A 127,515-nucleotide genomic window follows, 5' to 3' on the forward strand; every position below is an offset into this window, starting at 1 on the left:
ATTATCACTACATGTTGGCATGGAATTGATTTCTTTTGCTCAGCCAAATATTTGTAAAATTTGTCCAAGTTGTTGCATTCTCAGTAACATTTTAATCTGACTTTTTCTAAGTTTATTGGAGAGAAAATGAACTTCAGGATGTTATTCAGAGAACAATAAATATTTCTTCGTTAAGATAATAAATTATTATTTTTAAATGAGCTAGAAGCACCCATATTTGACTAATTGGATGTGTCCAAAGCACAAAAACTGCTTTGGGAGAAACAGCATCAATACAGCAATAACAGGCCAGTCATTCACATCAGTCGTGCTTATCAGACTGAAGTTTATAAAATATTCAGACTTCATTAAATCTTTTAGCTTAGGATACTCAGCTAGGCATTTCTTTTTAACTCTCTAAGAAACCAGCGCTACTCCAATGCAATATCAAGCATTAATTTACCCCTGCCATTGGAAAAACAGTGATCTTCAGAAGCATTACATTATACCCACACAGACACAATGTAAGGACTGATTTCTATGACCTGCAGAAAGATGTATTTCTCCCATCACTCACTACAGTCACTCACCCACAATCCCCGCTAAAACATATGTATTTGTTTAATACAAAGTGTTAAGAAGCGCAGAAAACTCCATTTCACTTAAATCAACCAAGGGCACTTTAAGACCTTGACTAGCACTGTAGCATTGGCATAAGTAGCTGAAAAAGCATTGGTGCGGTAATATAAAATATGTCAAGAGTTACAGAGAGGATGATCCCCTTGAAATATGTTGTCCGTTAGATATAAAACTATCAAGAACAAGTTGATAGAAAGCCCAGTGGCTGCTGTAAGGTATGCATACACAATTTCTCATTTTTAAAAGTAGCAAAATATATTTTAAAGCAAGTGCAGTGCTAAGGATTCAGAGTTCATTTCAGGTTTGAATCCTTTGTTGAGGGTCATGGTAGAATCACAGCGTTTGACTACAAAGGACCTAGTATTGTGCATGCCTCATTATACTGATGAATAAATTGAGTCCTCAAGACATTGCTGCTGGCCAATGGCAGGGTCTACAGTTGAACTCTTGTGATCCTAATCTTCTCTTTTTGTCGTAATAATATATTGCATTCCTCTGAAAATCCTTCTACTACTTGTGTCTACAAAGCTTATTTTGATCCTTACTCCTATTTCTTTTAAAATTGTAATAACTGTTTCCTAGGATTTTTTTTTCTATTAGAGAATTATAGGTAAAACCCTTCCCAGAGATAAAATAAGACATATTTTGTTCAGCCCAAAATAATAAAATTGCAAATTCTCCAGCCCCGTACCATGTTTCTCAGCCCCAGCCAATGTTATTTCTGAAAATACAATGTTAAGGTGCAGAGAAGAAAAAAGGGGGGGGGGGGGGCTAAGGAATGGTGAGTTCGAAGAATTTACCACTAGAGGTGGTAAATGTTCACTTGACCCCTGCTCTTACCCCAGACCACAGAGACAAGTTGCAACCAGTGCACTGAATGTTGCTCCAACACTACAGTCCAAAGCTTCTGTCTTCACTGCCCTATTGTTGCCAAAGCTAAGATCAAACTGCTGCTTTTAATAGCATAAGTACAGTTGCTTACGGGTGTGCCAGAGCCTCTGGGATATTCCAGATGAGTCTAGAGAATATACACAAGACTCCTGTCTCAAGCTGAAGACTCAATATCTTACTGAGTTGTCTTTTTTTTTTTTTTTTGCCATCTTGGTAATAGGAACCACCTTGGTGCCACCTCATAATAAACATGAACCTAAACCAAGGTTCATGTTTATTAATGTGCTCTTCTGCCTCTATGTATTGTCAAGATCTTGACTTTTAACTAAGATTATTAGTTTTTTAAGGAGCTCTGAGTTCATATCTCCTGTACACTGTATACTTCTCAGACTGGCAGTAATAAATTATATCAACCAAGGACTCAAAGAACAAATCCAGGGTTACACTGCATTGAAGCAACACAACAAAATCACCTACTTTGCCATTGAAAAATTCAACTTCAACATATTATTAGGTGCTCATCCATGGATTCTATGATTCATTAAAACTATGACTTAGACACCTCACAAATACAATAGCTTTTCCTACTTTTGTAGGGCAAGATGCTCTTTCAGTCTGCTCTAAGTAAAGCAGACATGTACTGTCTACTCTAGGGCCAGAGCTCAGTCCAGGAATTACCATACCCATCAAAAGCCAAAGAGGCAAACCAAGTTGTCTGAAACTATCTAAGGATATGCAGATCTGTCCCCTTAGCCATAATTGGTTTCAGAAAGTGATTTTCAAAGAAAAGAACTGCACCAAGTTAAAGGCTGTGAGGACAAAATTTTATAATATTAGAAGAGAGAAACAGCATTAACAATGAGAGCATAAACCAATATAGAGAATAAATGCCTACAGGCATTCAATACAACTAAAATAAAAATTTTGAAGTAAATATGAAAATGTAATTTTGTTGAAAATGGCATTTGCTAGAATAGATTGAGCCAGCTATTTAAAACTATATTTTAAGAAAGAAGAGACACAACTTTTCTCTATAGCTTATTTTATAGTATACCTTTATTGTTGCACTGCTCTTTTGTCAAATAATTTTCAGTATTTTTCTAAACAAAAACACTGTCTTCACATGGATCCATCTGATTTGACAGCATTATCCCTCTCACTGTAACAATCAAGCTGGAGCTTGAGTTCACTAGAGTGAAAATTGTTTTCCTAATGGAAAAACACATCAAAATTGTGCCAGTATAATTTTTGTGCAAAGTCATTTAGCGATGCAAGATTTAACATCAACCCTTTACTTTGCAGAATTTCTCTGAAAATTGTTTCTCAGGACACCAAGAAGTTTGTTTTTATATTTTATTTATTTGGTTAGTTGATTGTTTGCCACTTTTGCTTTATTTTACTACCTATTATCTTATTAGCACACTTTAGAAATCTGGCTATTTAATGAAAAGATGAGCCTTTGGTAATAGAAAAATTATGCCAAAATCTAATTTTTTAAGGATTTTTAATTTATTTATCTTTAGAGGGAAAGGGAAGGAGAGAGGGAGAGAAATATCAATGTATGGTTGCCTCTCATGTGTCCCCTGCTGGGAACTGGCCTGCAACCCAGGCATGTGCCCTGTCTGGGAATCAAACTGCCATCCTTTGGTTCACAGGCCCACACTCAATCCACGGAGCTACACCAGCCAGGGCCAAAATTTAATTTTTTTTAATATAACAGTTTATATACTTTAACATAAAGCAACATGTTACCTCTAGCAAAACTAAAGATGCAGCTGTTGGGGGCCGCTCTGTGTGGTTTCGGAGATTATAGTGCCAGGAGACCAGGCTCTGAAAGGGGCTGGTAATTCTCCCTGGAAAACCAGGTAACACAGGTGGCAGACATGACCCGACTCTGACACCGAGGGTTCCTGTGGGGATCAGGCCTGATAAATACATTGTATCCTTTGAAGCTTGCTGTGCTCTGTTTAGTATGGCTTTGTTGATATAAACCGGAGGTTTAACTTCAAGGCGTAAGGAGTAAACTATCTCATGAAACACGTCTTAATGACCCTCTGGTGTCAGCATGACCAACAGACCCTGACCTATGACAGATCTCTGTGTTCCTTCAATTGTTATAAATAATACCTGTTTTTGTATTGCTCCTTGTAGCCTATCAATAAAATCTAAATAAGCCTCTGTGGCTCCTTGCCAAATAGTAATGAAGGACCCTGCCCCCAGCCCAGCCTCTAGGAGCATCTTTAGGGCATGGGAAGCAGTCTGGGAGCATTGGGAGAAAGCTGGAGGGTCCATTTTTGCCTTCTCTTTGGCAGATTCGCACTCACCAGTCCTGAGCTGGCTGTATTTCTGCTACTGTTATTAGAGGGGGCAGCTGTCCATATATTCTGAATGCCACACAGAAAACTGGGTGGGCGTAAGGACAATTCGAGCTAAGACAAACCAAACACTAGGGGTCATCCTACATCCTTCAGTGATGGCTGAAGAGCCTTTATCTGGGAACCATGGACAGTAGCTTTTTAGTGTCTTCAATACGTTAGTTAAATTCCATTTTCAACCTGACATCCTGCAGCCTCAAGAAGCTGCTGAAGCAGTCGAGAATACATCTCCTGCTCCTTAGAACGTCCTGAGCCCTAATTGGCAGCTGGGATAGTTTTTTTTGTTTTGTTTTTTGTTTTTTTTAGCTTTTGGTTTCATCCTCCCTCACCTTCCTCTACCTAGCTAATTCTGTAAGCCTCTTCTGATTAATTGCTAGGGAATGAGATAAATGTGGTGGGCACAGTGCGATGCCTGTGAAATCCCCCTTCCCTTATCTTACACTAATGGGAGAAGACTCCGGGCAAGGCATGACCTGTTCCCAGGACCGGAGCAGCTTCTAGTCCTCCAGAAGGAGGATTCAGGATTCAGAGTGTCAAAAGGCACATTTGGTCATTGCTTTTCTTCCTGAGCTTTTTACTGTCTAAGAGGGGAGTGAGATTTTTTCTTTCTTTTATCAACCGATTTAAATTCTTTCTCAGTAGAACCCTTACGATGTAACAACATTAGAGATTTCATTCTATTTATTAGAGGTTTAGGAAAACATTTTGAGATGGAGACTGAGCCATTCCTTTCAAAGCAGAAACAAAAACAAAACCCAAAGCAAAGACAAAATTCAAGCAAACCAGTATTTCCAAACTAAATCCTCTAAAAGGAGAGAGTGAGGCACTAGCCTTAGAATCTTATATCACACCACCTAGTGCTACAAATGACCTTGACAAGATTTAAATGGCATGAAGCCCAAATAGCAGAGACATTATCTGAAACCAACTGGTACCACAAACACACAAAGGACCAAATAGCAAAGACACTATCTCACACTAACCAGTAGAGTGAATAACTTTTAAAGGCTCAAATGGCAAACCCAAACAGCAGAGGCAGAAGATTCTAGGGTTATACAAAATAAAGATCATACCAAGTTTCCTGAAAGACAAGAAAGCAAGCAGCCCTGGCTCCGCTTATCTAACACAAACGGCCACTGGAGAGGCGGCCCTGGAAGAAATCCTCTTCCCTTATCTTAGACACACTGGCAGCAGAACCAAAAAGCTCTTGGTCTCTCTGTTCCTTACCTGGGATAAAAGGTGCCGAATCTCATCTATCTAAATGTACCTGTCCTTGGTGATGGCTCATAGCCTCTGTCACTGTTCAGGAAGCCAGAGGTGGGAGTTACTCCATCCTGCAGAATTCTCCCTGCCACTGCGGATGAGAAATAAGCTGTCTCAGACAGAGTCGTGCTGTTCTGGCAGGAAAGAGGGTGGAGATTCCCTCTAGTGGAGAATGCCCCAAGCCCTTCTCCCAAATGGCTTTTATTGGGAATGGTATGTGTAGGTGTACAGCACACATGCATAGCTCGTCAATCAATGTCAAAAAGACTACAGTCATACAAAAACAGGTATTATCTATAAATAACAACTGAAGGAACACAGAGATCTGTCACAGGTCAGGGTCTGTTAACCATGCTGATGCCAGAGGGTCATTAAGACGTGTTTCATGAGATAAGTTTACTCCTTATGCGTTGAGGTTAAACATCAGGTTTATATCAGCAAAGCCATACAAAGCAGAGCACAGCAAGCTTCAAGGATACAATATATTTATCAGGCCTGATCCCCACAGGAACCCTCGGTGTTAGAGTCCAGTCCTGTCTGCCACCTGTGTTACCTGGTTTTCCAGGGAGACTTACCAGCCCCTTTCAGAGCCTGGTCTCTTGGGGCTGCAATCTCCAAAACCACACAGAGCAGCCCCCAACATCTCCCTCTTTTTTTTTGTTATGGCGGACACAGTGGTAAGTTTGATGAAGCCTGCTACTTGCTTTTCATGTATATGATCCCTGGAAAACAATTTGTATATGCAGAGGGTCTTAAAGACCCTCTAGCATCAGCATGACTAACATACCTTGACCTATGACAGATCTTGGTGTTCCTTCAATTGTTATCTACAGATAATACCTGTTTTTGTATGACTGTAGCCTTTTTGACATTGATTGACAAGCTATGCATGTATGCTGTACACCTACACATACCATTCCCAACAAAACCATTTGGGAGAAGGGCTCAGGGCCTTCTCCACTAGAGGGAGTCTCCACCCTCTTTCCTGCCAGAACAGCAAGATTCTGTCCGGGAGAACTTATTTCTCATCTGCAATGGCCTGGAGAATTCTGCAGGATGGAGTAACTCCCACATGTGGCACTAAGCACCAATGTCATTGATAATTTTAAAGAATTCCCAGAGAAAACACAGTGAGCTCCCTTTTGCTTTATAAATTTTTGATGTTAGTATAATTCCTTATTTTAGGTATCTGATGACTTTCATAAAAAATCAAAAGTATCACAAATTCAAATTTTACGTTTTCCTAATTTTATGTCATGTTAGGCATGCATGTACATTATTATCTAAAATGTCATTAAAATGCTGAATAGTAAAAGATCTCATCAATCAGTAATTAATTAGCTAATAATTTTAGTATTATTAAATGATAGCATATTAAGGGAATTTTAACAGAATAAACAAGTACTCTAGAGATTATATGACAAAGAATACCAGGATTAAATTAGTCATAAAAAATGAAATTTTGCCATTTGCAGCATGGTTAAAATTCGAGGGTATGAAGCTAAGTGAAATAAGTCAGATAGAGAAAGAAAAATACCGTATGATCTCACTAATACATAGAACCTAAAAAATGAAAGTAAACAAACAAGTCAAAACCCAGACTGATGGATACAGTGAACATATGAGTGATTGTAGAGGGCAGGGTGTGGAGGCACAAGTTGGTTGAAGCAAAACCAAGGGTACAAACCTCCAGTTATACAATAAATCATTGGGGTGTACTATACAGCATGGGGAATATAGTCAGTAGTATTTTGTTAACTTTGTACCGTGACAGGTGGTAACTGGACTTCTTGTGGTGATCATTTTGCAATGCACACAAAGGTTGAATCACTGTGTAAAACATAGGAAACTAATGCCTATTATTTTGCGGTGAGAATGAGTGTTATGGAGAAGAATCAGTTTTATACTATACACTTTCCCCCCACTTGCTTGGAAAAAAGGTGTTTCACTATTCTTATCTTTCAAATTTGTCAAGGGGTGGACATATAAAAAACTGGAAGCATTCTTCTGTAAAATAATGTTTAAAATAAAAACATTAGGTACATTTTTAACTAACTTAAATAGCTGCTTACAAATTACATAAGGTTATTAGAAATCCCACTAATGACACCAGGAAGAACTGCGATATGCATGAAGACATTTATTAGCCATTTCCCATTATTCTAGTTTGTGCCATACCCTGATCTCTTCAGGTTTAATTGCCTTCTGCTGCCCTGATAGGAATGTATCCAATTGTACAGTCACAGAATGTGTCTCGGGTCATTAAAGGAAAAGCCCTTACTCTGGCAAGTAAAGCTAAAGAATATGCATAAATATAACTTTGTTCATAAGGGAGCTTTTTCAGTTATAGCCTCCTTAGGCCCTATGGCCTTTTTAAAAAAACTCTCTTCTGCAACTTGTGTCCGTGTTATTGTTACAAGTTGAAAATAAATGACGGCACAATGTATAATATCCCTTCTGTTAATTAAAAAACATACCGGTTTCCTGAAAACAGCTCTTCTCTGGGGGAAAAACAAACAAACAAAAACTCATCCCAAATTTATACTAATGATCCTTCAGTTCTTTTAAAACTAGAGAAAATCACATGCCATAAAATAACAAAAAGTTTTTATTTTCCATCTTTACTTTTTATATTTATGTTTTTAAATTATTTCAAAATGTTACAATAGAATTTTATTTACAGCAGGGTAAACAGGAAAAATCTTGGAATGAGAATGAATTGACAAGTGTAAGTCTTAAAGACCGAGTAGGATGTCAGCAGATGGAGAAAACAGCTTTTAAAAAGACGATTATGATAAGAGTTGCTATTTGCTGATTACCTCATTTGTTCCAGTGTTGCTGTTTGCTTTTCATCTGTAATTTCATTATACTCATTTTGTTTAGAACACAAAAGTTAGGTGAAATCATTTCACTAATTAGGAAATTGAGGTTATGAGATGACAAAAAACTACCAGAGGATCACCAATCACATATTTGGAGTTTACATCTAACAGGCAAAGGCTCAGTGCAGATCTACCTAACAGAATCTAGACTGTGTCTTTCCACTGTGAAACACAAGACCCTTGTCAACAGTTTCTGGTATGGTTATTTTCTATTTTTCTGGCAAGAGACAGACATTGTGTAGGAGTGATACAAAGTTTCCCTTCTACATAAACTTTTAAAATATAAAAGTAAATCTATTTTCTAAAAAAATATACAGTAAGCAGGAATAAGCAAGGAGTAAGCAATATACAGTAAGCAAGAGGATGTGCAGATACAGTCAAAACTGTGATGGTGATAACTCAATGTTTGGGTTTCATTTCAAGGCAGTATGCCAGTCACAGCTTCCCAGACCCCTTGAGATTCGGTTTTCCAGGGCAATCACAATTATAGTCAAGCCTAAGGCAGTGCCTGCCCTCTGAGAATGAGGCACTTCAGCATCACAGTCGACTTCACTTTCATATTAACTCCTGACTCTCACTGAGAGAAGAAAATCCTTTGAATGTGTCCGATTTAAAAATCATTGTTCAGGATGCTACTGCAGCTGTTCACAGATATCCAACTCCATCCGACCATTTGGTATTTCTGTGGACTCTGAAATTTTAATCACTTTTTGGAAATCAAACCTTCACAGGAGAGACTCTACATTATTCCGCATTTTGATAGTGTTCTGAATCATGGAATCAACAGAGACCCTGGACTTACATCACAGGTCTTCATCATAAAAAAAAACTAAAAAAGAAAAGATAATTTTCTTTTCATGAAAAGGAGGCTGGGAACTGTTTTGATAAGTATGATACTGAAATACCAATTTCAACATGACCTCCACTTACTACTTGTGATCATGTTTTAGAATGTATACCAGACCCACTCAAAAAAAATCAAAATAAGCTCCGGCCCAGTGACTCCATTGGCTCTACCATCATCCCATACACCACAAGGTTGCAAGTTCAATCCCCAGTTAGGGCACATGCAGGAGGTAGTTGATGGATCTCTCTCTCCCCCACCCTTCCCTCCCTTGCTCCCTAAAGTTACTGACCATATCCTTGGGTAAGAATTTAAGAAAAAAAATCAAAATAAGACTTCAGGCCTTCCTAGGGCTACTCAGTTTCTGGTATAGTTGTTTCACAAAATGCAGAAACTTCTGGACCTTTTCATTGCCCACTAAGAAATACACTCTGTGGCTCTGAACGCACCAGTATGAGGCATTTTCTAAATTTTAAAGTATAAAGTTATTCATAATAAGCACAATGACTCGGCTGTCACCTATGGCACAGGTGGCAAACAGAAGGCGCACAAACCGAATCCGGCCCTCCACCTTGTTTTATCTGGCCTGCCACCTTGTTTCTACTCAGAGGCAGCTCTGAGCTCTCACTTAACTGTTAAGGAGTAGTTACATTTATACAGCCCTAAAGTTACATTCAGCCCTTTGAAGGTAAACCGTGAGGCTGATGTGGCCCCTGGTGAACATGAGTTTGACACCACTGATGGGGTATGCCTGTTGAGTACCCATGGAATCACCTATCTAATCAGGTCTCTCAGACTAAATAATTGCATCTGACTGTCACCTAAAACAGGGGTCCCCACCCTTGTCAGGAACTGTGCTACACAGTAGGAGTTAAGAAAGAGGCAGACAAGCGAGCAAAGCTTCCTCTGTATCTATAGCTGTTCCCCATCACTCACATTACTGCCTGAGCTCAGCTGGTCCCCGCTGTCAAAAAGGCTGGGGACAGCTAACCTAAACGTTTTTCTTAGTCACAAATTTATCTGGGATATTGACAATTCAGTTTCATATTACTTGCTTAAATTGTGAGTCCAGGAATCTTGGATATTTAAAAAGGACCTTAACCACCACAAATGGATATCATAAATAAAAATAATAGTTTATAGGGGAGGTTGAAGAGGGTGCAAGGGGGCTAAATGGTGAGAAAGGAGCCTTGACTTGGGGTGATAAACACACAATATATAGATGATGTCTTATAGAATTGTACACCTGAAAACTATACAATTTTATTAACCAATGCCACCTCAACAAATTCAATAAAAAAGGAAATTATAATTTATGATTCTACTGACCCTCTTTTTCCACCTGTCCCTTCCTCCATCCCTCTCTTTCTCATAGAGGTACTCTTGGAAGAAACAGCTTCTAAATGACCAAGAAGAGGAAATCTGATCCCTGGGCAACCAGGGTTCAAATAGTTTCTTTTCAGAGGTTGAATCCTTGACACCATTTAGTAAGCTGTCACATGGAAGTTTCAAAGGGTACCTTCAGATTCAAAGAAGCAATCAATCAACAAAGTATGGCATTTCTTCTGCAGATCCAGTGAGTACTGCAGCAAACCCTTCTCTAAAGGCGTAGCTATACAAATATGATATTCCTGAGACTAACCTCACTGTGTAAAACAGGAATTTCAGAAACCACTGAAGAGAACAGAGGGAAACTGCTGATGTAAACTAGAAAAGCTAGACGGTTTCCATCTCTATGTGACTTTTTAAATAATTTGTAAAGAGTACTATCATGGGCTGAAATGGATTAGATTCCCTGTCTGCTCAACTTCTATCTTTTAAAATTTTATTTATTCATTTTTAGAGAAAGGGGAAGGGACAGAAAAAGAGGAGAGAGACATCAATGTGTGGTTGCCTCTCTCACTCCCCAAATGGGGACCCGGCCTACAACCTAGGCATGTGCCCTGACTGGGAATCAAACCAGCGACCCTTTGGTTTGTAGCCTGTGCTCAATCCACTGAGCTACACCAGGCAGGCTGTTTGCCTTATTTCAAGACAAGTCTTCAGTGATTAAACTTGAGTAACAGTTAAGAGATGGACATATCACTGATATTTAATGAGGCCTAACAAATAAAGATGTTCTTGTACCTAGAATTAAATGTGTCCTGTATAATAATCTTACTATGAAAAATATATTCAAATTGAATTTTTAATAATTTTCCATAGTCCTCTGTTGTTATAAAATATTTTAATTACTCTAGAACATAATACAAGTGTCATGATTTCTGGGTACTTAACTACCTTGAATCTCAATTCAGTGTGCAAAATTTAATTTTTTCTCATTAAACAATCTCTGAAAATATTACTAATTTGCCTCACTGTTCATATGAATCTGTTTACTGCAGCAAGAATAAGATATGAAATATAAATTGCAACTAAACCTGTCAAAAGTATTTTTATTTATTTTAAAACCATCTCAAACTTCACAGAAAATTTGTGAGAATACCTCAAAAATATTTATACTATGCTTATACTATTTGCATATGAGCTAGTAACATGATGCTACTTCTCCCCCAATACTTTAGTGTGTTCCTTATCAATGGAGACAGCCTTCTACATAATTTAATATGAAAACTGAAAAAAGGAAATTAACACTTGCACATTACTGATACTCTATCCTTTACCTCGCATCCTATCAAAAGTCTCGGGATTGAAACTTGTTCCATTAGTGATAATGTTCACTTTGACTGATAATTAAAGTGGTGTTTACCAGGCTTGTCCATTAAAAAGTCACACTTTCCCTTTGTAACAAATAAGTACTTTGTTGGAAGTTATTTTGAGACTATAAATGTTCCATTCCTCGTCTAAAGTTCAATTTATTTGTTTATGGCAGTATGAGCACAGGATAGCTGTTTTGTCCTCCGTTACTATCATTATTTGAGACCCCAATTTTTCCAGGTTTGACCCTCAGAAACCCCATCGAAGCTGGCTCCTTCGTACTTGCAACATTCACCCACTGTTTGTGAACACTTCCTCACTCTATGGTACAAAAAGCAGCTCCCGTCTCACCTGGTACATTCTCTCTCCCAACCCTGGCATTTCTTTGGAAGCTCAGCTCGTCACAGGAGAAATCAAGAGCACGGTGTTGCTAACTGCTATTATTTCCATATCCCATCTTTTGAGCTACTGTTATTTAAATTCTATATATGCTATAAAATCAAAGTGCATTGCTACTTATTTTTTTTTTACTTCCTTTTAGAACAATTAAGAAGAAAGAAAATGTACTGGTTTTTGTTGTTCTGCATCATTGGTATTGCTAGCTTTTTTGATTTTGCCATACCAATCAGTGTGTAACACTAAATCACTGCTGTTTTAATTTGAATTTCTCTAATGATAAATTAATGTTGAGCATCTGTTAATAAGCATAGTATTTGCCACACTTACGTATTCTTTGAACTGTGTTAAAACCTTTTGCCTGTTTCTTTCATTTCTGTTTACTTCCTTATTTTTGAGTTGTAACAGTTCGTAATATATTTTATTATGAATCCTTTAACAGAAAAGTTATTTGCAAACCTAGTTCATAGTTTGTCATTTCATTCTCTTACCAGTGTCTTTTCCAGAGCAAAAGTTTTTAATTTTTATAAAGTCCAATTACCTTTCCCTCTCTCAGAGGTAACACATGTTGGTTTTGTGTCCAAAATGGATCTTTGCTTGTGTCCTCGGGTCTACAGCTTTGCTGTTCTTCTCTGAGAGACTAAGTTTCATTTCATAAGGAAATGGGGGCCCTGGAGCCTTTGCCAGAGTGCTGGCTGCTCCTTCTGTTCCAGACTGTGCCATGGAGACCAGGCTTTCTCCACCTCCCGCCCAACCTCCAAACTTCCTTGTGAGTACACATTAGGAATTTACAGAGAAGACCCTGAGAATGAATGCAACTTCCCCTTCTGTCTGTGGAAGGAGGGAGGGCTATGAACTATAGTCCACACGTGGCCTTCAGTATTTCGTTACCAAGTGTAACTGGATTTTTGCATGTTCGTGAGGTGTCCATGCCTCATCCTCTCATATTATGCACAGTTGAGATTGTGGTGTAAGGTAGAGGATTGCCTTGGGTTCTACACCCTTAGTGGGACCTGCTTCTCATTGGATATCTGGTAAGTTGCTTATGCTATGATTTCTTGTGGGCACAAAAAAAGTTAAAACTTTTAGTTTATTTAGATTATCTTGTATTTGGTTGACATTAACATACTTTTTCTAATTTTCTATATCCCGTGCCCTAGGTAATCCTTTAAATTGTTTTTGCATTAAAGATTTAGAGGCTCTGAATAGACACTTTTCCAAAAATAAAAACTCAATAGTAAACTCCTCAAATGATTAACCAAACTTGCTACGTATGCCTTTGTGTGTGTGTGTGCTCTCATACGTGAAAGTGAATGAGGTAAGGGTCTATGTCATTCTAATAAGGAAAGTTACAAAGAAGTTCATGAAGATTTTCAAAAACTCCAAAATGTGACACAATTTATTACACAATTTAAGCTAATATCATAGTTGATTTATACACTGGCATTTTATATTAGATGCCAGTGAATATAATGAGATATAAAATTATGAGACTGCATAAAGCTTGTAAAGAGAAGAAGAATATATATCAATTGGCAGTTACTGTTCAAGGAAATTGCTGATTAGCTGTTCTTTACCCTGGGTTATTAAAAATCAACATTTTCAAATGCAATCTGAGAAGACAGCCTGGAGATCCCATCTCCACTGTCTCCAGGGGCCAAAGGAACAAATGATCAACACTTTATGAATTGGGCTCTTCAAATAGTTCACAGTGCTTTTGGTATTTTTACCTCATTACAAATTCTATAGTTTTGCCCAAGCCAACTACAAAAATGATGTCTCCCTCAGAAACAAATGTAAAAACTAGCGGAAAACCTCTAAAGAAATCAAAAGGAACCATCAAAATGAAGGTGTCATCTCCTCTGAAAGTGGAGCCGATACCGCAACACAGCGCTGGCTCTGGAGAGCAGGCCGGCGACATGACGCCTGCAAACCGTGTGCCAGTTAGGAAACCTGCCGAGAGAGGCCCACCTGTCAGAACAGGCGGCTGGTGGAAGATGGAGTGGTGTGGGCACTGGGCTGCCTAGGTGAAAGGCATGCTAATGGGATCTTGACTCATTCATCACTTGGTGAGTGGGACCCAAGCCCTGCTTACAGTGATTGCCTGGTGGAATAGATTTCTCTACTAAAATAAATGTTCATCAGCTCTATTCTGGGACCTTACCACGCTTCACTGTGAACACCTCCAGATTTTGCAGGCAATGCTCAGTTTAATGAGAGAAAAATGAGCATCCTGTCTAGTCATCAAAAACTTTAAACTTAAAGTGACATGAACACATGGAAAGGACCCCAATTTGTTTTAGGGTGGTGCAGCAATGCATCCAGGATGATGAAGATCCATGCACAATACTCTCGCCAAATTCACAGAAAATATGATTTCATTTTTTACCATTTTAAATTACATATACAGAATTTATGAAATGTGTCCTTTCTTCCTTTGCCAGGTGTACACATGCCCCTCTCCACTACAACCTTCCTCCGTCATTGTACTTTTTCGGGGAGAAAAACTTGACTTGTTGTTCTTCCTCCCAGTGTTGCAGATTCTCATACGCCCACCTCTTTCACATAGTTATCCCAAGATCCTATGTTTGAAACAGTCGTCTGCACCACTACAGCATCGGTGAGGTCTCCTAATGAGAACATTCCCAGAAGTTCAAGAGGTAAGTGCCAGGGGGGAAAAGGAAGCCTTTGTGGAGACCAGGGCACAGTGATTCCATTTACTCTGGTTAGACAATGGATACTAGTCATATTTTACTCCAGCCAAATTATTTCAACCCACTCATTACATTATTAATGAAACAAAGTCATTCGGAAAATACAGTATTGACCAATTAGATTATCACGGCTTCAAACTCAATATTCAGAAACTCCGATACCAATATTGTACCTGGACCAAGATGTCACTTTGTTTGTTTACCCAACCTGCCTTCAAACACTCTGCTTAGTCTCTGTTCTCATTTCTCTAGTCGCATTTCAAACATAGCACATGACTTTGGAGTCATTTTGAAGGGTCAAAATCCATGTTCAATGAGACTTCTATTCAGTGACCTAATTTTCATCTATTTCAGACTTAAATTTCATCTATTCTAAATCAGAAATTTAATCTCATTTTCAATCCAAAGGTTTCCTCTCCTAGCACATGTCTGTGCCAATATTTGGGATCCCCGATGGGAGAGATAACCTCTGTTCTTTTGTTTTTACTTAACTTTTTTCCTCTTTATTTCCTGGATTTTCTAGAGCCTGTGAGAAGTTTATAGAAACAGGGTGATGTGTTACATTTGCATTTCTCCCTTCCTGACACACACTGACTGACGTCCAATGTCCCTCCGCATGGCAGGCATAAAACTGTAGTTTTTTCTGGGCAGCAGAGAGAGCCTTCCTTGGAGGCCCTGTGAGGACTTGGACTTTGCTTTCTAAAAATACGTGCTATTATACACTTGGGCCGCAGTCTTGTAGTTCATCCCTACTCAGTTCATACTCCCCGAGTAGTCAATACAGCCTTCCACTTTTGGCTTCTTCCTGCCTCAGCATGCGAAGACACTGCTTTTAACTTACTGTCTTGGCCAGTGAGAGTGGAGGAGAGAGAAGGTCCTTTTCCACTGCCACCTGATTCCAGGGGCTTTTCTCGTTGTATTTCTTCATTTATTAATGTTTGTGATTCTCCCACACTTAAAACAAAATGTCCTGAAGTCAAACACTGGCAGGAACGCTGAAGACAACACACTGGCATGGTCTAAACAATCCAAACTTACTTACTCTGGAGTTATCACTGTGGTAAACATCCACAGTTGATCAGACTCAGCCTCCTTTGCTCTCTCATAAAAGCATTTTATTGATGTCCATTTGCAAGACCTACAGAAATAAGATTGAAGTCTCCACCTCCTTATAACCTAAATCTATTCTTCCAGATACAGAGAATGCCAACAATGTCAAAAAGTTTCTTTTTGACAACATCAGATGTAAATCCACAGCCACAATTCCCCTTACCTAGGTAAATTTTCTCCGCTTCTCATTTTTACCTCTTTGACTTTGTAACAGACTAGCTAAGAACCTGAATGTAGTTTTGTATGGAACGAGGCATTTAAAATTGCCAGTGACAGAAGTTTCTATTGTCTTTCTTCGTAGGACACGGTAATAGAGGGCAGTGGATCTTACAGGCCTTACATGCAAGCTTGTCATCATTGCAGACCCAAAACACCATCGAAAGCAAAAATGCCAAGTAATTCGCACAGAGGCTAACACAAGCCACAGCGAGGGGAAGCGGAGTCTGTGCACACAATTTTTTTCTACTTGGATACTTTGCACATGCTCGAATCTGCCTGAAGTGTCCCACAACTAGATAAGGACACGCAGATTCGCATACTACCCTGATTTTTTTCGCATACTACAAATATTTATAAGTATTTGTACACTGTTTACAAATATTTAGCTCTGCACAATGTATTTGTTTATAAAAATACCTGCCCACTTCAAGAGAAGACTGTCTTGAAGGGAATGTCATCCAAGGCTGCCTCTTGGAAAGAACTGACCTGTGGGGAGCCAGAGTGTCCTAATCCGCCAGTACCTGAACCACTCCTTATAGGTGAGGCCAAGTTGAAACAAACATTAGATCCAGTCTTGAAAAGAACAAACACATGCTTATACACAACACAGAAAACCCTGCGAATTTCCAGGCATTCTGGATACCTTTCCTTCGATCCCCCAGTTAGCTCTCCGAACTTCTGCACTTTATCTTTTCACTCCCTGAGGAGGAAACCTTAGAGACCCCAATCCCAGGCCTTTTGCCTTCTGCCTGGTCAGAACAACTGAGAGCCCAGCTGGATATCGGAGGGAAGGATAGAGCAGAGTGATGAAAGGGTAGTCATGGTTTTTATTCTCCAGCTCCCTCTCTGCGAGGTCACCTTGAATTGGCAGTACCTCCACAACCAAAGGCCACAGCGTCTCTCTAGGTGGCTCCTCTCCACAGTGCCGCCTTCCACCAAGTGATAGAAACCGCTCCCTTCCTTCGTCTCTTCAGTTCAAGAGTCGTAACTGCTGACTCTGGCCCCAGGATACAACCTTCCACCACCTTCTCAAAACATGTCCTTTACTGAACCATTCTTAAATTATGTATTTTGGAGTGAGTCTGTTTCTTTCTGGAACCCTGGCTGACAGACCTCCGTGGCTGACAGACCTGGCTGACCAGGGCTGACCGACCAGGGCTGACACCCTGGCTGACAGACCAGGGTGGCTGAGGGTGGCTGATGTATCTGCTTCCTTCTCCACCACACACTAAGTAGTTTGCATAATGCACAATGAGGGCGGTAACCACCATTAAATTCAAGGAATGAGAGAGGGAGAGAGGAAGGAGGAAATCTGCCTGCAGGACACATTTGCGTTCCTTCCTTTGGTGATTATCTGGGAGGGGCACTTATACTAATTGTAGTGAGTCTTTGCCGTAGGTCTGCCCTCCAATATCTCAACTAGACTTAAAGCTTTAGCTGCTTTATCTGTTTTAATGTTAGATGACCTACAGTGCATTCTCTGTATGGCAGTCAGGTTGATTTCTCTAAGAATGCATACCTCACCCCGTAGCTCCCAAATTCCTCTCAGGCTCGTAGATGAAGCACAAACTCTTGAACATAGAATTTGCCATCTCTAGGTCCTACCACCCTTGTAGACTCATCTATCGTGCTGACAACTCAAATGTCCCCAAGACCCTTTACTCTGACAATAATCTGGCATGTCTCCTCCAAAAAACAAAAAACAAAAAACCTTTCCACAGAATGGAAACACGTTCTTAAGTCAAATACATTCTGGAAGCACACAGAGAGAAAATACTCTATAAGTAGATGAGTGATCATGAAAGAAAGTGAGATACGCACTGAATTACAAACTTCAAAACTGCCATCTTTACCCTTTAGATATAATAGTTCTCTATTTTTATCCCCTATAGAAATTTGGCATTTGACATTTTTAGGTAATATTAAAGTTTTGAACAGATTAGTGATTTTGTTCTAATCACTTATCAGTGATTTTTGTTTCAACATAAAATGCTTGGGTAACAGGACTGAAAAGGGAATTTATTAGAAAATTGTCATGCAAATCAGAGCTCAGTGTGAATAACAAAAAATTAAAGTTGGGTAAGAGGACAAAAGGTCAAGAATGGTGATACCAGTAAACATTCTCATGCAGGCCACCACCGCTGGGATGTGTGAACTCCACTCTTGTCTTTCTCTTTTCTTTGTCCACTAATTATGGGAAGAGCACCAGGATATACATCTAAGATTTTGACAACAGGGGAGTATAATTTTCATTTTTTAAAGCTTAGGAAGTGAAAAATAAGTACATATATTAGTAAATAAGAGATGATGATAGACTCTAAATGTAGGTCATAGAAATAAAGTAAGTCTGATGGACTAAGAGAATAATTTTAAAATGTGTTTTGGATCACAATATTCCATTATTCTATATGTAAGCTACTATACCAAACTAAAAGTAAAAACACCCTTGAATATTCAAATTTACTATTTAAAGATTTGTTTATAATATGAAATAGGCAGTTTAACTTTTAAAGAATTTTTCTTCTACTGAATATTTTAAGACTCCTTTTTCCTTTTTTCCCTCTCTAAGAATCAGCTTCAGTGAAGAAACATGATTAATCTGAGGGGAATCTCAATGCAGTAAACCGATTTGATACTCCCAAGAAATACCACATTACAGGAACAGTACAGAAAAGCAATCAATCAGTAGAGTAGGATGCACTTATTCCGTGCTGTTCCCATCGTGATGTGCAACTCAATGTGATGCTTTCTGTTGCCATCTCACTCAGCTTGCAGGACATAATTACGGAATTGCAGGCTGTCTACCTAGGATGAATGTCTCCTCTCACAAGAAGCTGATCACACACAGCTTGTCCCATTTGTTTTGGTTCCTTTTAATATCAATTGCAATGACTGTCAGTTCGACACAATTTTAGCACAAAGATTATAAGATTATACCCAGTTATAGATCACCCATGTAAGGAAAGTTCAATGTTTCTCTGCTCTATTACACTAGCCTTTTTCTATTTGCCATCAACGTTTATGGCCTTCTAAGGAAAGGAGGCCTCACCGTGATAAAGCTCCGTCAGTGAAGATACAGTAAAACAGCTACATATTTTCAAGTGTAAGTTCCTCCTCTATTAGTTACATTTAGGGCTCTCAGTTATAAACCAACTCACACAAACTTAAGTCAAAAGGCAATTGTTTAGGACAGTGATTTTCAACCGGTGTCCTGCAAGGATTTTTAAAACATGCAATACCTGGCTAAGTAGTCAGATCCACTGACCTCTCTTCCCTTAGACTATCAAAGAACAAACAAACAAACAAAACAAAGAAGACAACAGCTGACACATCCATAACTGTCTGGCGTGGATGAATCAAAATTACACGTATTTTTTGGTGTGTTTTGCTGCAGAATGTTAGCAATTGTGTGTGGCAAGAGCTGGAAAAAGTTGTAAATCGCTGTTTTAGTGCAACAGCATGTTGAGTATGACTTAGCATTTTGCCATGAATTTGGTGATGAGGACCCCAAATGAAAACTGGAAACCTCAGACACTTTAACACCATCCCTGGAATCATTAGTGAACATTATAGCTTACATTTTCGAGGACGCAGACTCTGAGAAAGAAGACTTCAGAGTCCGAGATGTTCATAAAGGAGCGCCAGTAGGATCCACGATGTGGAAGGGAAGGAATCGGAGCCGAGAAGAGGGAGAGGCCGCACCGCTGCCCAGGCCGGACAGCCTCACCAGACTCCAGGGTCCACCGGGGGCCGAGCGAACCTTCCCAGTCATCTTGCTGTGAAACAACACAAACGGGCCTCTGCGCTCCTACTTCCATCAGTCATCAGATGTGAACTGATCCTGGAAAAAGGTGCTGCTAGTTGAGGCAGCTCTGCAGTTGAGACACTGACTCTGCAGGTGGAGACGGTTTGCTGCAGCAGCTGGGGTAGCAATTCCTTCCTTAAAGAGATCTGGGGGGCACGTACCCCTGTCCACACGAACCCCTTGAGCATCACTGAGATGCATCTCTGGACATACATTCATGGCTATTACGTAGTCACTACACATACATCGTATTATATATTACAGTATTATAAAAGTATATATATTATATAGTATATGCTCTTATATAGTATGTTCGATGTGTGTGTATATATAAAACATTTTAATCCTAGCTTAAGAAAACAGTCCCAAAACTTATTTAAAAAGTAAACATACATCTGCATATTTCAAATTATGCAGTCCTAAAATACATGAAACATTTCTCTATAATGGTTCTTATATTCTACAATACAGACTCAAGGATCTAAATAATACCTTTTTCATAAAGGAAAGCTCACCATACGTTCTCTCACGGAGAAAAGCAATGAAGTTTTGAGGAACTGTTACATGACTGAACTATAAAATAATAGGTTTATTGCCCTACAAAGGCTAACTCCTTGGTGGAATTTATTTGGTTTGTCTTCACCTTGAGATAGGACAGTCTGAAGCTGGGAAAACTCCTTGGAAAGTGGAATAGGAAAACTGAGACAGACAACTGAACACAACGGCCAGGTAGTTTATAGCCAGGTGCAGATGGTCACCAGGGCAGAAGGCCCCAGTGCCCGGGCAGGGGGAAAAACTGGGGAAAACAAGGACCTCACCCCCAGGATAACCTCTTCCTTGCCTTTCCTCCATGGAGGTAACATTAAGGTCTCGGTTGCGTTTCAGCTCCTGGCTCAGAAAAGCAGCAAAAACCAGGTGGGTGGTCAATTGCAGTGACTGAAGACCCTCTTTCTTGTCACTGACCATCAGTGGACACCATGACCCTGAAAGGGCACACCTGGAGAATGGATGACTATTCTACAGAAACCTTCCCACCTGCAAGAAAGAGAAATCCCTCAAGACAAAGGACCTAAGGTGTTTCCTCTCCCTCTGGGGAGCAGCCTGCGCCATATCCTTTCCTTTCTTCTTACCCGCCACTTCTTTCTTCACAGGCACCACCTCCTAAGCTCTAAGACAATGGGCAGCTGGCAGCTTGTCCCAGGCTGATCCCCTGAACTGTCCCCAAAGCCCCCTTTTCTCTGACTTCCCAATGAGCTAAGGCGGCACAGCCTAGGCTCTCCTGTTTCTTCTTCTATGCTAAGCCCTTGCTTATTTCACTGTCCCACTTTAATAAATGGATTCCGCTAGTCACCTTATCTCATGTTGTGAAATCTTTCGTACACAAAGTCGAGAACCCACTCACTATAGCTGGCCCTAGACAGACTCACTCTGGGCCAGGTCCCTGTCCAGTAACAATCTCAGAAGGAGAAAGATAAAAATGATGGTGTCTGCTATTGTCCTCCAGTGCCAGGCAATGTCACCTAAAACCTTCTCACTATGTAAAAAAGCTCAATGCACGAACCAGCATCAACCATCACACTCAAGTACATGCGTTAGAGGAGAAAAGGAGAAGGCAAGGAGTCATTACAGAATCATATATTGTCCCACCTGCATCACCCTGAGTGGATGTGTCCCATCTCCTGAACCACAGCACAAACATTACTACATTGTGGGATATAGTTCCTAGGTCACCTTAAGTACTTGCTTAAAGTGGATTCCATTGTCTCTAAAATTCCCTGAATTAAATAAAACAAAATTCTCTAACTTTTGGTTTTATTTAAATTGTCACACTGCCATCTTGTGGCTGTAGTTGGTAGAAGAGGAAACTGATGAAGTGTGGGAAGCTCCGATGCCTCTCTGCTTTGAACTTGGGTATTAAGGGCAAGATAGGATCTCAGCTGCCTGAGTCATGAGAGGCTAAAAATGCTTTGTTGCTCTGACTGGCAACATTAGGATCAGAAATAATACGGCAGAACTTTTATATAATAGGGGGTGTTATTGCTGAGCAGGAAAAGGCATCCTCTCAAGTATACAGTAAGTAGAAACTGAATTAAAATCTGAAACAGTCTTGGAACAAAACATCGTATAGTCCTCTAGAGAAGGACAATGAGGTTATTTTTTCAGCATCCTGTACTATTTTCTCCCACTGGACAATTACAGAATGAATGCTTCTCAGAGGCATAACAGAACTGGACATTCAGTCCACGCAGCCACAGACCCAGTTGAAAACAAGCCCATCATCGAAAGGAGTCTCCCTGCTTCGCTGATCTGAAAGCTCCAGAAGGCCTACCTCCAGACAGACAGAGTCCCCATGCCTGCTTTCATTCCCTTATTACCAACCCTATTTTGAGTTATTTTTTTTTTCCTAAAAAAAGAGTTCATTGGAAACATAAATGACATAGCCTAGTAGGGTTGCACATTAACATCTAAATACATTTGCCTGTGGATTCATTAATTCATCACAATTTGCAATTTAATATTGGGGTCTAGGAGGAAAAATAGGGATTTTGTAAAGCATACGTTGTTTTTTCCTCCAGAATATTCCAGACCAAGAAATTTTTCAAGAGAAGATAATGTACCAAAGTGCCAAGTAAGCAGCATCTGCTAAGTTAGCCAGGGGCCAGGGTGAAAAGGACGGTTCAGGGAGCCTGGGAAGGAAGAACGAGGGAGCAAAGGGCAGGGCATTTGAAGGAAGTCCCAGGATCTGGAAGACTGTATTTTATACTGCCTTAGTTTGAGGCCACTCTGCAGTCTGTGACCCACTGCTGTCTCCTGGACACCCCAAGAATGCTTGATAGAGAGCAAATGGCAGTTCCCAGGATGCTGGCACCTGACCAGAATGAGCAACCACAAGCTGAAGAGACGCAAGGACCTCAGCTTACCTGGTACAGCCTTCTCCCAGTGAGCTCCCCCAAAACACAGAGTAGCTGCACCACACATAGAATATTTATGTCCAAAACTGTATTCATCGCAGGAAGTTCTACTGATTAATTATACGGAACTGATCCACATAGCAATAGTCAAGCCCCTGATTTGGAAAACCAGCAGGCAGTGAGTCAGCACCTAGGAACCACACCCATGGATCAGTTTTCCCTTGGGGAACCAGGCCTGCATCTTACCTAGGCCGCTATAAAGGCTGCTTTTTGTTGTAACTCCCTCACCCTGAAATAAGGCAGCAAATGTTTACTAGGTATCTGTAAAGTAACTTCCTAAAGTCTGTGCTAAACCTACCAAGAATGGAGTGTAACCAGTTCAACCACTTTTCCCTTGCATTTGCAAATATCCTTTTCTTTTAAATAATCAGTAACATCCTTTCCTTTGTTATCTTAAAAGGTAATCACCTAAAGCAAACTGTGCAAAGTAAATGAGTACTATCCTTGATTTAATGTGCCTAGAAAAGCAGTAAAAGCCTGTCCAGGCAGGAGGTGGGCTGCTCTCTCACTCAGAGAGTGGCCTTGCCATCCCTTTTCTTCCACAGGACTTCTGCAATCTGTGTGAATTTGTTCGCCGCACCCATAACACACGGACCCCACTGGCGGGAGTCCGCATCAATTAATAACTTCTAGGTAAAACAAAGTTCTTGTTATTCTTTCCCGTGCTTCAGCTAGTCATCAAACTGGGAAAGGCCTAAACTGTTTATTAGGTTTGAAGGGCCATATTTTGTTTCTTTTTAATCTTTAAATTTCCACTAATCTTAAAGATGTTGTAGGTTTTCTTACTAGTCTCCTATTGATTCAAGTTGTAGATTTTCATAAACAACAAAAATATGCATTTCTATCTCCACCTCAAAAAATGATTTCTACCCCTTGTTACCCCTTTCTACCCCTATTACTAGCAGATATGTAGTCAAGATTATAATTTGGGGGAACACTCATTGTCCTTATACATGGTGGGGCAAAATGTAGATATACGGTTGTGCATATATGAATAGCTTATTCTTGTATTATTAATTATTGTATTATTTTCTATGCAAACAACTGTAAGCCTACCTTTGCTCCATCCTGTATGTACGGCTGCTTGCTTCAGAAGTTAGCAGACCTACACCTCATCTTAGACAATGTCCTACAATTTGATCACTATGGTAATTGCTTGACAGTGGTCAGTGTATCCCTAGAGACATTTGGAAATGAAATTCCAAATTTAATTTGCTCTTGAAATAGAAACAATGAAGAGAAATCATTTTTTCAAAAATAGGAATTCTACTTCTCAAAAATCAATCCTCTGAAGAAGAATTGTTTTAGCCCTGGCTGGTGTGGCTCAGTGGGTTGGAGCATCATTACGTAGGCTGAAAGTTTCCAGGGTTTGATTCCTAGTCAGGGCACATACCCAGGTTGTGGGTTCAATCTCTAGTCAGGTCACATACAAGAAGGGAACCAATCAATGTTTCTCTCACACATCCATGTCTCTTTCTCTTGCTCTCACTCTCGCTCACTCTTGCTCTCTAGCCCCCTCTAGCCACCTCTAAAAAAGGCAATGAAAAAAAATGTCCTTGGGTGAGAAAAAATTTTTTAGATAATCCTTGTAAAGATAAATATCATTACAGGAATTTTTGGCTTAAGGAAATTGAAAGTAATCTGTAAAGAGGAGACATTCTAGGAAGCTGAAACATTTGTTCCTGTGTCAACTGATGTCTTTATTTGGGTGCAATAGTTAAAGGAAAAATAAGACCACCAGCACAAATAACACCCCTTTTTTATTACAAAATCATAAGCATGTAATTTTGTAACTATATCACACTCAAGCACACTGTATGCCATTTTAAGTGAAATGTTCAAATTAAAGCTATAAATTACTACACACATATTATCACCCTACCAATCACACTCAAGCAACCATTACTTCTGTTGCACCCTGTATTTACACTACAAAATTTATAAGATACCAGGTTTGGTTAAACTTTAGATGTACTTGTGCATGTTTCTGTTCTTGTGCTGCAGAGGCCCCAGAATGAGCCCACCTCATGTCCCTTGCTGGGAATCAGAGTTGGCCAGGCACAAGTGATAACCAGAGAAAAGGTCTGAAAGCAGGTGAATTTTGTGGCCTGAGCTGATCTTCTGCAGCTGTATGTAAAGAGATGAATTAAGTCTTAACTTATTCCCAGTCTTAACTTATTTCCCTTATTCCCAAGTGGTGAGGCTACAGGCATATATAATTGAGTTATATTCTTGAAATACTAGACTCAGTTCTAGTTCTTCAGTAAAAATATTATTATTTTTATTGACATTAACATGAGCAGAGAATTAACATTCTCTGCAGTTCTGCTAATACTCCTAGCTCTAACCTCTCTGAGTGGTTAGATCCACCTGAGTCCCAACTTTGCAGGTATCAGCACCTAGGTTCTGGCACTGACTGGTATTGTCCAGGTGGGCACCGATCGTAGCGACAAACACATATCCATGCTTTTCTCATCCAACAGCCATCGTGGAAAGGGCTAGAGCTGCAGAGGAAGAATACGGCAGCCATGCGCAGGGTAACCGGAGAGAGAGAAGCCTTTTACACCTTCAGCCCCGTCTTTTTCTGGTGATTTGACATGAACAGCATGATAAAGAGCAAGGTTTCTAACGTATAACAGCAACCTTTGGTTAAGCTCAAAACAGAGACAGTCATTTATCTGGCTTGCAATTCAATGTGTCCAAAATGACAGCCTATCCCCTACTGACCCCTCGTGTAGGTACAGAGCAGCACTGGTGCAGCTCACTCACTCGCAGCCTTTGCTAAGGGGAGAGCACTGCAAACAATGCTGGCCCTTTGAATGCTAATCTTCCTTATGCAAATTACTCAGACTTCAGATTTTTTTATTGTTGATGTGTATGAATTTGAAAGTATACACTTAATTTTGTGATAATCAGTTGAGCTAACAATGCAGGCTCTGTAAAAGTACACATTTAGTATGATAGTGTAATTGATAAGAAAATCATAATTGGTCAATGAATATAGAACACTTGGAGAGCATTTTTCTGAATACTGACTTTCAGGGTTTCCTTCGATTAGTTTTACTATCATGCATTTCTCATTTTGAGAAATTCCATTTACCAACATAGGAAACACACGAACAATAACTTGAGTAAACCTCTGAATGACAGGAATATACACATCTACAGTTGCCCCAGACATAATGAGCAGGAGGCTGCTGGTGCTCTGGCTCCGTGGGGGCCTTGTTACGGATGACTGACATTTTTCAAGCCCTCAGACAGACAGATCTGGGGGGTGGGGAAGTCACTCTGAAAACTTCTAGTGGGCCTGGGAAATTCTAAAAATGCATGAAACTATAGCTGTAATCCTGGTATCTCGCTTCTTTTCTTCAGCAGAAGCCTGATCTGGGTTAGCAAGTAAAGCAATAAGCCAAAATTGAAGAATAAAGCCATGATTGAGCAGGAAGATAACTAAGCCAGTGGGAGAAACTTGATCTTAACCACAGATAACCACTAACAGGATATGCAAAGGTAGGTGTGATTGAAGGTTAAGCCTGACTTTATCCACTCTAGTGGAAAGCTCAGAGGAAACCTATCATGCCATTCTTACCTCTGGTCTGAGAGAACAGTCTCCTCCCATGTACTCTCCTCCCGGCCACTCTCCTCCCAACCCAAGCTCAACACGCCATCTCATTTTTCCAAATTCCATATGAATGATCTAACATAACCACTTGTGTTCAAATTTTACTCAAGATATATTGTATTTACATATGAAACATTCAACCAAATAATTCAGAGAAAAAATCTAAACCTCTAAATTGTCTTACAGCATATCACATAGACTAAGAGAAATAACTGTATTGTCATGATAAAAAAGCAGAATATTTACTCATTCCCAACTAAAATAAGAAAATGTACCTTTTCCTATTATCGGTTAGATTTTACAGACCTTTTTGGCAATACATGTTCCCTTGTCACTGAGACTCAATATCAAAATCATAGTCCTTTGTAGTGATGACACATAATCACTGAAATTAAAACTACATGTTTCTTTTAAATTCTGCGGCAATCTCTCTCTTCCTCACACTCTTTGGGAGTCTAATATTTTCTTTATAAAGATCACAATTTCACTATTCACCTTCAAAACGGTATGTAACTCAGCTCTATTAAGACATAAATAACTTTATACTTTTTTTTATTGTCTCATTAAAATTAGAGATTTCACATAAAGCCCCACTGGAAATCTTTATTGTAGTTTAGTTTTTTAATTTGCTGAAAACAAGTGGTGCTTTTACATTATTATAAAATTATATTTTAATTCATGCAAGCCATCTTAGAAAATATTAACAAAAATAGGATTCCTTTAATCAGCTATCCTCTTTCCCCATATATTTATTTATCAGAGTTTCTTCATTGTTCTAGGTTATATTTTACTTCAATATTTCTAAACATTATTGAACTTTTCTTTGTGACCCAGTACATAATTTAGCTGTGAGAGTTAATATTCACAAACAGTTGAAAAACTGTATTGACTATAGCACATGAAACGCAATATGCATCTATTCATTCTATAATACTTTTTTGCTGCATTATTTATATCAACTTAATTAAATAAAAATTAATTTGGTGCTATTATATGGCAGGTTCTTATTTAAGTTTTATCCATATGACCACTTCCAGAATCAATAGTTTTTATTTAGTCTGCTTTTACAATTATATATATATATATTTGTATCAGTTATTTCTTCTGCTTATAGAAATTTTTGTTTTCTATGTTTTGATTTTATATTATTCAACATTAGGACTTGTTTGTTTTTACATAATGATTATTAATGTATTTTGGTTTTTGGTATCCATGCTTTCCCTTAATTTTACTTTAATTGAATTCAGTTCATTATACATTATGCCTTTCATTATTATCTAATGTTTTTTCAAGACCTTTAGCTTGCAAATGCCATGATGTTGACTTGCATTTGTTTCATACAATCAAACCAGAGACTCTTCACTGTTAGGCAAAAACGTTTGGACCATTTACTCTCTTTGTCATAATAATTATACTAGGATCGATTTTAGTTTTCCTATTTAATACATTCCACCTCCATGTTCTCTTGACACTTTTTAAAACTTTGTCCTCCAGGTATGCATTAGAGCATGTTTATATTTGTTTTTTATTATTATTTATAAAACAAATGTCCTACATTTCTTTACTGGGGATTATTTAAAAACAATTCAAAAACATTTTGATTGGCTCTATATTTGTGATAACCTAATAAGAAAAATGACTTTGAATTTAAAGAATTGAACTGCTCTGTTAAATATTGTCACAGAGAAAGGCCATGAAAATGATTTTAAATTCAAGCTAGAGTTAAGAGTGTGATTTGCCTTGTGGATCTTTAATCATCAAAAATAATCCCATTGCAGGAGCAAAAACTATGAGCATTAGCACTCTAAAGAACTCTGCCTTTCCAATTTCTTTGTTTACCATGGTTCTTGACATGTAAGTTCATCTATTTAGTCATGATATTGGGCATAAATCTATTGCTTCATCTTGATTGCCTTCATACATTCCGTTTCTCTCTCAAAACAGTGACTGCCATGTTCCCTTTACTGCTATTTTGATCTTGATTACGCAGCTGTTGCTTAAGGATCTTAATTCTAACATTCATCCTACACAAAGGGGACCCAAAGTGTTTTGAACTTTATTTCTTATACCGTAAGAGTGTAAGTGGCATATACTCATTATACTTGCCGTATATACTCGTATATAGTAAGTGATGAGATGCCTACCTTTTTCAGGGCGTAAATACACTTTCCACTGTTACAATAAAAAACAATTGGAGACCAGCCTCAAAAATTCCCTGAGCAAACAAAAGCAATTTAGTCATATGCACAAGCAAAGCTCATTTAACTTACTCTGCAAGACAACCTTCACCTGGGTCATTTCTTGTTTATGCTTCTGGAAATGATATGCAAAACTCAAACTGTTTCCCAAGACTGAGAAGAGTTAACCATTAACCAATCCCCTTTCATTTAAAACAATGTTAATACAATAACCAGTCACGGTGAAGGATTAATAGTCACTGCTTTCTCACTATATGAGCTACTTTATAACAATAAACCCCCGAGTCTCGTGCCATGTTTTGGCTTGAGTGCTCTCAGTTCATGAACTGTCTTTTGTCATGTGTCCAGTACACTTTTACTAATTATTACTTCAGCGATTCATTGGTTTTGCTTCTGTCATTTCTACATTTTTGACACAACCTTCTCCAAATTCATTTTAAACATATTGTAGGACTTCTACCTCCAACTTTAGAGGATTGAATGATATCATACCAACCTTTCTAATAAGAACAAAGAAAATATAGATATACTACTTTTTAACATCAAAAACCTACATAATTTCATTGGTCAATGCCCCCTCAATAAATTTAATTTAATAATTAAAAATATTTTTATAGTTTTACAATAATTTCTTAAACTCTCATTGACAACATCAAAGACAGGCAAGGCTGAAGTTGTAAGATTATCTGTGGCAGACTGAGTGCTGAGTGCACAGTGCCCCAGGCCTCCCGCTTGTGCCCACTATTACTTGCAATTTGACTACTCCATCCATCCTCCTAGCTGAAGATGGAGGCTTTCCCCACATCCCTGTATACACCAGGTGGATTTGTGACACACTCTTAGCCAAAGGAATGAAACTAAAGACGTGCTATGCCAGTTCCAAGTCTATCATCATGAAAATTTTTGAAGTTTTCTTCTTTCTCTTGGGATCCCTACCACCTGCTTAGTGGATCATAACATGAGAACAGCGAAGATGCCCAGGCTTACAGCCCCCCACCTTCAGAAAACTGTCTATTTACTCCTAACTGGTGTAAGAGAAGCCAGAAAACCCCGCTGAAACAAAAGTCCTCAACAGAGTACAGTCTAAAGTATAAACCTAGGGAATCTTAAGTAAATGTTTATAATTTGAAGGTACTGATTTTTAGAGTAGTTCACAGCAGCTGCTAACTAGTTCAGTTCTGGGAGAAAGAAAAGTACCAACATCGCATTTCAATGGAACTATCTTTCAACAACAAAAGAAAACGAAGGTCATTCCAGAAAAGGGCAATTAGAAGACCTACCGATGAAGAACGTCTCTCCCTGACCTGGTGCACCTCCTCAACGCAGCTCCAGCTTCACCCACACCCAAGCATGGTCCCTGCACCCAAAGCTGCGGCCCTGAGCACTGGCTGTGCGCCCCCTTTTTCCTACCTCAAAGTGTCTCCCAAGGGCTCTCGCCTGTCCTTGCGCATCTCCAGGGCCCACGGTGTAGGCAGCTTCCACTCACAGTCGCTGTCACACTGCAATGTGACCTCCTCGGCCACCTGTAACTAGGCTGCGTCTCTCGGCCAGCCGCCCCCTCACCCCTAGCGTCCTTGGGCGGGACCAGTAGCAGGCCGCTGCGCGCACCAATGCTTTTGATCATCTGCACCTACAAGGAACAGCTGCGAAGCCTCAACGCCCGCGCCACGAGTTCCAACAGCTGCAAGCAGAATGTTGGTAGCCTCTAAGAAAATCTCTCAGGAAGGTGACAGTTTTGAAGAAATATTAGACGGGGCAGTAGTGTCTACTAAGAAAACTGAGAAATCAAATGTAAAGAAAGCACCATTTCAAGTAAGAATATAATTTTGTTGCTTAAAAACAAGCTAATGCTTAGGAGAGAAGGCCATGCAGTTGACTTGTTAAACAGCCTATTCTTGAACCAAAACACCTGTTACCACGTCTTCAAAGGTTCAGTCTTGTATTTAGCATAAATACTTATTTTCTCTAATCAGAAAGTCTTGCTCTATATTGGAACAAACTGCAGTCCTAGCCATCACACAGAAGTTCTCTCTCCACAAACACAGCTTTCTCGCCCAAAGCTCAGGCTGCACAGCCATAGATGATTCGGGTGCAGGGTGGAAGCAGGGGTGGTGGTATAACCTAAGGGTATAACCTATGGTGTTAAATCTGGGATCGCTCATTTGCTATGAACTGAAATTAAAACCTATATTCACTACCCATAGACACCATTACCAGCTATATAATCTCACTGGATACTTAAAATATTAAATCACTGCCCAAGAAAAACCAATGGCCCACACCATTTGGATAGAAATGTTTCACAAATGATAGGTGTCTATATAATGGTTACTTTCACTCTACCCACCCATGCTCAATCTGATATATTCTTTTCTTTCATTCAGGAAAAAGAAAAAAGTAGACTAGTGTAGTATTCTTGTAAACACATTTACAGTTTTCTCAGAACTTGTCCCCTTTACCTTTCATTGCTCAATGGTAGAATTAGTCGCATGTTTGCCATTTCTATAATTCACATAATGACTCCTCCCTGCCCATTTTATATCTTGCAATTCTGTTGCTTAAAAAATGGCAGTGATATGTTTTAGGGGTTGCCCCCAACAAACGCAATAATGAAAAAGTCCCTAGATACTAGGCTTTCAGCTTATACAAACCATTTTACCAGGAGAAAAAACTACTTTGTTAGGAATATAGCTTCTCACCTTGACTTTAGAAGCGCAGTCACAGTTATCCCAAGCTGTGACTGAGGTGACGTCAGATTTAATAGTAGTATAAGCTAGAAGAGGTAAGGTAACTATATGGATGGAAAAAGCCAAGGTCTCCTTTTTCTGTGTCAGTTCATTTACGACGATACAGCATTGGCTATCTCACACCCTTACACTTGTTAAGAATGCACAAAGGGCCCTTGCTTTCACTCTCCTATGCCTTTTCAGAGTGCTAAGTGTACATTACTTTATCATCCAGACACAGTTTTACTGCCCCAAAGTAAAAGAAGTTAGCCTGGTCAATCAAGACCACCAACAAATATAAAAAAATCTTTCTTTTCCAAGTCTTGCCCAGCAGCTTTCCCATGGCTACATGATTGGAAGGCAATCCCTTCTTTTCTGGAGAGGGATCTACTCAGACCAGTGAAGGGACACCCATGCTCCTACTCACATGCTAGCAAGTAGGTTCTGGAGCCTAACTCTTCACCCGCCCAGCTGTGCAGCAGCCGCAGGGCCCCGTCTTCCACGTGTGCCGAGACGGATGCAGGATTCTCTGTCAGAGGCTCTTCTGCAAGAGCTAATGAGTTGCCATGTCTCGGTCACACATCTCTGTTAAGGCTCTGTAGTGTTAAGTCCGTGCTGTTGTTACTGAACTTCCTTATCTTAGCACGTGAGTCAGTGGCTAAGGAACTTGAAAGATACATTTCTGTTCTTCCTTTCCCTTTCCATCCCTATCTTTATTCCCCAAACTTACTGTAGAGCATTATTAAAATAAGAATTAAGTCATATGAATCCAACCAGGAAAAAAAGTGGCTAAAAGGAATTCTTTAAACAAAAAGTAAATGATAAAAGAATCTTGAAGCATCAGAAAATAAATAAAACTGGGAGCAGAAATATGAGTACCTGCAATAAACTATCTTTATTCTCATGAGTTTTCTTATGGATACAGATTTTTGCATTGTTATCAGATTAAACTCAACAAAATATAAGTAGTATAATATCTCATGTTCATGGGGATTTTATTCCAAGGATTAGAGGTAGTTAATATTTACAATGTTAATCAATATATTGCTCATTAGAGTACTCACAATTATATAGTTATGCCAATAAAGGTCAGTAACCTTAAGAATCATTTAACAAAATTCACTCATGACAAAAAGTATTAGCAAAGTATAGAAAGAGTTTATTAATGTATAAAAATATCTACTATACAAGCAGCAAATCATATTTCATGACTTGATGGTGGTGAATTTTAAGACCTTGCCTTCTGAAATTGTGAAGGAGACATCTTTGACCACTATTATTCCTTCCACTCAATGTTATACTAAAGAATCTAGGCTATGTGATAATACAAAAACCAACCAAACAAACATAACTTGTCATTTATTGCATGCTCTTAGAAAAATCTAAGACTCTACAGATAATTTGATTTTTTGATGGTATCACTTAAGACAGTATGAAACTATCAAATACCTAGAAATAAAGAATACAATATCTGTAATACCTCTACACATAAAGTTACAAATATTGAGTTAAGTTGACATAAATAAATGAAAAGATAAAGCATTTGTGAATCAGAAAACTCAGTATTGTAAAGATATTATGCCTCTCTGAATGCATGGATTCAGTAACACCCCAATCAAAATCCTAGCTTCTTGTCTTATGGAAACTTACATTCTGATTCTCAAATATCTATAAAAAGTCAAAGAAGTGTGGACACCTAAGACAATCTTGAAGAACATACGTTGATAAAACTATAGTAATTAAGACTACATGGTACTGGCACAAACAGAGCAACAGAATAGAACATGTCATCCAAAAAGAAGTATATAGAGTTAGAACTTGATTATAGCAAATTTGGCATGAAAAATAACAACACACAACCACACACACACAAAAGAATTGATTGCTTTGTTACAACATACACACGTACACAGTATTCTATATTTTGATCTTGATGGTGAATACATGTGTGTATTCACTTGGGAAGAAAATTATCATACTTTACACTCATGACTTCCCACTTTCCCCCATGTATATTATACTTCATATGATATTATACCGAAAAATATATTCTAAAAACAACCTTTATACATCTCTACTGCAGATCATGGCATTGGCGTCCTATCTGTATCCTTGTCTTTGGCTCTGGAGTTTTGTTGATCACACCTGTACTAGTCTGCTGGGGCTGCCATAGCAAAATGCCATAGACCGGGAGGCTGAAATCATTGAAATTTACTTCTCCCAGTTCTGGAGGCTGGAAGTCCAAGACCAAGGTATTGGCAGATTTGGTTTTTCCTGCGGCCTCTCTCCTTGGCTTGCGGGTGGCTGTCCTCTCACTGTGCCCTCACAAAAACCTTGGTGTCTCCTTCTCTTCTTATAAGGCCAGCAATCCACCAGTAATATTGGATTAGACTGGGTCTCACTCTAATAACCTGATTTAACTTTAATTATCTCCTTAAAGTCCCTATCTTCCAATACAGTCACATCAGGGGTTAGGGGTTCAACATATGAATTTTGAGGGGACACAATTCAGTCTATAGCATCACCACTATGATTTTGGGGCCCAGATATGTGACTTGCTTTACCAAATTAGATATGAAAATATGATGCAGCCCTGGCTGGTGTAGCTCAGTGGATGAGCATGGGCCTGCAAACCACACAATCGCAGTTCGATTCCCAGTCAGGGCACATGCCGGGGTTGCAGGCCAGTTCCCAGCAGGGGACTCATGAGAGGCAACCATACATTGATATTTCTCTCCCTCCCTTCCCCTCTAAAAAAGATAAATAAATAAAATGTAAAAAAAAAGAAAATATGATGCAGAACCACGAGCCTGGATTAAGTAATAAGGATACAACTATTAGAAAGTAGCAAGCCATAAAAAAACCCCACATCTTTCCAAGAATATAATAAAAAGTCAGTGACTCAGCACAGAAAAACAAAACAAAACAAAATACAAATTATGGCCATATAAACAAAAAAGAAAAAAAGAGGTAGAAGTAGAAAGGACAAACAATGACATATATACTTACATGCTCTTCTCAACACTTTGGCCCAGAACCCGGCCAGGAGACAGTGCGTTGGCCCAGATGTTTGGAAGGAATGTTAAGGACAGTGGGGTTTGGGAATCTGAAATTCTGAAAGGAAATCACTTTGTAGGCTGACCCACACCATCTTGAGGGCAATCACATTAAGGTAGGGTAAACTGCATGAAGTCAACAAATACAGATTAAACAAATGCCATACACTTAGATCTATGCTAAAAATTTTGAAGTATGTGAAAGATAAAATATCCACCCTGCTTTCAAGGAATGCACAGTCATTTTGGAGAAAAAAGACATCATCGGAGCTACAAATAATAGACCCAGATGGTAATTTTGAGGAGTCATATAATCAGTTGTAAGGAAACAGTGCCCATGTTTTCGCTGCAGTGTTGTGATGCGAAACTTGTTGTATGGCCAAGCTTGATATTTGAAAAGGAACACCCTGCCAACAATCTTGCTGCAATATGTTCCAAAGTACATTTTTACATAAATATTTCATTGTCAAAATGTCAATAAAGCCAAATGCCACACAGATTTCTAGTCTCCATGCTATGAGGCAACACATGTATAGTTTTTGAAACTCAGTTCACATTAACCAATAAGTCCGTATGTGCCTAGTATCTTCTTAAGGAATCCATTAGACGGGTGGAAATTAAGTCAATTAGTGATGCGTGAACTCAACCCCTTTGAATAGTTTTGTTGATCTTATAATTGACTTAAATTGGAAAGAGATGACTGATTTATTTGTTGTCATGGTTTTCCATGGCCTCAGGCCATTTCTCCCTCTCTCATGTGCAGTTTTAAAGCCAAAGGCACAAAATGTACTTGGTGCTTTGCTTTTCATAATTGAAGTATAGACTGTGCTGAAAGGGTACAGTTTAGAGCACATTTCATTACACATTATAAAACACTTAACCATTTTCAATTATATCTAGTCAGGAAGCAATATTCAAAAATTATTTTAGTAAAATCTCATTACTGTTCTTCCCAAATAAGCAATGCTTTTATCTAAAAGCCTTGTTTTTCAAAGTGAAGTAAAAACTTTCCATGGACCCAAAGCTCTGAGGCAGGTCTGTATCTTGAATTTGTCAACAATCCATATTCTTTCCATCCCCATCATTTCTTTCTTTATTTCCATAGATATCCGTATTGCTTTGTTTTTTTTCCAACTTCTCCTTCTCTCTCCTTACTTTACTGGCATTGTCTCACTGTCTTATCTCTCTCTCCCCCTTTGCTTCCTCCTTGCCCTTCTTTCTTATTCCCTTTCTCCCCCATACACACCCACAAGCATTCTTTTGTGCCCCTCTCTCTAAACCATAGCACATACAGAATCCACAGCCTGACTTCAAGAAGTTCATTCCACCCATACAGTGTTACCTTACAGGTGAGAGGAAGTTACTCATGAACAAAAAATTACACCTTCTGAAGGAGTAGGGGTCCTATTCTCCAGATACAGATACGAGCCAACATGAACAAGGCTGACAACGAAAGCAGCTCACTCTTCAGTCCACACACAACCAAGTGTTGGGCAAGGGACATAGACCAGGCTAGATGGGATCTTTCCTGGTGAATTTTCTTGCAGTTGACAGAAAAGACCTTCTCTTTTCTTGGATGTGTGCTAAAAGGACAAGACCTCAGTGACACCTGAGGCCACCACTCTCATCCAGCAAAGAGGCCTGAGGGAATGAAGGTGGTACTTGGAGAAAAGAAGTGATGAGAAAAGAAGTGATGAGATGCAAAGAGAGGATCCTTGTTGCATAAATTTCCTAACTTGAGTCTATGGAGACAATAGGGCTTTCCTGCTCTCAGAATCTATTTCTATTTCTTTTAGATATTTTTTACTCATTGACTTTACAAAGACAGAGGAAGAGGGGGAGAGAGGAACATTGATTTGTTGTTCCACTTTTGGATGCGTTCATTAGTTGATTCTCATATGGGCCCTGATCAGGGGGATGGAACCAGTGACCTTGGCATGTCAGGACAATGGTCTAACCAACTGAGCTACGCAGTCAGGGCCTTAAAACCTATTACTTCATGTATCCTCCAGGGGTGTTTTTTTTTTAAATAAACCTTTTAGTTTTATTTGGTTTTAATTATCTTGTTGTTTTTATTAGAGTTCAAACTGTGTTTCTGTTACTTGTAATTGAAAAAGTCCTAATCAATATTACTATTTATTCCTCTCTCATTCCTTAACAAAACCTTCTGATTCCATTTTTAAGTTGCAAAGTATGATGACTAATTCTATGTTTAACTTCACTAAGCCACAGGGTGCCCAGATATCCAGAAAAGCATTATTTCTGGTTGTATCTGTGAGAGTGTTTCCAGGAGAGATTATCATTTGAATCTACAGACTGGTAAAGCAGATTGCCCTCCCCAGGGTGGGTGCGTCATCCAATCCCTGGAGGACCCCAGTACAACAGTTTTCAGGTTCCCTCTCTGTCTCCCTCTCCTCCTGCCTGACTGCTCATGCTAGAATACTGGCCAAGTCCTGACCTCAGACCGGAACTCAGACCATCAGTGCTCCTGATTCTCAGGTCTTTGCACTCAGGCTGGAACTACACCACTGACTTTGCTGGGTTTCCATCTTGCAGATCAGGAGATGAGGGGATTTCTCATACACACACACACACACACACACACACACACACACATTCATTCTCCTCTTAGTTCTGTTTCTCTGGAGAATAGAAATACTAACTAATAGAAATAGAATACTAACTAATACACAAAGTTATAAGGAAGTGTACACATTTATACCCTGACAAAGGTCAATCTTTATCATTGAGCCTCTCTAAGGTGTCTTTTTTTGCATCCTAGATGACATAGCCTTGGAATGTCAGACTAATCCCCTTTTTCAGACCCTTCAGGGCACAACCTCTGCACCCAAGCAGGAGATCACAGAACCCCTCATTATTGTCTGTTTCCCCACACCATCTGTATGTCCTGTGAATGTTAATTATTCACTATTCTCTACCCACCAATGTAGGAGCAGTATGTGTCTCTCCATTTTACTCTGTCTCTACCCTCCATGAGGTCCTCGCTTTGCTTTCTCCCATCCCCCTTACTCCATCACCAATGGATGTGACGTGACCTTCCTTATGCCTCCACCTTTGATTGTAATGTATAAAGCGCGCTGCAAAACTGCCATTCTCTGGAGCATTTTCTCAATCTGTTAAGATTTTGCTTTGCAGAAATTGTCATCAGTTTGGCTCAAATAAGTTTATAAAAAATCTTTATACATTTGAATGTTTCTTATGTTGACAGTACACACAGTAACAGCCATGCATATGAACTATTTCAATAATCAAATTCCCTCCTCTTCAGTTTTTAAAGCAAAACATGTGCTCATTTCTCATCAGTGTTATTGATGTTAGCGTGCTACCTGCAATTTGGTTCTTGTCACACATTTGTTTTTCAGTTTTCTTTCTTTCATGCTCCTTGCCTCCCACTTTCTAGTCTAAGGAGGTCAAGGAGAAATAGATGAGAAGCAAAGCAGTTTTAAATGAGAGACATCATTTACAATTATAGGAGGAAATTAAAGTCAAGAAGGAAAGTCAGAGTTCTTCACTCAGTGCTCTCAGAACAGACCACACACCTGGCAGGAACGGAGAGTTGCCAGGACAATGTTGTCAGAAGCTCTCCTTCCTTGATTTCCTCACCGCCGTCAGGGGCCAGACACCAGAGTGATTCACGTGAGCATGCAAAACCTCACTAGAGAGCTAGTAAAGAGAGCTTTGCACTTCTCCTTATCTTGACTTATTTCCAGTGGAGAGATAGGATCTCTCCAGTTTATCACTCAGGATACACTGGCGTGTGTGAAAATATGAAGCATGTGAGTAGATTGCAACAGAACCAGTATTGCCAGTGGAGAGGGGCTTGGGATGCCAGAGCTTTTTATGAAATGCACATATTGCACACTGGGTACAACCATGTGAAGCTACCGTCCTTATAGTGGAAAAGTTACTTTAAATCAATGGAAATGTATTAATTAAATGTATAGATTGATATTGGGTGGTAAGCCCTTTGGGAGCTTCCCTAGTGTAACCTGAAACCAGCCCCATTCTCAGGGGCAGGGAGGGACCCAAGAAAAAGGCAGGCCACTGTAGGTTGGTGGATAGCAGGTTTAATAAGCAAGGGCACTTCTGATGCCACAAGAAAAGTAGATTTTTGCACCCATCCACCAAATCTTAATAGTTTATATAGAGGCTTTAACTAAGTTCAGTCATGTACCCAGTGCAGAGAGTCTCATCACCACATTTCTATCTCAAGGCTGTGTCCTTGCACAGCTTCTGCTGAGGAGAATACAGGGAAGTACAAGCTCCAAGCTCAGTGGGGGGAGGGGTGAGCCTCCAATTGTCCAGGTCCACTTTGCAAGGCAGTCCAGCCCTCACATGGTCTTAATGACCTTCCCCAACAGCTGATGGCCTGTACTTCATATCAACTTTAAAGGGACATTCCACCTTTGCAACTTTGCATAGGTGGTCCTCTGTTTCAGGGCCTCTCGGTCACTCATCACCAGTATTCCCCCGCTGTCCTTGCAGCTCCTACATGCACACGTGCACACACATGCCCAATGAGCACGAATTTAGGGGTCACCGAATTCTTGTAATCTTTCTGGACATTTGCCCTTGCTGTGTACAACCCTCCCAAAGTTTTAAAATCATTTAAAGATGAACTTTCACAAAGGAGACAAACATACAACATCTGGCTGACAACACAGTTCTTGATCAGCCCACGGAGACCTTGGAAACCAGGTAACAGTTATACCTTAGTTTCAACCATACAAACAAGATGCTGTTTGAATAAATTGTAGTGTGAAATTACAACTAAACCCTACCCTCATTAATAATAATACAAACAGAAATGAATACACTTTGGTATGAGGCAGTAATATGTAAGTAAGTATGTTTTATGAAAGAATACAAATTATGAATTTAAAAAATATTAATTCTATATCATATTTCTAAGAATTCCACTGTTAAAACCGACCATGTTTAGCTAAAGAGCTAATTAAAATTATTTGGCTTAGATCTAGTGTAACAGGGTGCAGCCATGAGGGGGACCCCAAATGGGGATTTGGAATGGGGTTCAGAACTCAAGGTGTCCAGGAAATACTAGAAAATATATATATATAAAATTTCCTCACCCCCACAAGTCTGAGCTGGGGGATGAGACACGTGGAGCAGGGCCATCCAGAGCTGTTTCGAATAGCTGTTTCGAATAACAGCTTTGCAGCTAACCTGTGGCATGGCCATTTAACATATCTATAACCTTTAACTGGTGTCATAGATATGTTAAACAACTGGGGGATGAGAGTGACTTCAATCCATGAGGTGACTGGGAGGCAACTCCTCCTGGTTACAGCACCTGAGTGAGAGCTTGGAGATGACTGGCTCCACACCATGGGTCCACGCCTGCCCAGACTCACTATAGCAGCCCAGTAAAGCTGGAAGAATACAGGAATGCTGGCAGGTGTAACCAATTGTGGGAGGAGTCGGAAATGGGGCTGCAGAGGAAGATTGGCATGGGGATTTAAACCCAGACACAGCAGCCATTGAAAAGAGAATCACGCAGCTTTGGCAGAGTGGGGACCACGTGGCTTTGGGGTGCTCCCTTTTGCCAAGTGGCTTAGGAAGCAGGAGAGACTTTGCCTGAAAGAAAAGGAGTGAAAGGACTGTTGCTGGTCGTCCATGAGAAGGTGCCTCATGATTTTGGATTAACTGGAGATTGTGGTGGCGACACAGCTGATGGTGCTGGGAGCCTGAATCACAGATTTCTGCTTCTTTTCCTGAGATACAGTACCCCAGATTAGGCAGAGGGAGAAGGAAGAACTGTGTGTCTGTGGGTATCCTAAACAACTTTAATATTTTAATGAGGACATTAAGTCACTATTCTAAGTCTGTACAGCTTTAAATAAATATTTCCTTTCCTTTTCACAAATCTCTGGCATTGAGAGATGTCTTTCCTCTGGTGGTGGGCATAGCATACCTAGTGAGGGGGTCCTTTCAGTAATAGTACACCACACACACCCACTTGGCTCTGCTCTGTAACACTAGTATCTTGTAAATGTTTGTTTTGATCCTCACCATGGCATAAAAGTTAGAGCTGAAAAATAAGTGCATACTGTACTACTAGAGTAACCTCATTCAGAGGTTTCCTAAATGTTCCAAGTGAAATGCAGGCATGAGTAAAGATACCTGCTATCTTCTCATCACCGCAGTGTGTAACGTTATTCTATAAATTACCCTAAATGTAATTGAATATCCACTCTCAATTTGTACGGCACTCTACAGTTTAGAGCTGGTGCATAGAAGCAGAGATAAGACCAACATATATGTCTCCCAATGTGTAAGAATAGGAAGAAAGGAGCCGACAGAACTCCATGTGTGGGAGCAACGTGGTGTAAACATGCCACATGGTGGCTGCTATCACAACATTCATCTTAAAACGTCTTTCTGATTTATTTTCCACTTATCTAGACCATAATTATGATGCTGTACTTAATTTATTTGAAAAGTCAAGTGAATGTTTTAGCATTTCTGGGAAAAACAAAGCAACAATCTACTCTTCTGAGTGCCCAGACATTGGCAGTTATTTACACAGTAGGAAAATAAAAGCAGGCCATGCGTGACAATGACAATGTTTGTTGAACCCTCCTGGTTTATATTCTCCTCTCTGTAAGCTTATTTCTCCCTCCCAACCCCTCCCTGCCACTGGGATCACAAGACAGGAGACAGAGTAAACACCATTGCACAAAGGAGATGTTGATTTAAGGGACTGCCTAGCAGGCAAGAAGAGAATTCCCGCCCATGCTGTGTGACAAGCGAAACAGAGGAGATGGGAGGCTGGTGAGAGAAGACAACCTATGTCCTCATTTTTTCTTTCTGGAAAATTCCTGTTGGGAATGGTGGACCTTGAGAATGGGGGTGGGGGGAGAGAGAGAGAGATGATAGTGACATACAAGCCCAGGATACCCTAGGAAGGCTACAAGCCTCTAAGGCATGAGTCAGCAAATCTTTTCTGTAAAAGTCCAGGTATTAAATATTTAGGCTTTGGCCCTGGCTGGTGTAGCTCAGTGGATTGAGCTACAATGAATCAAAGGATCAAGGTTTGATTCCCAGTCAGGGCACATGCCTGGGTTTCAGGCCAGTTCCCAGCAGGGGGGCACATGAGAGGCACCACGCATTGATGTTTCTCTCCCTCTCTCCTTCCCTACCCCTGTGAAGATAAATAAATAAAATTGTTTAAAAATGTGATTCAAAAAATATTTACACTTTGTAGCCTATGCTGTTTCTGATGCAACTACTCAGCTCTGCCCTTGTATCACGAGAGCAGCCACAAACGATACACAAATGAATAGGTGTGGGTGTGTTCTAATAGAATTTTCTTTATAATGTCACCTACCAGAAGGATGTGGCCTATGGCAATAGTCTGCTTATGCCTGCTCTAGGGAAGCCTTGCATGTGTTCATATTCAAGTACATGTCAAGGTCACATAGTGTTGGAAGACGGAAGTACTGAGAGAGATTGCCGAAGGTTGGCTCCTGACTGTGGGAACTGTGGGGATGTGTCAATAGTTTCATTATACCCTGGCAAAGGGATGCAGTGGATGAGCAGAAACGGGAGGATCGAGATCAACATGTTACAGTACAGACGGCAGGGGTGCTGAACGATATAAAGACCCCCTTTTTCTTTGGGAGTTCTTCCTCAACAGTAGGTTTGCTTTGCCTGCTGCCAGAGGAAAGATGTCTCTCAATGCCAGAGGTTGGTGAAAGGAAAAGAACTATTGTTTATTTAAAAGTTAAACAGGCTAAAGTTCTTTAGAATACCCACAAATGCACACAATCCTTCCCTTTCCCTCTGCCCGGTCTGGGGTACCACATCTCAGGAAAGAAGTAGAAATCTGTAATTCAAGCTCCTGGCACCATTCACATGGCAAAAAGGGATCACTTCCAAACCTGCATTTTCCTGACTCTCACCCAAGCCTCACGGTCCCCACTCTGCCAAAGTTGTGTGGTCCTGGAAAAGACTCATGGTCCCCAACAGACGACAAATGCATACCACACCTGTGTTTAAATACCAGCCCTTGCCCCCATCTTCCTCTGCAGCCTCATTTCCGGCTCCTCCCACAATTGGCCACAGCTGCCAGCCTTCTGGGCAGGTGTGGCCCTGTGGTGTGGAGCCAATCATCGCCAAACTCCTCTGGACCCTCCCTGGTAGGGTCCCCCTGTTGGCTGCACCCTGTCACAAAGAGAATGCTATGTATAGGGACTTCATGACTGGTGACAGAAGATGGGAAGCATCACTCTAACAGTAAATGTCAGCATATTGCCTCTTAAGTTAATTAAACAAGAAGACCATCAGACAGGTGACACTAGGGCTATGGTGGCCTACAGAAGTAAACAGAAACCTAAGCTGTAAATGCCTCCAGGCTACAGAATCGAAACCCTAGAACAACAGATCACAACACCCACCCAACTAAGCTTCAGCTATAGCCAATCAATAATTTTTTTATTTTGCTTCTGCCTTTTTTCTATAAAAGTCTCTCACCCAGATCATATCGGTAGAACATCCAGTTTGGTCTTGGCTGATGAGAATCCATTTTTGCTCAAATAAACTCTTAAAAATGTTAATACACTTGAGTTTATCTTTCAACTGCACAAATATCCACAGATCCACCACAGCAGTCTCTGACTCAAAGATTAGACAGGAGCAGTCACTCCACACCAGAGACCCAGCAAAGACGACATCCTGGCAAACAGCTTGGGATGACAACTTTTTTCTTGAAATAGCAAATTGTGCTCAGAAGAATTAGCTACCAAGTTACCTATGTTAAAGTTGTTTAAGCTGCTAAACTTGAGTGAGTTTACTGTATCATTTTAACCGTAGGGAGTTGTAACCCACCCCAGAATCCCTTTGACATTGTTTCTACAAGCACTGACTCTGACTAACAGGTAGCTTGTAGATGAAGAGCATGTTCCTATAAGATTCTAAGAACAAACTTCAAAAGACACAGACTCCAACCTTTAGGCATCCCAGCTCTGAGAGATTTGCTGACCTTCAACCGTGGAGCCAGGATGACGTAAAGTCAGGATGACCGGAAGCCAGCCAGGATGACTAAACCAGGATGCCGCACACTGGACCATCACCTGACATCAGAATGGACTGTGCACATCCACATTTAGAGAACTTTTCAACCCTCTCCCTTCATCTCTTTGTTCTGCTCCCCTCTCTATCCTTACAAATTAATTTTAAAGATTTTTTCTACTAGAATGAACCTTTAAAACTTGAATAATGATGTCAATAACTTTCCAGAAATCCCATGTTCTATTATTTTTTACTATAATAAAACTTTTGCAAGGATTCCCTGCTACTTAACTACTTAACTTTTTTGTTATATAAAGAGAAGCCTCCGTCTTGAAAGCAGTGATTCTAGCATATTACATTACATTACTCTCTAAATATTACAGTATTGTGAAATGGAGAGAACAAATGCCTGCATTCCTAAAGTTACAGACAGTGCACTAATAGTGCACTCATAGTGCACAAAAGAAAAGGGCTTCCCTGACCAAAAGGTTGCAGGTTCTGTCCCCAGTTGCGGTGTGTACCAGAGGCGCACACTTGATGTTTCTCTCTCTCATCAATGTGTCTCTTCTCTCTCTTCTCTTTTCCTCCTCCCCTACTTTTCTCCTCCTTTTCCTCCCGCCTCCTCCCTCATCCTTCTCCTCCTCCTCCTTCTTTCTCTTTCTCTCTTTCCCCCTTTCTCTTTCTCTAAAACTATTTTTTTAATTTCCTTAGGTGAGGATTTAAAAAAAAATGAAACAGGGTCAAATATTCCAAACAAAGAATGAAAAAATATTATTATGGTAATCATTGCAAAGATTAATACCATATTTATTTAAATCCATAATTTTTTTCTCTTAACTTTACTCAGTTGAAGGGTAGGTGAGTGGTATGCAAGCACCCAGGTTTGGACCTATGGTTACTTTTAAATTTTTTATATCTCACCATTAAACAAAAAATAATGACTGCATTTAAGAGCTCCTTTTAAGGAGCTGGTTAGTTAAAAATAAATAAGTACCCTTAATTGTTATCTCCATTTCCTTGTATTTATTCCTTTTAACTACCTAATTATACAGAATACAACGTACCTAATTATGAAAAAAGAAAGACAAGTCACCAGACCTTTCTTTTTACATTTTGACTGTGGGATTTTCAGGCAACGTTGTTGTCATGAACAGGATGAACAGGTCAATGTACTTGTACTCTCCGTAATTCATCCTACTTCAACTTCAAGGCTATAACCAGATCACCAGTATCTCCTTGCTAAGTGAGTTTTGCAGGATGGGAAAACAAAATCTTGCAGCCAGGTCTTTTCTCTGCCCTCCAGAGAATGTTAGTCTAATGAGGATATTATTTTAAGTGTGATGAAGTGGGAGGCGGAGAGAATCAAATCTTCCAGAGCATTACGAAACCTTGTACTGGGAAATGGGATGTGGGGAAGCAAAGCAAAGGACAAAGGAGTAAGAGTAACACAATTTTCTTTTGAGAGGACAATAATCCTGCAGAGTATCTCTGAGTATTTGTTCAACACTCAACTCTCCATACGTGCCAGCAGTGGTAAAAGCCAGGAGAATGGATTGAGAAGGGGGGCAAAAAGGTCAACTGGAGATTGAGGAAGATGAAGAGGCATCTAGAGGGGGAGGGGGCATTCCTTCTGCCATTCCAAGTGCCCTGACTGTGGCAGCGCTGGGCTAGTTACCTTTGAAGCAACAACTTCATTTCTGATTTATTTTGTAAAGAGTAGTACAAGTTATAAAAGGTGAATGTTGATTAAAATTGGTATATTTTATACTGTTCTTTCAGTTTATGAAGAAATAAAAAGTCAAATGTCATATAATCTGATGATTTCCTATGGTCTTCTACTACCAGTGCTTTCTGCTAATATACCGTAAATTTTATGATGCATGTTATTATCTCTAACTATTAAAACATTTCCTGGACTACACTTAGTTATACAGCTGTTCAGAGCAATTATTTACTAGGCTGAAGGCTGCCACAAAAAGACACCTTTTGTGTGTTGTGTACAAGGAAGAAAAAGGGAGGTCTTCGTGTTAGGGTCTACACAGCTCCAAAGTGTATTCTTTCACTTACTTTACAGACAGTTTCAACAGCAGTCATTTTCCCTTCTTCAATCTCCATTTCCTCATCCAGTAAATCCAGCCAATAAGTCGTGTGGACTAAAGAAGTCGTTACATGTAAAGACCGTTGCACTGGTCTCAGGAACACAGCAGGTTCTGAACATACGCAAACTTTGTTGAATTATTGAGTGCCAACGATGAGATAAGTGATTGGGATGCACGTTCCTGACCCTAAATTTCTGAGGCACATTCATGATTAGGCCAATAGCAGAACTTAAAGCATGACCAATAAACTTATTACACATTAGCATTCTGTCCCTGGCAATGATTTACCAAAGGTCCCTTACATTCTTCCTCCCTGGGCCATTGGAGCTTTTCTGCCAGAAACCTACAACTCTTTCAGCACTGTCTGCAATACAGAAATTTTAAGTCTTCTGGGCTAGATGTCTGCGTCAGGCACTCTAGATCAAGTTCCAATGTGCTCCTCTTCTCTGCACTTTCGGTGTTTCATCATCATTTTAGTCATGACCTTGCTTTATTGCTTAGGGAAAAATTCCTAAGTGGCTATAGAGACGCCACATAGAAAATAGCAAGCTCGTAATAAATGTGGCATGACACCAAATGACTGGCAGACGATGCCCCGGTAAGAGAACAAGGTGGATAGGGGACCCATTCACTAGATTTATGTGGCAAGAAATGTAATTTGTATGAGTTGTTTAAGGCAGGCATTTCCACAGCTTCCTTGGAAGAATGGGCAGTATGATAAAAGAAATGTATGTTTTATGCTAGCCCTGTGAGGACACTTTGAAATTTCTTTTCATTTTCTTACAGATATTTTGCAAGTTTGTCTCTGATATTTCCATAAATTAATAGCAGAGTCTATAAAATTATGATTATATATTTTCTGTAAAATCACCAAAAACCTTTTTTAGATAACTAATTTCAAAATTTTCAGTCTGTATATTTCATATATTTTAAATGTTAGTTTAAAAATATTAGTTTCCAGCCCTGGCTGGCATAGCTCAGTGGATTGAGCGCGGGCCTGCGAACCAGATGATCGCGGTTTGATTCCCAGTCAGGGCACATGCCTGGGTTGCAGGCTGGTTCCTTGCAGGCTAACTACCAGCAGGGGATGCACCAAAGGCAACCACACATTGATATTTCTCTCCCTCTCTCCTTCCCCTCTAAAGATAAATAAATAAATAAAATCTTTAAAAAACATATTAGTTTCCATTATAGGCACTCACCTACCTTCCTGGCACTTCCAGCTTGCCCCATGCCTGGTCAAAACTGCACCCATGACCAGAGAATTTCCAAATGCCAGCAAATTTGGCAGCTGTCTGGGACTTACCTCCTGGGCATGGGCTGAGGGCATGTGGCTGGGCATAGTGAAGAATGCTAAAGAGTCCAACAGATTTAAGATGACTTGAATCTTTGTGACTCACAAGTAAGTAATAGAATAAATACAGTCAGAAAGAAGAGCAATGCATAGACCCTAAACCCAGTTTGGGTAGCACTGGGTGTGTGATGCCAAAGGGACATCAGAAATGTGTTGAGAACTCAAGAACTAATGTGAGTGACCCTCAAACAGTATAAACAAGAAATTTGGGGACAGGAGTTGAATAGATCTCTATTGCCCCCCTCCAAAAAACAAACCTAAAAAGTTGAATAAGAACTAGATATTACTCTATTATCTTCACTGGCATTAAACTAACAGGATTACACCAGTTTTGCAACATTACAATTATTTATCCAAGATAATTTGGCTGTAACATTAATTTGCAGATGTACCAAGAGTTTATAGAGTATTTGGTTTTGCAATACTAAGTTTCATCCATCACTGATTTAAGAGTGGCTATATGAGGAAATAGTTAGACTAATAAAATAAAAGTACACATTCCCCCCAAACCTTAGTTTTTAATATTGCTGAATAAATTCAATTCTATTTTCAGAAACATTACCCTCAGGAAAGTCTGAGAACAAATGTTGAAAAACTGAAATTAAAACTGGGTTTTTATTTCAGTTCATTCAAAGTGACTGAAAACAAGGGAAATATTTTGTTGAAATCTAGTTTGTAGCTTTACTTACTGTGTTCATTAACATAGACCCCATAGCAGTGCTTTAACCAGATCACTTGGTCAAATGACTTCCCCTTGTCTTTGTTTACTAGAAATGTCACTTTCATTGTTTGTAACTTAGCGATAACAGGAAATAACACTGCCACTGCAGAATTTGTCATATCGGGGACACAAGTGTTGCTCTTCTCATCAATGTCATCCTTCAGGTCCCAGTGCCTAGGGTTTCTGTGACTAGAGAAAATATGTTGTAATACAAGCATGTCAGAAGCTCACTAGCAGGAGGAAAGAGGGGAAAAGACTGTGAGGTCCTTTTTAGCTTATTCTTCAGGGTTATTAATTCTCATGGTATTATCTTAGCAATGTAATGAGCTGTTTTTTTATGATTGGTTTGATGTGGAAGCCGCTGGTATCTAGATATTAAATGAACTCAATGATGATTTTAGATCATGTCTCATTTTCTCAGCCTTATAGCTTAATTCTGCTCATCACTAATAGCAAAGAACAATTACTTTGATTTTTACAGTGCTTTACTGTACTTCTGCACAGATTTTTGAACAAAGATCATTGAAGTCCATAACTGTTGAGGCACAAATTGAGCTAAAATTTATCCCATGGGAATAACTCACAGAGCTTGCCTCTCTGACCAACTCCTGATTATTTTCATCCCATGAACTGCCAGTATTTAGTTTTCAATTAAAAAAAATGTAAGGTTGTTGGGAGCCAACTAGCAGCCATCCCTTGACACAGTCGGGACGGATGAGATGCATCTGCACAGCAGAGGTAACCAGAGCTGGACTTCCTGTCTATCTCTCCTTGTGCATTTGTCTTTGCGATTAGTAGGTGGTGGGGTTTTTAGACACCTGTGTTTCAGGTCCAATGATCTGCATAATTCCAATGAAGTTGTACAAAATGATTTCTTGGCCAGAGAACAAAGTCCCCCTTGATGAAGTAGCCCCTGAATATCTAAAAGTTGATGAAGTAACAGCCCCTCCTCTACCTTGGACAAAAATACATATCAGGTAGAATTAGGTAAGAAAAGCAGGACATCAAAAGCTCTATTCATACAGTTAGTTCTAATTGTCTAATTAATGAATGACTCTCTTGGTCAAAATAACCTTTGTTTAACATAACTTCACGCCATGCACCTGCTCCTTTAATGTTATGCATCAATCTCTATAAAAATAAAGCTTAAATCAGACTCTGAGAGTTTGTTTAGTCCCACAGAGGCTGGCTGTTCTCCGGCATCCAACTGGGTGTCTGACTCATTTGTCGCCTGCGCCGTCCATCCTTGGGGGACCCTGAACCCTGCCAAGGCTGGACCCCAGCATAAGGTTGTGCTTCTGAACATGAAAACAAAGTGTTCTCTTCCTATGTATTTCTATTACTGTGGTCAAGAAATTTTTTCACATCTCAGAATGTGACTCTTTCTTTGAGAAAAAAAGAGGGAAAGTGTGTGTGTGCGACAGCTTGAGTTCCATTTAACCAATTCCACAGCAAATGTATTTACACACTTTTGTGAAAATGCTAGAAAGCTCAGAGTCTGTGTCTACACAAGGTAAAAAGAAAAACTTGGCCATGAGTCAGAAGACATTGCATTCCCTTGAATAACTAAATTCTTCCTATTTTAACTAATTATTCTGATATCTTGTGCACACAGGAGTGCACAACCAGCTTAATCTTCTATTTTTATCAAACTGTTTTTATCCAGCAATCAAACACTTTTATCAAGTAGTCAAAGGTTATCTTTCTAAATTTGTAGGTAAATCACAAATTTCAGAGAGTCTTTAAATTGTATGCTTCACTTTGAAATCTATCAATTTCTGTTTATCTTTTTCATAAATACATGAGAGGAATAGAGTGAAAGAGGATATGTGATGAAAGTGTAACGGGGTGCAGCCATGAGGGGGCCCCAAATAGGGATTTGGAATGGGGTCCAGAACTCAAGGTGTCCAGGAAATACTAGAAAAAATATATATATATAAAATTTCCTCACCCCCACAAGTCTGAGCTGGGGGATGAGACACATGGAGCAGGGCCATCCAGAGCTGTTTTGCATAGCAACAGCTTTGCAGCTACCCTCTGGCATGGTCATTTAACACATCTATAACCTTTAACTTATTTCATAGATATGTTAAATAGCTGTGGCCATGCTCTGAGCCAGGGGGATGGAAGTGACTTCCACCCAAGATGTAACTGGGGTGCAGCTCCCCCCAGTACAGCACCTGCGTGAGAGCTTGAGGAAGACTGGCTCCCACCATGGGGCCCGCACCTGCCCAGACTCACAATGGCAGCCCAGCAGAGCTGGAAGAATACAGGAATGCTGACAAGTGTAACCGATTGTGGGAGGAGTCGGAAATGGGGCTGCAGAGGAAGATTGGCATGGGGATTTAAACCTAGACACAGCAGCCACGCACAGGGGAGAATTGGGTGGCTTTGGCAGAGTGGGGACAATGTGGCTTTGGGGTGCTCCCTTTTGCCACGTGGCTTAGGAAGCAGGAAAGACTTTGCCTGGAAGAAAAGGAGTGAAAGGACTGTTGCTGGTGGTTCATGAGAAGGTGCCTCATGGCTTTGGATTAACTGGAGATTGTGGTGGCGACATAGCTGATGGTGCTGGGAGCCTGAATCACAGATTTCTGCTTCTTTTCCTGAGATACAGTACCCCAGATTAGGGCAGGGGGAAAAGGAAGAACTGTGTGTCTGTGGGTATTCTGAACAACTTTAATATTTTAACGAAGACGTTAAGTCACTATTCTAAGTCTGTATATCTTTTAAATAAATAATTATTTTCTTTTCACAAATCTCTGGCATTGAGAGACACCTTTCCTTTGGCAGCAGACATAACAAACCTAGTGGGGGGAACCCCTGGAGAAAAAGGTGGGGTACTTTTGGCAATAGTATATTGTACACCCTCACCCCAGTCTGTTCTGTAACAAAAGGTATATCAAATTTACGAACTTGTGACTGAAGGAAAATTTTAGACATTCCACTGAAAACCCCCCAAAACCCTTTGAAAGTCAATGTTTCTCTCTTCCTGAAAATATTGTTTTACTAAGTGAAATAAGAGGGTTTTAACTATAATTTAAGCTTTATATATACACAGAGTTTGAAAAGAGGCTGAACCTCACTAGCCCTAAAGGAAATGCAAATCCAAATCATAATTCAATACCATCTCACACCTGTTAGAGGAGAATAACAAGTTTTTCAGAGGATGTAGAGAAAAAGAAGCCCTCATCCGCTGCTGGTGGGAACGTAAACTGGTGTAAATGTAAACTGGTGCATTTCTATGGAAAACAGTGTGGAGGTTCCTCAAAAAATTAAGAATAGAGCAACCATATGGCCCAGTAATCCTTCTCCTGTGTATATACTTGAAAATCTTTTAAACACTTATTAATAAAGATATACGTATGTTCACTGCAACATTATTCATGGTAGCCCAAACAAGGAAACAATCTAACTGTCCTTCAAGGGATGATTGGATAAAGAAGTGTTATAAGTATATAGCGGAATACTACTTGGCCATACAAAGTGATGAAATAGTGTCATTTGCAATGACATGGATGAATCTTGAGAGTGTCACGCTACGTGAAATGATAGACAGAAAAGAATAAGAACCATAAGATTGCACTTGCGTGGGATATAAAACAATAAGCAACAAGGGAACCAACTCTTGAACGCAGAGAACAGTATGGTGGTTACCAGAGGGGAAAAGGGTCTGGGGACAGTGAAGAAGAGAAAAGGGGTCAAATACGTGGTAACGAAAGGCGACTGGACTTTGGGTGGTGAACACACAGTGCACTATACAGATGATAGATCATAGAATTATACACCTGACACTTACACAATGTTACTGTGAGGCCCATAATGAGTCACCTCAAGAGGTGCCTCTGAGGGGTGCACATTGTTTGGGCCGAGGGCAACTTTACCCTCGGGCTCAGAAGAAACTTCTTCCCCTCCCTTTAACTACCTATAAGAACTTGGATTAGGGTCCTTGCTCAGAAGAAATAATCAGAGATAACTTATTTTGATTTATCTCTGATTATTTTTTAAGTATACAGATTTCTATTTACTAAACCTCTGATCTTCTTATCATCCTATAATGACCCTATGAAGTCCCCAAGGGGCTTTTCTAAGATATCAATCTCAGATCTATGAAATCAAATGATATGGTTTCAAAGTGATTGACAAAGACAGCTTTTATCCTCTTACAATTTTTATGTGCTAAAATCACTAGATGTCCTAAATTTATTGAATAGACCATATTTTATACTACCATGTGAGATTATTTAGTTTCTTGGTAACTGAAATACTCATGAAATTCATCTCCTGTGTCTGAGCAGAATAGCATTCAAACGTATTTAAAGACACTGGTCTGCTATATTATATTTTAAATTCTGGAAAGAATAGTTAATTAATCATAATATCCATACATTAGAAATCTATAGGTTATTGAAAAAAGATTGCAAACTTGCATCTAGGATCATATTCTCAAACTGATGGGAGACTCAAATAGAAAAATTTTAGTTTCATGTAATAGCTAATATGCTTAGCAAAGGCCCCAGGAGATATTTAAATTTATTTAGAAAATACAACACCGGATATCTGTTCTCTGTACAAACTGTTAGCTTGAAGAATTCAGTCTTGACATCCAATTGCACCACATCTATCCCTTTAAATAATGTCATACCTTAGAAAAGCTGAGTCTCCATCAATCCCACTGATAAAGGGCACACACCTACAGAAATCAGCATGGAATAGGAAACCAGGACGGCATCTGGAAGGCTCTGATTCTGAGGTTGAACAAGTTGTGCCCAAGTGGTGCACACATAAGTGACTGTGGTTATTTAAGAATTAAATAAAATATAATTTTTTCAAGTTACATATTCTTTTTTTCAAATGACTACTCACTTTAAAAAAGAATTATTTGTTAAAATTTTGGACCTAGCTAGTTAATAAACACAATTGCTAACCATTTCTTTGGGTCTAGATTTACCATAAAAAAAAATGGAGACACTAAGTGTGTTGTGAACTAAGAAAGTGTGGGAGCCCTGACTGATTGGCTCAGTGGATTGGGTGTCATCCCACAGGTGGAAGGGTCACTGGTTCGATCACTGGTCACAGCACATGCCTGGGTTTCATGCCAGGCCCTGGTTGGGGGGGTGTGAGAGGCAGTCAATTGATGTTTCTCTCACACATTGGTGTTTCTCTTCCTCTCCCTTCCTCTCCTTCTAAAAGTAAGCAAACACAATCTTTAAAAAGAAACTTTGGGGCCCCTGCATTAGCACTTAATATCTGCAAAACTACTGAGCAACATAGCAGTGGAGTGAACTCACCTCATTCTGTGCCTCCTTTTCCTACAACTTTAATAATGGAAAGGTGTTTGTTCCCTTCCATCCTCTGAGTTAAGTGTATATTCATTAGAATGGAAATGATTCTAAGGTAATCTTATTTATCTAGGACATATCAGAGAGAGCACCAAATTTAGGTTTTATCTCCCCTATTCCTACCCCCGTGATTCTTGTCATAGGAATAATAAAGTATATTATTCACATTTACATAAGCATGAGAATTAATCTGAAAATTTACTTTCCACCAAACTGGAGACATGCACCCAATAGAGGGCCAAAATTCCTGGGCCTAGCAACTCACTGAAAGTTGGGGAAATGCCCTGACTGTAACCACACCACATCTCATTTCTTTAACATGGCCTCTCCTTTCTTTCCTTTTGATCTCTCCTTTGCACAACCACTTCCTTAATCATTAAGCCCTCAGGTAAATGGGGTTCTGGTCAACATCAAACAATCTTAAGACAAAGCCTCAGGTCTGTTGACCAAAGAGACAGTTTTAATCAAACTAGAGAGAACATCTAGGCCTTGGTTGTGTTTCAGCTCCAAGACAGAAAAGCTGTAAAACAGATGAGACCAGGCTGCACCTGATATCAGGACCAGATGCACTGATCACCTGCTCCTACCGTGGCACCAACCAATCAGTACAGACCATGACCCTGACCACCATCCTAACTCCCTCAGCCACCGCAGTTTTTTCCCCTCTGACACTCATACCCTAGAGGCTATGGAGAAGCAAGGTCTTTGGGCATTACCAGCGGTCACTCCAGGTATGGGCCACTTCCTGGAATAGACCCTTACTTTCTTTGTTGCTAACTCCTATTCATGTCTTATTTGGCTTTGATGCATGCGGACAAAAAAAAAAACCAAAACCAAAAAACAACACCCTTCATTCCAGCAACACGACAGCTCATTTTTCATCAATTAAACAGTTATTAATATATAAACCCAGCAGTTTTGTGACTAGTGAAGAGGAAATGACATTGGAAAAGTCTTCAGCTAGATAGGCATAGCCTACTGCATCTCCAATAAGGTTTCATGTTGCATCCCTGAAATGTAGCTAATTACCTAAGCCATGAAGAGAAAAGAATAAGGAAAGAAACAGAGAAAGGCAAAAAGGATCTTTCCTGTATGCCATTGTATGTGTTTGCACTCTCTTATACAAACTGGATTCATGAACCATCATCAAAGAAGGTCATTCACTTTAACTGGGATGAAACACAATAGCAATGCAATTTTCTTAATCTCCAGTATGACTTTTCTTCCACGCACTACATTTCCATCCCTCATTTCTTTTGTCTCATTTCATGTCTTCTATTACAGCAGCTTTAATACGCTTACTGCCCAATCTCTTATTGGCCCACGTTCAAACCATTTACCGCATATAATTAGCTTTCGTGTTCTGAGCCTGTTATCTCTGCGGTTCCCTTCACGTCTTTTACGAGTGTCTTCTTACGTCAGAATTTAAGAGCCAAAAGAGGATCAATGTCTGTTAAGGACACCATGGCTTAGTTTTTCACAGTTTCTAGGAACTAATTGCTCTATTATATTCTTTTGATTAAAAGCACAAATCCACTGACAGATGTGCTGTTTAATTAAAAAGTAATGGGGTACGTCAGACTAAAACTTAAGAAGGGCTATTATATTACAGATTTCCTAAATCCAAAATCAAATACCAAGCAACCACAAAGACAGGCTGCACAAAATGCACTCAGAGAGACTGTAGGAAACCCTGAAATGAAACAAAGAGCTTGCACCCCCTTGACAAAGAGCCCTCACACCCCACTCGGCTCCTTCCTGACTGGGGACCCCTGACCTCTCTTTCTTAGAACATTTAGAATGCTGGTCATGGTAAATTCTTTCTTTGCTCCTTTGACAAGTAAATATTTTTAAAAGCACGAAATAAATATATTTTACAACATGAGAATGTCTTTCTTATGCGTGCACTTGGGTACCATTCCTCTGAAATGCAGTCATCTCCGAAGATAGCGCCCCTTCCCCGGCACCCTCCCCATTCCCGAGGAAAGGCAGGAGCCTGATTTTCAAAGGGTTCCACGCTCTGCTCTGCATTGTGAAACTACTTTCTGTCATGAAGATAAGACAGAAAGTAAAGATGTTTACTTTTCTTTTGGTTAAAGCCAGTTGGCAAACACAGTTGCCCTAAGACTCCCTACTTCTTAAAAAAAAACAAAACAAAACTGCCTTTTGTTTCTGTGGAGTGAAGATCAGGATTTCAGACTGAGTTCTGGTCTCTCTTACCTGTTTAAATTTGCCCAGCACAATTTTTTCTATGGCACTCTAACATCCGATAAAATTACTTTAAACACATTCAAAAGCATCTATTTGACTTCATAGCTGTTCCCCAGGACTGGCTCTGGCCCATCCACTGGCTGCTGTGGGGCTGGGAAATCAGGATTAAGAGACTACGCATTTCCATTCTGAGCTTCTATCAATAAGTGATTCATATTTCAGATTACTAAATTATCATACTCTCATGAGAGAAATGTTTGAAAATAAAATTAAACCAAGAAATTAAATGTAGTGTTTTATCACTTGATTTTTCCCTCATTCACTTATTTCTTGGGTATGTATGGAAAATAGAGAAATAAAAATTCAGTCTACATCTACACACGGCATTCTGTTAACTCTGCTTTCATAAACCTGTAACCCAATCCATATTTATTGGAGAGATTTAAAACTATGTTTATATGTTATCTTTTTCTTGAAATTATAGCCATTATATACAATATTTGTTGCTGGTTTATACCCTATTGTCAAGATAGGGATTGTTTATGGATTTAGAATAGGATTCCTTGTGGGTTTAGAATGCAAAGGCAGAGAGAGTCTAGGAGTCAGCTGGGTATAGCCACTAACCAAAATGGAGAAAACAAGAAAAGAAAGGAGGCCAGCCTGGGGGAGGCAGGGTAGATGGTGACGTTCAGTTGCTCACAAGTGGAGTTGGTGATGACTATGATTTAGCTCATGGGAGAGCTCCACTATACATATTCTGAGTATGGGGAGGCCGATGGGGACTGTGGAGTTGGGCATTTAGAAGGGATTAGGGGAGAGAGTGAACTTTCTAGAAAAGGGAGAACCTTAAATTCTCTAGATGTGAAAGAGGAAGGGAGAAGAGATGAGTATGTTCTACGAGCAGGGAAATTAACCCAACAAGCCGCTGAGGAAGACTATCAGAGGGACTCAAACGGAATAAAGGTAAAAAGATTACCTTTATAACCGAAGAGGCTCTTTTCCACAGAGATGGTATAAAATAGACACATGTTAATTTGTAAAGAGGGTGTAAAGAGATGTAAACAGAAGCTGAAAAAAGTCCTATTTAATGTCTCTCTCTTTTCTGTAAAGCAAAAAACAGTGTCACCTGCAGAATATGAGGTCAGGACCCATACTCAGGGCTTCTACGTGCTTGTTCCACTGTGGACCTGTTCTCACTAAACCAGTCTGGGCACAAAGCTGTGCAAGTCCTTTGTGGCAGGACATTGCTTTGTAACATTCTGTCAATCCATCACTTTCTAAGTCACCAACACAGCTGTCATTTCACTGCATAACAAGTCCAGATAGAGTTGTCGAGTCACTCCCATTTGTACATTCTGGTAACAATTTGAACACTCCATATTAGATTTCTGTTCAGATGTATTGCCTGTAAGTGCTGGCTTGGGAGGAGCAGTGAGAGTAGGATCTATAATAGTTCTGTGTTGTCCGCTGTGCTTGACACTAAACTCCTTTACATACAAAGCCTGGTGATAAAACTGAACTGTATTTTAATATAATTGATTAGCCACGATTCTATTTACAAAAGGCCATGAGACCCTGAAGAATACAGACAAAGGGCCTCACAATGCCCCCTTCCACACAATTTTTGAAGCTCAGCACAGCTCCTGGCACTAAGTAAAAAAGCTAATAAATGTTTCTGGGAGCTGAATGTTTTGACGTTTATTTAAATCTTGAATTGTTTTACTTGCTAACTCTTTACACACTGAGGTGTTGCTTCACCAGTTAGATGCTAAGGTTCTGAGGACAGTAGCTCTAGTCACAGCACTGCACATTAAAGCCCCAACTGGATTAAAAAGAAATTTTGGGAGACACGGTTTTGTAAGAAAACTGCAGAACATAATGCATTTCCTGCTACTCAAAGAGGGTTTGAGAATTATGAACACACTTGTGTGTAATAAGTATGAGTACATATTATCTATATCCTCAGATTCATTTTTAAAAATTCTATTTTCAAGTGGTTTTATAGCTACCAATGGCAGAAAATCCCAGTATGAGGGTAACATAATAATAAAAATGTGGGTATGTACAGAATTCATGCTTGCCATGAGACGCAACCTGGCCAAAATTTAGAAATTTATTATTTTTGCTATTTCTTTTCTGTTCTTTATAAGGATCAAATACTTTTAATGAAAGATAATTTAAGTAGCTATTTGGTATTTAAAGTAAAATACAAAGTACCTAAAATTTGCTCTTGGTCAATATCTGGCAGAAAAACTCATGAAATCGGTAACCTGTGCCATTCTATTTCTTAAAAAGAAAAAAAAGGTAGAAATAGTGAAATTCCCCTGGCAAATACTTTTTGTTAGTTCCTAAATAATTTTCCTTTATCAGGAAATCTTTCCACCTATCCGAAAAGAGAAAAGAAATCTGGAAAAATCACTAGAAGGGTAGGAACAATGATTATTAAAAATGGGAATAAAATATTTACCACGGAGCCAGAAAGACTCTTCTGTTAAGAAACTGACCGGGGTCTGAAAGCAAAGCATCTTTTTTTGTAGTAGTAAGACCACCACCACCTGCTGGTAAAATTATAAATTGCATACCTGGAAAAATGAATTTAAATTTAATTTTTTTGGTAACCAGCACATTTTATATCTAGTGACTCAAATTTTCTAACTATAACTTTATGAAATATAATTTTAGAATTAAAAGCGATATTGGATAATCTCCACAATTAAAAGTTGTGGGGGCTTTGTTTGTTTATTTGTTTGTTTGGTTTGCTCTTTTCTTTTAAATCTATGTAACTCATCCTCAGTGTATTCCAGTGGGGAAAAAAAAGCCCAAACTCTGGAACCACAAATACTTGGATTCAAGTTCGAGTTCTTACACTTACTAGCTTTTGGCCTTGAAAATTTAATTCCCCTGGGCTTTAGTTGTGAGATCATTGTTAGTATTAGAGGGATTATAAAACATGCAACACATCTAGCACATTTCCTCATACCCAACAGATAAGCAATAACTGATATTTTCAATGAGCAATAACAGCCTCATTTTCACTAGAATTGTCTGATATTTGCTATATTTTAAAAGTGTTTTCATGAGCAGTATTAGCCATCCAGTTTTGCTACTTACAACTTTCAGGCTTTCAAATTGTTTGTCAAAGACATATAATTACCATTACACCATTTATTTATATGAATAAAAGGAGAGCCAATAAGAAATTGACTCTAAACCAAGGCAAAGGCAGGACATACAGTATATAAGACAAGAAAAAGAGAAGAAAATCAGGTATATTTGATACAGTAGCTTTATCTTTCCCTTTCCTTGGGCAAGCTTCTGCTTTGCTGGCTACCAGCAAAGAGACTAGTCACAGTAGTCTACAATTGGGAAGCCAGGTGAGTCCGTTGTTTCCGTATTCTCTGGAAGACGTGAAGAGCGTAGTGGGGGAACACGTGCCAGGATGTCTTTGTTTTATGTCTGTCAGTGTGTTGAGCGTCTCCACTTAACTGTGTCAAATCTGCTCCCTTTTCCTCTACCAGAATTTCTCATAGTGTTGCTACATGATGCCGTACACTCAAACCTATCCTTGGATCTCTCTGTCAAATAATCTGTGGTGAATGTTAATGCCCAAATTACTACAGAAGTGGCTGGTTAATACACGAAAAGAAGGAAGTTATTAAGTGCAGTTCTCTAAGTTTTTTATTTCTGAAAAGAAGAGCCTCCAGGAAATTTTGGAAATAAGTACATATCTGTCCATTGCTTTCCAACTTTCTTCTGAAACTCACCTAACTCCATCCCAGATAGCACATGCTTTCATATTTTCAGAAGCCCCCAAAGTTAGCAAATTATTCTTCTATCCTTTGCTTTCAAACCAAACTTATATTTTCTTAGAGATCAATGTTAATTTTAAAATTTTAAACCACATTCAAAATATGATCTGTGACCTTTAACTCAACTTCTTCAAACCCTTTCTATCTAACCCTGAGTTCACTTTAGAATCATCTAGGAAATTTTTAAAAAGTGACTTTAATTGATCCTGGTTGGGAGTTGACTACTAATTTTTAAAGCTCTGTAGGTGACTTTATTTTGGGCATTGTTGGCAATCACTCAATCCAAACTCTAATCATTTTCAGAAAGTTAAGGAATTTTTTTCATGGGTTAGAGAGAACTATACTAAAATCCTAATGTTTAATTTTTTGACTAAGTAAAAGGATACAAAGATAGTAACATAACTAGAAAGAGTGGAAGTCACATAAACCCCCTTATCCTGTCACTACCTGCAGATCCATTCTGTACAGTATTAACTCCACCCCCTTCACGACATTCTTGGAAAGACTCCATAGGTACCAGGCCATTTTTAACTATCAGAAAGGTCTCAGTTCTGTCAAGCCCCAAGTTAGAAATGACTTGTAGAAAAGGGTCCTATTAAGGGAAGGGATAATAAACTCAATAGTCCGTCTCATCTCCTGTATTCTCCTGCAGGGGAGTGGGAGAGAGGGAAGAACCCGACACTGCCTTTCCCGCAGGCCTCTAACAAAAGCTGGCCTGATTAGGAGATGCAATTGTAGGTCCATAGTGGTGGCTGAAATGATCTGTTCCCAGACAGGTGGATGCTCCCTTGAGCTGATTTCTTACAGACGTAGTTTCTGCCTCTACAGTTATTCTCCCACTGGTGATGGGATTACATCCTGATAAATCCATTGTAAATTTCAAATATCCTAAATCAAAATTGCACTTAATACACCTAATTTCCTGGCCTACCTTGAACATGTTCAGAACATTTACAGTCGCCTAAAGTTGGGCAAAATCATCTAACACAAAACCTATTTTTATAAAAAAAGAGTGTTGAATAGTTCATGTAATTTACTGACTACTGCATTGCAAGTGAAAAACTGAATGGTCCTAGGGGTGGGTACTCGCCATTAACGTTCACAGCTGAAAGCACACCGCACTTAACAACGTTGGAAACATTGAAGTAAGACAAAAGGCGCTGGCCACACAGCACGCTGTCGACTATCAGCTGTTTGCTCCGCGGATGGCCTGGCTGACTGGGATCTGCCGCTCAGTTCCCCTGCCCAGCATCGCAAGCATCACACTGGATAGCACTACCCTGGGAAAGGATCAAAATGCGAAGCATGGTTTCTACTGTTTATTGCTTTCCCACCATCATAAAATTGAAAAATCACAAGTCAAACCATTGTAAGTCAGGGACCCTCTGTCAGACCTCATAGCAGGCAGCCCTGTGGCGTAGTACCATCAAGACTTACCCAAGAACGTCACGTTCTGGGCTTCTCACGGCATGGGTAAGTGCAGCTACTCCTCTAAGGCTTCCCGTGTATTGTGGTACCTAGGCCTAAGCCGGGAACCCAATTCCGGGTTTCTCTCTTCCCTCGAAATATCGGTGTACATACTCCATCCTGATGGGACTGAATTCAGCGAGCATCCGATTTAGGGAGGAGATACCAGGATCCTTTCTTAGAAACATCCTGATCCCTAGCATGATTCCCAGCAATGTTCTTTAAAAACAACAAAACAAAACATTGTTTCTAATATTATTTCCTCTCTACAAGTCAATTCTATTGGGGCATGATTTGCTTATAGTAAAAACACCTTATTTTAATATATACAGTTCAACAATTAATAAAAAAAGACACTGATGTTGTCCACACTGATGCTGTCCACACCATGCCCTTTTGCTGATGTGGTATTAACTATTTCTCCAGTGCTAATTTCCTGGGTTAGATAATTGCTCTATGGACATGCAAAATGTTAATATTGGGGGGAGCCTAGGAAAGCTTATAACAAAATTCTTTGTACTTTTAAAAAAGTTTTTATAAGTCTAAAACTATTACAAAGTTTCAAAAATTCAGACAAGCTGACTCCAAAAAGAAGAAATTAGGGTGTCAATTATTGAGGGCAGTTTATTTTATAGAGTAAATTAATTTTAGCTAAAACATTAATATATTCTGACCCAATGTACTAATTTAATTTTTAAAATATGGTCTTTTATTTACTTTTGATCACTCACATACAATGTATAAGTTCATGTTTATTGTTTTGGGCACACACAAAAATGACCGAAGGAGCCTGAATGTGTTGTAGTGAGGGGCAAAAGAGCATTACATCTCAAATTAATGTCCAATCTGATCCCTTTAAGTCTATTATACAATTCTGATAACCTGATGAATTAAATATAATTTTTCCAAAACACTTTTGCAGTGTCAGATATTTCACAACCCACCATCTGTAACAGGTATCCTGCTCATATAAATTTTAAATATCCATCTTTCATACATGAAAACTATTGTGTGGAGAATTTTTGTATGTATTTCATAAAGTATGTGGTTTGTATTGAGGTATACATCTGTTGAGAAACCAGAAATCACCAGATTAACTAAATCACATTGAGCAAATTCAAGAGTACACTGGTTTTCCCTCTCCAACCATCACTTGTGTGTGTAGTCATAAACAGATCAATCATTTCAAAATCCATGCCATTTAAGAAGGTTAAACACAAAAAAAATCTAATATAAAGTCTGATTTTAAGGAAGGCATGATTATACATTTTGCATAATTGTTCACAGTTAAAAAATCTGGAAAGAAAATAGAGATCAAATTTTATGTGTATTTTCCTCCAATTTATAAAGCTATATCACCTGTATACAGTTTTCTCCCTGTATAAGTTTTACATGTGGATTTCTTAGAGTAAGAAAATCTAAATGTTAAAAAATGTTAAAAATAAGACATATGCAGTTAATTGCATTCAAAAATCACAAGTCAACTTATAGATTCAAGCTTATTTAAAAATCATTATAAATTGTGAAAAACACAAATTATGAAAAATTGTGTTTTAAAAGTAGCATAATACCAACCCATGTAATCTAGGTGAACCCAAAAGTCTAAATATTTATAAATTACAGTAGTGTCTATAGTCCCCTATCATGAAAGGAGGTATTCTTTGTAAATATGTATATTATAAATGAGACTTCAAGTGCCAAAATTTTTACTTTGAGCATTACTAAAATGTTTGTAAAATGTATCACAAAATAAGTACCCAGAATAGAATAAAATCCTCGATAACTAAAACCATTAAGTATGCCAATTATTTAGTGACTTGTTCATCCAACTATTTTTTATGTGTGGAGTTATTTTTCTTAATTAAGTGGCCTTAGAAGAATGTTTTCATAGTTATTCTGTTCCCTCTCTTATTATTGTTTCACATCTCTATCAATGAGTTCCTCAGAATTTGCTGGGGTTTTTTTACATCTAGACAATTTTTCTATTCAATTCCCTGCTTCCACACACAGACACAGAAAGCCTTAACTCTCCTCTTGGTTGGCTCCCACAGGGAGCAGCACTGGAAACGTGCCAGGTGGAGGGGAAGGGAGGTTGACTCGGATAGAGGTATCCTGTTTGTTCCCTGCTACCTTGCACTGTGTCTTTGGTTGCTGTGAATTTCCTGCTTCCCCAGTTCCTGGGTTTTGACTACACATCGAGCCTCAGCCTCTGATTTCTTTATGCTCTTGGTTTAAGTTTTCCTGTCTCTCTGATTCCTGACCCACCGCTCCTCTAATTCTCTCATAGTCAGGTGTGCTTGCTTGCCTAACTCTCATTCATTCCTTTCTGTATTTTAATTAATAAATGCTACTAGTTTCTTGAATCACCATTGGCCACAGATTACCATGGAATACAATCTGCAAATTCTGTAAATTATCAGTGTGTCTGATCCTGGTTTCCTACCATGCCTTTGCTCTGTTTGTTATTCTGATCACAGTGTATACAACACACTGGTTATAAAAAAGCTAAGCTTATTAAATTAGCAACTTCATTTCACAAAAATGTCAAATGGTTGGGAATGAACTTTTTTTTAGTCGGTAAAATTCTTGACCAGGCAGAGGTCAATTTTGATGATGTTCACTGAGCTATTTTCTCCACATTCTGAGTCGACAAAGTTGGCCGAAGTCTATCTGAATAAATGCAGTGTTATAATATCAGACAATTGCAGCTCTTTACCTATCAGATAAATGGATCATATAAAGAATGTGTTTCAATCAAACAATAATAGGACATCCTAACTTACAAGTACAGCACAATTTTAGTGCTATAAGGAATGTACTAATCAGTTTTTAAATGATAAAAATGAAAGTACTATCTAAACATTAATCATTCATTAAAAAATCTTTTCAAAGAAATGAATAAAATGCACCTAAATCATTAAAAAAGTCTTTTTGTGTCTAATTGGCACTTTGCTTTGCTGAAGCTGGTGCTTTCCTCTGGAAGATACGTAACTGAACAACACTATCACGGATTCATATAAAGAGGTTCAGTGTTACGAACCAGAAATATTAACAAATTACCTCCTGGACTTTTTGAGTTAAAATGAAAATAAGTGTACGATGCTGATATTTCTAAATTCACTATATACTGGGACACAAAGAAGGTAATTAACATATATCCTAGTAGTTCTCTACATTTCTATGATAAAAGACATATTAGTATATATAAACTGAAAAAATATTATTTAGCTGGTTTTAAATTCATGGGCTTTCAATAATAGTTTTTGAAACTCATCACACATGAATTTAATTAATTTTTTACACATAAGTTTTAACTAACCATTAGCTTTTTTCTCTGGCTTAGTTTATATTAGTTGGGAATTTCATACCAAGACAATGAGAATTCAGTGTGAGTGTGTGTGTGTGTGTTGAAGCTTTTGGTGGATTTTGAAGGCACAGGTCTGTTTCTTATTAAAACAAGTTAAAGTCCATAAATATACAGAGATATATAGGAAAACACACTGAATTATCAAACACCCATTATTCAAAACGATTGTCCATATTGAGAACATAATGCTGCGAGGGCAATGCACGTGCTCCTAAGTGGAGACCAGTTTTCCAGCTGCCGAACGGTCCCCTCACTTTCTCCGTCATCCTTCTTCATTCCCTGCTTTGTTGAAGTCACATTCCATTGGATTAGCAGTCGCATCTTTGTTCAAATTTTGAAATGATATATCTGTGTCTAATGGTGGTGGTTTATACAAAAAGACTGCAAGTCCATTGAAGAAAATGGTGATAATTTTACAAGCAACAGCTAAATATAAAAAGAAAAATCAATCATACATTTGCGCCTTTAATGAAAACCCAGTTCACATTAAGAAATTCTTCACAACTAGGAACTCTACATGAGAGAGAAATGTATAAGCATTATAATTATATGTTTCATTTATTTGTTCTACCCTCGCCTGAGGATGTTTTTATTGATTTTTCGAGGGAGGAAGGAGGAAGGGGAGAAAGAGAGAAAAATAACATCCATGTGAGAGTGAAACATCACCAATGGGTTGCCTTTCTTACATGCCCCGACTGGGGACCGAATCTGCAACCCAGGTGTGCTGACCCAGAACAGAACCCACAGTCTTTAGGTGAAAGGGCACTGCAACCAACTGAGCCAGCGGGCCAGGGCTAGTCATATGTTTTGAATTTTTAGAACTTTAGGAAGAATGGTAATATTCCTCAATAAAAACTTGTAGGCATTTCAATGAACTAGGCCATATTATTTTTCTAAACAATAAAAATATACAATTATTTTATTCTTGTTTATAATTGCACATTGCTGCAAAATAAGTATTCTATACAATGAAGTAAATCCATGTTCCATATCTAACTTTATCAACAATCCCACGCCTATAAAAAATTACAAGCAACCAAGTCAATGACAAAGGAAAACAGCTTTCAACATCCTTGAACCTGCAATAAAGTTACAGAATTTTCATGTTCATGATGGAAAACAACTCTAAAAAGAAAAAAAGCTTTGGAGTTCTTAGGAGAAAGTCCCTATGAGAATATATCACATTTAATACTTAACCAAATTTACTTTTAAGTTATCAGCTAAAAATATACAGCATAGCGATTCACTTCACTAGCTTGATTTGTTTTCAAACAACTTGGAATCTGAGCTCAGCTCAATGAAGAGAAGCAAGATCCGGCCACTGCACAGGCATTTCAGTTCCCGTCAGACCAGCGATGTGGCCTTACCACGCAGTTTTTGTAAGGTAGCTACTTTGTGTTAATCATTAATACTTTACTCAAAATGTGTCTTTGAAAAACAGGAATGCTCAAGGCACTAAGTATTTCTATGTTTAGAGGAAGATTAATTACATAAGCACTACTGTTACAGTGTTTTTGAAAAGTTTAAAGGTATATATGTTTCGGGGGGAAAAATTCTCACATTCACCACCGTAGGAAAAGGAACAATTCATTATCTATATCTTTTGGTGAAACAGTACAAACATTATCAATTATAATTTTAAACATAAAAACATATTAAATAAAAAAATTATCAGGAAAAAGTGGTAAGAAGATTAATTTTTCTTATTTTGGTCAGTATTTACTCTCCCATTTTTTAACTTATGTACTTATTTCTTCAGTGGACATCTTATTACTTTGTCACCCTAAGTTCATACAGCACACTCTGAGTTTAAAGACATGTTAGAGCAATAAGCTATCATGATACATGTGCCAAAGTAATTGTGATCACAATTGCAATGAAAATCATACATCATGCAAATATATATATTTTTTTCTATCTAGGATTTCTGCTTTAAAATATTCTAATTTCTTAGGTTGTTTTAAAAATTTTATCTTACTCTACAAAATGGATGCATTACCCTGCTTCATTAATCTTAATTTTCATTTATTCCTTAACCAAGACTATAGAAGACAGACTGGGAAAGGTAAACAGGGTTAAACATCATGGCTTATCTTCCAAACTTACAAAAGGATTTCTTGTAACCTGCCTCGGGGCCAGACGCTCCCCTGCCTCAGCTCCACATGCTCTCCAGAGCCTAGGTACCTAGATGAAATCATTCCAGAGTTTCTGAGAATTCTCCTTCAGTTTTTGTCAGATTTTTCAAGAAGAGTTTGAGAAAAGATGTTACATAGAAAATTATATGATATGTGATGTAATGGAAGCTAAAATGTTATTTTCTTTTTTTATTCTGCACTGAATCTTGCCAACTCCAGGTCAAGCCTTTTCTTACCTGAGGATAACTGATCTCTGCTTCAGGACCATAGGGCAGCCCAACAGCACAGATTGAACATTTCAACACCTAAGTAACAATAATTTTTTTTTCTCATTAACATCATCAATTGAATCTAAAGTTATCGGTAAGTCACTACTTACTTATGGCCACTAGCCTATGGGCCATCTTGATGTTATCATAAATCCAGCAAGCTCCTTTAATTCCACATTCATTGATATCCCAGAGAACACACGTGCTATCTATTGCAACACCAAAAATAATTGGTCCAGGTATTGTGCCTAGGAGAATTATATGTGAAATATACACAGGCAAAGATTAGTCTATAGCTATAGATTTTTGTTCCTGATGATACATATATTTTATGTAAATGAGAGTAAGTATTAAATCTATCCATTTAAGCAAAAACTTATTGACTTTGGCTTTCTATTTTTACTTGAAACCTGTGTGAGCAGCAATTCTTTAAAAAGTCATAAAGCAGAACTTTTAATTCATTTGAGTTATTCCAATACTCAATAACTAATTTCTCTGTGGAAAACATCTGTCCACTTGCAAATCAATCAGTTCATGTACAATTAATAGGGATATAAAGAAAAATAAGCAAAAATGCCAAAATAATTATATATAACTATATATTGCTAATCAATTAAAGTTTATTTTAATAAAAATCTCTAGTATATACTGCATTAATATAAGTATATATTTTGATGCACTACTTTGCTAATTTAACAAATGTGTATTTGTAATTAGCTATTACAATTTTTTAAAGATCTAAACTTACAAAATAAGTGCTAAGAACAGTGTATTATGTGTTGTATGTCTCTATGCATACATATACACCCACACTGACATGCATGTGTGTGTGAGAATGCACATGTGTACCCACAAACATTAATCTAATATGCCTAGTGCTGCTATCTGAAACATACACACACCCACCCCGTAGGAGGGCAGAAGGCACAAAATTAAGGAACATACACATAATTAAGGAGCTTCCGATAGTTAAGAATTAAGTACATGATTTGAGGTGGTACTGCTCAGACAGCTTTCAGCCACACCCAGCCTATTCCTTCATGACCTGTGACATGACAGAGTGAAAAGGGCACTGGGCTGAGCCAGGAGACCACATCCTGCTCTCATTTACACCATGAATTGTGTGACTAGGGGCAAATCCCCGGATCTCTCAGGGCCTTCATCTACTCATCTGAAAAATGGGAAAGTTAGTGCAGGTGACCCCTAGTGTTCCTACTCTTTTTTTTTAGGTTATCTTAATAAAATGTGGATAATATTGTGTATGTAAGTATAACACATAAGTATGTGCATAATATATAATGTTTTTCTTTCTTATTCTTCCTACATCTGGAACCTTATAAAATTTTCTGGTATAAATTCTTTTTCCCATCAATCTTAACTAATGTTCATTGCTGATACAACATAATCATGTCCCAAATAGAGATAAATGCAGGAAGAAAAAATTACACAGTTATAAATAAGATTTTGTCATAATTCATGCTGGTAATAAGTTTTATATGAATAGAAAAAAATGTGTCTTACTCTATTAGAAATACATTGATGATCATATATTTCAAATAAATATAATATAACCTTTAAGGTTATATTTGCAACAGAAGTGGAAAAAATATTTAACTAATCAGAGAGGCAAAAAGTCAAGTCATTACCTTGCTATGGGATGTACAAACAATACATCTTGAATATTGGAAAACAGCTTTCTTTAATGACCTTTATGTAGTTTTCTAGAGGGTTTCATTAATTACTTTCTTGGCACATACCAAAAATGGACAAATGAATAACACTAACGAACAAAAACAATCAAGTTACTAACGAATTAAGACAGTGGCATACCTAATAATCGAAGCACCATAAACTGTATTCCCAACGCCAGAGACCGCTGCCTTTGATGAACACACCTAGGGACAGGGAATACACACGAGGCCAAAAGTGGTTGTACAGCTCATTCACTTTTTGAGCAAATTCATTTTTATACCTGGGTAGCATTTCTAGATTCAAGTAAATGTTATGCACATGAAAAAACCAAATTACTTCTAACAGTTTAGATACAGTCCAAACTCTCTGGAGTTATAAAAGGAGAAAAATGTTTTCTGAACTAAAATACTGCCAATAACACCAAAAAGAGTCAAATAAATGTTGCTAGATACACTGAAAATGTATGAATTTTAACAAGTGTAAAGGAAAAAGAGTATTCATTAAGGAGACCTATGTTGACTATTGCTGAATTCACAGGCCACATGACTTTAGTCTCAAGCAAACAATTCTTCCTCCCTTACTCAGTCTGAGACAGAAATCATACTTATGGGACAAGAGTACAAATTGGAGACAATGCAAAAGGTCACTGAGGCTCATTCTGATTCAACAATAATTCTTTAGTAACTATTGTCTAATGTGAATGAGACATGGTGCTGGGACATGAGAATTAGGTGTGGGTTAAAGAGATCAATTACTCCTTAAAAACAAATTTGCAGTAGAAAGGTAACATAGATAATTTTTTTTTAAATCTGAGCACTTTATTTTTTATATTTAAGTTATTTTTAACTGCAGTTGGCATACAATATATTTCAGGCACATAACATAATGATTCAATATTTATATACTGTATAATATGATCACCAGACTAAGTCTAGTAACCATCTGTCACCATACACAGTTATTAAACATTGTCGGCTATATTTCCTGTGGTATACACTATATCCTTGTGGCTTATTTATTTTGTAACAGAAAATGTATACCTCTTACTCCCCTCTACCTTTTTCACTTGTCCTCCCACCCTTCCCCAACCCCCTGGCCATCATCAGTTTGTTGTTTCTAGAAGCCTATTTTTTTAAAGATTCCATTTGTAAGTGGAATCATAAGTATTCATCTTCCTCTGTCTGACTTACTCATTCAGCATAATACCCTCTACATCCATCTACATGGTCACAAATAGCAAGGTTTCATTTTTTTATGGCTGAGTAATATTCCAATGTATATATGCATGCAATTAATCACATCTTTATCCATTCATCTATTGATAAACAGCTAAGTAGTGTGGTCACTGTGGGAGACATAAGAGGACTAAATGGTAATGGAAAAAATACAATAAAAATTTAAAAAATAAAATGAAGAAGTGAAAAAGACTCAATTAAAAGTTTGCAGAGACAATGAATAGGCATTTCTCTAAAGATGACATAGAGATGCTCAACATCACTAATCATCAGAAATGCAAATCAAAACCACAAAAAGATATTACCATAGCTGTTAAAAGAGCTAGTATAAAAAACTCAAGAAATAAAAAGTGTTGACAAGTATGTGGAGAAAACAGAACTCTCCTGCACTGTGGAGATTGTAATTTGGTGCAGCTACTATGGAAAACAGTATGAAAATTCCCCTCAAAATTAAAAATGCAACTGCTGTACTCCACAGCAATCCCACTCCGGGTGGGTGTTTGAAGAAATCCAAAACACTAATACAAAAAGATACATGCACTCCTGTGTTCACTGCAGCACTATTTACAAGAGCTAAAATAAATTTTTTAAAAGCATATTCTCTATTCTCTAAATGACTCCAAAACTGAAAAGGGGAAAAGCTAGAGTTTGTTAGAAAAGAAATAGGAAGGCTGAAGCACTTATGGAAAGGGAGATGGGAAATATTTTTACAAAGTGGTGTGGATAGCAGAAGAGCAACCCAAAGCACAGTGCACTGGGAAAAGCCAGGCGACAGTTAGCCGTTTATCTATTAGCATGGTTTACAGGAAGGTTTAATATCACAGCACCTGCTGTATAAGGTAGAATGCATGTCATTCTGACTCTGACATACATGGAGTGCATTGTGTTTCCATCACACTCAAATCCAATTGAACATATTTCCAGCTTACAACAAAGCCTCATGAGAGAGGCAGAGAAACTGACATCAAGCACATAACAGGTGGGCAATGTTAGGACACTTTCACATACAAGATTTCATTTAAACCTCATACATGTGAGACTCAATGAAGCAACATTTTAATAGCATCAAACTAATGATCTTGTAAGGGCTGAACTGGCATTAAAGCCAATGGTCAGTGTAAACCCCAAGTAAAATCGTGAGTCCATTTTTTTTTCATTCAACGCGTTACCTTAGGGATGGCAAACTTAAAAATACAATACATACCTTAAGATGGACATAGTTATAGGAGTACCGGCCATAAAGGTAAAAACAATTGTAGCAAAGAAAATGCCAAGGAATATGGGCAAATTTGTGCATCGAGTTTCACATTTTCCAGCTTTCGCTTCAAAACCAAAACTTCCTCCAGGAGGTGTTATTTCTGTTTTCATTTCAACACAGGAACAGTTATAATATACCTAGAATATTAGACATAAAAATACCAAGTGTTTATCTTGAAAACATGTTTTATCACTGTAAATGAGATGATCTCTAGACATGGCTTTCTTACACAGTCTTAGTGCATACATAACCAAGAACACCAAGAAAGAGCAATTAACCCAAAGAAACTGAGCTAACGGGCAGCCATATCTATGAAGTAGAATCACCTGTGTTTGACATTTGTGTCCATTAGTTCAACTTGTAACCTATTATTGATGCAGAACTTACAAAACAAATTGAAAAGAATCTAACAATTATGTTATCACACATTCTAGACTGCTTGGAATTGATCATAATTGTTCAAATACTTTTCCTGCTTGCTTTCTTCTTTTCCATTATTGGACACAAAAAATAAGCATGCACACTGACAACCTCTCCATTGCACTAGTTTATAAGAACAAACACTACAACTTTAACAAGTGATTTAGTAAAATTCACTAATATGTCACATGATGCTGCTTTCAACTGGACCTTTTTACTATAATTTTTTAACTTTTATGAGTTTCCTTACTAAAAGCAAACTGTCTCCCTCTGATGATGGCATATTTATGAAAATCGGAAACTAGAGGTTATTACATTATCTGGAAGGTTATTTTATATATAAATAACATATTTGCTAGTTAATTGATATATATATACATATACATATAAATTTGGAATGAGAAATGTTGGAAGGCAACATGTCAAAAAAATCACAGCATTACTTTTGTATGAAAACATTCAGATATTTCAAAGGTAGGTGGCATTATTTTTTAAAGGCTTTTTACATCTCAACTCCATCCTTAATATAAATCTTTTCACACATCTAAGGCCTCAGTAAAGTCCGAGCAGAGCCAGAGAAGTCAAAGGGAAGTGATGGTGCTTTTACTGTCTGGGCGTCAGAGAACTTTTGGGATTTGGGGGTGTTAAAGGTATCCTGTGGCCGCTGGTACTGATGTAGGGCACCCAGACAGGCAGATGACACCCCCCAAACAGACTGCTTTATACTCAGCCACCAGATACATCAAAATAAAGTAGTGCAGCCTTTAAAAATTTTTAGGAGGAAAACTGAGAATAGTTTTATCTGTTATGATGAAACTTTACAACTCTCCTACATAAAAAAGTATACATTTGCCTACATATAGTTGCTGTCAGTCAGCATCTGTTTTTTGTAGTTTAGGTCACTGGTGTGAAGTAGAAAACTAATATTTCTGTAAAGAAATCTATGTAGTTGTTTATTACATTATTATCAGTGCATTTGCTTATTTGAGATATTCTATAGGGAAAAAAATCTTTAGAAAAACTTAGGTGTTACATGGAATAGTTGGACATAAAAAAGCCAGGACGAGTAGAAAATTTGGAAGTCAAAACAACTTGCTTTTCCTACACAATCCCTAGAAGACAATTTAATGTCTAAAATAGCAATTATAGCATGTGGTAAAAGAGTAAATATCAAATTAATCATATCAAAATAACTAATACCACTTCAAATAGGCTTTTTTAAATTCACTTAGTTATTTTTGGTTTTCTTGTGCAGGATAATATTTGTATCTAATAATTTTACTATGTGGGGAAAACCCTTTCCTTAACTTCCATGTCATAATCCTCTAATTAGAGTTGGTTAATAGCACTTACTGAGTTCTGATTCTATGATATACATCATGTTCTTTATAACTGACAGAAACATCTAATTTTCTAAGCCTATTTTGAAACTGAAGCTATTCTAGCTATCCACTGGTTGGAAGGTATGATAGCTCCAGGTTTGGGGATTTAAAAATACTCCTGATGTCTTTTACTGATTTTCATGGGCATGTCATAGTAGTGATCTAATTAGTTTTTTTCTGAGAATCAGACATAGTCATGTCTATCAGAGGTCTGCTATGACTCAACACAGTCTTTTTGGGTTTTTTTGCACATTTTTTGATGTTCTCAGGTGATCATTTTAAAAGCTGTAAGCTAGGTAATATTAAAAAAAAAGTACACTGTTTTTCACATTCTGGGTTACCCTCAGTAGGAAGATCAAATTCTAGTCTGTTGAGATAATGTTTAATATATTTATCACCTGCAAAATTTAATTAAATATATGCATATGCATGAACAAAATATATTTATGTGTGTACATATGAACATATAACTGTTTATAACCACACACATAGATATACATCTATGTCAGTTTTAGAAGAAATCTGAAGTAATTTTATAGATTATTTCAAATAATTCTCTTTCCTTATTTATACAGAAATCTTTTCTTGCAATCGTAAATTTGCCTTTAGAAAAAGGAATGCCATTTCACTAGTCCATGTTTCAAAGATTCAAGGCTGGGCTCTTTTGTCATCTTATTCATTGTGGCATCATATCACAGTATATATTTCCCTCAGCTCTTTTTAGTATTATCACACTATTTATTAATGCCTAAGATAGTATATAGTATTAGTAATGTGAATATTTTAAAATTATTTGTTCCCAAAGTTCTTAAATATAGCTAAAATAAAATCCTCAGTTTGTGCCTGTAATAGCATAAAATCCTATTGGATTATCTTAAAACTATTCAACTGTAGTTAAAAAACACACCTAGGTGAACTGATATGCATTCTAATCCAGAATTAAAAGTAAATTTGTACTTGAGAATGAGTTAATGATTCAGGTACTTTTTAATGAATCCATGAGGCATCAAATTAAAACAATAAATATTCATGATATTTCTACTATATTCATTGTAGTTAGTAAGACTAGGAAAATTCCCTGACTTGAAGGGAGGTGTATAGTTGAGAAAAATGAAACGATGCAAAATGGTAAATATTATGTTACAAGGATGTAACTGCCAAGTTAATTTTTCAATGATAATTGCATCTGTGCTGTAAAAGAAGACCCCTTCCTTGTTGGATTGGTCAGGTTTTGTGGTTTCGTTTTTGTTTTTTAAAGGTAAAAACACTTCACATGAGCTCTAGTCTTTTAACAAATCCTATGTGTACGATGCATAATTGTTGACTACAGGTACAATGTTGCACAGCAGGGCTCTCAAGCTTATTCCTCTTAGTGACTGAAACTATGCCTGGCTTCTGAGTGGAGGAGGTGGGCCAGGAAGGAAGGAAGAGGCACTGTGTAACTCCGTGAGAGAGACTGAGAAGGCCATCCATAAAAACAGAAACATTGCCTCATGAAGGTAAAGTAGCAGACACAAGTTACCTCTGGCCGTCTTTCTGAAACAGAATTTTTACAGCCTGCAAAGCAGGGAGAAAAATATTGGACTCCATCTCTGCCACAGACAGGATAGTAACGGGATCGCATGCAGTTACAATTGGCATTACAAGGAGTGGTCAAGTTTCCCAGGTCTGTCCTGTCAACAGGAAATGAAAGACGGGCAAATCATCTATGTTATAGCATTTAGCGAACAGTTCAGAAGCATTGTCATATCTTTCCATTTAGTCATTTATTCACTCATTTGGCATATAGTTAATTGCTAAATGAATAAAGTAAAGGTCCTTTTAGTATAGTTGCTGTTAGTCAGCATCTGTTTTTTTGTAGTTTGGACCTTTTCCCATAGAGCTTAGCTTCTTGTGGAAGAGAAAGGCAGTAGAAACAATAGCTGTATTTGTGGTCTGCTAGTGATAAGTAAAATAGGCCGAGAAAGCAAAAATAATTTCTCATTTGATACCAGAAACTTCTTTTTTGCAGGAGGAGGGGTGAGGGGTCTGGTTCTGGGGATTCTAGGCTGTTCAGCAGCATCCCAGGCCTGTACCCACCAGATACCAATAGCATCCCCTCAGCTGTGACAACTGAAATGTCTCCAGACATTGCCTAATTTTCTAGGAGTGCAGGCAAAACTTTAAACCTGGAAGGATGAATAAAGTCATGCTCAGTATATTCAGTTTATCAACTGGAAAACTGAGGCCCAGAGAAATTAACATAGTATTTTTCTATATTTGCCAAATATAATACTCCTGGTTCCCAGGCTCAAAGTTGTTCCATGCTGCCTCTTAATAGGAAGCAACACCTCTGGTGATATAAAGGGTTGCCCTAGGCAAAGAAATTTCTCCAAACTCTTACTTATTCATTGATTCAGCCAACATATATTGAGCAAGTGCAGGACCTTTGCTAGGTGTTGGGAATACAAAGCTGAGTAGGGTATTCACTGTCCTCAAAGATTTCTATCTAGGAGTAGAGATGGATACACACTTGTACACATCTGGGAAGTGTGGCTATAAATATATACTGAGTGTATTTTAGAAGCACTGGGGAATAACATTTGAAACAAGCCAACATTTAGATAAGAGGGTCTGAAAGAGCAACTGCCTAAGATGAATTTTAAAGGATAAATAAGAGTTAGCTGGGTAAATGGAGAAGGTGAAGGGTACTTCAGAAAAGCTGGTACAAAGGCATAATGGTGAGAAGTATCTCCTGATACAAAAAAATACGAATGATTTCCTAGGCAGAGAGTGACAGATGTTGGTAGAGAGGAGTCAAGGACCAAATTATTGAGGGCTTGCATGGCCTTGTTAAAAATATCGAGCTTTTTAACCTATTTTGAAAAGGCAATCAAACTATTTTTAGACTGGACAGTGACCATCAAAAGTACATTAAAAATAATAATCCCAAGAGTTATATACAGAGAGTATGAATTTTAAGGAAGGAGACCAGTTACAATACCCCAGACAGTAAGTTATGATAATGTATAGGAGTACTAAAATAGATTACTTGGCTAAAGCAAACAGATTTGGGAAATATTTTATAGAGTCAGTAAGATTTTGCGTTTGAGTGATTGAATCCATATTCAGGATGGAAGAGTCATGAGTGACTCCTAGTGTTTAATTTGGCAGAACTAGTTTGGGGGGCGAGATGTTTGATTTTATGCATATCGAAATTAAGAGTCTCCAATTTGGTTCTGAAATCTGGCCAGGAGGTAGACCTCTTAATACCAATTTGCATATACCCATAGCTGAAACCATGAGAATGGGAAGATCAGCTATTCAAACAGTGTAGCCTGAGGACAGTACAGAGCTCTTGGAGATCCACTTATTTCATGAAAACATAGTGAGTACAAATGACATGCTAGAGTCAAAGCAGTGAAAATATAGTTAAAAGAAATAAAAAGGTAGAGATAGATAGACAGATAGATAGATAGATAGATAGATAGAGGGAAAGAAGGAGGAAGATGAAGAAAGGGAAGGAAGAAGGGAAGGAGAGAGGAAAATCTTCCATCATAAAAGTGAAAAATACACTCCCTTGCACTGGGAGTGAAAAAAAAGTACATTAGTGATTTTTCTAAGTATTAAAAGGTAATAATTGCTCTGTTGGAATATGATATTTAAGGAGTAGGTAGAGAACAAAAAATTCATAAAAGAAACAGATTATACACTAGAAAACAAACTGGAAACAAATCAGTGAGGAGTTTGAAGGAAAGGATGGCCAAAGAGTAAATCTTAAGTAATTTGTCAATCTACCTAGATCCTCTTCTGCTTCCAGGGGTCCCTAACCTCTGAGCTTCGGACAAGTACCAGTTGGGGCCTGTTAGGAACTGAACTGAACAGCAGGAGGTGAGCTTGAGTATAATGCACTTGAATCATCCAGAAACTACCCCCATTCCACCCAGTCTGTGGAAAAATTATCTTCCACGAAACCAGTCCCTGGTGCCCAAAAAATTGGGGACCGCCATATCTAATCTATTCCACAGACTGCTGCCAGATTTCTTTTGCAAGTGTGGTTCTATTCACAATAAAGAAGCATTATAGTTAGTCTGCCAACAACTGGTTTAAATACAGATATAAAAATAAGGAGAAGAGAAAAAAACTACCCTTGAAACTCAAGAAATAGCCACTACACAAAATTTTAAATGTAAATTTCCAACATATATCCTTATATTAATGATTATTACTGAGAATGTGAACATTTGAGACAGTATAATGCAAAGTACAGTACAAACAAGAAAATATAGTATATATTCCTTATTACCAAGGGTCGGTCACTTTAATCTAAATATTTTATTGTTTTACCTCATAAGGTAAAAGGGAAACTATTATTAGAAAAATAACCAACACTTGAAGCTTATTAAATTGCCTCAATATACATATATATTATTTTCAAATAAAATATTTTAAATTTTGAATATCTGGAATATTTAAAAATATGTATATATGTATATATACACATACATGTATATATAAGAAGCATGTTTATCACAAACAGTAGAATTTAAATGTTAATTTATTTGAATCTAAAGTATTATTTTTATAATTATGTCTCTACAATAAGCAAAGATTTCCCTAAACCTATTGCAACAGTTTGACAGATGTGACTCTTTACGGTACTAGTTTAGATAAACAGTGAGCGTCCAGCTATAGGCCAGATAGAGAAAAAATGGTGTACGTACTTACTATGGTATTTCTTTAAAAAAAAGATTTTTATTATTTTATTTTAGAGACGGAAAGAGAGGAAGAGAAAAATCAATGTGTGGTTGCCTCTCACGTGCCCTTTGTTTGGGACCTGGCCTGCAACCCAGACATGTACCCTGGGAATTGAACCCTGTACCCTGACTGGGAATTGAACCAGTGACCCTTTGATTCACAGGCTGGTGCTCAATCCACTGAGCCACACCAACCAGGCTCTTACAATGGGATTCTAATTTTATGAGGTTCTAAGTATAAAGTAAAACACATGTGACCTTTACAAACATTGCATTACCAAAACAGACCCACAGTTTCTATAGATTGTTAAGGAAATATAAGAACAATGGGAAATTTTAATAATAGATTTCTAGAAATATAGTTACCTTTCAATTAAATTTAGTGTTTTGCCCATATTAAACACTTAATAATAAATTCTTTAAAATACTATGAATATTAAAAACATCTCCTAAAATAATCAGTATTATTGATCTTAAGCTTTCTGGACGTAATGTTAAATAGGGCTTTAAATGAACGTATAGAAAAGCTTAATTCATTCATTCACAGACCCAAAAGCTCTTTTTAACTCACCTGTGTTTACATGGCAAAGGGGAGAGACTCACTGAACTCTCTACTAGTGGTGCAATGAGTCTTCACAACCCTCCCTTCTTTCTCCCACTCACTAATGAGGTATTATTTGAATTCTCTTTTTAAAAAATATTTAATTTATTTATTTTTAGAGAGAGAGGGAAGAAAGGGAGAAAGAGAGGGAAACACCACTGTGTGGTTGCCTGTCACATGCCCCCTCGTGGGGACCTGGCCTGCAACCCACGCCTGTGCCTGACTGAGTGGGAATCAAACTGGCCACCCTTTGGTTTGGAGCACTTAGTGCACACCGGCCAGGGCCGAATTCTGAGTTTGTTCTTTTCATATACATGTTTCTTGGATTAGAGTATTTTGACTAAGCTGCCCATGGTATGGGCATTTTAAAATGCAGATTACAGAGCTAAAAATAAGAATTGGGGGCATAGGAAAAACAACGGTCCAACAATATCATCTCTCCATGACATCCAAGTTTATCTGTATCTATATTTACACACATGTGTGAGCATGCATGCATATGCATGTATACTCACTGTCAGGTTTTTTCCCCCAAGAACCTGTGCATTAAGCACTGTATATCAGCTCTTGATATCTCTTGATAACAAACCCCTACATGCACCTCGAACTGGTAGCGTCTCACTTGCTTTCCCCTCTCTGATTAGACTAAGGACAGTTCATCTGGTAGTAACTCTTGCTTTAGGCAGAAACTACTAAAAGGATCCGCATATACATGGTTCATCTGTCAAGGTGATAAATTAGTATTAAACTGTCCAGAACTTTTTGTTCCTCTAAAAGGAACACACCAAAATGACTGGTTTCTTGAGATAGATTTGGGTGTGAAAGTCACATCTGCCCAACCTACCTTTAGTACCTTTCAATATTTCCAGATATTTTTCTACTATTTCCAGAAACATGACCTAAGCCCATCTAAACGGGTCCTGAAACCTAGCCTTCAACTTCTAGTATTTATTGGCTTAACATATATATTCCCTCTACCTTTCCCTCTTCTAAAATTTTCATCTCTCAAAACTCTTTGCATCCCTAAAGGATATTTCATCCCCATTTTTATTCTGCCATGAAATCTTTCCCGAATCTAGTCAAAGGAAACTTAAAAGCTCTCTTTTTGAATTTCATAGCCTTTTGTATAACTCTCATTACCTAATGCATTGTTCATTCACGGTTCTATTTCCCAATCTCTCCTGCTACAGTGAAAACTCTTCTAGACTAAACTTTTGCCACAAAGTTCTGCCAGAGGAAGCAGTCAATGAATACTAAATAGATGCGAGCTGAACTATGCGTGGCTTTGGAATGCTCAGCATCTCATTTGTGTAAAACGGTAACAGACATATTCAGGAATTACACATCACGCTAACTGTCAATGGCAAACTCTTCCAAAAGTATAATTTAATTAGGTTATTTGAATGCCGTGTTGTACAAATTATGGAGTCCCTGACCTGGAGTACCGTCTCCCCAACAGCCTCAAACATAGGTAGTGACACTAATATCACAGCAGCACCACAGGCTACAAAACACACTGCCACGCACTCCCCTGCCTGAATCGCTGCTCATGGCTTTGGACTGCAGAGCAAAACAAACAAGGCAAAGAGAGAGAAAATGGTCAAACCAGTTCAAGGTGGAAATGTGGTTACAGAGCAGAAGGAGAAGTCATGTATGTCTTTCCAGTAAACACCAGCTTCTAAAGTAGATACAACAGTGACTGGTATCACCTAGGACTAGCTCCATTTTACTTTCTCTTCTGGCCCATTTTTCAACCCACTTAATATAAGAATCTCGTCATGAAGACATGTCCATTTTTAAAAATTTAAATCAATAGGAACATATAATGTGAAATTCTCCCTTAGCTATAAATCACTTCAGGGCAAAGATTCTGCTGTATTGAATCTTTGTATCCCTGAGCTATAGTATCAGTACAGAATAACTGCTCTCTGAATAAATACCCAACTTTTAATAAGATGTCAATTATTTAAACTAAAATAAATAGTACCTATTCTGACATAGGAAAAAGGCTTCCAGTGAAAAAGAAAAACACAATCTCTCATCAATTTATTACATATTTGGAAATACACACATAGTTCATTATTCTAATATTAATTTCAATAAGCATTGAAATATATTTACCCATTATATGATTCAGACACACCAGCAAATGGCTCGTTTTCACAGCTGGCATAAACAAATACAAAACTCAGCACCAGTGCGATTAAAGATGTGAGCAAAGCAAACCTCATTGTGTTTTTACACGTCATTTTGAATTTTGAAACAAGAACACCACCTAAAATCTGACCGAGAGCGGCTCCTGGAATTAAAACAGCGCCTGATGAGAAAGAAGACACAGTGAGAAAACACACAGTACACTCAGTAACTCACACCAAAAACTGGACAGCATCAAAAACAAGGGCTAAATTGGTTTTAACATGTGAAAACACTGGTGATTTAGACACATAGGAATAAATGATTTAGTAGTTACATTAATAAATTTAAGAAAATTAATGTTTTGCGTGTTAATAGTAATATACATTCTCTTTAGCTACATAGCTATATAACCTCTGTGTCTTTCAAGTTCACACAAAAGATTGTTTAATATCAGAATATTAGAAACTTTTATCAAAATCAGTGTAAAGTTTATATTTCAAGGATTTGGCTACCAAAAATCACATGCTATTTTTTTAAATATTTAATAATGGTACAGTAAAATGATTAGGTTACATGAAAACAAAGAAAATGTTTTACCTCCAAGTGTAGCTGCAAAGCTGGATGACAATCCAAACTGATTTTCTATGAATTTAGGTAAAAATGTAGCAAATCCAGTAGTAATTAAGGCTTCTGAAGAAGTTGACATAACTAAACACATAAAGACAGTATTCTTCATCAAATTCTAAAGAAAAAATACAATTCACCAAATGAATAACCATGATCAAACTGCAAAACAGCATCACGATGGCAATTTTCAATAAACACCATACAATTATTCATAAAATTCCAGCTTTTCCTCAGCATTAAAGTATAAAATCGATTAAATAGCTTTACCTAGAGAATGTTGAGGATATAAGTCTGTGGCGCACCCAGCTGGTTGGCTGTGCCTTTGTTACTGGCAAGGGAGTGGAAGAAGGGGTAAAACCCGTTTGGAAAGCCTACCTTCCCCAGCCTTCCAGTAAATCTCCAGACAGTAAATCTGCCCCCGTAATCGATTTTTATTGTGTTCTGAATTCCTGTGCCCAGTAAATAAAGAACCTGACCATGAGCACATGTGAGAATGGTCCTTAGGCATCTAACATGTAGTGTTGTTCCAAGGAGGAAGGACTCGGGAGTTTCGGACCTCACACGGGCACAGAGTTACGTAATTTTAAAGAGGTGTCTATGTTGCTAGACAGAATGGAGTATAGAGATTCATTATCTCAATATATCTAACCATAAAGTGAGAACCAAAATATATTTCTGGAATATTAAAGGCAAAAAACATAAAACCAACCACCACGTGCACACACACACACACACACTCACACGTGCAAACACAAGGGTCACAAAGGGGCAAGATAAGAGATTTAGAAATCAGAGCCAGATAATCTAAGGAAAAGTAAATAATTTCAAATCTTGAAAAGGTAAAAGTATAAAGTCTTGCATGTGGAAAAATTTTATAATGCTAAGTAGAAAGAATGCTTTTCTGCTGAGTTCAACAAACAGACCATAGAACTTTTGCTTAACCTCAAATTCAAACCAAGTACCCACTAACTGCCATTTCTTTCACAATAGAAACACATTGGTCCAGTGTTCTCAAATACAGGTGTACAATTCAGTGATATTGATCCATACGATACATAAAGGGAATGGCATGGAGTATGGGCTACAGTGAGGATGAGGAACCACTGAATATTGATATTGCCAATAAGATAACTCCTTTTCTTTCAACTGTTCTACTCTGGAATGGTTTTCATTTACTCAAAGTACAATAAAATGAAATCTGAAGAGTTGTTTATAAAAACTAGAATAATAGTAAATAAGCAAACAATAATGCATTGTGGAAATATTTATATACATGTGAATGTGTTTACATGTCTACATATGTCTGTGAGGGGTGAATGTGTGTGATCAGTGTTATTTTACCTTGAGAGCAGCTGGAAAATCTTTAAACTTTTTTCCAAAATTCTCATCTGTAAGTTCTAAAGAACTATTACTCTGATGAGTCTGGGAAGTTTTTCCATCTTGAATTTTTTCTGTACCTAAAAAAATAGTAAATACTTGCTCCATCACCTTACTTTTCATTTTTAAAAATGAATTATTTTCAATTAATACACACTTCTACAGCATATAAATTCCAAATATTAGAAGCTGGCTTCTCGCTTTATAAAAACAAAAAAACAACAACAACTGTATGAAAATCCATGTCTTCAAGCTGGCTGTCCTAAGATCTACTATTATTACCACTAACTAAAAAAATTCAACCTATCTAAAACTTAAGATGAAATAATTTTCTCCAATACATATTTATTCTCTTTTTAGAAAATCTCTCAAAAATATTTTCTTCCATTAAATGCCTCTCTTTCTCATCATTTATACCATAAACAAAGTATGATAGAGCCTTTTCCCCCCTTTACTCTCTTTAATTTTAAAATGTTTTGCAAATAAAACCATATTTACCATCTATTACCAGGTCCTTTTGGTCTTTAATAATGGTTCTTTGAATAAGTCTGAGAAAACAGTCACTACATAGCATTATAACTGGGATGGTCCAGAAGAGAAAAAAAAAAACAATGGTTCCACCTACTTCTATTCTTCCAACTTATCATTTGCCCATTTCCAAATGGTAATTATTCAAGAGAAACAATGAAATACCCTCAGTGTAGAGAAATATATATATATATGAACTGCATGATTATACAGAAGCAAAATATCAGAAAGAAAGAAATGGATATTCTCTTCTATTAATCTTTTCTTTTTTGGACAGACTGTCCAGCACTAGCATATACTGAAAATGAGCGGGTGACAATTGGAAAAAACCGTTGTACTTTCAACAACAAATAATTAACATCAATGATCTAAGGCAGACTTGTAATGAAGTTAGTGTCTAACTGAATACAAACTAATAATTTCAAAGATATCATATCTTACAAGTATACATAAAGCAGGGTTTCAGATAACACATAAAAAACAAACATAGTATACAGGAAGGAGATAAATATGTACAGTTTTCTGATTCTTAATGGAAAACAAAAGAAAACCATGAAAATTAAGATTCCTACCCAATATTTTTTTAAAATAGAGACAGCTATTTAAAAGTTTGCATAGGCAGACAATTAGATTCTTATAAAACAAACAATGTCTTGGGTTCTTATCAATTTATAGAAATCAATACTTTGTCTTATATTGGAATAAAGCTCCTTGGTAAATGAAATAAAAATTTACCTGGTAAATGTTTTGGAAAGCAAGAAAAAGGTACTATCAAAGACCAAGCAAATAACCAAGCCATAAGAAATCCAATCCACCACGCCCCCAGCCATCTTGGGTCATCCTCCGTGATACCAGTGCTATATGATAGGAAAACAGAAGGTTAGAGTCAACTCGATCTTGTTAATTAAAACTCAGTTATAATAATGATATACTTTATAATTCAAATGAATCTACAGAGGTATACTGTTTTAATATCCATATTTCAAGTGGAGTCATTTTGATGAATCAGACAACACATAGTAGGCATAAATGAGAGCTGTAAGAATAATGGTTTGCAATGTATTTCAGAATGGCAAGTAAGACATAAAAGTTTCAAGTATTAAATAGTGAATATAAGTATGTTAAATATACGAAAGCATACATAGAATTTCTGAACATTCTTTATCCAACTTTTCTGTTTTCCTTCTCTCCTATATTAAATACACTCCACAGCACACCACTGATCTTGATAAAAGTCCACACACTGTGCCTCAGTTACAGCATTTATTTAATTATAATGGTATCGCAGAGTGATTTATTACATTTTTCAATAATGGTTTTCATATTTTATATCAATAGTCTCTTCCCCAAAACACAACACAACTTATGGAATTTTCCACTAAAATTAAAATGTCCTTTCTTAAAATCCAGTTCTCTGCTTCCAGGACTTCCTCTGACACCTTTTCATATAGTCTCTAAAAGATTAACTAGGATTAGCAGCCCAAAGGACATATGCCGTGACCACATATTCATTGTTTACAGTCATGCAGAGTATGGTATAGTTATAATTCTCAGTGGTAAAGTGAGAAAATATGACCTCAACTTCAAAATATGTCACCAACTTCTCAATTCAGGAAAAGAAGAGGGTGGCTCAGTGGTTAAGAAGGGAATTTTGGAGTCAAAAAGATCTGCTTTGATTCATGTCTTGACCACTACCCGGCTATGTGTATCAACTATCTCATAAAATTATTAAGAGGAATAAGATTGGCATGTAAAATAAGGTAACACACAAAACCGATGTTTCAGAACATAGTATGGGATAAACATTACCTATTACCATTCCCCATCGTCACAGTTATTAAAACTGCAAATTGTGATCTCTATGACATCATCAGAGCTACTGCAGAACTTAGTCTGAGAATCACAGACTCTTGACCCTTCAAATGATCTACCTCCAGCTAAACCTACTACAAGCATAACTAATTTTGATTCAATCTTCTTTTGAACAATGCATGGAGTCTTGTATATCCATTTTGAAAAATTTAACCAGGTTATTATTAAACATCCTTATTTATTAATTAAAATTATATGTTAAAAGATTATATGACATTAACTCATGAAACAATGCAGCCAAATATTATATAAAAATTATGTTTATTGAATTTTGTTTCCTGAAAAACTCCTCATGCAATACTAAGTAAATATAGTGAAGATGTTCTGTCTATGATGTTAACATTATAATAATAAAATAAATTTGAATAAAAGAAAAACAGATATTTGCCTTGCCTTTTTCCCAAACCAACATCAATGTACAAGGTTAGCAGCTGTCCTCCCAACACATAGCCAATAGCAGGGCCTAATACTGACATAGAATAGCCAATTCCTGGAAGAAGGACAAAGACATGGAAAATGGTCATCCATGCAACTGTGTTTTGAATGTATAACAATAGCAAAGAAACACAAATATTTTACTGTAGAAAGATCAAAATTAGGATTACATGAAAATTACACACATTTTCACTAAAATAATGCCATTTGAATGGTGTCACCTATAAAATCCAAGAGCTCAAAATATATAGTTCAATGTAAAAGTTGATAGATTATGACAATAATTGCAATAAATCCCAATAATTATTTCTGTTGTTTGTAAGCCAACCAGACTATGGTATTCTATTATAGCAGTCCGAATGGACTAATTCAGTCCCCTACATTAGAATAACAGATTGATAAAGTGAAAACACATGTGCTAATAAATAACACATTAATTGGCTGTGGGGCCATGGATAGTCTAATTAGCTCTACCTTGTAGAACATCAGGGGAAAAATTTAAGAGAAATTTATGCTGTCAAAAGTTTAAAAAATTAGATCACAAGAAAAAAATCAACCTGTACATCAAAAGGGTTAATCTGAAACGCTACAGAGTTTCTGGGTACTGTCTTGTGGTTTTTCTTGTTGACTTCAGTCAACAGGATGTGGTAAGTCACACAGAATAGCAGAGCTCAATCTCCACACCCTGTGTAAGTTAGCTTGGAATTCAAGCAGTCTGTCTACTGTTTGGATGGCACTTCCAGGAAGGTGTGCATGCTCAGAACAAGAAATAGGGCAGGATATTCAACAACTCTTTTTTTAAAAATTATTTTATTGTTGTTCAATTACAGTTGTCAGCATTTCCTCCACCACTCCCCCTGCCCACCCCAAACGAATCCACCTCCCTCCCTTACTTCCACCTTCCACCTTTGGTTTGTCCTTGTGACCTTTACAGTAGTTCCTGGAACCTCCCCCCCCCCATTGTCCCTTCCTCCTCCCCTCTGGCTATTGAAAGATTGTTCTTAATTTCAATGTTTCTGGTTATATTTTGTTTGCTATTTTCTTTTGTTGATCATGTTCCAGTTCAAAGAACCTATGCACCCCAATGTGCATAACCAAACTCTTAACTGCACTCAAGTGAAGGACATGATGTCAATAAATAATAAAACAAACAAAGTAATATTGTGGTGTAGACTGCTCTGCCTGGTTTTAGGAATTCTATCTCTATCCCTTGTGGCTAAGGGCGAGGGACGACCTTTGGAATGTGAGCCACAGGGGACAAAGCTTGTCTCTGGTAGCAAATGCTGCCTCAGTTTCCTCTCCCTGCCCCCAAAGCTTGGTCAGAAGTCAATGACAGGTAAGACCCCTCACAGTGGGGGAAAACCTAAGCCAGACTCGATTACTTGGGAGGCCATTATGGAAGGACTGGGGGGCTGCAACAAAGAGCAATGGACCACCCCACCCCCCACCCCCCCACCCCCGCTTTGACATAGCCCGAGTCCCCATGTTCTCTGGGAGAAGTGCTTCCTCGCTCTAATCCCCGTAAGCCTGAATACCTGATGGGGAGAGGTGCAGCTCCTTGCCTTGCTAGAGCATGTCCTGGGGAAAAATCTGACATCATAAAGACTTGCTGATAAACCTGTGAAATCTGCTCTGCTAAGAGTGCTTTCATATGTTAAGAGTTCGAGCAGGAAACCCTAAAACTCTGTTCCTGACAGACTCTGACTCATAGTAAGCCCTCAGATTTCTTTGAAATGTTATCCACTGTTTGATCCTTGCCGCCCTGTATTCCTGTGTAAAAGCCCTGGAGCAGGGGTCTCGGGGCCTTTGTCTCCCGTGAGAAACTGGCCACAGCTCACCTCTCCTCCCCAGCAGATCACAACATGACCCTGTCACATTCACTTTCTTCCCTGGCACACGGTGGGGCGGGGGGACTCACGCGAAGCTGCCTCCACAATATTGCATGTGTCTCATGGAAATTCTTATGAAATTACATCTAACTTTTAAAGTAAGTATGTGTTCACTTTATTTGTAAATTAAACAAGTAATAAGATGAAATGATACTGAGACATTTGTATTACAGAGCAAACTTACCTATATAAAGAGAAGACTTGTGTGTGGGCACAGAATCATCCAGAAAGGCTGTCCCCAGTGTATAGAGAGGAGTCCCTCCTGTCCCCAGCAATAGTTGTCCCAAGATGAAGACATACAAGTAGTTGGAAAGTGAAGAACTTGAAGAGGTGCAACTGGTTCTATTCCTTGTTATTAAGCAAGTATCTTTAGGAAAACAAATAAAGTGATGAATATAAAGTAATTCAACTAATATTTTAATATTTATCTTTATAAATTATACTTGCCTAACATAACCCTCTTTATTGCTTCCAATCACTTCACTTGGATTATATTTAGCTATTTTAAAATACATTTATTAGTAAAGAGAATTATGAAATATCACCATGTTAAAATTTAGAAAATGTAGAACAAAACTGAGAAACAATACTTTAAGAATCCAAATTAACAAATTTCCAGCTACATTAATATAAACACGATTGAAGCAAGTGGTGCCAACGCATGCATACAGTATGACCACCATACTGAATTTATGAATGAATTTCTTCAACAAATATGAAAAGTGTAGTTGGGTAATAAAATATTTTGGTCAAAATAGTAATTCTTAATATTCACCACAAAGCAGTAATATTTGGAAGCTATGTATATTTTCTTTTTTACAGCTCAAACTATTTTATTACCTTTACATTTTGAGGAAATCTATGGGGTCTGCAGGATATTCTTTTGAATATCATCAAAAGAAAAATGGTTCTCTTTAAAATTTTATTTAAACCTGAAAAATCACAGTCAAACTCTGGGTGGATCCATATTTCCTAAACTTGTCTGATAATATTAATGAAGAAAGATGCTTTTTAAAAATATAGTTCATCTCTTCCCTTTGAATCTGGCATAGTACCAAGAAATTGGCATTTTAATAATGACCTCAGCTAATTCTATTTTCATTTCCTTAATAACAGATCAAGACATTTCCTGTCACTATTTGTGTTACCTCCCTAGCTATGTTGGACATTTGAATCGTAATTTCTGGTTTCAATATTCAGTTTCTCAGAGATAGTAGATTAGACTAATAATCTCGTTATCTGACACATCGCAAGATTTAATACATGTTGTATTTCTTGGTTTAGGATTTTTTCTATTTCTTTTGTGCAGTGGGTAAAATTGCCTTTGTTTATAAATAGGTAAATATCCTTCTGTAGTAATCTTCTGTAGACATTTTCACTGTAAGAGTATTCTGTGGGGTTTTGGAATGTGTTGTTTTCCAGAGGAAGTAAACCATGAGGATTCAACATGGTTTTTAAAGTGAATTTTAAATAGAACAGAAGAATATTAGACAAGCACATAACTGTCCCCCCCCCCCCGCCTTGTTCCCCTTTTACGCTCTCCCAGGTGCTGAGATGGAGGCAACAAACCCATTGGCAGGTCTTTTTATCATTTTTCAGACATTCTTCTCCCACATTCACGTTTTATGTCCCTTTACCTTCTTACACAAATGTGATCATGCTAAATACATGATTCTCATATTTAACAACTTTCAGGTTTCAGTTATTATGTCCTGAACATCTTTGATGTTGGAACTTAGAGCTATATTTAAAATTCTTTGTTGGCACTGTTATACTATTCCACGGCCTGAATGTCCCATGATTTATTTACCTAAAATACACAGTCTGTATTTAATAATAATGTAACATATTATGAATATTATAGATATGTTTAGGTCATTACAAACAATGTTATGATGAATATATTTAAAATTTATCTTGGCATATTTGTACAAGTAAATCTGTAGTTTACGCTCCAAAATGTGAAACTGCCAGGTCAAAGCCTATAAATATGTATATTTTGATACAGCCAAATTGCCTTATCAAAAAGTTACACAACTATTTAATCCCACCACCAATGCAGCATTTACATAATAAAAACCTGCCTGTCTCATTGCCTATCTCTATACATAAACATAATTTTTTAAATTGTATTTTTATTATTTTTATTTTTTTAAAGATTTTATTTATTTATCTTTAGAGGAGAGGGGAAGGGAAGGAGAGAGGGAGAGAAATATCAATGTATGGTTGCCTCTGGTGTGTCCCCTGCCGAGAACCTAGCCTGCAACCCAGGCATGTGCCCTGACTGGGAATCGAACCACAATGGTCTGGTTCACAGGCCCGCGCTCAATCCACTGAGCTACACCAGCCAGGGCTAAATTTTATTTTTAAAGAGTATCAATGAAATTAATCATTTTTTCATGTTTATTGGCCACTTGCATTTTTTATGTGACACAGCTTTTCAAACTGACTTTATAGGTTCTGACAAAGTCTTCCCTTCTCCAAGATCACATATAAATTTGCAATGATTTTATCCTGACATTTTTATTACTTTTTTAAACTTCATATGTAATATATTTTAGTCGGATGAGACAGCCTTCTATTGGGTTAACAAAAGAGCACACCTCTTATAACATTTCTTATGTATGGGTTTACTTCTGAGTGCTCTGATTCGTGCAGCCCCTCTCCAGCACAAATTTCTGGTAATTATTTCAGCTGCCTAAGCTTTGAGGGTATCGATACCTCGGTCTGCAGCTAACCCATTTTTCATTATTGCATGAAAGGCTCTGAAACCATTAACATTTTATTTTATCATTTTCCCAAATTAACAAGGCCTCAGATCTATCTATGAGAACTTTCACTTATTGATTTCAGAGAGAGAGAGAGAGAGAGGAAAGGAGACAGAGAGAGGAAAGGACCTAGAGAGAAATACTAATTTGTTGTTTCACTTATTTATGCATTCACTGATTGATATGTGCCCAGTCCAGATACTGAACCCACAAACTTGGCATTTCTGGATGATGTCTGGCGGGGACCAAACTGAACTACCCAGCCAGGGCTACTTTTAAAAATGATTATGTCTAATATATCACTCTGCATTATTTCTAAGTAATTCTCTTCTATTGACATTCTTAGACTTGAAACAAAGAAACAGCATATCAGGACAGAGAGGCATGGACATTAAAAGCATATTGCTAAGTAAAAGAATCCAATCTGAAAGGGCTACACATTTTTTATGGTGCCAATTTTAAATAGTTTTATTTATGACATTGCATTTTCCACTTTACAATACAGTGCTTATAAATTGCATTATTTCCCTGCACATAGAGTCCACATTCAAGTATCAAGAATGCTCAGTTTCATCACATAGCAGCTCAACTTTTAAAACTGCCATTGAATTTGCTACATATTTGGGTCCTTCAATATTTTGTGTGGAACAATGCTAAATCTATGCAAAAGGTTGACTTAATGGTAGCCCACCACTCTTCAATGGTGGGCTGAGAGGAGGTACCCCCAGATGGAGGGGTTTCACCCCCAGGGAAGCCCCCAGGGATTCCTCCTGGCATGCCTACCCTACTCTAGTACAGCTTGGTGATGACTGGGTTGCAGACTTTTTCCAGCTCTTACTGCTGATACTCAAATTCTTCCTTTTCTGCAGTCTGATTTTCTCATCAAGCTAGTTGATGATTTCATTGCACTTGTCAAAAATCTTGTTTATCCTCATCACTGATCTTGCCTTGAAGCATCTCACCTTCAACAGTTTTCATAGTTGAATGCATAGGATTCAAGTGAATTCCTGGAAGACATCTTGTCCCTCTGCTCCTCATCTTCAGATTTGTACTTCTCAGCTTCCTGGACCATACGCTCAATGTCTTCCTTGCTCAGGCAACCCTTGTCGTTAGTGATGGTAATCTTGTTCTCTTTTCCTGTACTCCTATCCACAGCAGACATTAAGGATGCCATTGGCATTGACAGCAAAAGTGACTTCAATCTGAGGAACACCACAAGGTGCAGGAGGTGTGCCTGTGAGGTCAAGCTTGCCAAGCAAGTTGTTATCCTTGGTTACAGCATGCTCACCTTCACAAACAGGAATGAGCACACCAGGCTGGTTGTCAGAGTAGTTGCTGAAGGTCTGTGTCTGCTTGGCAGGAATCACATTGTATGATTCCATCTGGAAAGGCACTATTTCTCATAGTGATGGTAAATACATTAGTGGTTGCCAAGGGATCAGGAAGAGGGAATGCGGGTTAAATAAATGCAACACAAAGGATTTTTTTTAGGGTGGTAAAATCATTCTATATGATAGTTTAATTGTGAATATAAAACACTATGAATTTGTCTAAATTCATTGAACTTTACAGCACAAAGGAACATTTACTGTACGCAAATTTTTAAAATCAGTAAGAGGTCAGAAGTTTACAGGATAAATTGCAGAAAGCGACAAAAGCATCTAACCATAGTGAAAATGCATAAAACCACCTCACTAAAGGGAGTGGGGGTAAGGGTGCTGACCTAAGTAACTTTGGAAATGAGTGGAATCTGAAAGACTGCAGGCAAAAGGAACTGTACATAATCACTGTTTTCTAAATGACAACATTATTTCCCATTCTCTAATTACAGGGCCTCTTTTGCAGAAATGGTGGCTTCTAAAGACAGGGACAAGAAACATACAGGACTAGCCTAAAGTACCTCACAGTTCCAACAAGAAAAGCAGTTCTCAAAACAAACAAACAGAACCCCACCATGGACCCTGGCCAGGTAGCTCAGTTGGTTAGAGTGTCACCTAGATAGGTCAAGGTTGCAGATTTGATTCCTGGTCAGGGCACATACAAGAATCAACCAATGAATGATAAATAAGTAAAACAACAAATGTCTCTGTCTCTCTTTCTCCCTACCCTTCCTTTTGCTCTCTAAAAAAAATAAATAACAATAATAATAAAAAAACCCACACAATGATGGAAGTCTGTCAAAGGGACACAAGCCAACCGAAAGCAATCTGGTGGCCATAGCTGGAATAATTTGAGCAACAAAATAAAGTAGCACTAGATTATAACCCAAAGTATTATATATAAAATATTATGGATATTATATATAACATATCCATCCGCACTGAAAAAACAAATGATTGAATAATTAAATAAATGTGGAAGAAAGAAACAAAAGTCTAGATCAGAACAATTTTAGGTAATTTCTATTGATATTCCATCCTCCAAGAGGAGAGCGTAACACCTCACTTCTAAAGTGTGAGTGCACGTGGTGACTTTTGTCCAAAGAGTAGAGCATGGAAAGTGAAAACTAACAAACAAACAAAAATGAGTTCATGGTGGATTAACCTGAGAAACACTACCTCAGCTGGGTGATCAAGGTCATCATCAAGAGTGGTAAGTGGTATGGAGAGCATAGACCCTTGATATGATATGATGAAAATGGTACTTTGCCCATGTGGTCCTCCCTCAAAAAACTCACAACACCAGTTTTATCACTGGAAAAACATCAGACAAGTCTCAGTTGAAGAACATTCTATGAAACATATGACCAGTGCCCCTCAAAACTACCAAGATTAAAGAGAGGGGGGAAAGAAAATAAGAAAAAAGAAGAGAAAAGAAAAGAAAAGGAAAGGAAAAAGGGAAAGGAAAAGGAAAGGAAAGGAAAGGAAATAAATGGGAGGGAGGGAGGGAGGGAAAAAAGAAAAATAAATATGAGAAATCATCATAGCCAAGAGAAGCCAAATGAGTATGAAAAGTAAATGTATCACAGTATCTTGTATCAGATCCTGGAACAGGAGAAGAACATAAAATAAAAATTAAGAAAATCTGAATAAAGTATAAAATAAGGCTTCAGTTAATAAGTACAAACATGAACAGATGATGTATCAATATGATACAATATGTAGCCTACAAATTAAGATGTTAATAATAGGGGAAAATTAAAACTATAAACTACATTTGCAATTTTTCTGTAAATCTAAAACTGTTCTAAAAATCAAATTTATTAAAAATTTTAAAGTACAGAATAAAACAACCCATTACAAATACAAACAAATTTTAATAAACAATGAAAGTAAATAAAAACGAAAATATACAGCAGCAATTTTAATTAAGCAGATACTGCCAGAGATGCAAGAATAGACAGAAAAAGTTAAAACAACAGACTTTAATTTTTACTTTTCTCAGTCCAAGAGAACATACTATTAAAAGCAAAAAAGGATAGAGAAGATGTAAACATTCTTTACACTGAATTTAGGAAAACATGTCAAATTATATTCTCTAATAAAATTATGCCTTCAATTTTTAGGTCTCATGTACAATTCAAAAAAAAAAAAGAAACAACCAACACTGACAAAATATTACAATGCAAAATATCTATATGCATCCTGAAGAGTAAATAACAATATTTTATGATCAGAATGAAGATTTGATCAAAAACTAGAATTTTCTAATACAACAAAATGAAAAGGGCCTACTATCTGAAACTCAAAAAGTTTTAAATTCTATTACATTATTCTTAAACTAAAATATTTGGAATTACCAAATTTCTCAAAATGATAATATAAACAATACACACAAAAAAATGTGTGCTATTAACTACAATAGTTCTTATAAGAAAATTATCTTATTCATGCAGAAAAAGACCCTCCCCATCAAAATAAAAATATATAAAAGTAAATAACAAATTCATGAGTTGCTCCCAACACTAAATACCACTATAGTTAGATGAAGGTTGTTACAGAATATCTATGGAGAATATAGTATGCAAGAGAATACCCCCCCAAAAAAGGCAAGCAATTAAGAGGCCTCTCTAATTAAAATAAAGAATTAACAAATAAATGGAAACCTGACCAATGGAATAAAACTTATTAAAAATTAACAAAAAGTAAATCATTTCAAATAATTAGTAAAATAAACTAAAAGCTAACATAATGAAAAGGGAGAAATTACATATAAACAAATAATACATGAGGAAAAAAAGGAAATAAAGTCTAAAGAGAGAAAAATTTTTAAAAAATCACAGGTGATTACTTAGAGCAAATTTCTAGAAAATAAATTTGAAAATCAAAAATGATTAATTCCCAAACCCATAATTTAGACATGAATTTTACCGAGCTTTTAAATATTAAGTAGTAATGACAATAATAATATTATACTACTGAATGCTACTTAAACTATTCCAGAACATAGAAAAATGGGTAACATCACCAAAATATTTTTATGAATTGAATACAAATTGCTACCAGATGGTAAAAAAGTGATTAACAAAAGAAAATCATAGACAGCGCTGGCTAGTGTAGCTCAGTGGATTGAGCATGGGCCTGTGAAGCAAAGGGCTGCTGGTTCAATTCCCAGTTAGGGCACATGCCTGGGTTGCAGGCCAGGTCCCCAGCAGGGGATACATGAGAGGCAACCACACATTGATGTTTCTCTCCTGCTCTTTCTCCTTCCCTTCCCCTCTCTCTAAAAATAAGTAAATAAAATATTTAAAAAAAGAAAATCATAGACAAATATTTTTCTGAATATCAATACAAAAGATCACAAATAAAATATTAGCAACAAAATCCAGCAACATATTAAAAACATAGCAGCTCTTTTTTAAAAACCACATTTTTAAAATCTAAGAAAATTTAACATGTTAGATCTAATCAGAAAAATCAAATGACCACTTTAATAGATTTTAATCAGACATTTGATAACTGTCAACATCAAATCATATTATCAACATAAACAGAAACTGAAATTTATTTTGAATGATCAAATATATAAGTATGCATATACCCCCATGCACACCCACATGCTGCTAGAATAGGAGTGGCTCAAGGAAATTTGGAACTACACATCTCTACAACTTTTCCTGGAGGGCAAGAGAAAGGAACCTATGAACTGAAATAAGAAGCAAAGCTATCTTCATTTGCAGAAGTTGTAACTGTCTTTCTGGAACACTGAGAAATTAATGGAAAAACTAATAAAAACCATCAGACAATTCACTAAGGTAGTAAAATATAAAACTAACATATAAAAAAATCAGTAGACTTTATCTGCACAAGTTACATGATGTGAGGGATGAAAAACACAAGGTACAGTAGGAAAAACAAACTAATACACTCAAAAATAAGTGGGACCATCCTGTGTGAAAATTACAGTCTACCTAGCATCACAGACAAGCCAGCAAAGTGGGGCAGAACAAGGAACCATTTGTCATTGCCAAGGTGCCAGAGAAAAGACTAAATTTTAACAGAAATGTTTATGTAGGGGAAAAAAAGTAAAGGATTTACCCATGAGGAGCATCCACCTCAACAGAGAGAATCCCTGCTTGTCCAGAACAGTCCCTCTCCTGCATAACTACAATTCTACGCAGAACTCCAAGATGGTTCCCCAAATTCCCCATCCTGATGCCTGAGATGGTGACTATGGCAACAGCATGCCTTTGGTTATGTGACAGTGGCAAAAGGGATTCTGCACAGTCACTTAAGGTGACTACTCAGTGGACTCTGAACAAGTCAGGAGGATTATCTGGTTGTGCTCAATCTAATCACCTGAGCCCTTTAAAATAAAAAAGGTAAAGCAAATATGTCACAATAGTCTCCAGAAAAATGTCACCACGATGTAGACTTAAAAATTATCATATTGCCATACTTTAAAAAAAGTAATAAAAGCAATTGTTTCTTAAGGACAAAAGCTGAAAATAAGGATTTAATAAGATCATAAATGTGGTGAGATTAGAGAAGGGAAAAGCAGGCTAAAAGAACTCAGGAAAGACACGAAATACACTGAAAACTCCTACAGAAATAGAAGACACCGGCATGAACAAAAGAGAGAAAAGAGACTGAGAATTACAAGAACTGACAAAAGAAGCTTAAGGAATATGAACAAAATTAGACAAACAAAAACTGAGTCAAAAGATTACAGAGAAAATTATATAAATGAGATCCAAACAAAACTCAAACCTATGTATAGTCAATCAAAACATTTCTAAAAATATATTAGAAGGCAAAACTTAGGAAACTTTCCTGAAGTAAATGAGGACTGATCTATATTTAAAAGGGCATAGCGCATCCCAGAAAATTCTGTTTCAGGACTTTCAACAAGAAGACATTCCCTTGGAAGGTTACTAGATTTTCAAGGTGAAGAAAGACTTCTTTGAACAGTCAGGGGGAAAGTCACTTTCTGCGGAGTGAAATAAAAAATGCTTAGCTGAAATCACACTTCGTACAGCAACATTAATCCACAGACACAACAAAGGGATGTCACTGGCAGAGACAGTGAAGGACAATTTGACTTACAAATCAGATGTTCCAACTGTCATTTAAACATAAAGAGACCGCTGATTTTTTTCTGACATGACATTATTATCATGCCTATGACAAAAATGTTGTTATTCTTAGGAGGAACATGGTGCCGTGTCCTGTCGTCTGCAACTTACCTTGGTTCAAAGTAGAAGGAACCATACATACGCACGCATAAATAAGGCCAAACGGATGGGACAAATGGATGGTTAAATCCAGGGGGACTGTTAGGAATACCCATTTTACCCTTTGTAACTTTTCTATGTGCTTAAAAATTTTTATGATAAAATGTTGAAAAATAAAAAAAGATAAACATAAAGGCAAAAACCAAACACTTAAATATATTTAAAATGTCATTAAGTTAACCTTTCCTGTGGGGAGATAAAAAGAAGCCTGTGAGAGGGTGTATTTCGGAGATGTTGTGGGGGCCCAAACATCATTCATCGTAAGTAATATTAAATAATATTAAATATTAAATGCTATTACATAGCATCTGTTAAAAACACCTTCATAAAATAGCTAGATTTCCCTATAATATAAATTCTGTGGCGTTATTTGTTGAGTAAACTATTTGAACCTAGAATTTAAAATTCTAATGGGAAATTTAAAATTTTCTAAAATAAAAATATTTGCAACACATTTTAAAAGCACATGATTTGACTATGTACCACAAGAGGGAGCTCCTCTGTTGTTTATAAACATAGAGCCTTGCTAATAAAATTAAGGCTTAAAATTTAATGGACAAACTAGTGACCTGTCTGGCCCACTAATATACACAGAAACTAAAGGCAAAGGGACAAAATGAAATCTACACAGCAGAATGCTTAGTAGTTAAATATCAAGTTCATCTCAACCCTCACCCCAGGCATTTACCTTCAAAACCTAAAAATTAAAAGGGACATGTTTTCTTCTGGGCCCCTCCTGCAGCCTGCAGAAAGGCAGGATGCTGCAGCCTGAGATGAAATTCCACACCCCCAACCACAGTTTCCTGAAAGTACTTCCAGGAAGTATCCAGGTCTCCTGAGAGGCAGAACAGGGATGCTTGGGTCTGCCTAGTTACCTGTATCAGGCACTTTGAGGTGGCTAACCTTAATCAAAAACAGCTTCTTTCTCCCTTCCCAGGGAGTGACTACATTTCTTCCCCTGGTTCTACTTCCCATCCCCTAATCACTGCTCTGAAGAAGAAAGAGCTGTTGCTTGTATTTCAACTTGATCATTCCCAAGTTTAAACACCATCTGTGCCATGGCCTAGAGAATGTGGGTCACCCTTACATCCCTCTCTGATAACCTCTGCTCACCTATTCTGTTACCAACCTTTCAAACGCCTCTTAAAATTTTTCAAGAAGAAAAAAAATCTTTGAGCTTCAGCATCTGTGGTGTGGTGTCCTCCATGCATGGGGCTCAGAGTAGGGCCCTACTTTCTAAGCATAAGGGCAGCTGGTGGAGAAAGAAAAATACACTTCCTGAAAGTCAGGAGCAACAATAAAGTCCAGATTTTCCTTTCCTGCAACAACTGACACAGGAACAAGAGATGTGTCAATGTAGCAGCAAGGATCTCATGAGTTTCTGTTGTTCCTAAAAATAGAAGCATGCATGGAAAGAGGTTGCAGGAGAAATCTCAAAGACAATTCAGGACTCCATCTCTGCAGGAACTGAAAAAAGATAAGAGCTTTTGCCTGGGATGCCAGCCTGATCACTCATCTCCTATGGGTACCTACCTAAACCAATTAAGTGATTTTCAAAAGAAATATCACAGCATCCATACAAAGAAGTTGTAAAAAGAAAGAACAATGCACTTTTATTAAGATTAGGGCACTGCCCACAAAAAATTTTCATGGAGCAGGTGGAAAGTGCGAACTGACCACAACTGACTACACATTACATCATGAAACAAAGCTACCATTTATATATAGAATACAGCAAAGCATAAATGAAATGGTGAAAGAAAGATAGAGGAGATTCAGTATGTTCTGACAGAACTCAGGAAAGACATAAAAGAGGAAAATAGAAACCCCACAGAAAAAAATAAATCTGGGGTACAAAGGTGAACAGATTGAAAATGTATAGGCATACAGTTTAGAAATGAGCAATGTGAGAAAATGAATGATAAGAAATGTTAAATACACAAGGTGGCCAAAGGAGATCATATTTACACATAACTGATTTACACATGACTGGGGGGACAGTCATGGAATAAAATACTCAAAGATACAATTGAAGAAAAGTCCCTAAAATTAAAAAATATGTCTATAAATTCATATACTTCAATCAGCATCACTGGGTGCCTGGGAAAACAACATGAACAGGCACAGCCAAGACAGAGCTTGGACTGGGCTTGGAAGAGACACTGAATTGCACAGACACATGGACTGTTGAGAATAACGAATAATTTTTAGAGAGTAGCAGCAGCACACTATGTAACGATTGTCACAAGCACTTGCAAGTAACTTCAGAATACACAGGTGGACAGAGGCTATTGAGTCCTTAAGTAGTGTAAGAATGGGATAAGAAATTCCAAAAGAGGAAATGATCAATTTATGAATGCACAAAGGAAAAACACTGAAGCTACAAATATGCATAGTACCTTCTGACAAATAACCCACTGACATGTAACTACAATGAAATATATCCTATTTTACTCACAGTGTATTGTTTGGGAGAAGAAATTATATATAAATACTGCTAGTGTCATGGCACTTCTTGATACCTAAAGCTTTCACATATTAATATATTTCCCAGCCTAATCTTTACAAATTCTTGTAAACATTTTATAAATGGAGAAACTGAGACCCAGTTTCTGGGTCGTATTCTTCTGATTCCTATTCTTCTGACCCTCCTATGTATTCTCCATGAGCTTTGACCTACAATTAATAAGCTGAACCATCCTCTGAAGAGGTATAAAGGAAGATTTCCCCACATATACCTTGTGGAACCTAGGCTTCTGAGAATTTCCAGGAACAAAATGGTTCAAAGCAAAGGGTCCTCATGACTAATTTATTTAAACCCTAGTTCTAGAAATCACATCTTCCTTTCTCTTGCCCTCCACTTGTTTCAGGCTAAAGATAACATCTCAGCTTAAGTTCTATTTCAGCTCCTGAGTGCTAAGGTGGAATACCTCCTAAGGAGCAACACAGCAACTGTTGCAACACGGCTGGTGGGGAGCAAGCGAGGGAAACAAGCACCACAATCTCCTCCCTTTGGCTGAACCCAACTAAAAACCAGGGGGCAAACGTGCTGGGGCCATGGGGCTTCTGTGGGGTGATAAAACAAGGTGATAACTGGCAAATGACAGACCCGGAAGGACACACAGAGAATATCCATCATTGTCCAATTCTTCCTTTGGTACCTTAGCACCCACTTTAACCTTTGCCCAGATAAAAAATGTATCTGCAACACAAGGAGTCCACAAAAACCCGTCAGCAAAAGGTCACCTTGGGGTAATGTCAATGCATTTACTCTCCCACCTGAAACTCAACATTGAAATGGTAGGCACCACCAACGGGCTCCATGTAAGTAGGAGCACCAAACAAAGGCAGTTGGACAATTAACAAGCTCTATCGTTCTCCCTCCTGTAGTCGTTCAGAAAGCCTGAGCTGACAGTCATTGCTTAGTTTCCTATCACACAGGTCATGTTCCCTTTACTTCTGCCTGCACCCCACTTGGTCTGGGATTTTATGCTTTCTTTACAAGTCTTCAGTGGTCCTATCATTGTTGCTTTGGGGCGGTTTTCCTTTTAACAAGTACTGTTGGGTGTGGGGTGTTAAGAGGCCCCCCAATGAATTCCCTCCGTCCAAAATACATCTTCTTTGCCAATGTATAGAAAGGTACTCTTATTAACTAGGGTCTCTCACTTCTGCCAGTTCAGTGACCACCTTCTCTTCACGTCGTTAATTTGGCATGAACAGATCAAAAATGATTACAGAACAATCTCATCTTTGATTCTAAAGGAATAGGACCGTGTTGCCTTATGGAAGCATTCATCCTGGGGGGCTAGGACTGAACAAGACTAAGACAGGGGGCAAAAATTCTATGAGCAGATATTTTTCAGTACAGTAGCAAGAGGCTGCAACCCATGGCCATTCCCTAGTTCCCTTTCCTATGTATTCTGGCGATGGAGGAGCAAGCAGCACAAAGGTGGTTTCTGCCTAATTAAACACATATACCATGTTCTACAGGGAAGGAAATCTTACTCTCCAGGCTGTAACTGACACCATCCTAGCATGTCAGGGGCTTCTGAGTGTTGGGATACACAGCAAGACAAACAAGTCAACTTCATGAGTAGGAGTTTGTAACCAGACTCTTTTTGCTGCAGGTTGAGTTTCTTGATCAGACCTGATGTTGCATAGGATATCATAACAATGAATAAGGCATATAGTAAGTCAAACAATTCTGAGTGTGGACAGAAGCATTGTAGGCAGTGAAAACAAGTTCATATCTAGAATATACACTTATCTCAGGAGGACAAATTGCAACCAGGATCGATATATTTTGGCTGCCCTGGGGTATATGGGGTGCCCTGGGGAATGCTGCAATACCAGGAGCTCTCACAACTGGCCCTTGCAGGTTGGTAAACCAGGCAGTGAATCTGTAGTGGAGATAATTAGAACAGCTTTGATGAGGGTAAATGACATGTTTTTGAACTCTGGCTTAGCTTCCTTTTATGCTATACGGCCTCTTTTAACATGGGGCGATTCCATAAGCCCCAGAGTGGCCAGGGGAAAACACTGATTGACATTCACTGCACAGACCACCTGTTCTTCCTGACTGAAAGCCTTTCCCACAAAGAATACCTTCGAGTGAGCATTAACAAGTGGCAAACCTAACTTTACACTCTGTACCCGTGCCAAGAGGCCTACTATCCGTGTCTCAGCTGGAAGTTCTTAAACGTTGTAAACAAGTTTCATTTTTGTTTGTTCCAAGCTTCTGACTGGCTAGCTTATAAATTAGTGTTGTTCATGAATCAACAAAAATCTATACCTTATGCTTCTCTTCTACTGAAAGAGAATTTCCACTTATCATTGCCCTTTAGGGACATGCCTGATTACAGCTGTTATTCAAGAGCAGTCCACTTTCCGTGGGTGCCAGCACACCTTACAAACCCTCTGTAAACCAGGCTACACTTCTGCCTCTCCTGTTAGCCAGCCACAGAGAACTCTGGGAGACCCTTGCAACGAAGACATCTATGCTTCGGTAGTTAGGCCATGCCAACTTCTGCCTATAATGGTAACCTTTCTGCATTTGAAAAGAGAGGAAGGAAAAATAGGAAAGACAGTAAAAATAAGTAGCACAGTAGTCTGAGATGCAGGCCTACATAGTTACCTGTGTCTTCCAAACTTATCTGTACCTAAGATTTCTTTTAACAAGAAGTGCTACATCACACATCTAATTTTATGATTGGCCATGGCAGACAGCACCTACTTCATGATAGTTGTTCAGGTCACATAATGTTTATAAGCATGTTTATGTCTAACAAACCAGCATCAAAGAGCAATCCAAGAGGTGCTTGTCAAGTGAAGAGCACTGTAAGGCAGAAGAAAGTATCATCTCACCACAAAAACCTAGGGGTTCTCACCTTGACGTTGCCATGCGGACTTGCCAGAGCCTTCCCACATCCTCTCTGTCTGCCATAAATACTGTCTGCGTCTGCTGCAAGAACTTTGTCTTGTTACAGCCTCATGCTTATCTAGTAAATGGGTTGGAGTAATGCACACAAGTGTGGTAGATGACGTCTCCCACATCCCAAGCCCTGTGCAAGTGCAAAGGGCGCATGGGGGAAAGTGGAAGCTGTGACATGGCCCATACCCTAAGAATTTAATGGTTAGGGTCTGTCTCTTAGTGTTTTTGTGGTGTATCTCCTATCCTCTGCATGCATATGCTTTACTAAGGCATCTAAAATACTTCAGTTCACCAAGTCTTATTAGTTTAACACCACCACTATAGAAGCCAATGTGAAGTTTTGTGAGTAGTAAGGTAATCATGATACATCCAGACCACTTTCACAACCTTAGCACTGTTGACATTTGAGGTCAGATCATTCTTTTTCTTGGGGGGTGGGGGGGTGCTCTCCTGTACCTTGTAGGATATTTACCAATGTCTCTGGTCTTTACCAACTACATGACAATGGAACTCTCCATCCCAACCACAACAATCAAAAATGTCTCTAAGCTCTGGCTGGTGTAGCTCAGTGGATTGAGCGCGGGCCTGCAAACCGCACGATCAAGGTTCGATTCCCAGTCAAGGCACATGCCTGGGTTGCAGGCCAGTTCCCATGAGAGGACTCACAAGAGGCAACCATACATTGATATTTCTCTCCTTCTCTCCTTCCCTTCCCCTCTAAAAAGAAATAAATAAAATCTTTAAAAAAATGTCTCTAGAATGACCAGCCTCAGCTAAGAACCGCTGCTGCAGACCATATTTTGACAGAGAAAAAGAGGATGTGTGTAACACTGTGATAAGATAGTGATGATGTACTCTTGTTTCTCCACAGAAAAACAAACCATCTTGACCGTCTTTGCCACTGAGAAAGGAAAGAAAACATTTGCTACACCCACAATATTTTAGGTGTCAGGGTATGTGCTGACTTGTTCCAAAAAAAGCACAAAACTTGAAACTGTAGCTGTAATTAGGATCACCACCAGATTATATTCACCACGATCTAGAGTCTTTTTTTATGACTTTATCTTGCATTTGCACCAGATACATAAAAAAGAGAACACAGTAGGAACCATCACCCCTGTATCTTCCACATCTTTGATGGTATCACTAATCTCCATAATTCCCTTCAGGAAACAGTATTGTCTCTGGTTTACTATCTCATATAGGGACTTCTACTTAACTCTTCCTACAATAATATTTCTTAATGCACAAGTCAGACAACCAATGGGGGATTCTGCCAGCTAGTATATTTATACCCTTTCTCTGCCCTAAGACTTGGAAAACAACTACAGGACAGACACAGTGTGAGATAGACTAGTCTTGGGCCACTCTCTGGCCCCAATAATAAGAAGTTATTACTGGAATTTCTTAAGTATTCTAGAATTCTAGAGATCAGATCAGCTCAAAGCTATCATTGAATCACTTCCAGTGAGTCTGAATACTACTCTCTCCCCTCAACACTCAGGATAAAAGGTGTCCAGTCAGGAAGAGAAACATTATATACTCCTGGTTATGTTACAAAGTTCTTCAAAGAGATTTAGCCTCCATAAGAATAATAAACTCACTTAGGTCTAGAATTGGTTAAAGGGTGGTGAAATCCCACCATACTGATTCAAATGTGGTTTCTGCCCAAAAGACTTAGAATTTTTCCACTATGTTAATTCAACCTCTAAAACTTGTTTGGGTAAGCAAGCCAAACTGGCCTCTACAATTTAGCACAGCCATTCTAGTTTTCATCTCTCCAGGATCTGCACAGGCAAATGAAGACAATCCAGTACAATGCACATCCCACAGGTCTCTCTGCACTTTTGAAAAACAAAATCAGAATGTTAAGAATACAAGATGAAATTAGATTTTATAGCAAAAAGCCATGGGTGGTAATTCAATTCAGTAAACATTTACATAGTAGCTAAGAAAAACCAGGCATTTTATCTCTCCCAGGCCAATGTCCTGGGCCACCTCAGCCAATAATGACTAGCCAGCTAGCTCTCCAGCATTCCCCAACCAGGCACCAGCCAGCACTGGCCTCAAGCGGTTTTACACAGAAGTCACTCCTATACAAAGTCACTCCTTCAAGATCGGGAAAGATAGCTATTGCTCCTAATTCCTAGAAACAAACACAGAAAGTCAAGCAAAATAAGAAGACAAATACATTCCAAAGAAAGACAGGAAAAACATACTAATAAAACAAAAATAAATAATCTGCCTGATGAATTCAAAGTAATGCTCATAAGAATGCACCAAACTTGGGAGGAGAATAAAGAAACTCAGTGAGAACTTTAAGAGTTAGAAAATACAATAAAAACAAATCAGAGCTAAAGAATACAGTAATCAAAATGAAAAATGTATTAGAAGAAATCAATAGCAAATTAGATCATTCAGAACAGATTAGCAAACTGGAAGACAGAATAGTGGAAATCACCCATTTAAAACAAAAAAGAAAAAAAGAATTTATAAAAATAAGGAACAGGCCCTGGCTGGGGCTTTTTGCCCTAGCTCATTTGGTTAGAACATTGTCCTGATAGGCCAAAGTTGCAGGTTTGATTCCAGAGCAGGGCACATACAAGGATCAAACAATGAATGCATAAATAAGTGGAACAACAAATTGATGTCAATCTCTTTCTCTCTTTCCCTCCCTCTCTTTCCTTCTCTCTCTCTCTCTCTCTCTCTCTCTCCCTCCCTCCCTCCCTCCCTCCCTCAACAACAACAACAACAACAAAATGAAAATAGCTTAATAGACTTCTGGTGCAATGCCAAGCACACTAACATTCACTTTCTAGTAATCCCAAAATGAGAAGAGGGAGAAAAGGCAGGCAAAAGGCTTACTTAAAGAAATTATGGCAAAAGCTTTCCTTGCCTGGGAAGTAAAAATACATCCAATTCCATGAAGCACAGGAAGTTCCAAACATGATGAATCCAAAGTGACCTACACCAAGACACATTGTAATTAAAATGACAAAAGTTTAAGAGAAAGAGAGAATCTTTAGGGCAGCAAGAGAAACTGAGTAGTCACATACAAGGAAAACCCCAAAAGGCTGATTTGTGGCAAAAAAACTATAAACTCTTAGAAGAAAACAGGCAGTAAACTCTTTACATCAGTCTTAGCAATAATTTCTGAATGTCTCCCCAGGCAGGGACAACAAAAGCAAAAACAAATAAATGGGACCACAGCAAATTAAAAAAACTTTTTTATAGCAAAGGAAATAACAAAACAAAAAGACAACCCACTATATGGAAGAAGATATTTGCAAATGACATTTAAGAAATTAATATATAAAAATATAAAACATATACTACATCAGGTGTAAATTAAAAACAGAACAACCACGCATTCTAACAATTCTACTTATGGGAATTTATCCAAAGAAAACAAACACACTGACTTGAAAATATATGTTTACTTCTATGTTCATTGACTCATTACTTACAACAGCCAAGATAAACCTAGGTGTCTGTCCCTAGGCGAATGCATGAAGAAGGTATGTCACACATGCACACACATGTGCACACCACGAATGTCAGGGTCTTATTCAGCAACAGAAAATGATGAGATCTTGCCATCTGTGGCATGGATGGACATATAGGATGTAATATAAGTGGGACAATTCAGAAAAAGATACATACCTTAAGGTTTCACTTATAGGTGGAATCTAAAACAAAACAAAACAGAAACAGATTCATACATACATACAACAGACTGACAGTTGCCAGAGGAGTGACAGGTGTGGAGACGGGTGAAAAAAGTTAAAGGGAAATAAGAGGTACAAACTTCTAGTTATAAATTAATGTTATTAGAATGTAATGTACAGCACAGAGAATAGTCAATAATATCATAAAAACTTTGTATCATGGCAGGTGATTACTAGACATAACATGGGAAGCTCATCTAAAGGTAGATAAATGCAGAATCACTATACTGTACACTTGAAACTAATATATTACTCTCCATCAACTATAATTAAAAACAAATAAATAAATTAAAAACCCTATAATTGGGAAAAAAGATGTAGTACTTAGAATACATGAGTAACTCTCAAAACTCAACAGCAAAAACTAAACACTCCAGCTAGAAAATGTGCAAAAAACATGAACAGCTATTATACCAAGGAGGCTAAGCAGATGGCACGTGAGCAGAGGCAAAGACGCTCAACATCATTGGCCACCAGTGAAATGAAAATTAAAACCACAATAAGATTTCAATGCAACCCACCTTAATAGCTATAATAAAACATAAGAACTCTAAATTCTGACAAGTACACAGATAAACTGGGTCACTCATTCACTGCCGATGGGATGTTTTAAATGATACCGTCACTCCGAAAAACACTTTTAACGGTTTCTCAAAAACCTAAACACAGAACTATCATGTGAGCCAGCGGTTTTACTCCTGCAAGTCTATCCCAGGGACATGAAAACTATGTGCATGCAAAAATCTGTCCATGGATGTTCATGTCTTTACCATTAATTGGCAAAAAAAAACCCCTGAAACAACCCAGACATCCTTTAACAGTTGAATGGTTAAACAAACCGTGGTATATCCGAGCCACAGAATACCTACTAATTAGCACTAACAACAAATGAACAATTGATAACACAGAACGCTGATGAGTCTTTAGAGAATATTCTGAACAAAATAGCCAATTTCAAAATGTTAAATACTGTATAATTACCAAAATATAATAAAATATTTAACAAAAAGTAAGGTAATGTATAACAGGAAAATTTTAAATGCAAATATTCATTTATATGAGAATGGTTAAAATATAAACTGGAAAGATATGCAAAAGTAAGAATGCTCACAGGTTGCAAACTATACAAAATATTATCCTAACTCCATAAAATAAAGCTACAGTAAAAAGATTAAGACAACTCCTAAGTTGTTCTCCTTAAGAAAAGCTTAATAATAACAATAAACTGGCATTTTTTTCTTTCCACTTCTTAGTATTATCTAAATTGTCTAAAATGACTAATAGAACTTCCCCAGCCAGAAAAAATAGTATTAATGAAAACACAACAAAGGATGGTTGACTAAGATTATCTATAAAATGAACTAACATAAGAGCATAACTATTCTGCAGCTCTTTTTCATATATAACAATGCCCAATATATATTCTAAGTAAAAAAGTAGATATCCATAAGTTCAGAATCTTATTTTCTTAAAATGTGCATTTGAATGTGCATGTGTAAATGTAAAGATGATTAGGTCTGAATGTCAGTAATAGTGTGTGGGTTGGAGTGTAGCATGACTGTGTGTTAATGACCGTGTAATGTAAGTGTGCAATTGTGTGTGACCATTTTTGAATGTATATATACATTTAAAGGCTGAACAATATTAACAGTGCATAACTGGGTTATATTATAAGAAATTTTTATTTCCATTTTCTTCTATTTTTTTACTTTTATTTTACTTTTGTGTTTTCTATCTTCTGAATGTTTTGCAAAGGACATATTTGAAATTTTAAATTAGAAATAAGATATTTTAAATGAAGCCAGTTGGCTATTTAAAAGGTAATATTTCAACATGATATTTTGAGAGGATTCAATTCATCTTGAGCTACACCAAGTAAACTGATTTTCTTATCTCACAAGAAGAATACAATCCTGCAAACATATCTAATTAACACCATTTCTAACATTACTTTCAAAGTGGTTAGCCACACTGCCACACTTGGGGAGAATGTCGGTATCAGTGGCATCCACCAAAAAAATATATCATATTCAAACATTTTTATTTGGTCATACTATCCTGTAACTACCATTGACAACAATTAAACACACCAAGAAAGGCAGTTTTTCTAACATTAATATGGCTATGAGTTAAGGAACATCATCATTAGTCATTGCTAGTTTTTAATGAGCACCTGTGACACACTGCTGTGCACAATCTCCTTAGCACAGCTGTGTACGACCTCCTATAAGGCAGTGGTTATTATCATCATGCGTTAGAGTTGAAAAAACTTGCCCAGAGTCTGTCTGACAATCCTATCATACAGTGCTGAAGACAACTTAAGCTTAGTTTCGTCTGCCCTTAATATCCTTGCTACACTACTACTCCATACTTCCATTCAATGCAGTGGGCTAATAGCATTAAAATTGAAGAAAAACACATACACACTCACTGGCTACTTGGTGCATTTTTAAGAACACTGACTAAGAAGAGAGAATTTCCTTTCTTTCTTGCCACAAACCACATTTGAACCAACCTTTCTGAGGAAGCTGCAAAAAGCATTACTTAATCTTACTTCCCACATGCATTATATGTGGTTAGACACAGCTATGGCTACCATCCAGTTGAATGCCCCGCTGAAGCATTCCTTTTTGCTATATACATTAATATAGCAAAATAGGGGTAATCATTACTAATACTCTATCAAAAAATAATCCTGACACTTAGCACCACCTTAGAAGTACAATAGTGCAGCAGAGACATACTGAAACCAATATTTGAACAAGTAAGACAAAAACCAAAAGCTACTATTTTCTGAATATGTTTCTCATTTTAGCTTCCTTTTTCATACTGTAAAATTTTCAGATCCCAAATCTTACCACAAAAAGATCATTAATGGGAATTTTTTTTTGCCTCTGATAACACATTTCTTCCCAAATTCAGTGGCGAAAAGAGAAAATGCCCCATTATACTTCAGACCAAGTTTATGGAATCTGTGAACAGAGAATACAAACAGCTTTTCATCTGCCATCACCTACTCTTAATGCCTTCTGTGGAAGAACAAGTCATCAGATCCCTAATATGCCTCCTTTGAAGAGATCACTCATTCATGAATTCATTTAACAACTCAACAAATGTTTCCTCAGCACCTACTATATATCACATTCTGTTCTAGGTGCTAGCTAGCCATAATGATGTTTCTAAACTCAACAAGCACTTTAAAAATCACGTACTTAGCCCTGACTGGTGTAGCTCAGTGGATTGGACATTGTCCCACACAGCGAAAGGTCACCAATTCAATTCCAAGACAGGGCACAGGCCTGAGTTGTGTGGGCTAGGTCCCTAGTTGGGGGTGTTGCAAGAGGCAACAATCTGTGTTTCTCGCACACCAATATTTCTCTCTCATTTTCCTCCTCTATTCCTCTCTCTCTAAAAATAAATAAATGTTTAAAAAATAAAACCATGTACTTAGACATAAGAGAGCACAGAAGAGAGTTTCCCAAAGACTATTCAATGAAACACTAATCTGGAAGACAAAATGTGGAGTGGAAGCAGGGTAAAAGGGCACCAGCATAACAGCAGAGTCCTTTCATTAATGATTTCAGAATTCCACATATCATTTACCTAGCTAAAGATTCACAAAATGCATTATTTTGACAGACATGCAATGGAGACACCTCTTTAACTTCCCCTTTTCTCCCCATATTCATTGAACCATGGAACACATTTTTAACATATTAATATCTTTAGAAACTATGCTATGAAGATCATACTTTGGGAAATACTGAGACATATTCTCTCGGTCGAGGTCATAGATTTTTAAGATGTCTACCTATCTGCAAACTGTAACTATGAGCAAAATTGAGTCTGTGCTAATTTCTCATTTCCACATGCTTTTCTACTTATCTCTGTGAGTTTCCCTTATTTCAGAAGTTTGGTCATTTGAATTTCAACAAAAGTGGTTACATTACGGTACATAGTATTTCATGATGATTATGAAATTCCTATTTTAAAGGAAAATATAAAGCAATAATCCCGTAATGAAGAGAAACTTTTCTCTCTTTGCATACTGTTGAAAGTTTATAAAGTTATTAAACATTAAACTGGACATATGTTTCCCAAAATGGACTGATAAGATAATCCGGGTAATTTTTTAAAAAATGTAAATTCCCGAGTCCTACTCCATACTTACTAAATAAGAATCTCCAGTGGACCTTAAACAAGGGGAACAACCATAGAGGGTAATTCACATTATCTAAGAATTTGGGGTAATACTTAAGTGCCTCTGATATCAAAAACCACGATAATTTAATCTGGAGCACTGATTAGCTCTAGCTCTTTTACCGTGTGTATTAATTATGAAACTCTTTCTGGACAACTTGTTCTATTACACCATTTCATTTTCTAACTTAAGAAATCACTTCTCCTTTTTATTCACTTCAATGATACAGTACCTGAGAAAGAAAATACCTATTAAGAAGGGCTGCTGATAACTTGGCTTAAATTAGAAAAACAATATGAACAACAGCCAAAAGAACAAAAACAGAGCCTGGAAGCCATTTGTAAACAGGAGCCTCACACAAACCGTACTTCAGAGAGAGGCCTGCACTGAACTGCCTTCCCACACTGGGTCTCCGACATCTGAACCAGCCCTTAAGAAGTTCCTGGAATCTTGTTTCAAACAACAGAACTGAGACTCCCCCACCCAGGTAAAGCTGCATAGCTATATCCCCATCAACATCTTCACCGTCTAATCAGAGTAGCTCCACTCTGACCAATCAGGACAGTGCCTTTTGGACCAATCAAACTGGGAGAATTTGGAGTCCTCATTTGCATGAGGATGAACCGATTAGACCCAAGGGTGGGACTGCTATCTACATAAGCTTGGAGAATGCACTTCCCTTTTTTACTGAAGACCACATCTCCAGATTCCAGCTGGAGCTGAAATACCAAGGACCAGAGAGGAGTGGGACTGAGCAAATGAGAACAGAGCTGCCTAGTCCGAGAGGGCCTAGCCCCTGGGCCACCTCAGGGATCTGCTGAATCACTATTGAGCTGTTCCGCAGCCATGCTGTATCACCGCTGAGATGTTTTGCACTGAATAAAGTTTTTGTCTTCACTGCATCTCATACCGGGGATTCCTGTTGGTGTCAATGACCATGCTTGACAGTTACAATAAAATTAAACTATAAGGAAAATAAAAGTGATTTTCGTGAGGACGAAGTAATATCAAGAGGAAGGTATACTCAGAGACCAAGCAAAATTAAGAAATCCTGAACTGAATTAGTGCTTGAAAAACTAAGGTTCTCAGCACTGTGTCTTCTCCAATCTAGGAAAGCATTTCGTGTTTTTAAAAAATTCTTACGCGTACAAGATAATTAGTATAACTTGGAGTCCCACTCTAACCATTTTCCTAATTTAAGTTTTTTAAGTAGTCACCTTGCATAATCACAGCCTTTTTGGTGCAGAATTAGCTCTGAACTATGAATCTACAACATTAGAAATTCAGTCCTGAAGCAAACGAAACGTGTTCTGAACTACCTTTTTTTTTTTTTTTTTGGTGAGAAAGGGATAGAAAAGAGAAGAAAATAAAACTTAAGAGAAGTTATCCAAATATTAGTCAACAAAGAAAAAAGGAACTTTACCAAATTTAATAATTACCCTCTATAATTCCTTACTAATGACTAAGAAGCTGCTACCCAAAGTCTCAAAGAGAAAAAATACTATTTGCTTAACAACATTAAATTAACAATCATCCAAAAGGAATGAAATAGTGCTTGGATGAAAACAAAATGTCATGTAATAAAGATTCATTTATTACATTTAAAAAAATGTTGTGTTACATTAAAATACATCCAAAATGTCAAATAAAATTTAATTGAAAATGTTTTATAACCCTTTTATTTTTCAGGTTAACATATAAAAAGTTAGCCCTTAGAAGCTCTTAGAAGCCCTTAGACGTATTTATTTCTCTAATTTAAATTCTTCCTTTTTTTGTATCTAGTAAGAACCACCAAAACGTCCCTTTGATAAATGTTTTTATCTCCATTCAAAGCTGAATAGTCACTTCTAACCCTTATGTCTCCATAAAAGCTCCCTTTAAAACATACTTTCCCAAACCTACTTAAATTTATTTTTTACAGAATAGAAAATTCAGACTGTTTCCAAACACACCTTTCTACCTTTCGCTAAGTCCCAACCTCTTTTTGTATTCTTCTCACACCTGTGGAAATTATAATGCTCATCGTACTTCACATTTTGTTTAGCTCTACATTACTTTAATCTTTTCTTACAGAGATTATCTCAGCCAAACTGAGCCCTGGCTTTGGTTTCCCTCAAATTCAAAAATAATAGCTACCAAAAAATAAAAAAGAGCACTAGGGAATATGTTAATTCTCTCAGTGTCAGTTTCAAATGAAATTACATGTAGAATTTGAATTAATAAAACAATTTCTTAATGTTGTGCTCTTTAGGCTATGTTACCTGAGAAGATTGTACATTCCCTTGCTTCTAATTTATGCACAGGATGTTTTCAACTAATTTGTTTCCTTTTACCACATAAACTCTCAGTTTTCTTCTATACTAAATAATTCATATTTTGGGTTATAGGATCCTGTATTTGTAAAAGTTGATTAATTCACTTAAGCAGACAAGTTATTATGTTTTAAAGAAAGCACAGACCATTATAACTGGGATTTCAAAACTGGGGAAGTGGTTTAAATTCATAAAAATATTTAAATTATTTGATATTGTTATAAACCAACTATGAATAATAAACAAAAAACTGGAAAATGTTAAACAAAACATAAAAACTAGTTTTAGCTGTTATTTACCATCTATGAAATCATTAATAAGTCACTTCACCTCTTGTCCTAAGGTTCTACACTGTAGAAAAAGGGATTTATGATTTCTAATGTCCTTTATGCTTCTAAATATCTGAGCTCCTTTAGATATGTAATACAATTTGAGTCCCGAGTTTTGTGTCTGCCGCATTGTAAAAACTACCCATACACAAAAACACACCCCAACGATATCTCTATTAAGATTTTTTTCAGGAAAAGAAAAGTGTGCAAATTCAAAATAACAATGAGGCATTTTCATATATTGACTGTGGGAGAATACCTGCCAAAATCCTTCCTAAAGCATGACATTATCTATGAAACCTTGGAATGAGGAAGCCCTTCAGACCCAGTATCTGCACTTCTAGGAATGATGAACAAAGGATGACTTGCACATTTACATAAACACACATGTTCAAAGATATATATTACAACATTGTATATATAATACGCAATTCAAACTTAAGTCCAAACCTGAGATCTTGATTTCACTCCTGATTCTGTTCTACCTAGTTTTCCACATTTTAGTATGGCCCCAGTTGGTCAAGGCAAGTATCAAGAAGTCATCATTCATTACTCCTTCACAATCAACCCACTAAAAATCCTATCTCTCTTTCCTATAAAACACAATGAAAATCAGTCACTCCACTAGATCTCTACTGCTACCACCCCAGTCCCAAACACCTTTATGTCTCACCTGGGCTTCAGCGAAAACCTCCTGATGGCAGCCTCCCACTTAGCCTTTATACCTCAGAACAACAGAAGCCCAAAGGATCATTTCAAGTAAAAGCATGCACTTCCCTGTGTAAAACTCTTTCACACCTTGCATGCACTTACAGAATCTAAATGCCTCATAACTCTACCTCCCTTTCCAACCTTGTTCTCCCTTGCTTTGGGCATGCCAGGCAAAACTGACAATTCCTAAAACCTACCAAGCTCTTTCCTGCTTCAAGGCCCTTGATCATGTTTTTCTCCTCCCTGGAAATCATCTTTCAAGGCTGGCTCCTCATTATCCAGTTATCATCAAAATAGCCTTCCCTTTGCCCACCAACAAGTATTTTCCTTTTCATACAGTATTACTTAATAATACCTGTCCCCTTCATATACTTACCTCCATCTTTATGTTATTTATTAATTATAATTTTTCACTCTAGTACATAAAATCCAGATGGCATTACTGGTTTCACTATTTTCCCAGCAACACATATAGTTCATATGAATAAATATTTATTATATGAATGACAGACTAACATAAGGGCAACCTGAGTTTTTGTTTTCATTTGCCACAGATAAGCTATTGTTTAAATTAAGAGTCTTAACTTACAGTAAAAATTTGACAGATCAGCCTATACCTACTTCAGCTAAAATAAAAAAATATCAGTAAGAATGTAGTGAAAAATTACACAGTATATAATAATGTACTGAAAGTTTATCGCCTGGCTTCAGCAATCTTCTTGGCTTCAGCTCAGGCGACACACACTTTCCTTAATCTGTGGCCATTTCTCTTTGGGAAACACAAATTGATTTGATTGGCTGCAACTCAAGGGGTGTGCAGCAAGAGATGAATTTAAGAAGATTGCCGAGGACAGGTCAGGCTTTTGTCGTGGAATAGGCGATTATTTTTTAGAGAGAGTCAGAGGTTTGTTAACGAAGTCTGTATACTATACGAACTAGTAGGGTATTTGATAAACTGCAAGAGTGAAAAACTGGATTCAGTACAAAGGTTACCTCTTATGTGCTATAAACATAGTGACATGTTTGCTATCATAGAATCAGCAGTATGTTTCTTGTATGACACACTAAAATTTAGATTTTTCCTTTACTGTCAAAGATTTCAAAGGTGTTCTACAAAAGCCTGTGTGCCTTGTTCCTAAAACTACCCCAGTGAAATTATGTGAAGTCGGCTTTTTGAAATCTTACCCAATTTTAGAAAATGTACTAGATTCAAAATAAATACTCTTTTGACTGATAACATAGTCTCCTTATCTCACTCATTCCAAATTTTAGCACATTTTAAAAACTTACTATTGGTTCATATGCTTGCAAATTCTATTTTTATTTCCAAATGAAGTATGTTTATGTAAAAAGTACTTCTAAAATCATGTTGCATAATATATACTTTGTTATTGACACTATTTTCTATTTATCATTCTACAATTGGGAAATGTAATACTTTAATATTAATTCTCAAAAAAATAACAATCTTAGCTTTTAAAAAATAAATGCCTGTACCTTGGCTGGTGTGGCTCAGTGGTTACGTGCTGGCTTATGAAGCAAAGGGTCCCAGGTTCCATTCCCAGTCAGGGCACATGCCCGGGTTGCAGGCCAAGTACTCAGTACAGGGCACACAAAAAGCAACCACACACTGATGTTTCTCTCCCTCTCTTTACCCCTCCCTTCCCCGCTGCTTAAAAACTAATAAATACAACCTTTAAAAAAATAATGCCTACATTGCAGCAGGTCCCAATTCTCCTTTCTTTTTACTCGAAGACTTTCCTTCACTTTCCTAGACCCTGATTTTGGTTGTTCTCTGATTTTACTCCATATCTGCTCTTAAAATCCCAGGAAGGACAAGAGAAAAGTTAAGATCTACTCTCATTAGCACATCCCTCTCCTACCACCATAATTGTTTTTCCATTAAAAATGATTCTTTGGGGGGGGGGGAGTAGAAAGGCAAATAATCAAATATCTTGTTTGAGCTTCTGACTAATGCTGCTTTATCTAACTGGAGCAACACGTTTGATAACCCCTGAGGTTCTGTATCTCTGGAGAGTGGTAAGTTCTTCAGTTCTTAGGAAAAGCTTCAGTTCTCCAATGAATTTCACCTGTCTTTATCTGACATCAGGAATCAACAAGTCCTGAGGTAGAGCTGTAACCATGGCAAATAAAATTGCAAAGGGAAAAATGCTCCATCTTAGAACTCCAGTGAAGTCAGAACCTCAAAGGAAAACAGGTTATCACTTTTTGAGGAGGACTATGTGTAATGTGGGGAAGGGGTATCAGAGGATTAAAATTTTGGAACCACCAAAGCGCTTGCTAATGCATAATCTGCCTCTGTAATCTACTTCACAAAATTCACATCAGAGCAAAGCAGTGAGCAGTGAAAGAGACCTTACCCTAACTTACCTGTAAAAGAGAGTTTCAATATATAGTTAGTGGCCTAGTTTCAGGTTACTTTTTAAAGTAAAATAAACAAAAATGCAACAGAAACTTACCTTCATAAGGGGACCCTAACTGATATTTTCCACTAAAAAAATTTGGCAGTGAAAATACAAGGGCTCCCAGTCCTATCATAAAGGAAGCAAACGCAAGCCATCTTGGTTTGTGTCCTCTTTCGCCAATATACGATACAAATAAAGACAACAAACAGAATGAGATATCATAGCTTGATGATATCAGGCCCGTCAGGGAACTCTTCATTTCATAGCGCTTCTCAATAGTGGAAATGCTAATATTTACGAAGCCATTTACTACAACACCTAAAAGAGAGAAAAAATATATGCATTATTACAATTTTACCATATAGATCATGATTACTAACACAGTGTACTAAATTTTGGTTGTTTTCTTTGATACTTTTAAATGTAGCAATTTTAAAAGACTCAAAATTTCAAAGGTAGATAACTCAAACATACCTCCTTACAAATCTGTTTCCTTTTAAGTTGCACACTTGTGAATTTTCAGGTGTTAAATAAAATTGATGCTTACCACATCCTACATTATAGCTAACTTCATTTCTATTTAAATTATAATCAAGAAGACTGATAAAGAAGGTCTCATAAGGCCAGTTGAGTTTCTAAGTACACCATACTCCCACTGACCTCACTCAGAAGAGCACAAAAAGTACCACTGATTGCAGAGGTCACATGAGTAAAGCTCAATCATTTCCCGGGTTACTCAATCCTTAAACATATTTACCTATAACAAGAGATCCTTGACTTAATTTTAAGAAAGTTAAAATTGAACTCTTAAGCCCTTTTTCTTTCTTTGACATCCTTATGGACACTAAAGTTAAAGGTCCTGGAGAGAAAGTACACATAAATTAAGTCTTATTTCAACCACTGGCATTTTAAATCATAGGCAAAGAAGGGAAAAAAAAAACCTTACACTTCATCTGCTTACTATAACTATGACAGAGAACTATAATATAAACAAGGAAAAGCTGAAAATCCAATTCTGACTGAAAACAAAAATATCCTGTCCAAATATAGATTCAATTTATAGTTTAAACATTACTATAAATTAAAAAGAAAATGCATCTGATGGAGTTACAAAGTTTTTAGTTATTAGGGTGACCAAAAAGTCTGCATATTTTTTTCTGTAAAATAAGACACATTTTTCATGTTCACCAATAACTTTATTGATTTGGATATCTTGAGTATGTTGGCTATCTCCCATGTGGTATAAGGTTGCTTGTTCTCAATTCAGATTAGATGACTATCAGCTTCAACTGGTCGACCTGACTGCAGAGCATTGTCCAGCAAGAAATCTCCAGCACAAAACTTTGCAAACCACTTTTCACATGTTCAATCAGTCACAACACTTTCTCCATCCACTGCACAAATCTTATTTTTTTTCCGTTGTATTTTCACCTTCCTCAAAATAATAAAGCATATTATGCTGAAAATGCTGCTTATTTTCTTCTATCTTCAATATTAAAATGGCCACACAAAAATTCACCAATTTTGATGTTTTTTTAAATGCATGCTGATACAACAGCTGTCATGATACAATCTAACAAAATTGTTTTGAATGCAGTTAAATACACCTAACTGCTACCAGGGCCACCTTATGGGAAAAAAACCAAAAGAACTTTTTGGCAAGCCCACAGTTACCCCTTCTACTTTAGAGAATACAAGAAATTGTTTTCATTTATCAATAGAAAGAGTGTACACAGGCCATAATCTGTACAGTTTCTTTAAATTTTGGTTTGTCGAGACTCTAACTGGAAATATATTTCTAGAAAATTAATAATAAAATGAGTTTTAAAAGTCCTAAAATAATTTTTACTTTTATGCCAGTTTAATAAGTCTGCAAGTCAATTTATAATTCCTAAGATTTCAATGGAGAAAAAGGTATCTAAAATACCTAGGAATGATGTATTTATAAGGAGCTAAGGTTACATGAGAATATGAAAGTTCATCATCCAAAAATCAACTTCCCAAAACATTTGCCATACTGATTAAAAGTCAGTCATTAAAATGCCCTGCTTTACAGTGAAACTTTTCTGAAAAAGTAAACTTGTAAACTCTTGCAGAAGTACACTTTATTCATCATGTCCAATGTCAACTCTGTGCTACAGAAGTTCCAAGAACTCTGCTTTAAAAAAGAAAAAAGGAAAGAAATTCCACAGAATACCACATAATACGTCTCTCTACCATAAACACATGAAGATCGGAGGCACGTTGGGAAATTAAGTTCTCAGAGAAATTCTGTTATCTCAGAGACATTAACTGAGGGTTGAGTTAGATAAACTCACCTGACAAGTGCTAGGGTTCTCCCCAACAAAACACCTATTAATATTCCATGGAAATGGTCTTCCCAAGGATCATGTTTGAGAAACATATGTAATAACGTTTTCAGTCATTCTCACTTAAACTGAAACAAGAATGGTAGGCCACTTTTATCTCAGATTATGCTTCTTAAACTGGAGACCTCTGGGTAGATGGAGCTCCAGGCTAAATATTTTTTAAGAGTGTCAATTATATTCACTAACCATCTTTAAAATGGTATATTAAATGTAAAGTGACATCTGGAATAACAGAGAAATTTCGGAATTCACTTTAACATAAAACACAAGATGTTTTTTGGTGTCCAGTTTCTCTGAACCTTCCGGTCCTTTGACTCTGAGATGCTCCACAATCACGGGTTTTGGACAACTAAGAACGAGCACTGAGAGAAGGTAAACTTTGACGGGGACAAGAGAGGTGGAAAGGAAAATAACTCTTGAGCACAAAACTACCTTTGGTAGCAGGGCGGCAGTTAGACCGACGTGCAATCAACAAACTCTTAGCACCTAATAGTGCAAAGCAAGGGACACGGAGTTCTTTGGAGACAGAGGAGCAACAGCAAGAACAGGAAGTATGTATTTGTATACATTCTGTTGATCTTAGAAAAGAGCAATTTCCACCCCTTCCCCCCGTGTTTCTTGGATGGCGTTTCTTTCCATCAACCCTTGCTTGCCTCCTTACACAAAATTTTAAAGCTATGACTTAAATTCTAATTAACCTTCAACAAGCCCTTTAAAGCGCTCCACCCCATTCTACACCTCTCCTCCATGTGCCACGTCGGTGTCGGCGTAATTTCCCATGCTTTCACCGCCTGCGTTAGACGCACCGGCGCGGTGCAGCTTCGACTTCCTACCTAAGCTTTCTTTCCCGGGGCCATTCTCCCGTGCCCTACTTACTACTCCCTCCTCCGAACCAGGCTTAGATTGCAAACTCCTGAGGGTATAACCTTGGACTCTATCAGTAACTCCCAAGAGAAAGTACAAGAAATGCTTGAAGAAAACAAATACCGCCTAACTCTTGAGCATTTGAAAGACCTCAACCTTCAACAACGCCTCAAGCCGCAGCTGAAAGTACTGGACTCCACTCGTGCCCTCAGACAGTTCAAACTAATTGTACTCGCGAAACGTGAATGCTTGTATCTAACTCCTACTTTGTGCACTCCACAAGCTTCTCCTTTGAGAGTCGCCCTACCCTCAAAGCAAATTTGTTAATTAATCCTTCCGTTCCAGAAACTGTAAAAAAAAAAAAAAAATCCCTTCATTGGGGGGGCTTATCAAAAATGCGTGCTTTTGTCGTGTACAGTGCATTCCCCAGAGCACCCCGTTCCCACTGGAAGGCTCGGGTAGTTTCGATCTCCCCTGGAGGTATTGAAATCGGCTAAACTGAGGTAGGGCACCAGAGGGAAAAGGCTGTTTGGCAAGCTTTAAATGGTTTTTGCGACAAAGGAGAAGCTAAAATGTGGAAGTCGGAACCTAGTTGATTAACGTGGGTGTGAGCGCTTACCAGCCCGCTGCCCGGGTCGCCCCGCAGGGCTCGTGGACCACCGGGCCCCGCGCACCTGCCCTCACCCGCCCCCAGCCCTCCGCGCCCCTCCGCGCCCTCCGCTCCCCAGCGGGCGCTGGACGGTACCTTGCGTGAGGGCCAAGAGGCAATAGTGAACCAGAAACCCCTGGGGTGTGTTGCACAGCTGAAGACACTGGGGTTGGAAGTTCCCCCATCCGCAGGGCCCCTCTTCAAACTCGGACTCCGGCGGGGTCCGCTGCCAGGAGTCGGGAGCAGCCGCGGCAGGCAGATCCGGGGGCCGGTGGACCGGAGAGCCCTCTCTCTGGATGTTGGCGGACAAAGCAGAGACCTCGACGTGAGAGGGCGACGCGGAGAAACGGCGCGCGATGTCGGGGCTGGAGTTCACGAAAGCTGGGTTCTCGATGCCTCTGAGGCCCTTCATAGTTCGGATGAGTTCTGAGGCCTCCCGGGCATCCGAGCCGGAAAAAAACCCCAAACAAACAGGTCCCGCCGTGGCTCCGCCCCAAGGCAGGTAGCAGCGCCCCCCGAGGGAAGACTCCACCCTCCCTGCCTTCTACTTCTCCCGCTCCGGCCCCGGGCAGATGCCTCCCTCCCGCGGGAGCTCGCCGCCTGGTGGCTGCACAGCCGGTGTCCGCGCTCCCACGCCTCACCTGTCTCCTGCTGGGGCCACCGGAATGCGACGGCGTGGGCGCGGGCGTGGGGCCCGGCCCTCGCCAGGTGAGAAGGGCAGGGCTCCTGCGTTGGGGCCCCGGCCCGCCGCTCTCCCTCAGGAATTGGAGTCTGGTGACCAAGCTCCCCTTGGGTGCTGGCAGGAGTTGCATCATGAGATCTTTCAAGGAAATACCGTTTGGTTTTCTTCCTTATCTGTTTACCAAACCAGCCTAGGTCTGGACTCGAAGAATCTAGCAGCCGTAGGTACAATACTTTGCATTCTATGAACATCATGGTGAGAATTTTACCTGCCACCCTCCCTAAAAACGGGAATCCCTACTTCCTGCCTCCCGACCCCGCCACCGCTTCACAACATAGCCACCTTTTTTATTCTACTTCCCCCAAACTGAAGGAACAGAAATTAAGAAACTGGAAAAACATGTATGTGATATTTTTTCTGCAGTATATTGTAGACGTAAAATCAACAGTTTTGATAATCATAAATAGTCCCTACCTAGGGAATAAATAGGAAAAACATTCTGAAGAACTGTACACCACTTACAATAGTAGTTACAATTTATTCATTCATGGAAAAGTATTTATTTCCTGGGTACCAAACATTGTTCTAAGATCTGGGGATACAGTATGCATAAAAACTGAAACATACCCCTGGCCTTCTGGTGCTTACATTCTAACAAGACAGGTAATAAGCAATAAATGTATAGTATATTTTATTGTGCTAAGTGTCATGGGAAAGTAAATCAAGGACAGGCTAGAAAGTGTGTGTATTGGGGAAGGGGAAGAACGCGATGCTATTTTAAATTGGGTGGTCAGGGCAGGCCTTACCGGGAAGGTTACATTGGAGATAAGACCTGGAGGAGGTAAGAGAGGAGCCTGACATGTTGGAGGAGTAGGGGCTGAGGTGGAATCAGATAGTTGGAGAGAGTCGGAGTTGAGGGCAGGTAAAGGAGCGTATGCAAGGTGGAGAGGAAGTGATGGGGGCAGACTTGTAGGCCATTACAGGGCAGTAGCTTTTATTGTGAGTGAAACAGGAAGATTTGGAGCCAAGGAATGACATGATCCTGACATGATAAGGTTTTCAAAAGATCCATCATCTCTCCCCTTTGGAAGATAGACTAATCTATCCCAAAGTAATATAAGACCCCCTCCTCTGAGGGGTCTTACCGGTCACTGACTAACCAACCATGCACTGGGGGCAGGGGGAAGAAGCAAAAGCAGCCTTGCTGCCAGAGACAAGCTTTGTCTCCTTAGTGGCTCACAGTCGGGAGGTTGCTCACTCAGCCTTAGCAATGGGAGGCAGTTACAACTCCTGAAACCAGGCAGAGTGGTTCCCAACAATAGATATTCTGAGATATCAAGACTCATATTTACCTACTGATGAACTTTCAGGACTAATTCTGCTCGGAATACCCCAGAGGATTCAGATACCCAAATTAGGCTATCAGAAAATGTTTAGACAGAAATGAACTTAAGGCAGTGTCAAAAGGTATGAACGGATACGATCACCATTTTATCTATGAAATATGAAGCAATTTAACCAATAAGCAAATTTTGTTTTCATGAGATGTAATTGCAGCTTCGAATTGATAGATTCAAAGAAACACAATTGATCCATTATGTACTTCCAGCCAAGATGAAGGTGTAGGTAGACATGCTTTGCTTCCTTGAACAACAAAAAAAGGACAACAAATAAAAAAAAATAACAACTGTCAGAAACTAGAACTGTATGGAAGTCCAATTACCAAGGAGTTAAAGAAGAAACATTCACCCAGACCGGTAGGAGGTGCAGAGACGGGCAGCTGGGGCAGAGAGAAGGCTCTGGAAGGCAGTAGACTAAGTGGGTAAGGAGGGAGCTGGCAGACTGGGTGGTCCCATATTCACATGCACATAAGCCAAGGAACAATCAGGGAGTGAGACAGACCATGCAACCCAAGGTTCCAGCACAGGAAACTAAAGCCTCAAAACCTTTGTCTATAAAAACCTGTGGGGTTTGTGGCAGCAGGAAAAACTCCCAGACTCACAGGAGAGTTGTTTGGAGAGAACCACAGGGTCCTAGAATGTACACAAGCCCACCCACTTAGGAATTAGCACCCAAAGGGCCCAGTTTGCTTGTGGGTACTTGGGGGAAGTGACTGAAAGTGGAGCAAGAGCTGAGCAAGCAGCATTGCTCCCTCTCTAACCCCTCCCCCACATACAGCAGCATGAATGCAGCAATGTGGGTTGCCTGCCCTAGTGAACACTTAAGGCTCTACCTGTTACAATGTAACAGGTACACTAAGATTAAGAAATATGTCCCAAATAAAAGAACACATCAAAACTCCAAAAAAAGAACTAAGTGAGGAGGAGGTAGCCAACCTATCAGATGCGGAGTTCAAAATATTGGTAATCAGGATGCTCACAGAAATGACTGAGAATGAACACAAAACAGAGGAAGAAGTGAAGGCTATGCAAAGTAAAATAAAGCAAAATACACAGTGAACCAACAGTGAAGGGAAGGAAACTGGACTAAAATCAATGATTTGGAGCAGAAGGAAGAAGTAAACATTTAACCAGAACAGAACAAAAGACAATTCAAAAGAAAAAAAAAGGAGAAGCTTAGAAACCTCAGGGACAACTTTAAACTTTCCAACATCTGAATCATGGGAGTGCCAGGAGAAGAGGAAGAGCAAGAATCTGAAACCTTATTTGAAAAAATAATGAAGAAAAAGTTCCCCAATCTGGCAAAGGAAATAGACTTCCAGGAAATCCAGGAAGCTCAGAATCCCAAAGAATTTAGACCCAAGGAAGCACACACCAAGGCACATCATAATTACATTACCCAAGATTAGAGACAAGGAGAGAATCTTAAAAGCAGCAAGAGAAAAGAAACAGTTACCTCCAAAGAAGTTCCCATGAGACTATCAGCTGTTTTCTCAAAAGAAACCCTACAGACAGAAGGGAATGGAAAGAAGTATTTAAAATCATGAAAGGCAAGGACCCACATCCAAGATTACTCTATCGAGCAAAGCTATCATTTAGAATGAAGGGCAGATAAAGTACTTCCCAGGTAAGGTCAAGTTAAAGGAGGTATCATCACCTAGCCCTTATCATATGAAATGTTAAAGGGACTTATCTAAGAAATAGATTATCAGTAAAATGACAACCAACTCCCAACTATCAACAATTGAACCTAAAAAATAAAAACAAAAAGAAACTAAGCAAACAATTAGAATAGGAACAGAATCACAGAAATGGATACCACATGGAGGGTTATCAGTAGGGAGGAGGTGGGGAGATAATGGAGGAAAAGATAAAGGGAATAAGAAGCATAACTGGTAAGCACAAAATAGGCAGAGGAAGGTTAAGAATAGTATAGGAAATGGAGAAGCCAAAGAACTTATATACGTACAATCCATTGACTTGAATCAAGGTGGGGAATGCTGATGGGAATGGGGGCACAGGGTGGAGGGGCATAAAGGGAAGAAATAAATGGGGCAGCTGTAGTAGCCTAATCAATAAAATGTACTTAAAAAAAAACAAAATAGCACAACAATCATGCACTTAAATCTGTACTATCTAAGAAGAAATTTTTACTCTTGCAGAGTTGTAGAACTTTGTTGAAAGACTAGCAAAAGTAGCATTGCTTCCTTTTAGATACATCTTGCTCTTACTGAAAGTGGTTATCAGCACCCCTTTCCTTCCCCCTGCACCCTTTAAGCTGCAATAATGCGAGGAAGTGGGTTCAGGTTTGCTACAAAGAGAGAAAAACAAGATAATACAAAACTCTTGGGTTTTGTATGCATTGATTCTGTGGAAAATTGTCATTTTTTTGTTTGGTCAATCTAAGGTAAATCTAGGGAGCGTAGTCAAACTATACCATGTTAAATTTCAGAAGGAAATTAATAAATTGTTATGATCTTATTGGATTTTACTTGCTATATTTTTAAAGGTGGAGAAATGGAACAAAGGGTAGTATCCAAATTTTATGGCAGAGCTCCAACAATGTACACAGGAGCAATGCCCCTGCCTAAGATGTCACTCTCTGGAATTAATAGGAGGTAGGTCTTCCCAATCAGGAACAGGATGAACCAAGGGAAAGTGGCTTAATGCCAGCAGCTATCCAGATCATCTCAACTAACTCTTCTTGCTCTGATTCCACTCTTAAAAGCAATCGTATGATTACATGTGGACCTTCCATGTAGATATATACCTTTAGAATAAAAATGTACTTATATGCCTATCTCAAGTACCAGGTTCCTGTCTATGAGCTTTTAGTATTTTATTAGTTCCCTTATAGTTGCAGAATGAATCCTTTACCAGTATAACGCTCTGAGGCTCATAGAATATTAAAATTAGAGGGATCTTGAGAGAACCTGAGTACAAAGATGATCAAGTGCAGATGTGGTTGAGGAAAATTAAAAATCCTAGTATAACAAAGGTATCAGTGACACTTGATCTCATATTAATAAAAGCAATGAAGAATTTTAAGTTATCTTAGTATTCTTCACTTTTTCCATTTCAAATGCTCTACAAAATGCATAATTAGAAATAACAAATGATATCTAATAAAAATATAGAATTGAACTAGATTATTTTAAATACTGTTTTGAATTGCGATTTCATAGAAAGATATATTTATATTGAAAAACTGAAAAAAAGAAAAATGCAGCTATACTTTTTTTTAGTCATACTTACTACAAATTATTAAGGCAGTACATCCACAAATATGGCTGATCATAATTTTTTAAAAAAGAAACAAATAAACATTTAATACAACAATCCCATAAGAAAGCTAACCCAGTCAGTTGTGAAAAATAAACTATTAGTGTAAAATTTACTATACAATATCAAGGTAATAAAAATATGTGATTATTTTATTGGAATTCATTTAAAACATCAACTCTAAAAAGCATACTTATAATACAGATACCACAACACTAGATGTAGTGAAGAAAGCATTGTTTAGCTTGTATATATTGAGAAATGCTTTAAACTAAAATAGTTTTTTTACTGTAAATTGGGAATTAGGATATTATTTCTAAAACATCTAAAGATATTTTCCACTCAGGATCTGCTTTTGATGCCCAAAACAGCTGTTGATGTTCTATGATTCTACAGGATATATGCAATCACAATTTATGATGATGTGAAAATGCAATTTTTGCTGAATAAACACACAAACTAAAACACTCGACAGTCTCATCGCAATTTAATTTCTACCCATTTTTTAAACAAAGGAAAATAGATGATGAAGTTCATTAAAACTTAGACTAATAGAACTGTAAGGGGCATCAAGATATCATTTGTTTCCGGCAGCCTGCTTCTGGGAAGATTCCTGTCAAATGCAACCAAAAGCTCAATGCAATAAGAAGCAGGAAATGGGCCAATATCAAAGTGAATAGTGAGTAAGGAACTTTTATAAATTCTTGCACAATAGTCTTTTCATAAATACTGGGAATTGGGAGAAGTCTAGTGTGAGGTTGAGGAAGATAGCAGGCTACTGTTAATTAGCAAAATAATTTACTTGTAAACACAAATAAGAGCTTTAATAAACAGAGTTCAAGGCAACAGACACAGTTAAAACAAAGCAAAAACTCTTACATTTTGACTTTACAACTTGTGAAAGTTTTCAGAACATATCCTAAAGGACAAGGACAAAGGATTCAGAAAAAGAAGACAAAGAGAACCAAAGTGGGAACCAAAGTGGATGAGACAAAAAGAAAACAACTAACATGGTGATATTTTTAAACCTAATTATGTTCATAATCACATAGAGTGTAAATATGGTAAACATTTCAATTAAAAGGAAAAGATTGGCCCCCACCGGATAGCTTGGTTGGAGAGACATCCCTTACACCAAAAGTTTGTAGGTTCGATTCCAGGTCAGGGCACATACCTGGGTTGCATGTTTGATTCCCAGTGTGGGTGTTTATGAGAGGCAATTGATTGATGTTTCTCTTTCATTGATGTTTCTCTTTCACATCTCTCTCCCTTCCTCTTTCTCTAAAACTAATTTAGAAAAAATATATATCCTCAGGTAAGGATTAAAAAAGGAAAGATTAAGAGATTATCAGATCTGATACAATATGTAAGAACCATTTAAATACTGCTCACAAGAAACACAGGAAATGTAAATTATAATTGTCTAGAAGTAAAAAATTGAAAGTTATATATTATTTTTATACTAATAAAAAGAAACCTGGATGGCTGCATTAATAACAGTACAAAACTTCAAAAGCAAAACTTCACAGCAAAACTTCACAGCAAAAAAAATAAATAAAAGCCTATTAGCTGGGTAAAAGAAAATTATTCCATAATAATAAAGGGGTAAACTCATCAAGAGGACTGAAGTATCCTGAACTATTATGCACTCAGAAACAACATGTCAAAATACACAAAACAAAACTGCAAGGAAAAATGGACAAATCCACAATTACACTCAGAGATTTTAATATCTGCCTCTCCATTAGAGTATAGTTGGTGAGGGGAGCTTGAGTGAAGGTGGAGGTGGAAGCCACAATGCAGTGCACTGAAGAGTTAGTGGGAGATGAGACGAGAGACACCACCTGCAGCCGCCCCCCCCCCACCCCCCATGCATGTAGTTGGTTTGGTGAAGGCTGCACAACTCCGACTATACTGATAAACCCCTGAGTTGTACACTTTAAGTGGGCAAATTATATGGTATGTGAGTTGTATCTCAATAAAGCTGCTTTAAGAAAAATAAAAATATAGGTAATGTAGCTGATGTAGACAAGGACACAAGGTAAGAGGAAGACTTGAACATATTTATATGTTGGAAGATAAAACCCAATGTAAAGTGAGAGCGTAGAGAACCATGTTGTGAGGGTTCTGAGAGCCACCTGAGCACAGGGTTCAGCAGCCGAGGGCAGAAGAGAACACAGTGTGGCTGGGCAGAGAGAAGGGCCGGGCAGATGTAGATGTGTTTGTGGGTGAGGAGGGTTTAGCAGTTGAATGAGTTTCCACTAATGGCTTATGCCTTGTATTTTTTCTGTGAAGTAAGACTTCTGAAAATGAAGACATCCGTCTTTCCTGCTTCTGTTTCTAGCTGGGACCACTTGCTAAAAACAGGGGCCAGGGGGTAGGTCCGAAACAAAAATAGTTCAGACCCACTGAATTAGAGCCATACAAAATAGGATAGACTGCCTCAGTAGATAAATTTCTATCACTGGAAAAGATGGTAAGTCAGTTACTGAGGATATTGTGGGAGGCATTCAAGCTATAGAGATTTGCCTTGGCAATCACTGAAGCCTCTTTCAAATGTAAAATTCAGTGATGCTGAAACTCTATAATCATCCATAAATTTCATAAAACACTAACAAGAATATAAGCTTAGTTAAATTTGTTTCCTTAAACAACAATTTCCTTCCAGGGCCATAATTGGAATTCTGTTCTCTTTCCACTAGGACACTTCTGTTCCTTCCCCTGATCTTTTCCCATAGCTAGCAACCTGTTTCCCTCCACGCCTTGGCCAGGCAAATAAAATGACTCTGTTCCATTCTGATTGGAACCACTCTTGACCTCACTGGCTAAGATGTTTGTTGTGACCGCCTTCTTTTCTTAGCATTTTTTGATTGTCTAGAAAATAAATTTCTCATGCTTTTGATGTACTGTTTACCCCAACTCTTGTTTTCATTCTATGTCTAAGGCATTCAAAGTACCTATTAGCAAAGAGAGAAAAATTTAGTGCTGGGATGTGGTTGGGAAGTAAGAAAACAAGAATGAAAATGCTACCTAGTTTTGAGGTCATTCATACAGTGAAATGAGTCATACAACAGTAAGACACGCACAATTGTACACAAACAAACTTCCCCAAATAATGGACCTGAAAGTAAAAGGTACATTTTATGAATGCCACTCAAGACTTCCTGAAGTCCTCAAAGGGAAAGCGTGTTGCTAATATGGAAGAGGTGAAACAAAAACCAGCAGAAGCACTAAAGGGCATCAAAATCAATGAGTTCAAACAGTGTTTTGAGCAGTGCAAAAGCCATCACTA

At 37.9% G+C, this 127,515-nt stretch overlaps 1 protein-coding gene across 1 annotated transcript; it reads right to left on the bottom strand.

Annotated features, from left to right (window-relative positions):
• Positions 1 to 62,291: 62,291 nt before the first annotated feature.
• SLCO4C1 (solute carrier organic anion transporter family member 4C1) lies at positions 62,292 to 119,341 on the bottom strand. The gene is made up of 13 exons (XM_037032254.1): positions 118,956 to 119,341; positions 115,032 to 115,295; positions 86,583 to 86,765; positions 84,468 to 84,564; positions 82,938 to 83,059; positions 81,639 to 81,754; positions 80,268 to 80,412; positions 79,656 to 79,851; positions 73,720 to 73,870; positions 70,342 to 70,532; positions 68,041 to 68,105; positions 66,321 to 66,458; positions 62,292 to 64,232 (listed from the first exon to the last, which is right to left on the bottom strand). Exons 1-13 carry the CDS (start codon positions 119,269 to 119,271, stop codon positions 64,069 to 64,071), a joined length of 2,148 nt encoding a protein of 715 aa, XP_036888149.1. The 5' UTR covers positions 119,272 to 119,341; the 3' UTR covers positions 62,292 to 64,068.
• Positions 119,342 to 127,515: the final 8,174 nt, after the last annotated feature.

Source organism: Sturnira hondurensis, unplaced genomic scaffold (assembly GCF_014824575.4).
Source record: "Sturnira hondurensis isolate 20B ecotype Veracruz unplaced genomic scaffold, ASM1482457v3 Scaffold0021354, whole genome shotgun sequence".
Lineage (NCBI taxonomy): Eukaryota > Metazoa > Chordata > Mammalia > Chiroptera > Phyllostomidae > Sturnira > Sturnira hondurensis.

Excerpts from the sequence above, each read along its gene's own strand:
- SLCO4C1 (XM_037032254.1), bottom strand. The coding sequence starts at position 119,271 with ATGAAGGGCCTCAGAGGCATCGAGAACCCAGCTTTCGTGAACTCCAGC. Across the intron at positions 115,296-118,955 it reads CCTCTTGGCCCTCACGCAAG|GTGTTGTAGTAAATGGCTTC; the intron begins GTACCGTCCAGC and ends TCTCTCTTTTAG. Across the intron at positions 81,755-82,937 it reads CTTTCCAAAACATTTACCAG|GTACAGAAAAAATTCAAGAT; the intron begins GTAAATTTTTAT and ends CTATTTTTTTAG.